The sequence below is a fragment of the Drosophila rhopaloa genome, unplaced genomic scaffold, assembly GCF_018152115.1.
Source record: "Drosophila rhopaloa isolate 14029-0021.01 unplaced genomic scaffold, ASM1815211v1 contig_3, whole genome shotgun sequence".
NCBI classification, from domain to species: domain Eukaryota; kingdom Metazoa; phylum Arthropoda; class Insecta; order Diptera; family Drosophilidae; genus Drosophila; species Drosophila rhopaloa.
Window position 1 is genome coordinate 1,085,606 of NW_025335123.1, and position 102,388 is coordinate 1,187,993.

General features: G+C 42.5%; 12 protein-coding genes across 19 annotated transcripts; 4 read left to right on the top strand and 8 right to left on the bottom strand.

Moving 5' to 3' along the window:
* Positions 1-1,233: 1,233 nt before the first annotated feature.
* Positions 1,234-18,538, top strand: LOC108049306 (trithorax group protein osa). Of its 2 annotated transcripts, XM_017130446.2 has the most exons (3): positions 1,234-1,865; positions 2,187-6,396; positions 15,466-18,538. In XM_017130446.2, exons 2-3 carry the CDS (start codon positions 2,391-2,393, stop codon positions 15,549-15,551), a joined length of 4,092 nt encoding a protein of 1,363 aa, XP_016985935.2. In that variant the 5' UTR covers positions 1,234-1,865; positions 2,187-2,390; the 3' UTR covers positions 15,552-18,538. The 2 variants fall into 2 exon arrangements, with proteins under 2 accessions (XP_016985935.2, XP_016985934.2); XM_017130445.2 differs by lacking the exon at positions 15,466-18,538 and having other exon boundaries at positions 2,187-8,348.
* Positions 18,539-28,183: 9,645 nt separating this feature from the next.
* On the top strand, positions 28,184-31,689 carry LOC108049314. Its single transcript, XM_017130456.2, has 5 exons — positions 28,184-29,230; positions 29,287-29,985; positions 30,174-30,562; positions 30,922-31,156; positions 31,227-31,689. The coding sequence occupies exons 1-5, from the start codon at positions 28,280-28,282 to the stop codon at positions 31,518-31,520; spliced, it is 2,568 nt and encodes an 855-aa protein (XP_016985945.2). The 5' UTR covers positions 28,184-28,279; the 3' UTR covers positions 31,521-31,689.
* Positions 31,580-42,969, bottom strand: LOC108049315 (ATP-binding cassette sub-family D member 3). 2 transcript variants are annotated; one of them, XM_017130458.2, is made up of 9 exons: positions 42,677-42,969; positions 42,303-42,487; positions 34,564-34,676; positions 34,293-34,483; positions 34,124-34,221; positions 33,326-33,789; positions 32,840-33,269; positions 32,607-32,781; positions 31,580-32,537 (listed from the first exon to the last, which is right to left on the bottom strand). In XM_017130458.2, the coding sequence occupies exons 2-9, from the start codon at positions 42,413-42,415 to the stop codon at positions 32,124-32,126; spliced, it is 1,998 nt and encodes a 665-aa protein (XP_016985947.2). In that variant the 5' UTR covers positions 42,416-42,487; positions 42,677-42,969; the 3' UTR covers positions 31,580-32,123. The 2 variants fall into 2 exon arrangements, with proteins under 2 accessions (XP_016985947.2, XP_016985946.2); XM_017130457.2 differs by having other exon boundaries at positions 42,303-42,969.
* Positions 42,970-44,576: 1,607 nt separating this feature from the next.
* Positions 44,577-46,361, bottom strand: LOC108049310. Its single transcript, XM_017130451.2, has 5 exons — positions 46,292-46,361; positions 46,153-46,218; positions 45,397-45,798; positions 45,088-45,329; positions 44,577-45,028 (listed from the first exon to the last, which is right to left on the bottom strand). Exons 1-5 carry the CDS (start codon positions 46,358-46,360, stop codon positions 44,866-44,868), a joined length of 942 nt encoding a protein of 313 aa, XP_016985940.1. The 5' UTR covers position 46,361; the 3' UTR covers positions 44,577-44,865.
* On the bottom strand, positions 46,243-50,091 carry LOC108049309 (beta-parvin). Its single transcript, XM_017130449.2, has 4 exons — positions 49,847-50,091; positions 49,452-49,541; positions 49,111-49,382; positions 46,243-47,440 (listed from the first exon to the last, which is right to left on the bottom strand). Exons 1-4 carry the CDS (start codon positions 49,965-49,967, stop codon positions 46,820-46,822), a joined length of 1,104 nt encoding a protein of 367 aa, XP_016985938.1. The 5' UTR covers positions 49,968-50,091; the 3' UTR covers positions 46,243-46,819.
* A 234-nt stretch (positions 50,092-50,325) lies between these two features.
* LOC108049312 (transmembrane protein 203) lies at positions 50,326-50,909 on the bottom strand. Its single transcript, XM_017130453.2, has one exon. The coding sequence runs from the start codon at positions 50,907-50,909 to the stop codon at positions 50,463-50,465; it is 447 nt and encodes a 148-aa protein (XP_016985942.1). The 3' UTR covers positions 50,326-50,462.
* Positions 50,910-50,925: 16 nt separating this feature from the next.
* LOC108049311 (ribonuclease P protein subunit p20) lies at positions 50,926-51,563 on the bottom strand. Its single transcript, XM_017130452.2, has 2 exons — positions 51,330-51,563; positions 50,926-51,264 (listed from the first exon to the last, which is right to left on the bottom strand). Exons 1-2 carry the CDS (start codon positions 51,468-51,470, stop codon positions 50,926-50,928), a joined length of 480 nt encoding a protein of 159 aa, XP_016985941.1. The 5' UTR covers positions 51,471-51,563.
* A 52-nt stretch (positions 51,564-51,615) lies between these two features.
* On the top strand, positions 51,616-55,340 carry LOC108049313 (cytochrome c oxidase subunit 6B1). 2 transcript variants are annotated; one of them, XM_017130455.1, is made up of 2 exons: positions 51,616-51,728; positions 54,777-55,340. In XM_017130455.1, the coding sequence occupies exon 2, from the start codon at positions 54,802-54,804 to the stop codon at positions 55,033-55,035; it is 234 nt and encodes a 77-aa protein (XP_016985944.1). In that variant the 5' UTR covers positions 51,616-51,728; positions 54,777-54,801; the 3' UTR covers positions 55,036-55,340. The 2 variants fall into 2 exon arrangements, with proteins under 2 accessions (XP_016985944.1, XP_016985943.1); XM_017130454.2 differs by having other exon boundaries at positions 51,619-51,728; positions 54,774-55,340.
* On the top strand, positions 52,347-54,469 carry LOC108049308 (arginine/serine-rich protein 1). Of its 2 annotated transcripts, none has more exons than XM_017130447.2 (2): positions 52,347-52,460; positions 52,926-54,469. In XM_017130447.2, exon 2 carries the CDS (start codon positions 52,944-52,946, stop codon positions 54,081-54,083), a length of 1,140 nt encoding a protein of 379 aa, XP_016985936.1. In that variant the 5' UTR covers positions 52,347-52,460; positions 52,926-52,943; the 3' UTR covers positions 54,084-54,469. The 2 variants fall into 2 exon arrangements, with proteins under 2 accessions (XP_016985936.1, XP_016985937.1); XM_017130448.2 differs by having other exon boundaries at positions 52,352-52,460; positions 52,913-54,469.
* Positions 55,341-56,738: 1,398 nt separating the features above from the next.
* LOC108049305 (transmembrane protein 198) lies at positions 56,739-64,711 on the bottom strand. The gene is made up of 5 exons (XM_044461032.1): positions 64,216-64,711; positions 61,927-62,292; positions 61,685-61,849; positions 60,161-60,502; positions 56,739-59,590 (listed from the first exon to the last, which is right to left on the bottom strand). Exons 1-5 carry the CDS (start codon positions 64,300-64,302, stop codon positions 59,405-59,407), a joined length of 1,146 nt encoding a protein of 381 aa, XP_044316967.1. The 5' UTR covers positions 64,303-64,711; the 3' UTR covers positions 56,739-59,404.
* Positions 64,712-65,673: 962 nt separating this feature from the next.
* On the bottom strand, positions 65,674-69,285 carry LOC108043066 (AP-1 complex subunit beta-1). Of its 2 annotated transcripts, none has more exons than XM_017121608.2 (3): positions 69,162-69,285; positions 67,463-68,918; positions 65,674-67,400 (listed from the first exon to the last, which is right to left on the bottom strand). In XM_017121608.2, the coding sequence occupies exons 2-3, from the start codon at positions 68,885-68,887 to the stop codon at positions 66,060-66,062; spliced, it is 2,766 nt and encodes a 921-aa protein (XP_016977097.1). In that variant the 5' UTR covers positions 68,888-68,918; positions 69,162-69,285; the 3' UTR covers positions 65,674-66,059. The 2 variants fall into 2 exon arrangements, with proteins under 2 accessions (XP_016977097.1, XP_016977098.1); XM_017121609.2 differs by having other exon boundaries at positions 69,172-69,276.
* A 14,209-nt stretch (positions 69,286-83,494) lies between these two features.
* On the bottom strand, positions 83,495-101,043 carry LOC108042115 (probable cationic amino acid transporter). 3 transcript variants are annotated; one of them, XM_017120246.2, is made up of 13 exons: positions 100,844-101,043; positions 89,593-89,718; positions 89,376-89,529; positions 88,664-88,795; positions 88,503-88,601; positions 88,229-88,437; positions 87,988-88,159; positions 87,365-87,548; positions 86,694-87,286; positions 85,465-85,630; positions 85,169-85,379; positions 85,007-85,103; positions 83,495-83,862 (listed from the first exon to the last, which is right to left on the bottom strand). In XM_017120246.2, the coding sequence occupies exons 2-13, from the start codon at positions 89,698-89,700 to the stop codon at positions 83,609-83,611; spliced, it is 2,379 nt and encodes a 792-aa protein (XP_016975735.2). In that variant the 5' UTR covers positions 89,701-89,718; positions 100,844-101,043; the 3' UTR covers positions 83,495-83,608. The 3 variants fall into 3 exon arrangements, with proteins under 3 accessions (XP_016975735.2, XP_016975734.2, XP_016975736.2); XM_017120245.2 differs by lacking the exon at positions 100,844-101,043 and adding an exon at positions 94,760-97,938; XM_017120247.2 differs by lacking the exons at positions 83,495-83,862; positions 85,007-85,103; positions 85,465-85,630; positions 100,844-101,043 and adding an exon at positions 94,760-97,938 and having other exon boundaries at positions 85,199-85,379.
* Positions 101,044-102,388: the final 1,345 nt, after the last annotated feature.

Here is a 102,388-nt window from a genome sequence, read left to right on the forward strand (position 1 = left end):
GATTTCTGTTATGATCTGGAAACTTAACTCAATAAAAATTTTTTTTGCCTTGGCATAAGACGCGATTTAAGAGCCAATCCGACACTTGAAATAATGTTTGCAAAAATTCTTACCGGCAAGTATAAAATCTTATTTTTAAGAATCTTATTTTATAATTTGAATGTTGGCTGGAGCCAGTTAGTATAGCTTCATAGAGAAAAAATAAATATTTAATACTCAGTTGGTGTATGAAACAAATGTCAAATCTAAATATTTAAAAAAGACTATAATGTTGAATCTATGTTTATATAGTTGAAATAATATATACAGATCTAAATGGCACCGGTTGTATGTAAGCCCAGTCTTTAAATGACAAAGGCAGATGCTCTGCACTTAATTATATTATGCCATTTTACAGGGGCAACCATTCGGAATTCGTTGCGATTTTACATTATACAAACTGGAACATATTAAAAAAATACGTATATCCATTTAACACAGTATTTTGATTTTGATCAATTTTTTTTAAACTCTGTTTTGTTACATTTTGCAAGTAAAATTAAATTGGTCGGTTGTTGAAAGATCCGTCCTCTTCCAGGTTTTGTTTTCGGATTTTAAAACAACTCAAAGTGTCAACCTGATTTCGCCCATATTTTAATTTTATATTTGGTTAATTATCTTTGTCAATGATCATTTCTTGATCGTAAAAGTTCTGACCGACATAATATTTGACATAGTCAAAATTATTGAAAAAAATCACGGTCACAAAAAATGTTGGTGAAATACTTTGACTGAATTTAGTCATAGTCCTTCGTTTTTACCAAACAAATACATACAATTGTTCATATATGCCCTTATATTAAAAAAAATTAAATTTTCGCTTGATCGTTCCTATGACTTATATACAAACATATGTGATATCCAAACAGTTTTTTAACTTGATCTCACTAGTAATAATACCCGAGCGACAACACGCGTTATTAAATTTTTTAAATCAAAATCGTAATACCCCTCGCAAGGGTATTAAAAGGCAAAGAAAATGCAAAGCAAAATCAAATGCAGCGGCGGCGACAGAGCGACAGAGACGGCGACAGCGGCGGCCGCACATACATAAACATATACCGCCGCGCAGTATATAGCACACATATACAGTCACGCATGTGCGTCGACTGCGACGCTCTGCCGCTGCCACTGCCGCAGCCGCTGCCGCCGTCGCTGGAATGTGCCGCATGCACGTCGGTCCGGTCATTTGTATTTGGAACGCCGTAGCAGCCAGAAGGACACGGGTGAACAGCGTCGAAGCGTGCGAACGGAGTGGAGCGGCTACTTTTAGCGCCCTTTTTTGTTTCATTTTCCCACTCACATAAAACAAAGCAAAATTTTTGGCAAACACCTTTTCGGCAAACAAATTGAAAACAAAACTAAAAACATTTTCGTGCTAAACGCGGGAATCATACAAAAGATTTGTATATTCCATATAATATTGTGTTCGTAAACAATTTTTTTCTGTTTGATCCCCGATAAACGATAAACGCGAGAAGAAGTCTATTTCCAGTGATCTTGGAAAAAGGCGAAAAAAAACTCACCGGTAAAGTGGCGAAGAGAGAGATAAAGAGCAACGCCTTCCCTCGCATTCGCAAAAACAAAAAATTCAAAATTCAAAATTACCCAGCACAGTGGGCCGCATTCCGATTCGTTTCGGTTCCGATATTTGGTTTCTTCAGTTCGTATTATTTTTCGAGTCTGCTGTTTTGTGTTTCGCTGAAGGCAGAGAAAGAGAGAGAGAAAGAGATCAGTGGAGACGAAGAGAGCGGAGCGAAGCAGCAGGAAAGGAGGAAGCGAAGAAGCAGTCCAACGAAGAAGTGCCCAAAGCGAGGCGCAGATAAGTAAGAAACTGAAAAGAAAACGAAAAGGGATCTTCTGCGAGGATCCTTAATTTTTTTCAAGTGTGTGTGTGTGTGAGTCCCACAAACAATTTGCAGTTGACATTTGCCGCAGAAACTGCAAAGTTTTTGTATTTTACGATTCAAACCAAACCAAACCAAACTAAGAAGTGCCTGGAAAACCAAATCAGAATCAAAGTGAAATGGACATCAAGAACCGTTAGACATAAATCACAGAGTGTTAATGCGTGTGTGTGTGTGTTTTTTTTTAATCAAGTAACTTATAATTAATAATGTCTTAAAAAATAATTTGCTTTTTTTCAGTACAAATACAAAAGCAAATTTTCAACTATAAATCACAAAAAAAATAAAACCAAACAAAACAAACGATCGGCTCAGCAGAGCCAACGAAATATAAGCGGCAGCAGGATAGAATGCGCCACTAATCCCGGAGAGACATGAGAACCGGAGGACGTAACAGAAGTAGCAGCCAAAAAGCATCGGTAGCATCGACTTATGTAGCGGTCCATGACGAGCATTAAGACCGAGATGCCGCCCCTGCACGCGGCAGAGGCGCTTGCCGCCAGCAGTGCCACCGACAGCGGTGGGGGAGGAGGAGCGGGCGGACCAGGATCAGGAGTGGGAGGATCAGGAGCGGGAGGCGGCGGAGGCAGTGCGCCCGCGACGCCCAATGCCACAATCAGCGCCGCAGCCGACTCCAGTGATAATCAGCCCGGCACACCGCAGCCCCCGCAACAGCAGCAGCAACAACCCACGCAGCAGCAGTTGCAGCCACAAGCGCAGCAACAGACCATGGGCGGCGATCCCCAGCAGCAACAACAGCAGCAACAGGCCTCGGGCATCACCCACCAGCCGTACGCCACCCACCACATGTACTCTGCCTCCGGCGGACAGCAGCAGCAGCAGCAGATCTACGGCGGTCTGTACGGCGGAGACATGCAACAGCAGCAGGGCTACGCAAGCAGCTACATTAACAGCTACGAGCAGTTCTACCAGCAGCAGCAGCAACAACAGGGCCCCACAGACTACGCCTTTGGCGCCGTGGGCGTGGATTATGGCAAGAGCGCCGGGGTGCGGTACCATCCCTACCTGCAGACACCCACATCCGGACTGGGTGGCATACCATCGGCCAGTGCGACCCAGGAGGAGGCGGGCAGTGCGCCCAGTGCCGTCAGCACCACTACAGCTGTGGCCATGAGTCCGCGCGTGGTCAGCAGCAGCAGCCCCACGTCGACGTCCTCGCACATGCAGCTGGGCAGCTCTAGTGGTCAGACTCCGGGCTCCCCGGGCGGAGCCACTGGCAGTGCCGGATGCAAGCTGCAGTGCAAGAAATGCGGCATCCTCACCACCAACGAGTCGGAGCTGCAAGAGCACATCGCCAACGTGCACGGGGAGTCGCCCTACGGTAGCAGCGGCTACGCGAGCTCGCCTTACATCAAGGAGGAGATGCCCACGCCACAGCCACCCGGCGGCGGATCGACAGCGGCCAATCCCGGCGAGCTGCTCGACCTGGACTCCCAGAAAATGGTGTACCACCAGCAGCTGCTCCAACAGCAGCAGCAGCAACAACAACAGCAGCACGATGCGGTTGCCGGCCTGCCGCTGGGCGCTCTGCCGGATCCGCTGCACTCGATGCAGTCCATGCAGCAGCGGGCGCTCCACAGCTGGGAGCAGCAGCCGCAGCAAACCGTGGCTTCCGTGGAGGGCCTGCCGCCCTACATGCAGCAGGGCCTGGGCGTGGGGCTAGGAGTGGGCGTGGGTGTGGACAAGTCGCCCTACTACTCTCCCAAGCAGTCGCCCTATCACCAGACGGCCGGCGTTGGCGGAGCCACGCTGATCAAGCAGGAGTACGGAGGCCACGGACTGATCAAATCCGAGTACCCCGATTCGCAACACTACGTGGACAAGTCCTTCGACCCCACAGCCGGCGGAGGCGGCGGTGCCGAGCTGTGCGCCAGCGTGGCCACTAGTCCGGCAGAGTTCCCCAGCACCACCACAGGCGGACCCGGGCAGGATAGCGCGGCGGGTGCGGCGCCAGGCGGCGGATACCGCGGTTTCGAGCCGCCCAGTTCCAGCTCCGTGCTGCCGGCCAACAGCCTGACGGCCAAGGCGGCCACCTGGAAGTCGAACGAGGCGCGCCGCCCAAAAACGTACAACTGCACGGCATGCAACAAGTGGTTCACCAGTTCGGGACACCTCAAGCGCCACTACAACACGACGCTGCACAAGAACGCGGTCAAGTCGAGCGGACAGCCGGACCCAGCCACCTTGCCCATCTCGGCGCACCACCATCCCGCCCGCGATCCGGTGACGAAGCCCAGCCGCAGGGGCAACGCAGCAGCTGCTGCAGCCGCTGCAGCAGCCGCCGCTTCGGGCGGCGGTCAGGGGCAGCAGCAACAACCGCCGCCGCCACCACCGCCGGCCAATGTCCCGCCACCGGAGCCGCCCAGAAGTCCGCCCGAGTACGGCGGAGGCGGCGGCTTGGGCGTGGGACCGATGGGCGGCGCTGCCATGTCCCAGTACTCGGCCTCGCCCTCGCCCACTCAGCAGCAGCAGCAACAGCACCACCTCAACCACCATCAGCAGCAGGCCAACGGCTATGCTAATGGCACCGCCAACGGCTATGGCTACATGCAGCAACAAGTGCAATCCACGACAAACGCTTCACCACAGCACGCTTCCAACAACAACAACCAGCAGCAGCAACAACAACAGCAGCACCATCAGCAGCAGATGCCGCAGCACCACAACTCCGTTTTGAACGGTCACCCAAACGGGCTAGCAGGTCCCTCCGCCCCACTCAACAACAACAACACCACCCAAATGCCGTCCTCCCAAATGAGGGGCCTGCTGAACGAAACAACAACCACGCCGCCACCAACAACAACAACCCGACCACCACAAATCACAACAACAACGGCAACGGCGGCCACCACGGTAGCTATAAAGAGCGAGCAAATGGAGGACAGCAACCACACACATCCCAATCTCAGTCACAGCCAGGACAGGAGCCACAGCAGCAGCAGCAGCTCAATGGCCACGGAGGAGGCGGAGGAGCAGGAGCTGCGGGAGCAGGAGCAGGCGGAAGATCACCTGCAGCAGCAGCATCAGGCGGCCCAGCAGTATCTGCTGGCGGCGCGTCACTACCACAGCAGCACGCCCAACACGCTCAGCAGCAGCAACACCAATCCCAGCACGCCCAGCAGCAACTCGCCCCATACTATCTACCGGCAGGAGCCGCCGGGAACGGATTTCTCGCGCACCACCCCGCCGCTGCAGCCGCTGCCGCCTATGGGAATGCTGCCGCCTATGGCAATGGACTACAACATGCTGGCTTTGGATATGCCCATGCCCATGCCCACGCCCATGCACAGCAGTATGCTGCAGTGCAGCAGCACCAGCACCACGCCGCTAGCTACTACCACCACCACCAGTATGCCGGACACTATGCAGCCGCCGCAGCAGCAGCTGGTGCACCACTACCACCAGGCGGTGCTCCACCCGCACCATCAGCAGCTGGGGGAGCTGCACCAGCACCAGGCGGAGGATCAGGAGCAGCAGCGGCGGGAGCTTCACCAACTGGATCAGCAGCATCAGGCGCTAATCCTGGCGGACAGTTTGCCGCACAGCAGCAGTTCGCCCACCAGCAGCTCCCCGCCGCCCACCATGGCCATGCCCATGCCGCTCACCACCATCACAGCGCCGCAGCTGCTGCCGCTGCAGCCGCCGCCGCCGCACATCACCAGCACCATGCCCATGCCGCCCACCATGCACATGCCCATCATGCCGCCGCCGCCGCCATGCTACCAGCAGCTGCAGCCGCTGGACCCCACAATGAGCTATCACACTATTATTGGTAGTGGGTCGGAGGTGCACTCGGCGGCGGGCGGAGGGGGCTACGGCAACCAGATCGCCACGAGCGACGGCCAGATCCTGCAGCTGATGCCCGCCTCCCTGTTCGCGCCCTACGCCCCGCTATCGCCGTACTCGGTGGCCGCCCAGCGGTCGCCGCAGGAGGGCGATCTGCCGCCGGTGCACACTCTGACCACGGCGCTCCACGCCCACCAGCAGGGCGGGCAGCAGGAGGCGCAAACGCCCACCCTGACGGTGCTCTCCACGCCCTACTCGCCCACGGTGAGCAGCTCGCGGGCCACTCCCGCGCTGGAGATGGACATGGCCACGCTCATGCAGCACCAGCAGGACTACGAGATGGAGCAGTACCAGCTGCAGCACCAGCAGTTGGAGCAACTGCAGCAGCACCAGCAGCAACTGGGGCAGCAGCAGCAGATCCTGGCGGATCAGGTGCAGTCGCTGGCACAGCAGCCGTTGGCCAAGAAGCGGCGCGGCGGCAACGGAACACCCTCGACGACGAAGCGTCGGCGGAACAGCAGCGTCGGATCCACGTCGCCGCACTCCACCACCCTGCCCTCCGGACGGATCAAGTGTCTGGAGTGCGACAAGGAGTTCACCAAGAACTGCTACCTCACGCAGCACAACAAGAGCTTCCACTCCGGTGAGTACCCGTTTCGCTGTCAGAAGTGCGGAAAGCGCTTCCAGAGCGAGGACGTCTACACCACACATTTGGGGCGCCACCGAACGCAGGACAAGCCGCACAAGTGCGAGCTGTGCCCCAAGCAATTCCACCACAAGACCGACCTGCGTCGACACGTGGAGGCGATCCACACGGGGCTGAAGCAGCACATGTGCGACATCTGCGAGAAGGGCTTCTGCCGCAAGGACCACCTGCGCAAGCACCTCGAGACGCACAATCGGCCACGGGTGGTGGGCAAAAAGTCCGCCGCGGCAGCGGCCGCCGCAGCAGCCTCTGGCTCGGCGGCAATATCCATCAAGGCGGCCTTCGCCCGCTCGCTGACGGTGACGGCTGTGAGCGAAACGGGAGTTGCAATGCCCGCAGCTCCTGCTCCGGCTCTTGCCCAGGCAGTCACTCCCAGTCTGAATCCAACCAGCCTCAGTCTGAAGCGCCACATCGACGATGTGGCCGCCGACGACGACAGCCTGCTGGAGGAGGACGAGGATGAGATGGAGATGGAAATGGAGGAGGAAGAGGAGGAGGAGCTGAGCGATCACCACATGATGATCAAGAGCGAGTTCGTGGAGAAGGAGTTCGAGATGATCGAAAAGACCATAGAGATGTACTAGAGTAGAGTTGCAGTGAGGACGAGAGCAGGCCAGGATCTGGGTGTTGAAATGCTCTGGGCTTTGAGCTGGGGGAGAGCGGATACAGGGGGGGTCGATTGCATGGAGGGCAACTGAGAGCGGCTTGGGCTGCGGGCGCAGTTCGAGCGGCTCTGCAGTTGAGTGTCCTGTTCTTGGCGAGAGGCAGTCAGTCACTTCGATAACATTTTAACGAGTTTCGCCCAGTTTTATTTCGCATGCTCGTTAAGAAAACACACTTTGTTGCTTGGCAGGCAATAATTCGATGTTTTAGCAGTTTTATTCTTGATTATTTTTTTGGGCGAACACGACAGTACTTAGAATTGATCGCAAAGCCGCAGCATTTCAATAACTTAGACGGCCGGCCACTCCTTGGCAGTGACCCCCAATCCCAAATGCCACCCACCGCGCCACAATCCATTCCTGTAATTTGTGTGAGTTTGCCATATGTGTGAAACGATTGAAAGACAGACAGAATTCCTAATTGTTGTAGCAGCAAATTATTTAATTTTATTTGTATGTTAAAATTGTATTATTATTATTTGTATTTTAACTATTATTACGATGCTTATTTGTAAAGCCTAATTTGTACGTGTGAACCTTCAAGTATACCTCAGCAACAGCAGTCCAAGAAACGCTTAAAATCAGGGCGCCTATAAATATATATATTTATACCTATTCCACTTATATATGTATGTAAACACTAGTTGTACCACTTTTTTTTGTCTTATTTTAATATGTAACTTGTTTAATTATTTTTTGATTATTGATTATATTTTGTAATCGAGAGAAACAACCACAACAAATGCCATATACACGATATGTAAACTAAAAATCAGCAACTATATGCCAATTGATATATATACTATATCTAGTTACTAGACAAACGCATATATACACACATATATATTTGTATATATATATATGTTAGCCTTAAAAACGCCAAATTGTCATAGCAAAGGAAACAAAACTCAAGAAAATGCGAAATCAGGGATATTATTATGTTTCTAAGCCACGAACGAACGCTCATATTCGCGTATTATTATACCTATATATTTATTACGATTAGTTGCCCCTAACTTATGTTCCACCAATAAAACCATTTGTAATTATTTAAAACTTTATTTTATCCCTATCGTATCCCCATCCCCGAGTCTTAAATCTTGTTTGTAATTATTTTTTTTTTATTTTAATTGTTAACCATTCTAACGCTTTCCCTCTTGGCACGCCTACAATTTTTTTTAAATGACAAATATAAACAAAACCAAAAAAAAGTGAAAATTACGCAAATTATGTTTTTCTTTATTTCATTTGGCTGCTTTCCTTCTTATTTTTCAGTTTAGTCCAATTCGTTTGGCTCGATCTCGACGGATTAAAATGGAAACATTGTTTGGTTTCAGAAGATGTTCGCTAACTCTTTGCCACTGGGATTCTCTGATTTGGCCAACCTTATTCCTTTCGACCATATTTCTTTTATGAGCCATCTCTTGGCGCGAGGGAGGCCCCTTTCCTTGCTAGCCACAAGCCATAAACTTTTAAATAAATGTGTGTGTTTTCCCTCTTTCCTTTTTCTTAATTATTTTTTTAGAAATTCATTGTTGTTTCTGTTGTTCCTCGCTGCTAGTTCCAAAGAAATTACGTGCGTGTCTTTAATATTTATTTTTCGACGCCGTTTTTTCTCCTCTCTGTTTTCTGTTCTGTTTTCTCTTTCTGTGTTTTCAGATTCAGTTGTAGTTGAGGTTGAGGTTGAGAATCCGAATCCGAATTCGGAGTTCGAGTGAGATAGAGATTTTTTGTTTTCGTTTGAGGCTCAATTTTTGCGAAGAAAGAAGCGAAGCAGAAGCAAAGAAAGAATGGAAGACAAGCAAGACATGTGTAGATACAAAGATAGGCGTCGCTGAGGACGTGCTCGTGTGAGGCAACTGGCTTCCCAGTTCGCCGGGGCCCAAGGATCTTCGGGATAAAGGACACATCCCATCTATTGATTTCGCCATCCTTCCGAGGCCACAACGAAGCAATGTGTTCCTACGACCAACTGGGATCTAAGATTCCGCAGCCTGCTAACATCGCGCCAACACATGTCGAAGTATCTGTCGCCCTGCATTCCCTCCTTTTATTCCTGTGGCGAACAGATACTCGGGGAATGGATCGGGAAATTCGAGGCCCAGGGGGTGCAAATAGACGCAGATATACAAATATGTACATATGTATGTATGTAGTAAATGCGCTAGAGAATTGGCAAGCAGCAGAGAAGTTTGCATTTTAAGTAGGGCCTCAAAATGTGGCATAGCAACTGGGCATTTCTAACACCTCAAAGATTTGAACTCTGTGTATAAAAAATAAAATTGTCACACGGATATGGGAGTATAAAAATAATATTGAATCTCAAAGTTCTCACATATTTCTTTGTGTTTCTTTTTTCATGAATTTTAAAATTTTTAGTTTAATTTTCTTTTAATGTATGCTTATTATTATTGTATTGTACCGTACATTTAAACAATATAATGCATGTTAAAATAGCGATATTTTACTAATATGATTTTTTACTAAGCATTATACATACATATATGTATATTTTGCAAATCGTAGGAAATCGTTGGAAAATCAATGTAATATACTTAGTTTTTAGGCCTCGGATCAGCATTTTAAAAACAAGACAGAAATGGCTGGGGAATTTAAATATTAGAATGTGAAGAACATTTTTCGGGAACCCTTATTTTATTTGTTTTGTATTTTAAACATAAGAAGTTAGAATAGTCAATTTTTCAGTGTCTTTTACGGGAGTAGATAAGTTTTATTATTAAAAATAGATGAACTTGGGTGTCTATATAGTATAGTGCTTAAGAGATTTGGTGGGGTTATCATTTGTTCTAAAATAGTTCGGTTTCGCAAACTATAATCCCAAGAATTTGTTTCGAGTTTGCCGGTTTTCGGCGAGTATCTGAAAAAGACGTTGGGGGCTGCGCCTGCGCGACACTCGCAGCAAAGGCAAAGCCAAGAGCAACAGCAGCAACAACAGCAACAACAGCAACAACAGCTACAACAGCAACACCAGTTGCGGCAGCAGCAACAATTGTGGCTATGTCATCATAACGCTGCCGTCCGTCCTCTTTCTCTGCTTCGTCTTGCGGCGTTTGGCCGCACATCTGTATTGGTGTGTATCTGTGTCGGTGTATCTGTATCTGTAGTTGTGTCTTCTACACGGCTTTTGGTTGCCCGTGCGTTTTTCTTGGGTTTTTGTTTGGTTTGTTGAACATAAAAACTGGTTTCCTGTACATATGCTCATCCAGCAACAAACCATCTGTAATTTTAATTTTTCGGCAAGATGTTGCGCTCTGCCGCTGCCTCCCTCTTTCGCCGTTTCTATCTGGCTCTTTTCGTTTTCGTTTTCTTGTATTTTTCGGCAGAGATTTTGATCGGTTATCCAGGTAGAAATTGTCTACCTCCATGTGTCCATATATCCGTGTGTGTATCTTGTAGATACTCGTACCCTCGAAAGACAGTAGGTCGCTCCGTCTCGCTCGCACACGACAGTGTAATCCTTGAAATGTGCTCGTTCTCTCCCTTTTGTGCTGTTCTTTCCTTTCGCCACTTCGCCTGTTTCTCCCGATTCTCCAGCTATATATTTATATATCTCTATATATGTACATATGTATGTGGAACGTTAGCACTTACCATGATTCATAGTTATACACACACAGATCGGGCGAAGGAAAGAATCTTCCTGCGATACAGGCGAAGAGCAAAAATACAAAAAACATATATAGACCGAAAAACTTATCGCACAATACACAATAGCTTCGCCTTGACAGGCTTTTGTGTCTTTGTTTTGGAGGAGGAAGCAGCAGGAGAAGGTTGAGGATGGGGGAAGGGGGAAGGGAACTATTCAAAAGAGACAACCACAACCTAAAGTTTATACCGATGTGTGTGTGTGTGTGTGTGTGGTGTGCTATATGATCGATGTGCAAATCTGGCATTCTCCTCTTCCAACCCCCTCCCCCAGCCCCTTCTTCCCACGCAACTGCCGAACATGTGTGATCTGCTCACTTCCTTGGCTCCTTCCTTTTCGCCGACTGTGTTTACTTTCTGCCCTGGATTTGGGTTCCTTGCGCATAACTGTTCTTTTGTATTTGCTGTTCTCAGGGTCACCCCTCCCTCTCCATCTCCCTCTCCTTCCTGAATTCCTCATTTCCCGAATCCTGTCCGTCTAGAAACCAGAAGTAGTAGAATCTGTAATTTACAGTTTGCTCTGGAAAAATAAAAAGACTGTTTACCTAAAAAGGTGCAAAGATCGCAATAATATAAATATTTTAATACTAAATGCTCACCTTTGTAAGATGCAGTTTAAAATGGGCTTTATTGTGTATTTTATAATCTGAAAACCCTTCTCTTGCCAAAACTAGCAGATTTTCATACTTTGGTTTAATATTCGGAAGGAGCCTGTTTGGGGCAGAAATTTTGGTTTTAAGCAAAATCGAAAGTCTAAATATCTCTGTATGTATTGTTTGTAAGGTTTGTTTTTGGTAAAAACCAACTTGTGCCCATTAGCTCAAAATAATCTCAAATGCTTGTGCCTTTTTCAGGCCTCAGATACGATGAAAAGGTTAAATTGAATCTGTCAGATAGCTACGGCTCTCTTGACATCTAACACAGGAACTCAATCAAATTAGCCCTCCGAAAAATGGAAATTATCCAAGGCCCCAACCCCCTTTTCACACCCTCCTCCCTTTACTGGGATGCGAAATTTTCTTCTTTCCCGGGAAATGTAAAATTTTCCATCTATTTTTTATTTTTGGTAGGTTTTTTCCTCCATTTGACTTTGGCTTAGAGCAAGAAATCTCTTTTTTAATTACCGAACATTTGACAGCATCCTAAAATGCTTATTGTGTTCTTTATATAAAGGTTCACGCACACAGGCGCGGGCAAAAGCAAAAGCAAGAGCATCTTGGCTGTTGTTAACCATTTCTTGCTTTCATTTTGGACATGTGTGTGAGCGCTAGAATAAACCAACCCCCGAGCTACGGCCGTAGATATTTGATTTCCAAAATTCAATGACAAACGGCAACAACAACAGCAATGGCAGCACGAAGAACAAGAACAGCGAGCGGACCAAGATGACAGGATAGCATGGCTGCCGCATCATCATCGGCATCATTATCATTATCGTCTCGCTCAGCAGTGTTTCGAGCATCTGCCATGTCTGGCCAAGATTCCGAACGTCTGTCTAGAACCTTAATTACGCCGCTTGGAAAATGGCCAGATATAGATACAGATACAGACGAATAATTTTCTACATCTAGGCATAATCCAACCGCAGAGCATGGGGTGAATGTTTAGATAGAGGGTTTCTATAAGCAGTAACTGCTATAGATCAAAATTTTAAACACACTTGTTTTGCAAGGAATTCAAAGATGTATGGCTGTCAGATATATGTAGTGACTCCATCTTTAATAGATCAAGGATTTGGCTGGTGATCCTTAAAAGGTCACTTTCGATTTCTGTCTACTTGCAAAATGTTTCAATCATATTTTAAAATTAGTTATTTATTTAGTATTCTAAAATAGTTATTCCTTATGTTTCTTTTTTTTTATTTTGTAAAAATTGTATATGCTGATAATTACAACTATCCATTCAACCATTAATAGGAATTTCTATCTTTTCAAAAATATTAAATAATTCGCTTAAATATTAGTACGTTCCTTTTAGTTGATTAATTTATTTCAATTGAACCGTATATATTTTAAGACTCGAAAAGAAGTTGGTGCTATGGCTCCACCTTGCCGGGCTCATTCGTCCCGTGGGATCCTTTCGGGATCCGCTGTGACCATAACTGTATCACTGTAGCAGTCCAAGCCGATCAACTGCTAACTGTGTCTCTCCGATGGCCATTCAAAACAAAAGACTTAGGCAACGAACTTACTTACAAGCGAACATTGAATTTGAGTCCTCGTCGAGAAGTGTGCGGCGAACGGCGGGATGGGGGCGATTTTGAAATTCAAAATGATATATGCGGAGCAGGGGCGGGGCTGGATGGGCGGGGCAGCGGTGCTGCCGCATGGCGAAAACGAGGAGCGTCATCAAATGGCGCACAGCTGCGCCAAGCAAAACAACAACGCTGTTTTCGTCGTTGTCGTTTTTTTGGCTGTCCAGAAATCGTTGCTACATTTTGAAGCTTCACTTCATGTGTGTGTCCTAATTCCAATTCAACCGAAATTTTGTCTCACAATCAGTTAGAAAAAAAAGACGACAGAAAGAAGTAAAGTAAAACAAAATAAATCTTTTTGAGCCCCGCAACGAACCAGCGACTGAGTTTCAACCAAAATACAACAGACAGCAACAAAACTAAACTATAGCCAAAACTTTTTTTTGGTTTCTTGTTGCTGTCGGCGCTTTATCCGATTTTGTGTTGTTGCTGCTGTTCTCTTCTCTTTTCGTATTTTTTATGACGAGTTTCCGCTAATTGCTGATGCGCTGCAGATTAACTGAAGCCCGGCGATCCAGCAACAAAATCAAGCGCTAAGATAAATGGCCGCGGAATAGGGGCGGCGTGGGAGGGGCGTGGCGAGGAGGGGAGGTGGTAGGATAGAAACGGCCGCATTGGATGACTCCGAAAAAGTTACAGGGATAGATGGATTGGACATGACCAGAGGGACAGCCAAAGTAGATACCTGTATTAGCATTAATTGTAAGTAAAAGACTGGGAGGAGGCATGTTTTAGGTAATTGTACGAAAAGATTAGGACCTTGGGGCTTAGGATCCAAAGTTTATTATTGAAACCTATTAAATAAATTGCTTCGGTTTTCGAAATTGTATTAAATGGTTCAAAACACAGCGGAGTCAATTGAATTGGGATGTATGCACTGTAATGTTTTTGCTCATCTTAATATATATGGTTACATCTGTAAGGATAAGGCTTAAAAATCGATCTTCTCACTTTATCCAAAATATAAGGTTACGTTTGGATTTGTATGCCAACATATCTAGATATTTAAATATTTTATATAGTTTCTGCTCAAGTACGTCAATTAAAATGAAATCAAAAACAAGAAAGAACGCTATAGTCGAGTGCCCAGACTATCAGATACCCGTTACTCAGGTAAAGGCAGTGCGAGGGAGATGGAGATAGAAACTTTGATCACGCATAACTTTTTAACGAATGGTCCGATTTGAAAAATTTCTTCTACATTTCGATAGGTATTGATAAACACAATAAAACTGCATTTTTACTTTTCCGAAATATTTAAATTTTTAAAATCGTATATAAGCGATTGTGGGCGTTAAAGGGGGCGTGGCACCTTTTTGAAACAAACTTGCGCTGCGTAGGAACTCCTAGAATCTGCATGCAAAATGTCAATCTTCTAGCTTTAATAGTTTCCGAGATCTCAGCGTTCATACGGACAGACAGACAGACGGACAGACGGACATGGCTATATCGACTCGGCTAGTGACCCTGATCAAGAATATATATACTTTATAGGGTCGGAAACGCTTCCTTCTAGCTGTTACATACTTTTGCACGAATACAATATACCCTTTTACTCTACGAGTAACGGGTATAATTAGTTGTGATAAGTTCTAATAATTCTTGGGATCTTTCGCTGCACAGAGTCTAAGAATTTCATTTAAAATCGTTGACTTCTCCCTGATTTCGCGCCGTGTATAATCTAAGCCTTAGTGTGACGCATGCATACACACATCAAAGTGTAAGAAGAAGACGGCCGAGCCGAAATTAAAAGAGGAAAAAAATAAAGGCGTTCCCCTTGTTGTTGTCGTTTTTGTGGATTGTGGGCCACAGAAAAGAAACAACAAAGCGAGCGATGAAGAAGCAGAATCATACGAATTATAAGAATTACGCCGAAACCGAATCGGAGAGGAGAGGAGAGGAGAGGTCGGTGGAAGAGGGGAGCGGAGCAACATCTTAGATATCAGATTATAGAGCGCTGGCCTTATAGCCTTAGCTAATAATTCCAGCGGGCGGGGGTTGCCAGGGGTGCGAGCGAGATCGCTGTGGGACCGTGTGTGCATATAAGCATAATGAGTTAAAATTGGATTAGAGATTTATTGGATTTGATTTCGGTGTGATTCCTTTATATCAAGTCTTACATTGAACCTGAAACCGACTTCCCCCGATACCGACTCCAATCCCGATCCCGATCCCGATTCCGATCAGATCCCACAGCTGCAGTCGCAGACCCAAGTACAGATACTGAAACTGAAACAGAAACAGATGTTTCAAATGTCGCAGATACAGATACATAGATACGTGTTGCCGACTTGTCATCATCTGTCGTCCGGCGGCGGGGACGTTGACTAATTAGCCAGCCGAGCTTTCGGGTTGGCCTTTTCTCCCCGACACTCGCATTAATCTCCAACTAACCTCCCGTTCCCCCACTTTCATTCGTTGCAGCATCCAGGAGGCAGCCCAAATCGAACCCATCTATGTATTCAGCGATGCGCAGGCAGCCGAACGCCCAGAAACGGATCAAAATTTAAGTGAATTGAATTATTTCGGACAACCCGTGAACTCCGGGCATTGGTGCGAGTACGAAGAGGGGAAGGACGAAGGAGGAAGCCCCCAAAGAAACATCAACTTGAGTGGTGTACAATTTTACCCCCACCCCGATCATCATCATCATGGACTTCAGGATCACCACAGAAGCTCTCTCCCCCCACCCCGCGTAAAAAAAATGTTTTCAGTTCAAAGGTTTTCGTTTACATATTCTAGTAAAATCAATGAATCTTTCGAAAGGGACCTACATTCAGGACGTACTAGGGATTCCCCAGGAAATAATCGAATCTCTTTAGTGCAAATTTAGTATAACTCCTTGTCCGCCAATCGCAGACTCCCATTCAAATATTGATGTGTAACCAGACAAGAAGCAGCCCGAATAGCCATACTAAAGGGTATTATTTTGCGTACTTGTAGCCCTTTTTATCTGACGCTCCTGGCCATAATTACAATTACAAATACACTTGCAATTGCATTCATTAGCTGTACATAGGCGTAACAAGTCGAAGGACTAAAACGTAGAGGGGAAGAGGACGAAGATGCAGCTGCAGAATATTGTCTCCTATATCAACATTGTGCATATCATTTATTGGGCAAACGGAAACACAATAATTAAACTTAAATAGCAAAAGGTTAAAAGCAGGAGAGGCAATACTTTTAGTTGAAATTGAATTGAATTAACTCGCTTTGCGAAACGCATTTCATCCGTCAGTTGGGAGTGTTTACTGTGCAATATAAAGTATTTTTTTTATCGAAATGTTAAGGACGAAACTAGCGATAGCATAGAACCACAAACGATTACCTCGGCAGAACAGCTCAGAAAGTAATAGAAATCTACCTCGTTAGCAATAAAATGAAAACACAAGTGCAAGTGCAAGCAGGAATATTTTAGTTCGATTCTCATTTTGAAATAAGAACAAGCTTATTATACAAAACAAACGCAGCCAATGCGAACAAATCGAAGAAAATGTCAACTAATTATACGTAAAACTAAAACAAATAACTTTAAATATAATTGTTTATATGCTATTTATACACACCTATACATTATATACGAAGGGTACTTCTAGGCTTAATGAAACCCGGCCACCCATCCCCCCTCCCCCTTCCCCCAGTTGCGCGGCATTGTCATCAGTTTAAATTTGAATCTTTACCGTTTGGCCAGCTACCATGAATTTGTTGCTCATATGACAACGCAACCAACACCCATACACCCCCTCCCCCTCCCCCTCCCCTCCCGGGGGCGGTGGCCAAAGGTCAGGGGGCAGTGGCCAGAAGGGAGCAGTAGTTGCCACCACTACTCCACCCCCCACCCCATCTATCTCAACAACGAAAATCCAATTGAGAACTAGAAACAAGTGATTTCGGTAGTCCTGCAGGGAGTTAATCTTTGAGCCTGAATAATAATATAACTATCACGTTGAAGCATTTGTCCGCATGTCCATTTATACTATACAACTCACTGTACCATTTCCATTGTCAGTTTAGATCAGATAGAACTACTGCACTCTGCAATACTCAAGTGAATAGCGAAATCTCTTAAAAGCTTTTTGCCAAAAACCCTACACCGCAAAGGCAAAGAAATAACTTGCAGGATTACAACATTTTTTCGGAACACCGAATCTATTTTTCCTTCCCTGGACTTCAATACAATTCTGTTTGTGTTTAGAATTATACGTAAATATAGTTTTTTTTTCTTGAAGCAGAACACCTAAGCAATACTTGATGCAGGCAACTCTTTGGTTCAGACTATAACGATTCTTCGATCTAAGCTAAATGCAATTTCTTGGAAGATATTTAAAGAGAGAAACTAAAAAACATATTTGAATTATGTAGCAACTACATGTTAAATTTTAGCAATTAATTATTAAATAAAAGGGAGCACAAAACCCGTATGAAACTTACAAATTATACACACATATACGAATATGATGATCGGGTATATTTAAAGGAAATTTTTAAGAAGCACCAAGTGAAAAATAAACACTGAAACCGCCAAAGAGTTAATAGGAAAAGTTGAACAATGGCCAAATGCATGATACATTATCGGGTATTTCTTGTACAAGCCAATTATTTGATTTTAGTAATAAGGCAAAGAAAAACACTATTGTTTGTATTGTATTTGTAACCGTTTCTTAAACAAAAGGTCTTAATCATTAATTTTTAAGTTAAAAGTAGCAACAACCACAATTATGTACAATTATTTAAGTTAACCCCTGAAAAAACGATCATACTTTTCTAATTTGTTATGAAGATGGTTTTGAATTAATTAATTATTTGACGAAGTGTTCCACAAAAAAGGATACGAATCTTAAAATAGGCTTGTACAAGAAGAAGCCACTTGAGTGTAGTAGAACTTTGAAAAACAAAAGACGAAAAAAATCCAATAAATCTACAAGGAACCATGTACCTCTCTCCAGTAATGGCGCAAAAAAAGGAAAACCAAATCACACAGATGAAGATTTACCAAAATCTGAATTATAATTCCCAATTATTTTTTGTGTATGTTGTGTGTGCGTGCATTGATATTTGTACATTTTTACAAACTTATAGCAACCTCAGATGCAAACGCAAAAGGCCAACCAACCTCAAGAGAACCCAACTTGTATCAGAAATTTTAACAAAGATTTTATATAATGAAAGTTAGGAAAACTCAGTGTTAAATGGATTTGGCATCAGGCCAATTACATATATGTGTCCTCTAATAAGCACATCTCAATGTATGCCAACTCAAATCGGAACCCGGAACCCAAGTTGTAATCCGAGGCTCTGCATCCGAATGAATTTTCGCAAACATGTATCTCTAAAATAAACCTGTACATACATTTATGTGTACGTATGTACATATAATCGACGGGTCTCCCTCACCACCCCTTTACACACAAGGAGAAACGAAATTGTCATACCAAAAATATTGGAAGCAAAAAACTGACACATGAAAAAATGAATTTTTTTGAACCGAAATAAAGAATGTAAACTACAGTTCTTTTTAGTTTTACTGGCCTTTTTGAGTGGATGGAATCGATCGAATTAGTTTAGTTGGAAAATTTCTTGATAACGCTTTTATCCATTAACAATATTTTCAACAGTCGCTCAATATTAACTATTTTGAATGGCGCTTTGAATTAATAATTGCACAAAGCAAAGTTTGATATTTTGTTTAACTTACTGCTTTAATATCGAAAATCAACATTTGCTGGTTTAGTTTGTTATAAGAGAACTCTTAATTTCTGTTTTATATTGGTTTTCCCGCCTCGCGTTTCCTTAGCATCCCATGTTGATAAAAGAGTTTAAAGTTTCAATTAAACTAGCAAGGCAATTGTTTTTGAGAAAAGACAGTTCTCGCTTTTTGATTGATAAAAACGATTGATTTTTCAGAGTGTACCTGCATCTACACGTACTTCAAACGCAGCAGGTACAGGAACGATTACAGGGGATGGGAAAGCAAAAGGCTGGAGCGGAATCACGCAGACCGTGTCCAACTAAAAGGCGCCGTGCATATTTGGAATGACGCCATCGCCGAACCGGGGAAATCAACAGGTAGTGGCGACGGCCCGACGTCCGAGGTTTCCTGTGCTCGGAAAAACTCGGATAACGAGAACGAGAAGGAGAACGAGAAGGAGAACGGGAAGGAGAACCCAGGAACGAGGACCAAGCGGTGAGAATTGATAAACGAAGAGCGAAGACAATGGACAACACGAAAAGTGGGCACTTGCACTGGTGCAGTTGATGGTCGTAATGGCCCTGGTGGAGGGCAATCAGGTGAGCTGGTCAGGAACAACGTTCATGCGTGGCCAATCCTCGAAGTTAGGCATTTCTGTTCGGAAGAAGAAGAAGACTATTGAAGACTATTCAGACGCAAGGCCTGCAACTATTCTAATACTTACTTTTTAGCTTTTAACATTTTAAAACAGAAATTTTACTTTTCAATATACAGCAGGTTTTGTCCCTGCTAACAGGGAAATATATTTATTAATATCTAAAAATCGGAACAAGTTTAAGGAAGAAACTATTTTTGGTATGATAATATTTATGTCAGATTTGACAAAAATCAGCGCCTAGGAAAGACAGTTATCCGTGATATAAATCATATTTATAAGATACTACCTTATGATTAGGCAGCATTATGACTTTGAATAGGCTTAAGTATAATATTGATCAACTTTTAAAATTGTTGTTCCTGTTTAAATTTTCAGAATTTCAATCTAACCATGATTTATACCTCCGCATAAACGCCTTACACTGGAAGTAACAGCTCAAGGACGATGAAAGAGTGATTTTCTTTTACCTATTCTTCGGTGCTCTTCGGTGCCTGTCATATCGCCGTAATTTATCGTTGCATGCCAAGTTATTCGGGACTCAATGTGGAAAGAAGAATCACGGATAGTCAGGAGATTTCGTTACACCACCTTACTCAAAGGAACGCCCTCTTGCACCCGAAGAAAAACGACAATGTAAACCTAAATACGATTTTATTTAAAAATACTTTTTAATGAATTCTAAAAAAAATTGGTCAAGTTCTATATTAATCCCTTTTGATTTAGACTATTTGATTTACAATTGATTCAATAGAACAAAACAAAAGTAAACTAAGAAAATACAATTCTTAATAAACTTCAAAAAAATGCATCCCAAAATATTTTTGAAAAAAATATAATATTTCGTTTTGAACAAGCATTTGGTTTATATATTTGTTCACTGTGTGTGCACCTAATATCAATTCTTAATATACTTCAAAAAAATGCATCCCAAAATATTTTTGAAAAAAATATAATATTTCGTTTTGAAAAAGCATTTGGTTTATATATTTGTTCACTGTGTGTGCACCTAATCCAGGGGAAAATCAAGAAACATAATGGCATTTCGGGTAAAGCCTGTACAACGGAGCCTGAAAATCGATTCACATTCATGTCCGTCGTTCAGTGTCCGATTTCCATTGTCCAAATGATTTTCGGGCTTGTGTGCGAGTGTGTGGGTGTGTGCCAGTCTTTTGATTGAACAATCCGATTTGGTTGCATTCGCTGCAGTCCCGCTGGTAAAAGGGAAAATCGGGGAGTGGCAAATCACAAGGCCATCCAAGTTGAGGCGGGTCAGGGAGACGAGCGCAGATGCGCAGACGAGTGAAAGTGGGAAAGTCTGGGATGCAGGTCCATCGATCAGCAGAGTTTCCGTCCCCGTAAGTGTATGTTTTTGATTCGAAATAGGCAGCCAATACTAATCGTACAAATTACCCTGGGCTTGCACTTTTACTGACTTAATTTACCTATAAATCATATCCCCTTTTTTTTATGAGACAATTTATAAAAAATCGTTGATAATACTTAATTTGTTTTGCTAAAATTCGTACCATTTTTAAGGTATCTCGGATAACTAATGATTTGACAAAGTTTTCCTCATCCCTTTGAAACCCTTTTTCAAATTGAACTCCAGCCAAGGCTTGCTCCGGGAAAAATTGGAAATCGTTTAAAGCACTTTGAGCTGTTATCTGCGATTTAAAGGAGCTTAGACTTACGCCAGGGACACTCGCACTCGAAGGCAAACACTGCAGATGGTGGGGCAAACAACGGATGAGCTGTTTTCCTTTTATCGAGATAATGGTGGGGACTACTTAGAAGTCCTGTTTCCATACTGGCAATTATTTTATTTTTATTTTTATTTATTTAGTGTACAAGAACACTTCTTTAAATTTTATAAAACTGTTGTTTTTTAAAAAATATTAGTGGAGGAATATAAATAAGTAAAAGGTATTTACATTGAAATGTGTGGGTAGTGATGATTTTTGACTTGAGTGATTTGTTTCTCGGCTGGCAATTAATTTCGGACTTAGGAAATTAAAATATTACAAAGTAAATAGTAAGAAGAAACCAACTTTTGAAACACAATGTAAGTTTTTCAAGCGTTTCTAAACTTTAGGGTTAAGTAAAGGAGGCAAAGTTGAATCTATCTGTTGGCAGCAAGGAAGACGAGACCTTGAACGCTGAAAGCCCCCAGGACCCAGCCATCCATCCCATCCATCCCATCCACCCACTCCACCCACTACACCCCCTCCACAACCACCGCCGACCCCTTGGTCAGAGCCCGATGCTTCCGCTTTGAATAAAACGCATTTTTCAAAAGCGCCAGTGTGTGTGTGCATGAATAATGTAAATATATACAAGGACGGCCACATGCGCACGTAAGTGTGTGTGCTTATGTGCTGTCACTGTAGGCGTTTTTGGGCAGTTGGGCAAACACCACCCACCGTAGCCCCACGACCACCCCACCCCACCCCCACCCCCTCCAACTGGCTGAGCCAATATTGAAACTTTCCACTATACAACGCCAGCACATACACACAATTCAAATTTGCCATGTGTGTGGAAACAGGATTTAAGCACTGAGAAAAATTAAAATATGGTTTAAAATACTTTTACTGAAGTTACTGAAGATCGCCTTCAACTTCCAAAAAACTGATTTTAAATTTAGCGCTGAAAATATATTTTATTTAAATTTTAAAAATGTTCCATGTTTTCTTATTCCGAGTGTTTAAGTATTCACATTTTGCTTCTTATTTATCGAAATAAAAAAATATTCGAATGTTTAATTGTTTAATTATAATCAGTTTTTGTCACTTTGACTTTGAACATTATGGATGTTTCCTGTTTCGTAAGATATCTGTTTTAATATAAAAATGTTATGTGTTTTAAAAAACAAAGTTTTACAAGAGTTTTTAGAAGTCTGTAAGCTTTTTGTTCGCTCAACAAAAATCTTTAATAATAGTATTTCTGAATGTGTCCGCTGATCAGATTTATGAATGTTGCATTGAATTTATCTTAACAGATTTGCATATGTTCTCTGTTTTTAGACATATATGTTTTTTTTGCTATCCTTTTTTATAAGAAAAGCTTTCTATAAACAGAACTCATTACATAATTTTATATTGAACAAAAACAGATTTTTGTACAGTCTTTCAAGAAAATAATTATATTTCTGGACGCATGAAATGCAATACATTTTTGTCCATAGCTTAAGGGCGCTTTTAATGATCGGTAATTATGAGATTCTCCATTTTACTTATTTATTCTATACATTTCAGCGGAGTCTAAGCACTGGAGTGAATCGAGCTCTTGAATACTGGACTTGCATCTCCTTAAATTCCGACTTTATCCTACTTTCAGTCGAGTAAGCCTTAAATTCCATTTCCCTGCCCCTTTTGGATATTTAATTTTGTTTAAACACACATACACATGGCACAAGAACACGGACACAACGCACACACGTGCGCAACATTTCAAATAGCGCATAAATTTTGAAAAGTCCATGCAAAATCAAAACGAATTTCCTTGCTGGACAGCATCCCTCTGTTTTTGAGGAGGGGGGTGGTGCTCCACTGCGGACCACATGTGCCTTGCCCACCCCCACCCTCACCTCCCCACTTCCATCCACAACCCCCTTCGCGTCGCAGAATTACGCATGCTTTCAGCTCTAGGCATTGTTGTTGATTGTACGGTGGGTGGACGGAGGGTGGGCGGTGGGTGGACGGTAGGCCGGGCCCTGGCCCAAATGTGCAGAAAGCATAAGCCTAAGCTTTTTTATCGCTTCGAAAATGAGACAGGCTGAAAAAACGTGAAAGTGGTCCAAGCACACTCAGAGGAACAAAGTTTCCAATTTTATATTGAAAGGAGAATACAAGGTTTGGTTTGATTACTCTTCAAATCAAGTAAACAAAATAATAATACGTTGGTTATATTATTTATTAGATAGGAAAATCGTCCTTGAATCAGACAATAATTTCGTCAATTCAGAAATTGCTTTCTAAAAAGAGAAAAAATGTTTATACAAAAATTTATCTCTGAAACTCAGAAATAAAAGTTTTCTTAAATCTTTAAATTTTTTTTTTTTAAATATAAATTGGTTTTTATGAATATAGAAAACCGTATTAAAATGGGAATACAATTTTTGTTTTTATTGTTTTGGGAAGCCCTATTCCCCATTGGGCGTAAGAAACAAGATCGCGAGAAGTGAGAAAGTACAATATAGAAACGGACAGAACAAGTTAAAATACATACAAAATTAAATACTAATACTTCGTGCTAAATAGGATAAAAAAAATGCTTTTAAGATTGGCAAAGAATCTATTACACAGTACTCTAAAAGTAAGACTTAAAGTATGTTATAGTTATAGTTCCTGGTAATTCTGTTGGGCACATAGAAGTTTAGGCGACCCAGTAACTCGGGACTCTTCACATCCCCGGTGATAAGTTTACGAATAAAAATAGTGCCAAGCATCGTTCTACGGTTTGATAAGGATGGTAGATTAATTAGAAGAAGTCAACTAGAATAAGAGGGTAAAATAGGGATTGCATTCCAGTTAAGGCCCCGTAGACCAAATAGTAAAAACTTATTTGCTATTACCTTACAAAATGCTATTACTTTACACGAGCGCTATTTAAATCCAATGGATTTTCACATCACCATGTTTAACAAGCACACTTCGGCAACCCGAAGTTTATATTCCTTGCAGTTATTACAAAACGACTACATTTCGATTTCTATGCCTCTATTACTAACGAGGACGGAAGCTTACTTCGGCAAAGCCCAAGTTTTAATACCCTTACAGACTTTACCAAAATTGGTAAAACTGAAAAAGTAGCGAAAGGAATAAGGTAAATAAACTAGATTTGCATCGTTTGATGTCAATTGCTTTTATACTGCAAAGATGTCATATAAAAATAGAAAAAAAGGTATACTTTCGCAGCCTTTAACAATTTTTCCTACGGAAGCTATAAGATATAGACGTCCGATCGGCAAGCGCTTTTACCCTAATGAAGATATGTGTAAATAAATAAGACTTGGAAAAATATATGTCAGTAGCTTACACACTGCGCGAAAAATTCTGAAAATCATCAAATTTGGACCGATTTAACCCTATCGTTCCTATGGGAGCTATAGGATATAGACGTCCGATCGTCACGCGCTTTTACCCTAATCAAGGTATGCATAAAAAAATTCGATTTGGAAAGATTCATGTCAATAGCTTACATACTGCGCGAAATATCCTAAAAATCATTCAATTTTAACGGATTTCACCCTATTGTTCCTATGGGAGCTATGGGATATAGACGTCCGATCGCCAAGCGCTTTTATCCTTATCAAGGTATGCATTAAAAAAATAAGATTTGGAAAGATTTATGTTAATAGCTTTGACACTGCGCGAAATATCTTCCATTCTTGCAAGTTATATCCGATTGTTCCTATGGGAGCTATAGGATATAGACATCCGATCGGGGTTTTCAAACTTGATATGCGTACACATGTTTTAGGACGAGTGTGAAAGTTTCAGATCGCTAGCTTTTAAACTGAGCTCGCAAACGGTATTAAAAACAGACGGACAGACGGACATGGCTTTATCGAATCCCCTATTGATCCTAATTAAGAATATATATACTTTATGGGGTCGGAAACGTCTCCTTCACTGCGTTACAAACTTCTGACCAAAATTATAATACCCTCTGCAAGGGTATAAAAACAATGAAGCTATGTCGATTTTGCGCTGCATTTTGCTATCGTTTCTATGGCAGCAATATGATATTGTTGTCCGATTTTGACAAAACTAAAATCGTAATACTGATTTAGTAAATAATTACTAATTCTCAAAGAAACATTTTGTTACATAGAAAAACAGCTAAATAAATTTGTTTTTCTTTCTTTATTATACCCTTGCAGAGGGTATTATAATTTTGGTGAAAAGTGTGCAACGCAGTGAATGAGACATCTCCGACCCTATAAAGTATATATATTCTTGATCAGGATCTCGGCCTGAGTTGATATAAGCATGTCCGTCTGTCTGTCCCTCTGTCTGTTTCTACGCGAACTAGTCTCTCAGGTTTTAAGATACCGAATTAAAACTTTGCACACACCCTTCTTTCCTTTGCACGCAGTATATAAGTCGGAACGGCCGGGAACGGTCGACTATATCCTATAGCTGCCATATAACTGAACGATCGGAAATGCCATAACTTTGGTGTTTTTAAAGTTGGGATTTTTTATGGGTCTTATATTTGACCAATCAATTCGACCTACCAAATTTCATAAGGATCGGCCGACTATATCCTATAGCCGTCATTTAACTGATTGATTGGAAATGCCATAACTTTGGTGTTTGTAAAGTTAGGAAGTTGGGATTTTCTATGGGTTTTATTTTTGGCCAATCAATCCAAATTTCAAAAAGATCGGCCGACTATATCCTATAGCTGCCATATAACTGAACGATCGGAAATGCCATACTTTGGTGTTTTTAAAGTTAGGAAGTTGGGATTCTTTTTGAGTATTAAGAATGTATCATATGACTAATGCTAATTTACTGACTTCAGCAAAGCCTTCGATTCAGTGAACCATGAGTTACAAATCCACAAGCTTCTCCTCCTTGGATTCTCTCGTACATTCGTTCCTACCTTACAAACCGGACACAAAAGATCCAATTGTAACCTCTGGAGCACCACATGGTCCATTTCTATTTGGCCTATTTATTAATTGAGGAAGACTCAAAGTTCTGATGTATGCAGATTGTGTGATGGTTTCCACATGCAGTTCCAGCTTTACCTAAATAAACTTCAATCCTGGTCCCAAGTCAATAAGCTACTGCTTATAAATGTAAATCCATGTCATTTTTGATACAATCCAACTATTCATACATACTCCTGAAAACAGCGCTTGAACGCATTGACACTGTTCAAGATCTAAATTAAATATGCTTTAATCAACAAAGCTTTCATCAAACGCTGGACCAACGAATTTGATAATCCGTGCACTGCAAACTCTTTTTTGTTTCCCTAAACCATCTAAAAGTTGAGTACTGTTTAAGGTATTCAGAGCTTTATCAAGAATATTCCCAGAAGCAGGTTCCCCTGTTTGCGTTACGTGGCTTAATTCAGTGCAAAATCGGTAATTTTTTAAGAATTTTTATTGGCGTTACGGATAGTCTCAGCATGTGATAGGACAACATTTAAACAACATTTGTGAATTTTTTCATCCAAAAATATTAAAAATTGAGTGAGATACAAGCAATTTTCAGCGTCGCCTCGAAGAAAACACGTTTTGCGGTGTACACGATAACTGGTCACAGAATCATCTGAATTGAAAAAATCAAATTGCATTAGTTAAAGGACAAGGTTCCTCAGGTAACGCTGTTGAGTTTTTATTTTTTTTCAATTTTTTAAGGCACCTGAGGAGTTTAGTAGAGTACTGTGCAAAATCTCAAAACGATCCATCCGATAGATTTTGCAGGATCGTGTACACCGGACTTTGAAATGGCAACTTTTCAGGAGAGCGTTTTAAAGTTTGGGACACCCAGAAATTGAATATAAAACGCGCTTACTTACCTACGTTCAACTGCCCATAACTCGGATCGATCAAAAATTTTAACACATTATGTTGTGCATTCAGAAAAAAAATTTTTTAAAATGCAAAAAAAAAATTTTAAATTAAATACTTCCTTAAGCAGGGAGACAGGACGCCGACTACCTTCCCACAGAGATAGACTGTGCTTTTTGGTCCGGCCAACCTTAAATGACCGTCGGAACTGAACCAACTCATTACTGGCACCGTAGATTCATCCCATCTTATAACCTTCTTAAATTTGAATGTTCCTCCAGACCGTGTCGTTGATTTCTTCCATTAGCACTACAGGTGTGGAGGTCAAACTACTTCGTGTTGACCCAATCCGAGTTATCTGCCCTAATAATAATAATGCTGCTCCTAAAACGAGTAATACTAGCTTCATTGGCATAAAATTGATCTTACTATTACTTTTTTTCCCGGACTTTTACCTATATTTTCTTATCTCGCGTCTATCTTCTCGCGAATCGTGCCGTACGATACACGGCTGCGCCCCTCGGTCGGTTGGGCGGGTAAGTGGGCCGTGGGACTCCGCGCGAAAAAAAATATAAAATCACTCCGACATCCTTAAATATTTAACAAACTTATTTTTAATTACCTGTTTATATTTAAGTCTGTTGAGTTTTGCGTAGCTTTAAACAAATAAACAAAAATATTTAAAAATACATGTCTTATGATTTAAACACTTTTACTGAAACCCGCAATGTTTTGAAATTAGACGAACCGTTGGGGTACGGGCACACTTCGTTGTATCGATATACCTTTAAATATATATCGAAATTTCACAATGCGAAAAAAAAGGTTATTTTGATTTTACTACCAGTCAATTAAATATTTGTTAAATATTTTAAAAAAAGTGATTTTCCTATATATTCTGTCTTGATGTCTATCAATAAAACATTTTACAATCTAACGAATAAAAATAATTTTAAAATTGTAGGCGTTGCTAACGGTTTTTTCAAGAAATAAAAATAACTACTCCGAAAATCATAGTAATTGAGAATTTTAACAAAATTGGAAATATGTAATTTTTAATCAATTATGCTTTATTTTTAGAAGCCGAACAAAAATCTATCTTCCGTTCATATTATTTGAATAAAATAATAGTATTATTCTTATTTTTTAAATCGTCCGCCATGCAGTGTTGCCAGAATATCCACCGAGAATAATAGAACAGAGTGGTGCCACATTACAGACAACCCTAGGCCAATCGATTGCGCCAAGTGTTATCGATCCTACTAGCGGCAAGCAATCGGAAATTTTCGAAATTGTTTTCTGTTTGACGCCTGTGGTTTTTTTGAAGCGAATCCAAGTTTTACGAACGGATCGGAACCGAATGGCTACGCTACGAAACCACACATCGGCCGGCAACGGCAGCAACAACAACCACGGCCAGGACTCGCCACAGGCGCCGCAGGACGCGGGGGCCACGCTGGCCATCGGTTATGTGCGGGAGTTTAGGGCGCGGGCGGCCGCCTTCCAGGTGCAGCGGTCCGAGGAGTCGCTGGTCTACGTGCAGCGCAGCGTGGCGCTGCTGGGCACCAAGGTGCAGCCGCTGCACTTTGCCCCGTCGCCAGGAAACCTGGAGCTGGCCCGCTTTTACGTGGACCTGCACGCCCTGATGGGCGCCCTGGAGAACGAAGGCGCCGAGGACGACGTGCTGTGGGGCTGCGTGGCGCTGGTGCAGCACTGCAGCCGGAATCTGGAGGCGCGCCTTGCGATCGTCGAGAAATACTGCTTCGTGCCACTGCTGGGCGTGCTCATCCGGCGAACTCTGAAGCCGGAGCGGATGCACCGACTGCTGGTGCTGCTGCAGGACCTGACATACGGCATCCACATCGCCTGGGAGGAGCCCTACCTAGCGGGCCTGCTCGAGCACCTTGTGGAGATCGTGCACGGCTCGGGAGATGACTCTTGTACCACAACTGGTGGTTCCACAGCCCTCTCCGTGCTGGTGAACCTCTGCTACAAGAACTTCGCTGTGCTATTCCTCTTCCTGCGCAGCGTGAACATATCCGCCTTCTGCCGGCGCATCCAGAACTACGGCCTGCTGGCCTACAAGATGCTCATCATCCTCTCGGAGGACGTTTACGCTTTCGAGCTCCGCGAGCTGTACACCTTTCTGCGCACCGCCTTCGCCGGCATCGAGGACTGCCTGAAGCACTGGAACGTGGCCCAGATGCGACACATCGTCGACTTCCTGCTGGACTCGCAATGCCACGCCGGCCTCCACCGGGCGATGCTATCGCATACGCACTACTGCGAGGACGTGGAGAAGCTGCTGGACGTGAGTTTCCGTGATCTTTCAGCCGAGGGCATTTCTCACTGCTTTCCCCCTTTCAGCAAATCGACGCTCGCTGCGGCATGGACGACTCGCAGGAGGAGACACGCAAGCACCACCAGATTTGCCTGGACCTGGTCTTCCGCCTCGTCAGCTACATTTTGCAGCTCTCCGAGGACGGGAGCCTTGACGCCATCACGACGCGCCTGTACGAGATGGTCGGAGACTGGCTGGGCTCCGATCTGTGCGGCGTGGCGGCTATTGAGCTGCTCTGCACCCTCCTGCGCCTGGGCAAGCGGGCAGCGGTGGCCCAGCTCATCGCCCGCGATCCATCGCACGTGGTCAGCCTGGTGGTCAGCACGGAGCGACCGGAGACGAGGCCTGCTCAGGTGTTGGCCGTTTTACGCCTGCTGATCGCCCTGCTGCAGGAGCCCAAGACTGAGAAGCTGGTGCTGTCCAAGATTTCCGAGTCGTACTTCGACAAGATCCTGGCGGCTCCGCTCGCCCTAGTTCCCCAGTTCCTCAGCACACAGAGCTTGGCGCAAGCAGAGGTGGAGAAGGCCTGCTTCTGCCTGCTGCTGCTCGTCAACGTCGCCGGCATCGCTAAGAAGGCGTACTTGGACAAATGCTGCACTCTACTGGAGCAGCCCCAACTGCAGTACTGCCTGGCCCGCGGCATGGTGAGCAGGAGCGAACCTCTGGTGTCCGCGGTCCTCCAAATCGCACAGTTCGAGCACTTCCCCAAGAAAGCTGTGGCCAAGGTAAGTAACTATTCCTGACTCTTCCTTTCTCATTTTTCCAAGAAGGGTCCTATTTTAGTTAGAATCATTAGACTAGAAACCTCAATAGTTGCCCAATTATCTATTTGCAAACCCTGTGGTATCCAAACCTCCTAGATATTTTGGAATTCCTAAATATTAACATACTCTCCTTATACTACCTCCTATAGCATGTGGCTGGCTTTAGCGGTGGTCCAGGCGGATCAGGGACTTCAGCTGCTTACAGCGACCAAGCCGAGCAGTGGCGCAACCTCAGCTCGATCCTTAAGAGCCACCGCACCTTTACCGACAAAGAAATGGCGCAACGGGTAAACGCCCTTCTGGACAGCATCGGAGGCATTGTTCGTCGCAACGAGCTTGCATCGGCGCCAGTCTCCCAGGTGATCGAGCTATACAACCACCGCATCGACAGCCTCAACGGCGCCGTGTTGAGTCTGCAGCAGCGCCTGGAGCAGGCCGGCCAGCAGCTGACCAATAGTACACAGCTGGCCCACGTGCAGAGCACCGAGCTAGAACGCTTCCAGTCTACAAACTTCGAACTGCTCATCAGCCAGGAGCGGTAAGTGGAGTTAGTAGGGCTAGCAAGCGATCCAGACGTTTAAGTTAGATCCATGAATCTTTTATTTCACTGGGTACATCATTTCACAAATACTTATTGGAAGCATGATAATTCGGATAATAATTGTCTAAATCAAAAACTACTACAACACATTTCGCCAAAACAAGTATACATGTAGGATATAGCATTTTTGGATGTTCTGGGCAACATCTTGAAGGGAATGTAGATAACCACACAAATATTTTCCAAATTTAGATTCTTCAGACGATTTATTTAAACAATTCTTATATAGGCAGAGTCCTAAATCATTATGACGAAACTCTTGCAAGTTCTTTAGTTTGGATTCCATATTCTTTTAGGCTACAAACTCAGTGCAAGGATCTCAAACAGCAGACGGACAAACTGAAAAGCAACATGTCCAATCTACTGAAGCAGCTGTCCGAGAACTCCGAACACTTGCAGGCCAGCGAACGGCGATTAAACGTGAAAAAGTCGGAGATTGCCGGCCTGCAAAAGGACTGCGAGGAGCTGCGAACGAACCTTATCGCCAAAAGCGAGGAGCTCACCAAGCTGGAGGCTCACAACAAAGAAAACGTAAGAGCCCGAGTATTAAATCCACTAAGTGTTCCATGCATCAATCCCCTCTCTCTCACTCTCCTTGCAGATATCTCGCATCGACAAACTAAAGAAGTCAATGGTGGCCTACGAGCAGGATATGAAGGAGAAGCTGCGTACCATAGAGGAGCGCGAACGAGAGCTGACCAAGACGCACAAGGCCCTGGAGGAGCAGCGGGATGCACGCAAGAAGTCCGAGGACCTGGTTTCCGTGCTGGAGACGCAGCTCCAGGAGCGGAAGGATCAGATCGAGCACCTCGAGATGGAGCAAAAGGAGACGGAAGACTTGCGCAAGACCATCATGAGTCTGATGGAGAGCAAAAAGCCAAAACGGAAGGCCTGAGACTCATTTTTAAATAAGTTTAAGCTAGTAATCTAAATTCTCCACCGGCATTAAATACATTTTTTTTATATTTATATACATTTATTGCGTCTTGCAGTGCAATCCATTGTTGCGGTGCAAGGTTCCATTCCAATTCCAATTCAACCAAAAATACAAAATAATTGAATAAGCCAAGTGAAGTTTACAAATTACTATAAGTTGTCTATGCGTGATTTGGGAGTTGTGCGGTCTACAGGTATAGGTGTACTATTTACTAAAAGGTTTTCTAAACGCTTATACATCGTTTGCGGCCTTTCGCCGACTTCTTTACGCTTACATCGCTAACACCGGCTCAATTCTCAGTTACTCATCTAAAATCCCAGCGGAGGATATTATATTAAAAAGGAATAAAACGTGGAATTGCGTACAAAGGAAACAATCACAAACGAAACAAGAAAGGTTTTCCAAGTTGCAATATATACAGATCTCGGTATATACAGTGCATCATATGGAGGAGAAGGAGCCAGGGCGGGATGAGCTAGAGCTCGGGCGGAAATCTGGCCACGATGTTGCGCAGCTTCTGGTCCTGGGCACCGGGCTGAGGGAAGAAGGGGATTTGCGGACTTAGGAGCCGAAGTGCTCCTTTTCCTGGTCGATGGTCTCGAACTCATAGCTGCCCCGGCCGTCGAACTGCAGGTAGTAGTCGTGGTGCACCCACAGAGACTTGCGGTGCGAGACCGTGAAGAGCGTGATGCCCACCTCGCGGCAATAGCTATACATCTTGCCCTCCACGTCCACGGAGACGGCGCTGGTGCACTCATCCAGAATGGCGAACTGTGGCCGGTGGTAGAAGAGCCGGGCCATGGCGATGCGCTGCTTCTCGCCGCCGGACAGCACGTCGATCCAGTCCTCGATTGCGTCTAGGCCGTTCTCGCGCTGTTCCAAATAGGTCAGCTGCACGATGTCCAGGTAGTGCATGAGATCCTCGTCGCTCTGTCCCAGTCGGCGCATATCCTCGCGCGTGTGTGGATAAATGATCTGTTTAGGTAAAGAGTGTTATTAGGGGACATTACTGATGTACAACATTAAGCTTTATGCACTGCTCACCTGGTCGCGCAATGTTCCCAGTGTCATGTAGGGCCTCTGAGGTATGTAGAAGAGCTTGCCGCGCGAGGGCTTCGTGACCTTGCCGCCCCACGTAGGCCACAGCTCACCAAGGATGCGGAACAGAGAGGACTTGCCGCAGCCGTTGGGTCCGCAAACCAGGACGTTTGTGCCAGACCTGAAACCAGAGAGCTCAATGAGAAATCTAACTTCAGCCCCATCTGATTTACACTTACTTCACTTCAAAAGTAAGCTCCTGAAGCAGTACGTCGCCGTTGGGCGTTACCAGGGGAACCTGTTCGAAACGGATGATGTTGTCCTCGAAGCACATGATGCCCTTGTTCGGCCCAAAGTTGCTCGCCGCCGATCCACCGGCGTTTTGCGTGATGTTGTTGCCGTTGATCATGGTTCGTTCGTAGGTGCCCTTGTTGAGGTCGCCCAGCACCTTGATCAACTCTGTCATGCGGGCGGTGAAGCCGGCGAGGCGGGACATTTCGCGTCCAGCTAGCACCAGGCGACCGATGGCCTCTGCCAGCTTGACCAGCATGCGCCCGTAGGTGTAGTAGGCCTGCAAGCGCTGGCCACTGTGCTCGCCGGACAGCAGCGGGTGGTTTTCGGCGAAGAAGGGAATGGATACGGCGTAGAAGCCCACGATGGAGGCGAAATCTGTGGGTGACAGCTGTTAGGGTTAGGTGCACTGGGACAACATGGTGGTAGCGTACATTTTCCGATGATGTTGTCGATGATGCCCATGCTGACGCGGAACTCGAGGAACTTGCGCAGGTGCGAGCGCAGCTTGGAGTAGCTGGCCAGCAGCGTGAGCTTCTCACGCTTGTTGCCCTGGTAGAAGGCCACCTCCTCCGAGTTGGTGATCAGTCGGCTGTTCACATAGCGGAACTCGCCCTCCAGCTTCTGCTCCTCGACGGTCAGGCGGCCAGTGGGGCGGCGCAGACGCGTCAAGAAAACGCCAGCGAACAGCAGGTAGAGCATCAGGATCGAGGGCGTCTTGCCGCCCAAGTTCACTGTCAGACGGTACACGTAGATGAAGATGTCCAGCACGGGCTTGCTAATGTTAGAGTACAGGTCCGTTGCGCTCTCGCAGAACTTGTCGATGTCCGTTGTCAGCAGCTGATCGGCGTTGGCTATCCTGTTGTCCAGGTTGGACATTTTGTAGTAGGTGTAGCCACTAGAAGCAAGAAGAGCATGTAAGTTACATTGAACTGGATACATCAAGCTTTGTTCAACCTAAGGGGTTTCGCTAAAACAAAATTTCTTTCTTTTTGTGCACGCAGATCAAGTTTGAAATCAAGTTTTAAATATTCACCAAAGGTGTTTTTCGGGTCTGAGTAAAAATAATTCACGTTTAAAAATTAAAATTGTTTTTTATATAATTTATAGAAGTGATTGTTTTTGGCCTCTACAAGCCCATGTAACATCACAAGATGTATCTTTTTTTATCAATTGTAATTGTTAGACATGATATTAGTTCTGTCCTACCATAATCTTATTACGGTACTCACTTTAGGTACTGACTGTACAGGTGATGTGTGAGGTTAGTGCGGAACCTTAGCTTCAGCTCACCCAAACTCCACTTAAGGACGTTGGTCACAACAGAGATCTGTAAGAAACACAAATAGTAAGTTAGTAGTTGTTTCCATCACGCAAAGGGATTCATTTTATCTCTCTTACCGCTGGAAGAGCTGTCAGATATTTAAGCAACGCCGACTTGAACTTGGTGCGGTTCATGTGTATGATGGTGCTCTCCACCACAGTCGCGTTCTGGATCATCCAGATGTCGCTCACAGAGCGACCGATCAGTGCGGCGGCCACCAGGAACAGCAGGCCAGTCTCAATACTCCAGAAGCCCGGGATAAGAATGGCTATAAGGAAAAAAGAAGAGGAGGTTTTGAGCGCTCCGGCGTACCGCTGATCGACGCCGGCGTATCGCTGATTTACTTACGGAGAAGCTGGCGCAGCTGTTTAAAGAATACTGAGTTTACATGGGCCTTGGACGCTTTTTTCTCCTTCTTTTCGGCGATTGTGTACTGGATCTTGTCCTCATAACCGGGTTTTCTGAAATAGTGGAGAAATATAGTTTTAGGTTTCAAGATTTAACACAAGTTGCATTCAATTAGATACTCCTTTCAAAACATATTTATTCATAACAAGAAAGGAAAGCTAACTTCGGGCGGAGCCGAAGTTGATATACCCTTGCAGAATACTCTGTAAATTATATTCTCCAAAATTATTCATATGATGCATTCTTAATACTCATAAAAAATCCGAACTTCCTAGCTTTAACAACAACAAAGTTATGGCATTTCCAATCGTTCAGTTATATGGTAGCTATAGGATATAGTCCGCCGATTCTTATGAAATTTGGTAGGTCGGATTGATTGGCCAAATATAACACCCACAGAAAATCCCAAATTCCTAACTTTACAAACACCAAAGTTATGGCATTTCCGATCAATCAGTTATATGGCAGCTATAGGATATAGTCGGCCGATCCTTATGAAATTTGGTAGGTCGGATTGATTGGCCAAAAATAAAATCCATAGAAAATCCCAACTTCCTAACTTAACAAACACCAAAGTTATGGCATTTCCGATCAATCAGTTATATGGCAGCTATAGGATATAGTCGGCCGATCCTTATGAAATTTGGTGGGTCGGATTGATTGGCCAAATATAAAACCCATAGAAAATCCCAACTTTCTAACTTTACAAACACCAAAGTTATGGCATTTCCGATCAATCAGTTATATGGCAGCTATAGGATATAGTCGGCCGATCCTTATGAAATTTGGTAGGTCGGATTGATTGGCCAAATATAAAACCCATAGAAAATCCCAACTTTCTAACTTTACAAACACCAAAGTTATGGCATTTCCGATCAATCAGTTATATGGCAGCTATAGGATATAGTCGGCCGATCCTTATGAAATTTGGTAGGTCGGATTGATTGGCCAAATATAAAACCCATAGAAAATCCCAACTTCCTAACTTTACAAACACGAAAGTTATGGCATTTCCGATCAATCAGTTATATGGCAGCTATAGGATATAGTCGGCCGATCCCGGCCGTTCCGACTTATATACTGCGTGCAAAGGAAAGAAGGGTGTGTGCAAAGTTTCAATCCGATAGCTTTAAAACTGAGAGACTAGTTTGCGTAGAAACAGACAGACGGACAGACGGACAGACGGACATGGCTATATCAACTCAGGAGGTGATCCTGATCAAGAATATATATACTTTATAGGGTCGGAGATGTCTCCTTCACTGCGTTGCACACTTTTGACCAAAATTATAATACCCTCTGCAAGGGTATAAAAATGACTTTTGTACTTACAAATTAAAAAATGATATATAGCTAAATACTTATAAATAACCGCAGTTATTTTAGTACTTGAAAAAATGTTACAATCAAAAGATATACTTGTATTTGCTAACTAAAGATATCACTACTGTTTCCATAAATAAAGGCCAAAATGAATCTAGAAGCTGTAAAACTAGCAACCAATGATGTTTATATTGTTTGCATGAATTTATGACCAAGTTAACAAATTTAAATACTACCCAACGTTAATTCATTACACTGATCGACAGAAAGTCTATGATTAGAAAATTAATTATTCCGAAATGTATTGCCAAATCGAGACAAAAAACTTTCAAACGTTCAACTTCAATGTTCAACTCGAAAATTCCATGTGGGACCTCTTGCCTATTGATTTAAATGCATTTTAAATGCAATTTGATCATTTTTGTCACTTTTCCAACGTAGCTTGATATTTATAAAGTTGAGCGTGTATCTCGGTTTTTACATTTTTAATTGTTCCTTGTTAAACCTAGGGTTACACTATACTTTAAAAAAATGTGGCAAAAATTAACTTTGTACTTCTAATTAGTTAACGAGGACAGAGGTCACACATTGCATTTTCTTATTATATATTGAAGATTAAAGTTTAAAGAATAATTTTATTTCAATTACAGATCTGTTGTTTTGTTGTAAGTAAGCCTTAAAAGGACGCTAAGTGAAAAATGTAATACTTTGACCTCGATTTTCTCAAAACAGGGTCGGAAGGAAAGTTTTTCTCAAATCGGTAATATACAGGCAAAAATACAATATCTAGACTATCTGCGTTATGAATGAAACAAGTTAGAAAAATTACATGGCAAATTTAAATATCAACCTTTGGTTTTTACTAGAAAATCGGTTTTATTGCTTTTGCTAATGACGATTGAGCTAAGCGTTTAAACTCTCTTAGTTGCATTGAATATGTGTGATTTAAGATAATAATTAAGTCGTTGAAATGAACAGTAATGTGCACAGGATGTCATTAAGTAAAAATAAAACTGCTCGATCATTTTTACCGACCAGTGACAGCCATATAATGTAGAAAGTTATGCTCAGTGGAGACTATTCAATGTTAACTTTCGTTAAAATAAACAAGGTTTACCTATAAAATTTAATTCTTTCGGTAAACAAATAATTTATAAATTAGTTTTCGTTCTTTTTTTACCAGAAAATTTTTATTACACTTTATTTTTATAATCCAACCTATCATAAAGGTACTGCTACGAGCAAAATATTTATTTATACGATTTTCTTGCACACATGAGAACTTAAAAAAAAATACTTAAATAAATGTTAAAATAAGCATGTTTTGTATCTTCAATAAACCTTTATATGTTGGTTAATTACAGTGACCACAACAGCTTGCAACGCCTAATAAGTTCTTGAAATGTTCAGCCAGACTAGCCATTGGACTATCCACATATATCAACAATTTGGTCGAATTGTCATGACGTCGATTTATAATTATAGAACTACATCTTAAAGCTGTCATATCGTTACTCGTTTTTTGTAGATTGCACTAAAGCCGATTATTAAGATCAGTTTAAAATCATTATTTTGTTGTTAAGAAAATAAGTCAAATGGCTCGTTTTTTTGGACCTTCTCCATAATATAGGCAGTATTTGATATTCATAAAGAATATGTTAAACCATATTCCGGTCGCCTATAATCAAACCCATTGCTTATTTTTTCATAATATAAATCAACCCAAAGTATTTTCCAAATAGTGGTAGCTTTTTAATATTGTGGAGATCTAATTCCCAATTAAGGTTCCGTGATGTACTCAGAAAATTCTTCGAGGATGTCATCACCATGGAGACGTGGTCCGGGTGAAAATCCACCAAAGCTCAAGCATCTTTTGACCCGTGCCCAATTATGAGCACCAACAGCGCTGACCTGCTCAACACGAACGCTTCAATCTAAACCCATCCTTTGTCACTACAAATGGTTATCCCACATTGGATCGCTTAATTGGGTGGGAAGTCCAGGGCGAAGTCCACTATTGGATGTGGATGATGCAGTGTGGGGTGGTATGTTAAGCCAAACAAAGTACAAAGCTCGTGCCTTGGCTATCTGCAGGCGAAAAGCAACGAGTCGTGATGACTTGGTTATTTCTTAGATATCGCTGCGTAGATCTTTGAATTATTCATGTACTATATATATATATATATATTTCTATCTATTCGTCCGTTTGTCTAGCTCTCGTGTGTGGTTTTCCTTTTTTTATTCATATATTAAACTTGTTTTCACCGTCTGGGCGTGGAACATGTGTTTGGGTCCATAGGTCACTCTAGTGGCTTCCCTTTCCCCGTGCCCACTCGAATCATCCAAAGCTCTCTTTCTCTAATCGCCGGCGATCGCCTAATGGGGGGCACATTGAACCGAAACACGAGAAGATCAGTTAGCGTCTGACTCAGATACAGATACGCGGATGTCGCTACGTATCCATTCCAGCCAAAGTTCGGTGGTTCTTTTGCAGCGATCGATCGGCAGCGCCGCTGGCGGCTCTTATCGAGCTGATAGCTGATAAACACTCGCCAAAATCAGATATGTAGGTAGACACACTCATCACCTGTCCGGCGGGCCCGTTTACCTGTAGCTGTTAGCTGTATCTGTGGCTATGACTGTTACCTGTTACCTGTTAGCTGAAGTCTACCGGCACGCACACCAGCTCAGATCTGAGAGAGAGGCCTTGGTAAGGTAACGTGGCAGCCGCTCGGCAAGTGCAAATGTCAGACCTCGGCCGAGAATCTGCATTAAAATAACGATCCCATTTCACGCACCGACTTGAGTTAAGGCGGGAATTATACAAATGGCGACTGCATCTACTTTTGGGGCCCTCCGATCACCAGGGCCAAGGTGCAGCAATTGAGCCTCACACAGCGAACATGCCGAACTGAGTGAATCTGGAACTATTGCGCAACCACTTTCGGGGCGAGAATGTGTCTGCCTACCTGCGGAAAACAGAGCAGGTCTTACACAAATTAACACATACTCCCCACTCCTCCCGCGCCGCCCGCCGGGCTGCCAAAGCGAAAACACAAGGAATGGAAAAACGAAACCAGAAGCCGCTTTAAGTGCTATGCGCCAGTCGCAAGTCATTAAAAGGTACGACTGTAATGTTTATGTTTTATACTCGGGTGTCATCATGCCATCCGTGGGTACGAGTGCGATCGAGTATGTTTCGCCACCCGAGTAAACTGCCCATCGGTTACGTGTTCGATTGCAAGGCAGGCTGCTGGATGTCAAAGTTGTTGGACTTTCAAACTGCCGAAAGATTTGCATAGGTGTTGTTGAACCTTTCGTGGAATTTTAAGAAGCTTTGCGGAGTTTGGGATACCCTTCGCTGGAGCCACTTTAAACCTTGTCGAATTCGAACCAGTCGAATGCATATCAAGTAAAAGCCATGATTAATAATAACAGTAATAATTACACTAACACATTTTTGGGGGTAAGTGCCTACTCTGATAAGTCGCGGGTGTCAACTTCGAAGGTCGTGTAAGGGCTTTTACTATTTGATTACTATAATAAAAAATTGCCTGATATGAATAAAATCGCGTTTTTACTAGTCATTTACCGATCATTCAGAGCTTTCAGACTTTCGTATCTACTCCTTGAGTTTGAAATATAAAACCTTCAACGATAAAAAATAATATATTTTTTAAACTGACAGAAGCATTCGGACGAATATGTCCATATTGGACCGCCTTGTAAGTCTGATTGGGTCATATTTGAAGCATTAAAGATGGTAAGCTCTTAATGGTATTCTTTAACGTAGGTTGAAAAATCCATCCGTTTTCTCAGTTTAAAACCTACTTCGTCTACAACGAAGGCGAGTAAACGGCGCCATTTCTATCACTTAATTTTAAATTTGTGAAAACCCAATTGGGGCCATAACTTTAAAGGGGAGTATGACTAATTTACTTATTTAATTGAAAATATATCCACCAATCAAACTAATCTGTTTAAAGCCTTAATAAATTTTAAAACTGCAAATAGAAACTTCCCAACTATTACTTTTTTTGGTTTGACGTGGAACTGATCTCTTGAGTGTCCAATCACTACCACAATTGACTGATGTGAGTCACTCCATCCGCAGTAGGGTACTCGAATTTGGAATTGCGCATACATTTGCCGGCTATCCACACTTCGCCAACAACGAAACAACAACCGCCGACAGCCCATTAAAAATCTTTCAATTCGATTGCTTACCAAAGTGCAGCCCATACATAAATACAAACTGGCGTGCAGAAGGTGCGGAAAGAGCCGGCTTTCAAGTCGGTTCCTGATATCGGAATAATAGCTGCAATTATCAAGTTGTACATGTACCCACGGCAATGCGGCAATGCACTCCACTCGTCCACCGCAATCTCTCTAATTAATTGGAGCTGTCATGCAAATATTCCAACCCCTCCAACCCCTTTATTCAATTAGATCGAATGGACGGATAGGTTGAGTGGGCGGAGATTTCCGGGCCAAACCCTGAACATCAAATATAGCCCAATATCGGGAGCGTTAACAACAGCATAATCGGCACGAGGTCCGATAACGTGGGCCAATTTGAGTATTGTAGACTGGCGTGATACCGATTAGATTAGCGCAGGAGACCAAGTCCATCCAAACACCTGAACGTGGCCCTTGGCTGGAACCGTAAGTGGTTGATTGGGAAATCCTTGAACAACATGCATCCGAGTGTTAACGTCCACTTTCGTCATAATTCGCAGCCGGAGAGGGGTGCTCTAAATTCGAGGAGTGTAGGAAATACTTCCCTAATCAGCCTAAAGCGATTGGCCTAAACCTAAGTGAAAAGCAGTTTTCGTTAAAAGGCTACTCGACTAGCAATATAATCGAATATTGAGGCCTTAAAATAGTTATCTGTCAGTAAACCATTAATTGGCGTTTTTCTAAAGAAACAATTGTATTAGAAATTATATGAAACCCTTAGAAGTATCTTGAATTTCTTTATGTACATTTGGCAGTCTCACCTGATCATGCTACGCGCTTTTGCGGCTACCAGAAGAAATGTTTTAATAAAATAGCTTTTAAGGGTCTGCGTTTTATATCATACAGCTGCCATGGGAACATTCGAATAATATATGCGTATTTGAAAAATAATAGTTTAATAGAATACTTTATTTTTGTAATAGCTGCAAGAGCTTATAACCTTCCGTTTGTCGAAGTTTACTTCCTTTCTAGTTTGTCGTATTCGACTGATTTTTAAGTAAAAAAATCTCTGAAAATATACAACATTACTATAGTCGGAGTGTATATGTTTATATTTAAAAACGACAAAGTTATAATTTTTATACCCTTGCAGAGGGTATTTCCGACCCTATAAAGTATATATTTTTGATCAGCATCACCAGGAGAGTCTATCTAGCCATGTCCCTCTGTCCGACTTTTTACATAGAAACGGATAAACAGACAGAAATGGCTTAATCGACTCGTCGGCTTTATGAGTCGTACATTTCTTCTTTACTACGTTGCAATCTTGTCACTGAAATTATAGTACCCCGCGAAAGGGTATTAAACCATAGAGTTGTTATTTCCGTGAGGAAATTTGGATTGGGCTGAATGTTTTAATAAATATTTGGAAAAGACAAATCGTTTTGAAATATAAATCTCTCGAATGGCTCTATGTGCAATGTTACCAAAATTTAAGTAAACCGAAGAGGATGACCTCGCTCTCCACTGTTTATTCATTGGATCTGGCCACTGCACAGTGTGATTGAAAACTAATTTCAAAGTGTTTCGAGATGTAAATAATGTGTGTCAATATAAATAATAAATGTTTGCACGTAAAATACAATAATAAAGCAACCTTTGTCTCTTTGGAATATATAAATTAAATGTATAAAATTACAGATTTTATTTATCTAATGGAGTCTAAAATAATATGTAAATAAAGTTATTTTTTTAACTGTTTTATATTTCGCTTTTGTTGCTTTTCCTTTCTTTTACAATATTGAATGTTAATTTATCTTCGAAATGCACCCTGCTGTAAAAAAAAACTTCCCAGCTTATAATTTTACATATGTTTGGTCCACTGTGCGATGGTCAGCGGATCAATTGAAACCGGAATACAATGAAGGGGAAGTGCATCCAGTGTGGAAGGAAAGCCAATCGTAAAACCAGTTTGAAATCCACCAGATGACCCACTACAACATCGTATGTTGCGCGAACACACATGGCCACATGTCGATTTTTGCGCTTTTCGAGAGTGTGCAAATAAATTAAATTCAATATCAAGGGAGTTTCGGTGGCCACGACCGAGACCTTCCCCAATGTTGGCGGGGCTCTAAGCACTCAATATACGGGGAAAACAAATGGGGCGTACTCACCTCTTCTTGTTGGACATTTTGCCGTAGGCGATTATCCAGAGGGCCGCCGTCATGCCCGCCACGCCGACGATGGCGCTCTGGTTGTTGGCCAACTTGCTTAAAGCCGGGGCCATTATTCCGCTTGCGATTTGGCAACGGTTCTCGTTCGGATTCGGGAGCTGGGAATTCGGAAATCCGGGTGCGCACTTGTAGGGGAGCGGATTTGAATAAGAGTGTTGGGGACGACACCGCACGTGGACACAGCGAAAAAATTATAAAAAAAAAGTAAAAGATAGGGGGCATGCAAATAACACTATTGTTTACTGCACGAATATTTATAAATTAATTTGCTGTTCGATGACGACACACACACACACACGGCAGGATGTAAACACCTGGTTTTTTGAACAGCCCTGTCTTTGATTCGACTCGCTCGCTCTGGCTCTCTCTCTCTCTGCCACAGCCTGCCTGCTGCTTCCTCTTATTCCGCTGCTGCTTTGCTCCTTTTCTGGCCAAATGGGGTGGGCAAAGTGATTGTCACACACGGTGGGCGCTTTTATTTATTCAATTTTCGCCAAGCGCATTTCTTTGTTTGGTAATTACACTCTGCTCTCGGCTCAATCGAATCGAGAAATCGGACGAACTAAACGTGCGACGCGCAAAAGCCAGCGGGCAACTAACTGTTCGATCTGCGGCAGTGTTGGCTAAGTCGCAAAAGTGTGGGACAGCGACAGTGCTGCTAGAGCAGACATTTTCCCGTGTGATCTGGCTATTTCTTAGATTAAACACGTCAAATCTGATAAAAAATATCGCCTTTAAAATTAAAAAATTTTGATTATTTATTTATGAACTACATTAAAAAGGAATACTAATATATAATATTGGCTAAAATACATTATTGAAAACAAATATGCGAGAATTTTATTTAATTTTCTGACGTGTTACAAGTTTGGTTGTTTTTTGTCTTTATTCTGTGAAATATGGTCCTCACATAGTTGCTTAAAAGAGTTGTTGCAAATAAGTTTTTGCAATCCATTCACTCAGGCGGGTGCCTGTTGAAAAAAACTGAATACCAGCATAATTTTAGGGCATTCACAGCATATCTTTTTCTGGAACAAGTTTTTCTTATGGAAGAAAAAAGCGCTCTTGTGGAATTTGGTCGCTGTTGCAGAAATACTCTCTGTGTAAATAGGCTTTTATCAGGCGTGTCGCAAATAACACTACAGATTTTTTTGAGCATAGCTTTCGAAAACAACAGAACATATTTAGAATATTCAATAATCGATTGAATGGTGTAATTTCATTCCAGCTGGGCCACACAAATTCCACCTTCAGACTACAATAATCGAAATGTTGAAATATTTTTTGACCAATTTATGGTAGAATCATTTTAATATATAATAATTAACAAAACTCTCATCACTTATGTATAATTCAACTTATTCTGATATTACAAATAATTACTTGTAACCGAATTGTGCATAGTATTTTACTATATATAAATCAATAAGACTGCAATAATGGAAACGTTGAAATATTTTTTGACCAGTTACATATAGATTTTAGGAACATTCCTGTGTAATGCCAATTTATGGTAGAATCATTTCAATATATAATAATTAACATAACTCTCATCACTTATGTATAATTCAACTTATTCTGATATTACAAATAATTACTTGTAACCGAATTGTGCATAGTATTTTACTATATAGAAATCAATTGTGGAAATTCTGAATATTTTTTATTTTTAGCATACAAAATAACAGAAAATGCATACCATTTTTGAACTGCTGATGTTTTAATCTACAAAAAAAAATTTAGCTATTGATTGTAAAAAATATAACTGAATAATTTAATTTTCCGTTGATAGGTCAGCTTCTTTTCTGTCAGCTATAAACACATTACAAACATATTATAAGAGTAAAAAATTCAATGAGGAATTAAACAAATTAAAAATTTTCCTAATATAGTTTCGTTGTGGTAGAAGTCTATAATATGCACAGAAATTAGAAAAACCCTTTTTTTTAATAGAAATAAGCAGTTTTCTCAAAACTTTAATTTCAAAATGAAATCATTGGCCAAACTAAACTATTTTAGTGCGTAAGACTCCACAAGTTATCTAATTCCGAATTAGAAGTCATCCTAGCTTATCAGATTTCGGACCCGTCATTGGGTACCAGGTAAATGTGTTTCCTCACCCATGAGTCGACACCCTTCTTATCTTATGAAGGCCTGTGGGCAGATTAAAGGTTGTGAAATCTGCAGGGCCAATGAAAACGCACAAAACGGGTGTTCAACAAAATGTGTGTATTCTCTGAGAGTTCATAGCCAGCAAACCATTTAACAAGGGACCTTCGATTACAATATAACTCAATTTTATGTCAAGCCGACGCAGGTCCCGACCGATGGGGTGGCTCTGGCCAGGAACGGGGCACAGGGCACTCAGTTTAGGCAGCGGATTTCCGCCGAGCAGGAGTTCCGTGGTTGTGATGGGCATGCCGAGCAATATGTGGGACAAGTCTGGTCAACATGGCAGCACCGGGCGGGACCCGAGAATCTCGGCGAGATGTGGCTGGGGCGCTTAGTCGCAGGAGCCGTCCAGCCAGCCGTCACGCCATCTCTCATTCACCTTGCTGCAGTCAAAAAGCGGCTTGCCGAGCTTGTCGTTAACCCGGTTGTGGAACTTGCACAGCCACATGGCCAGCTCCTTCTGCGAGTTGACATTGATGGGGTTGACGTCCAGGCTGTAAGAGACCATAGCGTCAAAGATCTGCACTTAAGGGCGCTGCTAAGGTGAACTTACTCGGTGCGGAAGTCCTTAGCGCAGAACTCGCAGGGATAAAGGCGCGACAGCACCTCAAAGAAGGTTTTCATGTCGCGCTTCTCTGTGTCCGTGGGGTTGTCCGAATAGAATGCGGCCATGGTGTGGAGCAGACCCCAGGTGGAGATGCCAAGCCGTACCTTGTCCAGCGGGCAGTCGTCGCGGGGCAGGGCATCCTCGGCGGCGTTCACAGTTAGCTTCTCGGCGGCGGCCATGTGCTTCACCTGGAAGGAGGGGAGGCTCGATTACGGGCTGGCTGCGTTGACGGAGTGGACAGCAAAATCACGTCACCTTGGCGCTCTGAACGCTGGAGATCAGGCGCTGCTGCTTCGACCACGACTTGAAGTCGTTGCAGGTGCGGCAGTTGGAGTCCTGCTTGCCGGCGGTGGCGGTGCTCTTGCGATTTGCCGCAAATGGTGACTCCTGGTAATCCTTCTCAGACTCGGGATTCGCCTCGGAGGACATGCTAAAGTCCGGGTCGCGGATCAGGCGGAGCACGGTGCGCTGCAGGCGGCGGATTACCAGACGAGTGGCTTCGCGACTGAGCTCTAGTTGTGTGGGGCTGCTGTAGTCGTAGCCGTAGTTGTAGCAGTGGCGTCGCAGGAGGAGCGTAGTGGCAGTGGGCAGTTCTAGAATCTTGAAACTTCGCTCGGCTATTGTGAAAATCATAAAAAGCATGCGCATGGTTGCCACCTTGTTTCAAAACGACACATTACTTTAAAACCTGTTTGATTGTTAGTTTTGCACTGACAAAGCGGAAATCGAGCAATGCTGCGGGCAAAGGGCCGTGGCCGAAACCTGGGCGAAGGTTGAGGTCCAGGCAGACGATTTTTAATTCAAATTGTTCTGGCCAGCGGGCAGTCTGGTAGCCCAGCCGCAGCAGTAATAGATAACAAGTAGTTGCGAGGAGCAGTCTGGCAGCCCAGCCGCAGCTGTGATCGATAACCAATCGTTGCAAGTTGCGTCCGCAACCGCCACAATTCAAAAAGCAAAGCGGGAAGCGGCTTTCTAAGGGACTCCCTGAATACGACGGACAGGTAAACTTACATGTGAAATTGATGGAAGCTGGCAATTGTGAGTGATGCAGCCCCAGATAAATTTTGAGCCTTGAAACTGTTTAAAATAGAATAACACATATGCTATTGGCAATATTTATTGATTTTTCTAATCCAAATTTTTAACGTACACAATACAATTTTTGAAGACTTTTCCGTACACTTCTACATTTACAGGTTTTATATCTGATCTGTGACATAATTCGCAAAAGCTCAGTGTGATATAAAGGCACAATCTCGGTTATTTGTATTAATACAGTAAATTCACTTAGTAACAACAACTACAGCTGGCACGTGAGTAAGACAAGTTAACAACTGGCCGCCGGGTTTGGGTTTGGGTTAGCTCTTCTCTGCCCTGCTTCAGACATCCTGGATTCGAGCAGCTCGCAGTGGTTAGACGTACGACACATATATATATATATATATATATAAAAAAAGAGTCCTTAAAGCTGATTACAAACGATGTAGCAGCAGATTTTTTTTATTTATATGCAGGAGCATTAGAACGCTCGAATGCTTCAGCTGCTGCACCGTTTACAACCAACTTTGGAACGCATATAAATTAATCGTGTAAACATTACAAAAGGTTAATATAAAATATAAAATTGGCGCCGATTGTTGCCCCTCTGGCTTTGCGGTTCGCTTCCTCCGGCTTCCACTCAGGCGTAATCCCTAAACATGGTGAACAGGCTGTAAAGGACACGCAGGGTGGACTTGAGGTCCATGTTGACGATGTCCTCGGGCCGCGCCTTTGGCTTGGGCAAGCCCACGTCTTGCATCAGGTCAAAGGCGAAGGCCACGTTGCTCACCATCTGATCGACGTCCTGCGGCGTCAAATGGAACTCGTGCAGCGGGACAAAGAAGCCCCCAAGCAAGCCCATTAGCAGGCAAAGATAAACGCCGTCGCGGAAGTCCGTGTTTAGGTCGCTGATCTCGAAGTTCAGCTTGGCGAGGTGCTTATTCACGAACGTGATCAGGGACTTCTTCACCACGGCAAGCTTGTCGGGCGCACAGTCGATCAGAGTGTCGAAGGCGTCCTTTTCGCAGCGCATGCCCAAGTCGTCGTATTCAGAAGTTATCTGCTCTTGGAACTTCTGCGCATTCAGCACTCCCGCGTTCTTTTCCGCGATCACAACCGTCACGAACACGTTCTCCGGTAGGCGAACGGGCGCCCGGAAGTGTCGTACCAGAGCCACCAGCAGGTGGAGAATGGCCACAATGTTTTTCGAGTGCACGCTGGCCACCGACCACTTTGGGATCTTCTGGTGAAAGCCGAGTGTCTGTGGAAATAAAGAGAAGATGGGGGATATAGTGGAGCAATTCCAATCCCTATGAAAGTCGAACTATAATTCGGCGAATCTTTCGCTTAAGGTGCACACCAACTATTGTCAAAAATACAAGAATAATTTGTATTATGGTAAAACCGACAGGCACAGAAGCAATTTGCTGCTGACGGAATTTTAGCTAGCATCAAAAGAAAGCTTTTTAAAATGAGGAAGTACCCTAATACATTGTTTTTCAGTTCAATTATAATGTTTTAACTTCACGCACTTTAAACAACTATCCATGTGCATTTGCTTCAAGGAAAACTTATATCATTCCTTATGGTATAATAATAATATAAGAGTGTGACTCTTCTATCAAAAACAATTTTTTTCTACCATTCGCTTTGTGTGAGCTTCTTTTGCAAAAAGTTATGGTGGAGCATTCGAAACTCATAGGGAATATCAAGGAAAAACGCTATTATCGCTATAAAATCCAAAATCTCGACGTTCATACGGACTACTAGCTACTGATCCCGATATTTACTTTATAGTTTCGAAAATACTTACTTCCCTACTTTACGAGTTTAAACTAATTTCGAATGAATGCAGATAAGGGTGGTCCAAAATAAAAACCTTACTCTCTGTATAATGTGTGAAATAAATTTATTCGAAAGATAACAAATTTTATTAAGTTTTAGGCGTTTTTAATGCCAGCAATAATAAATTTGTTGATCAAAGGCAACTGTGCGTATAAGTGATAAGCTTAGAATCCAAGGCGGAGCCCCAAAAACACATTTTTTCCTCAAATTTCTTCTGGTTTGCATTGATTGCAGTAAAAAGCTTAATATAAGCGGGTGAGAGTAAGTCCATAAAATGTTCATAAAAATTTGTACCGCCCTTATTTATTTACATATGTGTATTACTCACAAATTAAAAAAAAACTTTGAAAGCGAACTTTTGCAATCCGATAGTTACAGGTTTTGGAATTATTGGTTTAAATAATCCAAATCTTGTATATTTAAAACAACGAAATTTTTTAAATTTCAACCGATCTTTTCTATGGCAGGATAGTTATAGTGACCCGATCGGCATAATTTCTTATTTGTAAAATTTGTTGTTGATAGCTTTACACGTACATACCTATGGTCACTGCGACAAATAAATGGCAGCCATAGGATATAGTAACCGATATGGTCAGTTGAAAGCTTTTAAACTGTTCTAGTTATGCTGATATTTTATAGATCCAGAAAAGAAATTGTACACTAAACCACATTTTGTTCAAGACCTTTACGGTTGTAGACAAAAATATTTTGATAGTTTGAGTTGTTTCGAGAAAAACATACTTTTCTAAAACATGGTTTGTTTGTCATAGTTTAATCAACAATGATTCAAAAATGGAAAGGCCGAGACTTTTTACATTCCCGTGAGTATATGTACTTATGAAAGTCGTACCAAAAATCGTTCTACGATTGGATATACATGGTAAATTTGAAGAAGTCTATTGGATTAGAACGAGGTAAAGGGAATTTTCTTAGAAGACAATTAATTGGCTAACTAGCGTGTTCCTATAGCCTTGCAGATGGCATAATATTGTCTAAATTATTGTTCAGAAAATTGAAATCCAGACAAGGCCCGTTCAATTTATCCTGCAGGATCAGGCTTGACATAGTATCAAGGACACTCACATGGTTAACGGCCCTTAGGACTATGTTGAGCTTCTCATGCTGACCCTGCTCCGACTGTGTGACTTCCGGCACATCCAGCTTCTTGCCCGTGAGCTTCTCCCAGAGTTTGTGCAGCACCTGGCCGTCATACATGTCCTCCTCCAGATGCTGGACGATGATCCGTTGCTCGGCCAGCTCGTCGTTGATCCAGTCGACGAGGATTCGCTGCAGCTTGACCACCTCGGGATCATTGATGGACTGTGGATCGATGACGGCGCGCTGTTCGTGCTCGCCTGTAAGAATCGGATAGGATAAGTTTTTGGACTCGGGATAGAGATTCCCTCCCAGAGGGATGCACTTACGCAGGGCGTAGTCCTCGGGCGGGATATCATACTGGCTGGGCGAGCCGGGAGAGTCGATGGCGTACTTGCCTTCCTCCTGCACCTTCTTCACTGAAATTGTAGCGAACAGGGAACGTATTTAATGATAGCATCTACAAGATAAACAAAAACGATGACGACACATGGCCATCACACGCACACAGTCCCCTTTGTTTGTGTGCGTCATCAGTGACGCAATGTTCTGATTAATCAGCCCATCTGTTCTCAGAAGAGCTTCGTAAACCGAAAAGGAGGCGTTTCCGGGATGCTTTTTGCCATCATTAGAGGGTTTGGATGTCTAAGTATAGAATCCAGTGGGAACGGTGCACTCCCTCCCCAAACAGAGTCAGTAAACGAACTCCAAGGGATCAACCTACCTTCGCGGGTGCCGCGTTTGCGACCCAGGGTGCTGAACTTGTCCCAGAAACTGTCCTCCTTCTCGCCCTTTTTGATGGCGGTGGGCGTATGCGGAGACTTGGGACGGTTCAAAGTGGACATGGCGCTAACGGAGCTACGTTTCTGGACTCTGAATAGCGGATTACAACTTTCTGTTATTGTTTCGTTTGGCGGAGCTGAGCAATCAGTTTCCCTTGGTGCTGCCACCCGATCGCAGACACATCAGCGGCGCTGACCAACACTGGAATTCGGACTCGACAAACTTAGCACAGATAATTCCCATGATATCCCTATTTATAATCTTCAGATCAATAAATATTCCATTGATATTTTAATATTGAGTAATTTAAAACAACTTACATAATATTACTAAGGCTATACCACATAAAAAGATTTCTTGAGCCTTAGATGACATATCTACTTACTCTACGCTTCAGAAATTGAGTACAAATTTCCAAAGTTCAGTTCAAAAACATTTAATATATGATTCCACTTGGGGCATGAATACACCCTTAAGAATAAAAGATATCAAACACATTTCATCCATATTAGATCAGACAGAATATATGTAAGTGTGATTATATCAAGGGCTTTGGTTCAGATGGAATTGGGCAACTGGCACGCCCTCACCGCTACGAGCTGCAAGAGCACAAAGATCGGCGAGAAGACTTCCGAGTACTCGAGGCCGGTCTTGCTGGAGAGCTTCAGGCAGAGCAGGTATTTAAAGATGGCAATCAGCACCAGAAAGTAGGTGCTCCACATAAAGCGGTGCAGTGCCTTGCGCTTGTTGTTCGAGTCCAGGTACATGCGGATGCCCACAATGACGCAGAAGTACGCGTTGCAAATGTCGATGAAGAACAGGGGGCTGAAGACGGTAAACCAGTCACACATGGCCTCCGGCAGGATACCACCGGGTCCGGCACTGGCCTGCAGGTGCAGCTTGACGGCCAGCGTGATGGTGAACACCAGTAGGCCGCACAGGTTGACCAGGATCTCGAACTCAGTGAGCCCTAGCCAGCGCACCAGCTCCGAGAGCTTGAACATCCCGACAGCCGACTGCCTACTGCCTGGCCTTTGGTTTGCCGCGGAACTGGGCCTGGGATTGGGACTGCGACGGCTGTGGCACGACGATGTCGAAAAGGCTGCGGTTGAAAACCTTGATGTGCAGAGCCGAGTTGTTGCGCTGGCGGAAGGTTACGTCTTCGTCATCGCACAGCGGATGCAATTCGTCCACCAGCTGCACGGTGGAGGTATTGATGGCGTAGCTGAGCGCACCTTCTGAGTTGTGGACGAGGCGTAGAGCGAGATTGAGGCCGCGGGTGACCGAGAAGCCCATGCAATGCAGGAAGATTTCCCGGGCGCCGGCGTTGAGCAGCTCCTCGCAACGGCGCTGCTGTGACTGCCCGGGACACAAAAAACATTAAGGATTACCACTTGGGAGAACCAAGACTGTTGTTCACTTACCTTAAAGTCTGTCTTGCTGGTGATGTAGATGTTGTGTCGGTCGCTGGCGGGTCGCGGCGGCTGCTTGCGCACCACTCGGTGGTTGTGGCGGTGTCTGGTGGATCTCGGCTTGGTCCCGTGCTCGGGAGGATTGCTTCCCATTATCAACAGCGGAGGAGGATGCGACTTGTGTTTTCCATCCGCGCGTGTCACAGTTTCGGACTCCGAGTCCGATTCCGAATCGGCTTTCGGCAGTAGGCAGCACTGGCGCTGTGCCAACGGCGATCTGGCAACCCAGCCCTAGCTGTCACTCTGACAGCCAACGATAGCTCCGTTCGACCATCGCCATTCCTATCGCACAGGGGCTCGTGAGATTCTCGGCAGTTGAAAATTTTTCGTCGTACTCTCGGAACAACAAAGGTATGTTTTTCGCACCTTATCAAGTAAACCAGACCGTAAGCCAAGGCACCGATCGATCGATTCGAGTGCCGTCTAGCCCCTAAAAAAAGAAACTGGGCCGTAAACCGTAACTTCGCAATCCGCAACTCGTAACTCGTAACATACGCACACACACATAGACACTTGCGCACTAACACTTCCGCTGGCCAATATTCCTCGGGCAGGAGGAAAAGTACAAGTTACATAACTCGATGGTGATGCGGGGGCAGGGGCAGGGCTGGTTGGGGACGGGGACTCCGTCGTCTGCATCCGTAAGTTGCCCCGATCCAGGCGGGGATCCAATCCAATCACCCTGGGTTACATAAGTCTACGCTCGCAAAGGGGGTGGACGCAAAAAAAAACAGCCCTAGTATATCCTTAACCACAATCGTAGCCAGAAAAACAAATCAAATCAAATCCCATGCACTGCGCGTCCTGGTTCGAGTAACGTTTTGTATTCATGCGTTCAAGTCATTTTTCCATGCAGGCGAATCCGAAAATCCGATACGTTTCAGAGTCGCAATCAGTCAAGAGTTAAGCACTAAACCCAAGAAAAACAAGCAGGCGCACCTGCAACTGATTCGAATCGATACGATACGATCTGATCCCATCAAGACAATCCAAACGGAAGGAATCCTCCAGCACGGATGATAACGTAACGTAGCCGCAACGTTGGAGCAACACCACTTCCACCGCAGCGGACATCGCAAACAAGTAAATTACCATTTCTCATTTTATCAAACAGAAATCTGCCAGCCAAGTACAATCAAAGCAATCAAATCAAATCAAATCAATGCATCCAAATCCAAGTCAAAGTCTAAGTATCCAATATCCAAATTGCATAAGAGTCGCGTATATGCGCCGTGAACAGAGCCTGTTCCGCGAGCATTTCTTGTCGCCCACATCCACTTGGTTGGAGCTCTGGCTCCCTAATCCGGACCCAAATCCGGTCCTCCGGTCGAGGAGCCAGCGCCAGCCAAGTCAAGTCAGCGCAAGAAATTACGCTAGATTCTCGATTCTCGATTCTGACAAGCGTCAAGCGAACAGAACAGAACAGAACCAAACGGCAGATACTAAAAAGAAAAGAAAACAGAAAGCATACTGATATTGTGTATAGGTATTTCGTAAACGCGCTTCTGCCAACTGCTCGATTTAACGCGGCATAGTTTCGAATTGCAGATCATCACTACATCCGACATGTCGGCGGCCCGCCTGCCCTACTATCAGCAGGATCAGGACGACCATCACCTGCAACAGAGGCGTGCCGGGCGCGGCCATCAGCGCGGCCACAACGAGCGAGCCTCCGGAGGAGCTTCCAGGCGAGAGCGCAGTCGCTACAGTCGGAGCCGTTCCCGCAGTCGCAGCCGCTCCGCGGAGCGCTCTGGCCAGCGTCGCCGCCGCCAGGAGCCGCAACGGCAGCAGTCCCGCTACCACAGGGACCGCGACTCCAGAGATCGTTCCAGAGATCGCTCCAGAGATCGCTCCAGAGATCGTTCCAGAGATCGCTCCAGGGATCGCGAACGTGATCGAGAGAGGGACTACTCCAGACGCTCAAGTCACTACCGCCGTTCGGAGTCGCCGACCTCTGGTCCTGGCCTAGGATCCAGCAGCAGCAGCCAGCGAAGAGGACACTTGCCAGTATCTACCGGCAGACCAGAGTTGAGCGCCGTACAGAAGGCTGCCGCAGCAGCTGCCGCTGCTGCAGAGCACGTCCAGTTGGCCGGCAAAAGCAGCGCCGCTGCTTCGGCCGTGGGCGCCTACTACAACCTGGACACCGACGAGCCCTTCGACAAGGAGCGCATTCACCGCGAGATGGAACAGAAGCTGCGCGAGACGCTTGCCAGGGAGGGCAAGGTGTACCCACCGCCCAAGCCGGAGCCACCTTCGCACCCCGTCTTCGCTAACGACGGCTCGTTCATGGAGTTGTTCAAGAAGATGCAGGAGGAGCAGAAGCAGCAGGTGGGCAGCCATCAGGTGCAGCAGCCAGCGATCCTCGCCGCCGGTGGAGCGGAGGAGGTCCTGCAGCAGCAGCAGTTGGCCTTGGCCGAGGCCACCACGGTGCCCGTGCTGCCGGCAATCGCGTTGGGGGCTGCCAGCAGCGCTGCCGCTCCGTACATCGCCGCTGCGGCGGCAGGCAAGTTGGCGCCTCCCCCTCCCCTTGTGGGACGACGACGCGGCGGAAAAGTCCTAAAGACCGGCGTAGTGGCCAAGCTGAAGACGCCCAACGAGAGCGATGTGGACCCGAAGGACTTCTGGTCGCTGTATTTGGCCGAAGTCAACAAGTACAAGAGCAACGCCTGTGACACGGACAACGGCAAGAGACCGCTGGTCAAATAGTAGCAGCAACAGTCCCGCTCCTCATAGAAACATGAACTTGAACGCAGGCAGAGGGGCAAACGTGAACTCCCCAGCCCATACTCGATTTCGATTCGACCAATACCCCTCTCGCACTTTGCGATCCCCTTCTGAATATTTTGTACACGGGAATAAGCGAGCACAGATCCGTAGTTTGTAGTTATAGTGGAGGGCTTTCGAGCTGCAAGCGCGAGCAGTGTAATTTGTATTTTTTTCACACGGGTCGAGGGAATAGCTGCAGCCTCGATATACACATAATTAAATAATCATAGTCTAGATCGTAAGCCTTAACTTTAGAAGAACCATACGAGATGTATCTCTCTATTTAATATGATATATACCGCTCATTAAGCAACCACAAACTTGAAGAACTAACCTTTGTGATTTATATATTTATCTCTTCCTCCCCGTTTATGCACTGAAATTGTATTTATCGTATCGTTTTCATTCTCATTTGGTTATGTACCTCGCCCTCACGTTAATCCACCACATCCATTCATCTCTTTCTTTTTCGTTCGGACTGTATAACTCCTTCTCTGTCTATCACTGCCTTGGTTTACGATTTGGTTGCATTTCGATCGATGATTTCCTCCTTGCCTTCGGTTCCGTTCGTTTTTATTTTCTTTTCCCAACTAAAGTCTATATGCAATTTTTCATGTCCAAAAACAAAAGCAGCGACAAATCGTCAGACAGCAGCAACATGTCCGCCTACAAGCTGGAGACCGCCCCGTTCGATCCACGGTTCCCTAACCAGAACGTGACCCGCTACTGCTACCAGTCGTATATCGACTTCCACCGCTGCCAGAAGAAGCGCGGCGAGGACTTCGCGCCCTGCAACTATTTCCAGAAGGTCTACAAGTCGATGTGTCCCAACGCCTGGGTGGAGAAGTGGGACGACCAGCGCGAGAGCGGCACATTCCCGGGCCGCATCTAAATCCGGCCACCGCATCCCGACCCCAAACACAGGACACGAACGATGGGCGGACGTAAAGGAGCGTGGCAACCAGAATTCGGCAATTGCAACCATTTCGACAGCGACTAGTTCATGTTTGTGCTTTCCCGAGCGATGAATGCAGACCATCATCGACAAATACAAATACACAAATGTTCAATTATCTGAATTCTGAATCGACTGTTTGTTTCTTCTTAATCTTGCTGCTGGCCGAAAAGGAATTCGAAACAGATCCGCGCAACTGTATTCCGATGTGTTATTAATTAATAAAATATTAGTCACGAAGACGTCATCGTTTCGTCATTGACTTGGAGGAACTGAAGTTTCCACAGTGAAGTCCAATCGCCATCAGTCATCAGGAGGGACAAAACTAACAATTTTTGAAATATTAGTCACTTTGATCACTTTTACGAGAAAAAAAGTAGTTCCCATTTTTTTTTCTTCTAATTCATTCTTATGTTATGAGATATTCTTATCTCAATGTTTCTGAATTTTTACTTTTTATACCCTTGCAGAGGGTATTATAATTTTGGTCAGAAGTTTGTAACGCAGTGAAGGAGACTTTTCCGACCCTATAAAGTATATATATTCTTGATCAGGATCAATAGGGGAGTCGATATAGCCATGTCCGTCTGTCCGTCTGTCCGTCCGTCCGTCTGTCCGTCTGTCCGTCTGTTTCAATACCGTTTGCGAGCTCAGTTTAAAAGCTAGCGATCTGAAACTTTCACAGTCGTCCTAAAACAAGTGTACGCAGATCAAGTTTGAAAACCGCCCCGATCGGATGTCTATATCCTATAGCTCCCATAGGAACAATCGGATATAACTTGCAAGAATGGAAGATATTTCGCGCAGTGTAAAAGCTATTGACATAAATCTTTCCAAATCTTATTTTTTTATGCGAACCTTGATCAGAGTAAAAGCGCGTGACGATCGGACGTCTATATCCTATAGCTCCCATAGGAACAAAAGGGTAAAATCGGTTAAAATTTAATGATTTTTAGGATATTTCACGCAGTATACAAGCTATTGACATGAATCTTTCCAAATCCTATTTTTTTATGCATACATTGATCAAGGTGAAAGCGCGTGCCGATCGGACGTCTATATCCTATAGCTCCCATAGGAACAATAGGGTGAAATCGGTCCAAATTTGATGATTATCAGAATATTTCGCGCAGTGTGTAAGCTACTAACATAAAATTTTCCAATTCTTATTTATTTACGCATATCTTGATTAGGGTAAAAGCGCTTGCCGCTCGGAAGTCTATATCTTAAAGGAGATAGGAAAAATTGTTAAAGGCTGCGAAAGTATCCCTTTTTTTCTATTTGTATATGACATTTTTGCAGTATAAAATCAATTGACTTGAAACGATGCAAATCTAGTTTACTTATGTATACCTTATTCCTTTCGCTACTTTTTCACTTTTAGCAATTTCGTCAAAGTCTGCAAGGGTATTAAAACTTCGGCTTGCCGAAGTTAGCTTCCGTCCTCGTTTTTATTAATTACAAAATATTTTTCTCGAATTAAATGACTTCTATTAATTATTTTTTAGATTCAATAATTATTTCCTTTTTTTCTTATTATTTATTTTAATTTAAGAAAGATTTTAAAGATCCGCCAAAGCTTTAAACAACTTTTTTTTATAATTTTAGTAAAATGTCAGTTTTTTTTTAATTTGGGCTTAAGGTTTATTTTATGGATATTTTTGGAAATCACATTTGAATTATTTATGTATTTCAATCTAAAAACGTACTGTGAGTTGAAGAAAAACACATGTGTGGCCTGCATAGTTTATTTAATATGTTTTCTTTTTGGATATTACAGATGCTTTTATCAGCAGTATTCTCAGCTTCGATTTCACTTTGGCACCAGAAATTTGAAAATCCACCAAAGCAATATTCAAAGCTAGAATCGCACTGACTACAATCGTTTTTTATTTAAATCCTTTGATTTTTTACTTAGATTTTAATGTGCAACTCTTTTATGATTTTTAATACTTTAGTTTGCAGTTATTATCCTTTTCATTATATTTATTTAAGTGTGTCGAACGTTTGTCTTACAAATTTATTTTATTCGCCGAGCTTAAATTTGCAACATACCCCATTATCCTCCGATTAGACATTGCTTTTAAACAATAAAATCACGAGAGGAACCGAATTAACATCTTATAGGAAAAGATACTGAGTCAAACTTTTCATAAATAATTCATTTTTTAAGATTGAAAATGCATTGGTACTAATCGATAATAAATACAAATAAAGCTCTTGATAGGTTATTGCATTTCCAACTTCTGACCATCTTGCTTTAAGAATATGAAATTCAAGACCTGTTAATTTAAAAATGTCAGTTGCTAAAAGTTTTGCCATTTTGTATTATTCTTATTGATTAGCGAATCTATTTTCAATTTTAAAGAATTTTCGAAATATTTTTATCTGGCTTATTTCGTTTTTACAGTTTGTTGGATAGTTTAAAATCAACAATTGCGGACGGCAGCAATTCCTAAAAACTAAGAGCTAATAACATAACAGGAAACTTGAGTTGTACATATATTTGTGATTTGGAAACCAACCGATTCGATATGGAAGTTTCTGCCTGGCAATGTCCAATCCTTCAAGGCTTGCAGAAATTTTTCTGTTTTTCTTTTTTACTCATTATATTATAATTTTGCAATTGTTCTTTGTAAATGTCCAGCTAATGAGCCCAACCTTTTTTGCGCTAAATGAAAAAAACTCTTGTACTAAAAAAGATCGGAATTAAGTCTAAAAAGGTGATAAAGTGGAAAAGAGTGGGAAAAGTTTATAGGATCACATAGCATGTTGTGTGAAAAGAGTTTCAAGTTTAAAATTAATATTTAAAAATACTTATGGAAGACTGTCAAGACCTTTCAAATGTATTTTTTCTTATTCCACTATTTATGTTCGCAAAAATTGCGCCTAGGCTCTTTAACTAGACAGTTAAAAACGTTTTATATCACTTACCTTGGTACATATGTCTCGGCTAGCATTGATCGCGTGAAATTTTTGGAATTAATTTGAGTTTGTACCGCTGTTTGCATGGATCTAATACCTTATAATATATATATTTTGAACGTTAATCTTACGGATAATGCTAAGACGGCTGATCGAGCGGATCGTTTAGGGGTGTTAAATGCTGACTTGGTCGGACCTTACATTCCCCTCCCTTACAGCGATTGTGAGTTACATATATCGACATGGCGTGTGTAGTCAAATAAGTGGCTTAGCTTTGGCTTTCCGACTGGCTAACGCTAGGTCTAACTCTAATGGCTATGGCTCCAACTGTACAGGTTTATGCTTTGAATTCATCTGCCCAGAGATGGGACAGTCATACTGAATTGAGTATAGGGCGTTCATAATTCTTTTCCGCTTCTCCGTCGCTTCGCTTTTTAATTGTACTTAATAGGTATTGTATTGTATTTTGCCTGTCCTGCGGGATCGGGAAACTGCATTATATGTTTGAGCGTATAGAGTTTGCAACGTAATTCTTAGGCCTATGTACTTGATAGTTTTAATGGAACGAAATGCCGACGCTCCATTCATGAGCTGCTACTGATGCACCTATGTGCGCCTACTGTATCTCTGGTTTTCTTTCGAGTCGTATAATTATAACACAGATATGAACTGATTAGTAATTAGTAATTGCGGTTGCCTGGCTATATTCGAAGTGGGAGAAGCGTTACTAGTACTTGGTTAGGTTTAGTTTTAGTTGCAGGAATACGATGTACCCATGATCCACAATAAATCATTCATCACTCGCAGATGTCAACTTAAAGTAGTAGCCTAACTTATGTGCGGCTCTGTAATTGCACCGCACATACAAGTAAATGTGTATGTATGTATACATAGGGAGTATATCTATTTTTAGTAACATTCGAATAAGTGAAGAGAACGAAATCCACTTCCTGCCATCTCCTCTCGGCAATCGGATGTCTTACATTCTAGCTGTGCACGGTTCCATTAATCTTAATCTACTACTTGTCCCGCTGATCTCCGCTTGGCGGCGAAGTGATGCGCGCCGGAAGTGCTCCAATGTGCGGGAAACCAGCTCCGGATCCGTATATCCTCTGATAGTTAAAGCTTCCAATGATCCTCCCCTCTGTCTATCCAGTGTTTCCAGCGCTCCCAGTGTCCGGCACTTTGTGCCCCATCTTCAAAGTCTACATGCAACCGTACTTGTTTGAGTCATCCCCTCCGCAGGACTCTTTAGAGCCCTCGATCCTTCCCGTCCTCTGGTCTCCCAGGTTTCTCCCCCGACCCGTGTCCCATCCACGCCCAAGTACCGCAGCCCGTAGCCCCCTTACGGGTATAGTTACATGTAGCTATTGCTTGTTTGTTATCCAATGTCACGGACGATCTCAATCTTGTCGCACAGCTCCGAGTCGGGGTCGTGGATGGTGGTGAAGTGCGTCCGGTCGCTCCGGAACGTGTTCCGCTCGTTCGAGCTGCTCTTGATCGACCGCTCGGAAGGCGTCTCCGTACCGCTAAGCTGGATACGCTTCTGCAGCGCCGATACAAAGTTCTGAATCGAAAGATAATGATAAATCGCAGATGTGTTTGCCAAATCTTAATCTTAAAGTAAATGGGACTTTATCTGTAATTCTTGGTCTAGCCAACTTTTATTTTAAGAAAACGAATTTAAGATTGTGGTAAATGTTCCAAATGCAAAGGATACTTTGCTTAAAAGGCAAGACAAGGCATGGACCTATGTGTACACAGTGCCATTTGAATTATATCTCGTTAAAAATTGTAATGGGTGAGTCGCTCTTACAGCACTTAATATCACCCTAAACCTAGAGGAAATCGAGGACTAGTTGGAAATCATTATTAAAACAAAGGCAACGATATATGTATGTAACACGCACTTTTTCGAAAATATTTCTTCTGGTAGGGCTTATATGCACCAAAGCGCGTAGTATTGGGATTGGGTTCAATAGCACAGTGCAACATGCAAATTGCTGCTGCAGCTTTGACTTTGCATTCTAAAAGTACTTCATAACACTAAAAACTGTGCCCAGTGTAGTTCTTCGCAAAAGCGAACTCGATCGGAGTCAGTCCCCGATCCCACTGCTCCACAGAGTAGTCCACTCACCTGCGATATGATGTCTCCGCGGGCCGTGCGCACCTGGTACAGGTACCGGAACTTGCGCTGCCTGGCCTCCTCGCGCGTCTCGCGGGTGCGGGACTGGGATCGACGCACGGGGGCGAGGGCGTGGCCCGGCCCCGCCTGCTGCTGACTGTGCGGCAGGTGGGCGCCGTGGGCGTGGCCGGGGTGGTTGTGGTGCCGCATGTAGACGCGCTTGCGGTGGTCCACGCGCCAGGCGGTGATGAAGCACTGCACCATGATGCTGAGGACGATGGTGACTGGCCAGGCGGCGATCAGGAGGCCGCCGTAGCAAGGCGGCGGCGAGGGATGCGGTCGCATGCCGATTATCTGTGGGCGAAAGGCGGAGGATAATGCGAAAGACAGTTAAAAATAAAAGCTTCATTTAAACTTGTATGTCTAACTTATAGTTTTGCAACTCAAATGGACAACTGATAAAAAACGTTGATAAAGTATGACCAAACAAGAAAGGAAGCAAACTTCGACAAGCCGAAGTTTATATACCCTTGCAGTTATTACAAATCGACTACATTTCGATTTCTATACCTACATATATTACTAAAAACATTACTATGTCGATTTTGGGCTGCATTTTGCCATCGTTTCTATGGCAGCTATATGATATTGTTGTCCGACTTTAATAAAACTAAAGTGTAATTCTGATAAAGTATATGATTACAATATCTCAACGGAATATTTTTATAAATAGAAAAACAGATAAATAATTTTTTTAAATTAGTTTTTTTTTTAATTTTTTGATTTTCCTATGGGAGCTATATGATAAAGATGTCAGATTTTAATTTAATTAAAACCGCAATTCCATAGTATTTAAATAATATGTACCAAATCCGAAAGAACAACAAAAAAATTAAAAACAACAAAGTTATATTTTTTTGAAATGTTTTTTCCGATTGTTCCTATGGGAGCTATATGATATAGTCCCCGATCCTGCTCGTTCCGACTTATATACTACCTGCAATACAAAAACAAGTTTTGGGAAAGTTTTAAGCAGATAGCTTTATAACTAAGAGACTAGTTTGCGTAGAAACGGACAAGAATATATGTATATACTTTATAGATCGGAAAAGTCTCCTTCACTGCGTTGCAATCTTTTGACTGAAATTATTATACCCTCTGCAAGGGTATAAAAATTGGTTTTAAAAACCTCTCCACAACAAAATTCTGGAAAGATCATGCCGATGATCTATGGCCAAATGGTAAAACATGCAAAGGTCTCCACCATTAGTTAAATAGTTTGCAAGTCTCTAGAAAAACATAAAATAGCCGTATCCATCTTTTTCAAACAGTCAACTTTCTATAGCTTTCTTTATATAGTAAGAAAAGAAAAAAATTGCCTAAGTACATAAAATAAATATAATAAAAAGGACCGGACCATTAATGGGAACCATACAAATCGAACGTCTATATAAGGATATGTATGATATAGGTCGGATAAGTCTTTACTAATCTTCCCGGGGGCCAGGAAAAAATAGATATGCTTTTTGTACTTACCCAATTGATGGTCTCTAGGCCGTGCATAAAAAAGTCGATGGCGCTGAGAATCATGGCCGTGCCCACAATGCTGGAGGTGAGTATGGTCACGTACTTCACGCAGCACAAGGTCAGCACCGAACAGATGACGGCGCCGCCCACCACGGCCACATAGATCTCGCGGTACTGTCGAGGGGAGGGATATATTAATAGGTATTCATAGTAATCGAACTCCGAAAGGCAACCCCAAGTGGGGGACTTACCCCGAACTCGTTGTCCGGAAAGGTGGCCACGCACACGGCCATGGCGGCGCCGGAGAGAAGGGCGCCGGCGAAGGCGCTGATCAGCACGGAGGCCACCGGGTACGTGGAGCCGAGGACCGCGCCCAGCAGTCCGGCCACGATGGCCAGCGCCGAGTCCGCCGGCTTGCCCAGGAAGGTGATCTGGAAGTCCTGCAGGATAAATATACCGTTGGCGCCCACCATCAGTCCGCTGAGGAAGCCGACAGCGCGCAGGCAGCGGTAGCCGAGCAGGGCGTACACTATGCCGAACACGGCAAAGATGGCCCACAGGATGGCGGCCAGCGGTTCCGGCGCAGTGGGTGTGCAGGTCTGGCCCTCCAGGATGCCCTGTGGAAGGAGGTTAGAGGGTTGAGGCGGGGTCATCGTAATTCGAACAAGGACGCGACACACTTATCAAAGGGCCGCGATGATGGCGCCACTCTTCTGCTCCCAACTTTTGGTTACTGGCATGTAAAGTATACATATGACGGTTTCAATTTACGCCACTTAAAATACACATTAGTCCGCCTAGAGCTAGCTAGCCCTCTTTACGATACCCATATGACTCAACTGCATATTATCTATGACAGGGCCCTGAAACCTATTGAGATTTGTAGAGTATTAAATTCTTTTTAAAATGTATATGGTTAGAATCGCCACTTATTGCCACTTTTTCCAAAATTTAATTTTTAAGCACATAACCTCAAGTTTTTCAACCTTAACAGTAGTTGCGTTGAATATTAGAATCCTTTTGATTTTCAATGAAATATTGAACTAGAATCCGAAGAGCATGATGTTTAATAGCAGGTGCCATTTTTTTTACTTATTAATAAAATTTGTTTAATCCGATTTTTGTGCATTTACATTGAACCTTTGTGGAACGAAGAACATTTTGTTTTGCATTTTGAATTCTATTCAGAAACAGATATAAAAAATATAAAAAAAATATAATATAAATGTAATTATAAAGTATATAATAAAAAAAAAAAATTATTCGATTATCTTAAAAAATAACAAAAATACTAAATCGATCGTATGGCAGCTATGGGATATATTTGTTTGATCCTATTCATTTTAACATATATGTTGCCTAAAGATACCAAAATACGATTGGTAAAGTTTTATCTCGATATCTCTAAAATTGAGCGAGTTATTAATTTTGGCCAACAAAAGTGGTCGTTGGCCCCATAGTGCAGGGGTGCTCAACTTACTCCTAGGTAAAGCTTTAGGCGCACACAGCATTGTAAAAAAACATTTTACACTTTCTTCTTTCTGTCGAGATCATATCCTGATTGGACCGAGTAGCCGACAACAATTTTAATTTGTATAAAATTTTTTTTTGCACCCCTGGTGCAAATTTAAATTTTGGGTTTTCATCGAAAACTTAAGAAATCTACTGGTTTCGTAGAGGATCCTGATAGGATCAAAATATGCAAAACAAAATAGATATTTAATCTGTTATTTTGATCCTGAATCTGTTATTTTGATACTGAAAACCGTGTAATTTTAATATTAAAAAACATCGGTTATTCTAAGATTTAAATAGATGTGTACCAAAATGATACTGGGAATTAGCAGAAATCATAACACAACAATGCTTTAATTTTTATTTTGTGTAGGGCGACGATTAAAAATATTTCGAAATGTAAAAACGGTTTCAAAAATTTTTCAACTCCTTCTAACATATTGGAATGACTTAGATCATTAACGGGATGAGAAGAGAAGATGACAACTTTTACACGCTTATAACATACATATATCAGAAGTATATAGAAGAAACAGTAAATAGTGAATATCGAACCAAGAGTTTGCCAAGAGTCTGGCTTATAGTGATAGCTTTCAATCGGAGGGAGTAAATATTACACGGGCATGTCTGTATTTTTTTTATCATGCTTACATCCTACATATGTATACTATCCTAACATATTTTTGATTTTTTGCAGAAATATTTAATTAACCTATTCCTTGTTTACAGCAGGTACCATTATTAGGTTCTTTAAATTGCGAGTCAGAGGCGAACTAAGGCTTTTGCAATGGGAACATTGAAGGAGCGCAGCGTCAGCTTCCGTTTGGTCCTGATGGTGACACAGCTATTGACACACAAACCCCACTTATACACATTATACCCGACACTTTGCATATTGTTTCGACTTAACCTAAAAAGCGTGCAAATATGGGCGCCTGTGTTGGTGTTATTTACGGCGAGTCCTGTGAGAGAGCGCGTGTGTGTGCGTGGGGAGTGTGTGAGTGTGGTTGTTGAGTGTCACGAACCTTGATGAGAAAGGGCCAGTCCAGGTGGGTGGTGCCCATTGAGTCCTCGCTGCCGTAATCGTATACCATGTCCGCCCCCACCCTCATTCCGGCTGATTAATTTTTGGCGGACGCTTGGCTTCCAAAAGCGATCTGTGATTTGTTGTTTTCGTTGCAGCAGGATACCAGAAGAGTATCCTGGTAGTCGATAGTCGGTTAATTGGTCCTCACTGGCACAAAACGGGTCCACATTCCTTCACTGATTCGGGCATGGCTGTCCCTTCTCCGCTTTGTGTGTCAACCAAAACCAGAGAAGCCCTAAAATAGGGCGGAGCACTGGATGTCTTGCAGCCGAACTTGCACAAAAAATACACCCGATCCTGCCAGCCAAATTACTGCGGGTATGCTGCAGTATTTGTACACATTTTCGCACTGCGACGTGGGACTGGACGCTTGCTACAATCGGGGCCAAGCCAGAATAGCTTGTGGTACAACAGGAAAACAGTCCTGCGGCCACGACAGGGATGGCTATGGCTATACAACGGCGATGGGCGCCTGTCCGCTCTTGTGGGTCAGAAAGGACCTAAACAACCCCCGAAAGGCAAAGCCAAAAGCTCAGGAGCCAAAGCTTCTCGCTCCGCGCAACCATGACCAGGTATACTATACCATTTAAGGTCTGTTTCTCTGCAAGGTATTCTCTTAGTTTATAAGACTTTAACTACTGTGTTTTTAGGCGAATCCCAATTCTGGGAAATATTTTGTAATACAATTCAAAAACAGATGAGGCATTTAATAACCCACACAAATTTCAAAGAATTAGCCCGTACTGAAAACTAATTATGTCCTTTAATAAGCTCAAAAGCTTTTACTCTTTATTTAACACCGCAAATTAAATTCCCAATTGTTTTTGTCAATCGGAATAAAATTTTAAAATAAAAACAATGTAAGGAGTTGTAAACATTATGTTTCTTGGGTATTTGGGTAGGAACGTGAAAAGCTATGGATTTGGATTACAGTTTAAATTCGAATTTTACCTTACGGGGGCAGAAGTGGGCGTGGCCAGACACAAAGTTGATCTGCGCGGGAAAAATGTCTCCCTTTTATTTAATTTATCGGTATCAGGTTTCAAATTAATTTGCTTATTTATTTTTATTTTTATTTGCTACACTTACCCATTTTAATGTATTTGCAATAGTTGCAAATCAACAAGACATGGTAATTTTCTTGAAATTAAAAAAAATTTAAAGCGTTAAGATAAGAATACTTTTCCTAAATTAATAGAGTGGATTTTGCAATTTTTAGCTCTTAACTTTGAAACAAATAAAACAATACCGATTCTGCAGTTCTAATAGTCTCTGAGATCTCGGCTTCAATATGGACAGATCAAACTATTCGAATTTATATTTTGGTTGATTTTTTCAAAAAGTGAGCGGAAATCGGCATCCCAAGATTAAGCTGGCATTAAGGAAACAATGAATATTTAATGTGTTATGTCATACATTTTACTAGGACACGTACATATACATAGATGTCGTGCATGTATTTGGGGTTACAGAGTTTTGGAATGCTTTGTCGCAGTTTTCGCTACCGTCATACGTTACAACACATTGAGGACATGCATCTCCGATTAACAATTAACAGTTCTCTCGACAAACTTGATTGGTTTATATGTGTGCATATGCATAAATAATGTATGTATGTGGCGAAGCCGCCAATACACAATATAGTAATAATACGTAAATTACAATTTATTGTTGAGCTAATCTTCAACACCTGCTGAGAACATCTTGTGGATTCCCTCATAAATTGATCGCTCCGATTGCTTTGTGCTCCTCGTCCACCATCCGACGTCTTCCGTGGGATGCTTATGGGGAGCGGATGATGGCCTCGTAGGCGGCAAAGATAATGTTGGCCACCTCTACGGAGCGCGATTTGAGGCTGAGTGTGGCGTCTGGGTTGCCCGGCTGCAGCTTCAGCTCCAGGAGCACCCAAATGCTGTTGGTCAACTTGAGTGATTGGTAGAGCATGTCCTGGCCCTCGACGTTGCGCTTAGCGATGGTGAAGATGTTGTTGGTGGTCATCTTGGAGGCGATTCCGTCGGTGGTGCCAATGACGCCGCTTAGGCTGTACTGCAGTTCGTTGGCGGCGGGGATCTCCTTCCAGGTGTTGAGGAAGACGCGCTTGTCCAGCTGTCCGTCTTCGGCAAACAGCACGTTGCCGTGCACCAGGCAGGCGAAGTAGAAGATGTCTATGTTGTTCTTCACAGCCACCTGCAAGTTGTTGAGGGGCTCCATGCGCTGGATGGGTCCATTGGTGCCCAACGCCATGCTCACCTCGATGGACTGGTTGGGTGGGAGAGGAGCAGCCTGCATGGGCGACGCGGGCACCAGACCGAAGCTGTTCTTGTTTAGTTGGATGGCGAAGTTGGTCATCGGTTGCATGGCTTTGTTAGTCAACGTCATGTCCATGAATACCTCTCCGTTGCGGCGTGAGAACGTACCCTGTATCTCTAGGCCCTTGCCCTTCTCCGCCGGCAGCCATGTGACCTTAGGGATTTGCACGCCCACCGAGAGCGAAGCGCCGCCCAGACCGAAAATGTCGCCCAGCAGACTGGTGGCACCGCCGGGAGCAGCCTCTGCAGGTGGACCACCCAGCAGAATGTCTAGACCGCCGCCCAGTAGGTCCACGTTGCTGGTTGCCGCTGGAGCGGAGGGCATGGCGGGTGCGTTGATATCCATGGAAAGCAGATCGCCGATAAGAGATTCCTGGTTCGGGATGACCATAGCCTCTGAACCGGCTCCGCTCTCTGGCTGTTCGGCACCAGCTCCGGATCCGGCGGCGCGATTGGGCAGCGACTTGCGCACTCCGGCCCCGCGACCCTCTACGAACGCGGTCGGAGGCTTGTGATACACACTAGCCAGCGAGCTGATATGACAGATGAGCTCGTCCAGCAGTGTCGGCTCCAGAAGGTCTGTTTCTTCCGAGATGAGCGGCTTGTCGGCCAGCACCACCTCCTTGGCGGCTGCCGGGTCCGTGGACAGCAGACGCCAGTAGATGAAGCCACGGTCACGCAGATCGGGGTTGTCCGAATCCTGGGTGGCCAGTGAGAGTACGTGCTGTACCAGCTCCTGGGTGTCTGAGGGGCGCTTGAGGAACAACTTAACCACGGCCGTGAGCAGCTGTAGCTGCACCTGTGCATTTTCATCCTGGAAAATTAAAAACGCGTTGCATACATTTTGATAAAATGACAAATGATTTAAGCACCGACCTGAAAACCCTCGAGGAAGCTGTCAAGCAGCTCGTCGGCGTTGTCAATGCGCTCCGCGTACTCGCCAATTATCCAAACCATCGATGCGCGTGCCTCCGGTTCGTCCAAGGTGTCCAGGTTCTCGCACAGCGTGCTAATAATGCTCTCGTACTTGTTAGGGTACTTGCGGAAGATGTCCTTGATGACCACGATTGCCTCTTGCACCACGTAGTTGACCTTCGTCTGGATAAGATCCAGCAGCGTGGAGACGCAGCGCTCCGCCGAAGGCTCCACCTTGATTGCACATCGCCCGATGGCGCGCACTGCCTTGCGCACAAAGTCCACGTCCACCTCGGTGGCATATTCTTTAAGTTCGCTGAGTACCTGGGCAATGTTGCTCTGGTTGGCCAGGCGAATCATGATGTCGAGCTTCTCCAGCTTCACGTAAATGGGGTCGTTGTACTTGACGAAGAACACCTTCATTTCGTGCTTAAGGATGTCTGGCCGCTTCTGGACGATCAGATTGATGTTGCGCAGCGCCACGTACTGCACCTCCGGCTCTGAGGAGAGCAGCGTGACCAATGGCGGCGCCAGCTTCTTGGTGAGTGTGGCGCAGAAGTCGCTGTCACTGGAGAGCATCTCGAGCAGCTTCATCAGGACCTTGACGGCGCTGAGTACGACGGCGGCGTTGGCATGGGCCAGACGCGGAGTGATTCGCTCGCAGATAGACTGAGCCTCGCGCTCGTCCTTGGGGCTGTAGTTGGCTAGCGAGTCAAGAATGAAGACCTGACCCCACTCAGTGCACTCGTTGAGTGCCGTCAGCAGCTTGTTGATGGTCACCGAGTTCATCTCCACCAGCGGCTGCCCGGATTGGCTGGCCTCGTTGATCTCGCTGAGCGCGGCAACCGCGTTAGCCACTACCATGGGATTCGAGTCGGACAGCAAGTCCTTCAGCTGGTCCAGAAAACCCTGGTCCTCCACCATCGTGGCCGAAATGTCGTACAGCTTAGCCACGCACACGGCGGCCGTCTTACGCACGTACGGGTCCTCGTCCTTCAAACACTTGCGAAGCGGCTCGCACAGGTACTCGGTGATCTTGTCCACCCGGATGCAGCCCATGGTGCGCACGGCCAGCGCCCGTATCAAGGGATTCGAGTCCTCACAGTCCTTCACGAACGTGTTCACCGCCATGATAGCCATGTCCGGCTGAGACTTGGCGTAATTCATCAGGTAGAGGTATACCAGCTTCTTCAGCTCCAGATTGTCTGTCTGCATGCAGTTGACCACGTCTGGAAAGAGGGCGGAAACGTCCTTGCCCACCGTCATGCTGGCGATCACCTTCTTAACCGCCTCCTTCTTCTTCTCCTTCTTGTCATTGTTCAGCTCCGACTTCAGCTCGAAGATCTCGCCCTTCTTGGTGGTGGTGAAGTACTTGGAATCGGTCATCGTGGCTGCTGCTCCTCGGTGCGAACTAGCTCTGTAGATCAAAACAAGGATGGGAAGAAGATGACATTATTGATTGCAAGGGCCCCTTTTTTGGGGGCGTAGTGGGCGCAGTCACGGAGTCAGTCGAATACCAACACACATTCGCCCGTATCGCGTATCGCAGCTTGAACACGTCTCAAAAATGTCCCGGAATTTGGGAAGGGCTTCAAAATGGTCCGGGCAAAACAGGTCCAGGTTATTCCGTTTGCCAGATACTTCTCCAAACAAAGCTCACCTTTAAATACCTTTTAAATGATTAGTTTTCGGGCACAGAAAAATTGTTAGCTTTTCCTCTCTGCGTAATTAGTGCGACCGTTTGCCGGGGAGTGACTAGACCGGAGCTCGCGAAAATAATACCACATTTGGTATTTTTTTACCGTAGAGAGAAATAATACGTATTTTTATAGTTTAATTTCACTAGAAATAGTGATAATGGGCTTTTCACACGTGGTTTTCTTTCATACGGTTAAGATTTTTGACGGATGTCAAACTTGTGCTCGTACTGAGTCACCATCTAGAATTTCTTAAGGGGGTTAAATCTGTCAAGCTTTTTAAAAACTTTTTTTTTCGCTTTTATTTGCATAAAAATTTTTTTTTGTGTTGCCGCGTATAAAAATTGCCTAAATATCGCATAGTGCGGTTAGGATCATTAGTACACTATCTAGGACTAAATGGAAAATATTTTGCACGAAAAAAACTTTTGGATTATCCCGCAAATGAGTGCAGTTTGTGCTCTGTGGGATATGTCTATAACAGCCAAATTCAAATGTTCATTTTTCACAGGATCTGGCCTCTTTATTAAGATGCCCTAATCGTAGACCAACAAGGTATTTTAGAAATTGTGAGCACAATAAAAAATATATCATATTTAATTTGAGCACAATTTGGCCGCGGCTATTCAATCATCGTATTAATCGTTGGGACATAAAAAAAATGTTTTATTATTGTCGCTGTCCTCTGCGGCGTCGCTCCTGGCTTGCTGCTCGCCGGTGTCTAAGATCGTGACGGCTCCACCGAGACTTTGGATGTTATGCGAACTTCCCTACCGGGGCCGGCAAGGTGTATCGCCTAGCAGGTAGAACTACGTTCTGCCTTATCGCCCAGCCACCTTTATCGCAGGCTCCCGGAGTTCGGTTTGGATTTCGTCGGCAAGGTGTATCGCCTAGCAGGCAGAACTAGGTTCTGCCTTATCGCCCAGCCACCTTTATCGCCAGACTCCACGCAAGGACTCCAAAGGCTCGATTTAACCACTACCAGACTTGTAGACTCGTTCGGCGTCTCGACTTGGCGATGTTGTCTTGGCACTTGACTATCCTTGCTCACTGATTTCGCGTTCACGCACTCGCCTTAATTCTCGCACTCTCACTGATGACTGAGTTGCGCTTGCGCCGTCCTTTTATAGCCCATGGTGGTCCCGTTATTTCCCTCCTCCAGCTCACGTGCTGTACCGTTAATTCACGGTCCGTCCTCTTTGTGCGGGTGCGAAGTCCACCTGTTTACCGTTTGACCTCGTTGCCCTTGCCGAGTGAGAGTCCAAGGTCCAGCGCTATACCGTTAGTTCACGGTCCGTTTGTTTCCCTTTTGATCTGGATGCTCTTGACTCATCCGGCATTCTTGCCTACTTCGCTGTTGCTAGGCCGCTCTCCTGCATCGGGATTTGTGGGGACTTTTAAAACTCTTCACACAATTTTAAAATAAATATGCCTTAGCAGTTGGTTGGCCAAACAAAGCAGGTGCAGCTACACAACTTCTGAAACAATTGTTTAATTTGAAAAACTTTGCCGTGTTCGCCTGGTCCTATGTCCATCCATTACTCTGTTGGACTATATACATACAGTCATGGAAAAAATAATAGAAACGACAATTTTTATACCCTTGCAGAGGGTATTATAATTTTGGTCAGAAGTTTGTAACGCAGTGAAGGAGACGTTTCCGACCCCATAAAGTATATATATTCTTGATCAGGATCAATAGGGGAGTCGATATAGCCATGTCCGTCTGTCCGTCTGTCCGTCTGTTTCAATACCGTTTGTGAGCTCAGTTTAAAAGCTAGCGATCTGAAACTTTCACACGCGTCCTAAAACATGTGTACGCAGATCAAGTTTGAAAATCGCCCCGATCGGACGTCTATATCCTATAGCTCCCATAGGAACAATCGGATATATCTAGCAAAAATTGATGATATTTCGCGCAGTGTAAAAGCTATTGACATGAATTTTTCCAAATCGTATTTTTTTATGCATACCTTGATCAGGGTAAAAGCGCGTGGCAATCGGACGTCTATATCCTATAGCTCCCATAGGAAAAATAGGGTAAAATCGGTCCAAATTTTATGTTTTTCAGAATATTTCGCGCTGTGTAAAAGCTATTGCTATAAATTTTTTCAAATCGTATTTTTTTATACATTCCTTCATCAAGGTGAAAGCGCGTGCTGATCGGACGTCTATATCCTATAGCTCCCATAGGAACAATCGGATATAACTTTCAAGAATGGAAGATATTTTGTGCAGTGTAAAAGCTATTAACATAAATCTTTCCAAATCTTATTTTTTTATGCATACCTTGATCAGGGTAAAAGCGCTTGGCGATCGGACGTCTATATCCTATAGCTCCCATAGGAACAATAGGGTGAAATCGGTTAAAATTTAATGATTTTTAGGATATTTCGCACAGTATATAAGCAATTGACATGAATCTTTCCAAATCGTATTTTTTTATGCATTCCTTGATTATGATAAAAGCACGTGACGATCGGACGTCTATATCCTACAGCTCCCATAGGAACAACAGGGCGAAATCGGTCCAAATTTGATGATTTTCTGAATTTTTCGCGTAGTGTGTAAGCTACTGACATAAATTTTTCCAAGTCTTATTTATTTACGCATATCTTGATTAGGGTAAAAGCGCTTGCCGATCGGACGTCTATTTCTTATAGCTTCCGTAGGAAAAATAGTTAAAGGGTGCGAAAGTATCCCTTTTTTTCTATTTTTATATGACATTTTTGCAGTATAAAAGCAATTGACATTAAACGATGAAAATCTAGTTTATTTATGTATACCTTATTCCTTTGGCTACTTTTTCAGTTTTAGCAATTTCGGCAAAGTCTGCAAGGGTATTAAAACTTCGGCTTGCCGAAGTTAGCTTCCGTCCTCGTTTATCGTATTTTTCAAACTTTTCTTAAGTCAATTTTTTTTTTTAAGTTTAATAATTTTGATTGATAGTCGATACAATTATGTGTCAAAATATAACAAAACAATAATTTTCAAAAACGTAATGAACTAAAAAATAATTTTTAAAATTTTTAGGCTTGGAAAAAATAATAGAAACGACTGAGTTAATTCTATGGAAAACAGTTTTGTAGCTTCAAAGCCTATTAGTTTTGATGGTAACTTTAAAATATAGTTGTGCCACTGCAACTTTTAATGACTTCGGGTCACCGGCGTCCCATTGAATCCACCAAATTGACACAAATTGATGGTTCAATGGAGTACCACTTGGACTTTACTTTCTTCCACAAATCTTCTCTATTTTTGGACTTAAACCCACCAATCCTCTTCTTTATTATTCCCCAAAGGTGCTCTATAAGATTTAAGTCTGGGGACTGCGATGGCTATTCTATCAAGGGAACTTCGTTGTCCACAAACCATTTCTTGACCAGCTTTGAAAATTGGTTAGGGTCATTATCCTGCTGAAACTTCCATTCAATTAGCATTTTCTCTTCAGCATAAGGTAGCATTATGCTGTAGAGTATGTCTACGTAGTGGGTGGCACACATTTTTTCCTTTATCCAATGTATTGGACCAACACCCGACTGGGAAAGGCATCCCCACAACATGATTTTCGCACCACCATGTTTAACGGTTTTAATAGAGTACTTTGGGTCGTGGGCAGTATTCTTAGGACGCCTTACATGTGGTTTCCCATCAGATCCAAACAAATTCATCCTGGTTTCGTCCGACCACAACACATTTTTCCAATCGGAGGGCAATAAATCCACCTTCGCGAAATTTACACGTTTGCCGATATTTTTCTTGTCGAGGTATGGTACCTTTCGGTCTGAATGGGCTTTTAGATCGGCTTCAATCAGCCCATTTATAATGGTTCTACTTTTAAATTATTAAACTTAAAAAAAAAAAAAAAACTGAAGAAAAGTTTGAAAAATAGGAAAAAACGAGGACGGAAGCTAACTTCGGCAAGCCGAAGTTTTAATACCCTTGCAGACTTTGCCGAAATTGCTAAAACTGAAAAAGTAGCCAAAGGAATAAGGTATACATAAATAAACTAGATTTTCATCGTTTAATGTCAATTGCTTTTATACTGCAAAAATGTCATATAAAAATAGAAAAAAAGGGATACTTTCGCACCCTTTAACTATTTTTCCTACGGAAGCTATAAGAAATAGACGTCCGATCGGCAAGCGCTTTTACCCTAATCAAGATATGCGTAAATAAATAAGACTTGGAAAAATTTATGTCAGTAGCTTACACACTACGCGAAAAATTCAGAAAATCATCAAATTTGGACCGATTTCGCCCTGTTGTTCCTATGGGAGCTGTAGGATATAGACGTCCGATCGTCACGTGCTTTTATCATAATCAAGGAATGCATAAAAAAATACGATTTGGAAAGATTCATGTCAATTGCTTATATACTGTGCGAAATATCCTAAAAATCATTAAATTTTAACCGATTTCACCCTATTGTTCCTATGGGAGCTATAGGATATAGACGTCCGATCGCCAAGCGCTTTTACCCTGATCAAGGTATGCATAAAAAAATAAGATTTGGAAAGATTTATGTTAATAGCTTTTACACTGCACAAAATATCTTCCATTCTTGAAAGTTATATCCGATTGTTCCTATGGGAGCTATAGGATATAGACGTCCGATCAGCACGCGCTTTCACCTTGATGAAGGAATGTATAAAAAAATACGATTTGAAAAAATTTATAGCAATAGCTTTTACACAGCGCGAAATATTCTGAAAAACATAAAATTTGGACCGATTTTACCCTATTTTTCCTATGGGAGCTATAGGATATAGACGTCCGATTGCCACGCGCTTTTACCCTGATCAAGGTATGCATAAAAAAATACGATTTGGAAAAATTCATGTCAATAGCTTTTACACTGCGCGAAATATCATCAATTTTTGCTAGATATATCCGATTGTTCCTATGGGAGCTATAGGATATAGACGTCCGATCGGGGCGATTTTCAAACTTGATCTGCGTACACATGTTTTAGGACGCGTGTGAAAGTTTCAGATCGCTAGCTTTTAAACTGAGCTCACAAACGGTATTGAAACAGACGGACAGACGGACAGACGGACAGACGGACATGGCTATATCGACTCCCCTATTGATCCTGATCAAGAATATATATACTTTATGGGGTCGGAAACGTCTCCTTCACTGCGTTACAAACTTCTGACCAAAATTATAATACCCTCTGCAAGGGTATAAAAATTGTCGTAATAGAATTATTTTTTCCATGACTGTATATAGATAATAATTCGGCACCGCTCGGACGACCATATTTTATACATATGTATGTATGTAGCTGCCTTAGGTACAATTAAATAATAGAAAAATCGTCATACAAATCGAGAACTCTAATTTATTAAGAATTCAGAAAAAAGTTTTAATTTTTATACAATTTGAACGATTTTATTGTATAGCAGCCAAAAAACAATCGTTTATTTCGGAAATTCATTTTCAAGTTAAGTAATACAAAGTTGTCTTCTTCACTGCGTTTCAAGTTTTTGACTGAAATTTATTTATTTTTTACCAATTTCAGAATTACGGTTTTACTTCTAGAAAAATTTGAAGTCTATATCACATAGCTGCCATAGCAGGACCCGAGTCCGCAATGATTTGGAACGAACAATAATTTTCCACAGCCTGATTGGTGGGCACTTCTGTAAAAAAAATTTCCTGGAGCTAATATTGAATAAACATCTTTTCTTTTTTTCGAGTGTCGACGCAAGGAAGCAATTGTGTTTTATTAAAAATCGATGTTTCGTAAACATTCTTGAATTTCTGTTACTAATCTTCTAAAAAACGAAGCATTTCTCCGCAATTTCCACCAAAACAAGAAAGGAGGCAACATCGGCAAGCCGGAGTTTATATACCCTTGCAGTTATTACAAATTGATTACATTTCGATTTCTATTCCTATATTACTAAAAACAATAAATCTGTGTCGACTTTGCGCTGCATTTTGCAATCGTTTCTATGGCAGCTATGTTGTCCGATTTTAATTTAAATAAAACCGTAATTCCATAATATTTAAAAATTACCAAATTCCAAAGAAAAAAAAATAAAAACAACAGAGTTATAATTTGTTTGAGTTTTTTTTTCCGATTGTCCCTATGGGATCTATATGATATAGTCGCCCGATCTGGCTCGTTCCGTACCAGCAAAAGAAAGAGAACTTTTGGAAAACTTTTAAGCAGATAGCTTTAAAACTGAGGGACTATTTTGCGTAGAAACGGAAGGACGGACAGACGAACATGGCTAGATCGACTCTCCTGGTGATGCTGATCAAGAATTTATATACTTTATATGGTCGAAAATGTCTCCTTAACTGCGTTGCAAACTTTTGACTAAAATTATAATACAAATATTAACGAAAGCAGTTTTTATACCCTTGCAGTGGGTATTATAATTTTCGGCGAAAATAATAGTTTCATGTCAATAGCTTTTATACTGCAAAAACGTCATATAAAAATTGAAAAAAAGGATATTTTCGCCGCCTTTAACAATTATTACTACGGAAGCTATAAGATATAGACGTCCGATCGGCAAAGCGCTTTTACCCTGATCAAGATATGCGTAAATAAATAAGACTTGGACAAAATTTATGTCAATAGCTTATACACTACGCGAAATATTCTGAAAAACATCAAATTTGGACCGATTTCACCCTATTGTTCCTATGGGAGCTATAGGATATAGACGTCCGATCGGCACGCGCTTTTACCTTGATCAAGGAATGCATAAAAAAATACGATTTAAAAAGATTCATGTCAATAGCTTTTACACTGCGCAAAATATCATCAATTCTTGCAAGGTATATCCAAATGTTCCTATGGGAGCTATAGGATATAGACGTCCGATCGGCACGTGCTTTTACCTTGATCAAGGTATACATAAAAAAATATGGTTTGGAAATATTTATGTCAATAGCTTTTAATCTGTGCGAAATATCATCAATTCCTGCAAGGTATATCCGATTGTTCCTATAGCCTAGTATCCACTTCGACGTAAACCGTACGCCAGTCATGAGAGAGAGCGAGAGGCAAACAGCTGGCGTTCACTTTTCGTCGGGCCTTTTTTTCACTTCGGTCTCCTGATCGACGAAAAAAATACCAGAAAATTGCATAGCGTTGCCAGTCTGCGGAAATGAACTTTGGGTGAACCCTAGGGGAAAGATTAAAAAATTTAATCTTTTGGCGTGCGCTTCTCACTGAACATTATAAGAAATGGAGGGAAAAACTCAAAAAACTCACAAAAGTCGATTGCAGGTGTTTACATGTGAGGACAAAATAACATTAATACTATCTGGGGTGCCTCTTGTCAGAGCAAAATGTTTTTTAGGTCCAGAATGTACGAAAAAATACAATAAAAGTGCAGCTATGAACTTTAAATTAGCACATAATTATCAGTAAAATAAAAAAAACAACTTTTAAATTTAAATTGTATTGTTTTTTAACTTCTTTGTACAGCGGCAGACTTGTCTTGCCAAGGTATTTGATAATATCTTTTAAAGGCTCTTTCCCGCAAATACGATATTTGAATTTTAACTGCTTGTCAACAAACCCAGCTGATTGTCAGTACGACCGTAGCACGCTTAAATCCGATGAACTCTCGAAATTTTGGTCACACTGGAAAGATTAAAGTTTTTACGCTAGCATACTCGTTTGTCGATCTGGATACTAGGCTTATGGGCGCTATAGGATATAGATATCCGATCGGGGCGATTTTCAAACTTGATTTGCCTACACATGTACGATCGATCGCTAGCTTTTACACTAAAGCCTAGTATCCAGATCATGGTACAATAACATAAGGTAGTCTCGTCGGCTGTCTAAACGTTCGGGTTTTGGTCAGTGCGTGTTCGTCTTTCGAAGGGAAAGGTTGTCTGCGGACCAATTTTTTAGGAAATTAACCCTTGAGCAACATGACATTTTGCAATGTGTGCCGCAAACACGTAGATGGCGTAAAGGCACCGAAATGTTTGGAAAAAAGAGCGCTGTGGGAGGAATCGCTGTGATACTTTTAAAATAACAAAGAATGTAAACGAAACTTTAATAATCGCAGCCGAAAATATTAGTATAAGTTTTTATGTCTAAACTTATACTAACATTTTCGGCTGCGATTATTAAAGGTTCGTTTACATTCTTTGTTATTTTAAGATTAGAATATATTTTAGATATAAAAATCTTAACAAAAGTCTCAGTATTCAGAGGCAAAAACAATTCAAAATTATTAAAAATTAAATTATAAAAAAAAATTAAACTCCTTTTATTATGAAAGGCAAAAAAAACCCCCTGAACCATCTAAGGGTTAATCCACACATTCTATTGTCGCTCTGCTCGCACTTACTAAACAGTTCCCATCTCACTCGCACTCATTGTTTTAATAGTAGGGTACCAAAATTTGCCGACGAGACTACCTTATGTTATTGTATCATGATCCAGATCGACGAAAACCGTACGCCAGTCATGAGAGAGAGCGAGAGGCAAACAGCTGGAGTTCACTTTTCGTCGGTCCCCTGATCGACGAAAAAAATACCAGAAAATTCCATAGCGTTGCCAGTCTGCGGAAATTAACTTTGGGTGAACCCTAGCGAAAAGATTAAAGCCTAGTATCCAGATCGAAAAACGATTACGCTAGGGTAAAAACTTTAATCTTTCCAGTGTGACCAGAATTTCGAGAGTTCATCAGATTTAAGCGTGCTACGGTCGTACTGTAAATCAGCTGGGTTTGTTGACAAGCAGTTAGAATTCAAATATCGTATTTGCGGGAAAGAGCCTTTAAAAGATATTATCAAATACCTTGTCAAGACAAGTCTGCCGCTGTACAAAGAAATTGAAAAACAATACAATTTACATTTAACAGTTGTTTTTTTTAATTTACTGATAATTATTTGCTAATTTAAAGTTCATAGCTGCACTTTTATTGTGTTTTTTCGTACATTCTGGACCTAAAAAACATTTTGTTCTGAGAAGAGGCATCCCAGATAGTATTAATGTTATTTTGTCTTCACATGTAAACACCTGCAATCGACTTTTGCGAGTTTTTTGAGTTTTTCCCTCCATTTCTTATAATGTTCAGTGAGAAGCGCACGCCAAAAGATTAAATTTTTTAAGCCTAGTATCCACTTCGACGTAAACCGTGCGCCAGTCATGAGAGAGAGCGAGAGGCAAACAGCTGGCGTTCACTTTTCGTCGGTCCCCTGATCGACGAAAAAAATACCAGAAAATTCCATAGCGTTGCCAGTCTGCGGAAATTAACTTTGGGTGAACCCTAGCGAAAAGATTAAAAAATTTAATCTTTTGGCGTGCGCTTCTCACTGAACATTATAAGAAATGGAGGGAAAACTCACAAAAGTCGATTGCAGGTGCTTACATGTGAGGAAAAAATAACATTAATATTATCTGGGGTGCCTCTTGTCAGAGCCAAATGTTTTTTAGGTCCAGAATGTACAAAAAAACACAATAAAAGTGCAGCTATGAACTTTAAATTAGCAAATAATTATCAGTAAATTAAAAAAAACAACTGTTAAATTTAAATTGTATTGTTTTTTAATTTCTTTGTACACCGGCAGACTTGCCTTGCCAAGGTATTTGATAATATCTTTTAAAGGCTCTTTCCCGCAAATACGATATTTGAATTTTAACTGCTTGTCAACAAACCCAGCTGATTGACAGAACGACCGTAGCACGCTTAAATCTGATGAACTCTCAAAATTTTGGTCACACTCGAAAGATTAAAGTTTTTACGCTAGCGTAATCGTTTGTCGATCTGGATACTAGGCTTAAGCTCGCAAACGGTATTGAAACAGACGGACAGACGGACATGGCTATATCGACTCCCCTAATGATCCTGATCAAGAATATATACTTTATGGGGTCGGAAACGTTACAAACTTCTGACCAAAATTATAATACCCTCTGCAAGGGTATAAAAATATCGAATTGAACACACCCTTCGTTCCTTTGCACGCAGTATATAAGTCGGGATTTTGTATGGGTTTTATATTTGGACAATCAATCCGACCTACCAAATTTCATAAGGATCGCCCGACTATATCCTATAGCCGCCATATAACTGATTGATCGGAAAACCAAAAAGCTTATTCGTGCAGTTCATTCAACTTAACTTTTTGTTACTAATTTTACAGCTAATATTTTGAGTGTCCCCCCTCTGGTTCTGAACACCTCTGAAACGATTTCCCATGGAGGAAACACATTTTTTTTGTGGTCTTCACTGTAATTTTTCTTCTTTTTTCCAAGATAACACTTTTGATATATTCTTATTCCTTATGGCTACGTCCAATATTTCCCTAAAATTTTGATTACATTCTAGTCTGGGGACTGTGCTGGCGTAATGACCACGTGAGGGCAGTTCCAGACAAGCCAAGTCTTCACAATTGCTGCCGAGTGTTTGGGATCGTTATCCTGGTAATACCGAAATCGATCGCCCAGTTTTTCAGCAGTTTGTAGCAGGTTTTCCTTTAAATATGTAGGTACATCTTGGCCATCCATGATTCTGTCAATAAAAACGAGGTTGCCCCACCAGAAGCTGCCAGAAAGGCCCAAACCATATGACCCGCGACATGCTTGACCGTAGCTTTTAGGTATTTGATTTCGAGCTCTGTATTAGGGATAAGGGAGCATATTCTTCTTCTGATTTTGTTTTGGGATGACGTATTATTTGCAGACGAGTCAAAATGTAAACTTTTTGTTCAGCTCGAAATTAAACACCTAAAAGTTGCGAAAATTTCAAATTAAATTAACTTTAAACTGAGCTCGCAAACGGTATAGAAACTGACGGATAGACGGACATGACTATATCAACTGATATAGTAATAGTGATCCAGAATATATATGTATGTACATATACAGTAGATGGATTCCTCCATAAAAAACGACAAAATTGAATATCCTAACAATTTTATTTTTTAATATTCTCAAGAAATATCATTTAATAAGTTATTAACACAGAAAACAAATCAAGAGTAGTATTTGAATTAAAAAATGTTTTGTTTTTCTTATATTTTAACATCATTTTCATTTCACTTTGGTTTGCTGTTTTTTTGTTATCGATCCATTGAAATATATATATATATATATATCATCATATCGGGATATTCCCAAATAAGTTATATATTTATAGTTGCATATTAACTTCATTCGCTCTCGACTTTCTCATCACTTTTTTCTCGTTTCATCTCCAAACTTTTGTCTTGTATTTTTTTTAATTTTTTAATAAATGAGTTCAGAATAATTTTAAAAATTTTGATGCTTCATTAGTAAAAGTTGTAAAGTTTGCTATTACACCTTAATTATATACACGTTTAAAATAAATCATATTCCAGTAATTCAGTCTTATGAAATAAACAGAAACTTAGGTACGTTATATTCAGCTGGAAAATCAATTAATAAGGAAACAATCGCCTAAAGGCATTTCCAATTAACTAAATAATCGAATATGGATTATTCCAGGTTTTTTTATATTTAGACTTGGCTCTTAAGTAAACGGTCTGCTTCGCTTTTGGAATTATAATTGTCTTCAATTGCGGTTTCTCTTATTGCTGTTCTTATTGTTGTTCTGTTGCTTTTTGTGTGCGTGTCCATGCGTGTTTGTAAGTGCGATTAGGTTTTTCGTCACTTCCATTTTTTCTGATTCTGATTTCATCCTGTTGCTCAAATCTCAGTTACAGTCACAGTGGGCATAGACATTAAAGTACGTACGTTTTTGTCCGTTGTTGGTTTGTTTTTATTTTCCGTTTGAAGGATTAAAATAGTTTGGAAATAATATGTTATAGTAAAATGCATACTTGTTGTTAACGGAAGCTTTTGGTTTTCCCTTCACACTTATCGATATATTGCGTGTTATGTTTGTTGACTTGGTTGTTATTCGCTTTAAATTGGAACTGTAGAAAATCTATTAAAACTATCATATTCCCATAACATTTATCTTAACTTGGTGGTACCGAAAGAACCGAAAGGTGGAAGCTGCTTCAGCCAGCAGTTACTGGATTGCCTGAACTGTAACTTTTGTCACTTTGTATGACATATAAAAGTACGGTTGAAACTCCTCTGTGTGCACACTCAACAGACAGTTTAGATGATACTCCTTCACTGCCAAAAACTCTAGTCCACATAAGAAAGTGAGTATCAGTTTAAACTAATTATTTGACCCAATTTGGTAACCGAAAAAAACTTGGGATGGGACTGTTGTAATCGGTAATCTGAGATCTGTTATCGAAACTATCGGATAAATGTGCACTCGGTGAGTTCCGTTAGATGTACGTCTCAACTTTAAGCTGTGTGGTAGGATATGTTATTCATTAGTTATTACCTTTGTATCTGAGTTTAGTTTCCCTTAGTTGCTTCATTGTTGTGTCTTTTTCATAAAAATATACGTTCGCACTGTTCTTGATGCCTGCCTGTATAGTTGTGTATGTACAAATCGTGTTCGGTTTAGGTTTTCGAACAAATCAGAAGAGTTCTGGTGAACGAAAGATTGAATTCATATTACGTGGTGCGGGACCAGTTGGGTGGCACTATATCTTAAGTAGTTGGTCCAAAAAGGTCCTCTTCGAAAACCCTAATACATATATAGTAAGTGAAACATGGAACTAGTTTTGTTTCGGTCCTAGGACTTAAGTTCTCGGCTACTGGTTCAAGGAGTGCAGGGTGCAATGATTTGGCACTCGAAATTTAACGGATCAACTAAATGAAATCGAACGAAATCAGTCAAAAACAAACTATTGAATGTCTTAGACGGTACGGTTGTATATAAATAGTGTTTCTCTGTTGCGGGGCTAGATTAGAAGCTAGCCCTAGGTTATTGAGTTCTTGTTGCAATCTTTGATATTCGCTATTCGGGTTCTTTCCTGTACAAAGTCGTGAAGTACAAAAGGAATAAATTATCATAAGTATTATTATTATTAAAAAGGTTGATTTTGCTTTAACTTGCCATATACTTGTAATTTAGCTAAATAGTTATGCATGGTTTGCTTGTACATAGTATATAAAGTGGAAAAAAGTATGCTTGTACATAAAAGTTTTCATTATCATATTTGCTTTTGGTTTAAGTTATCATTGTGTTTATACATATTTGTAGTTATGCTTGCTTTGGTTTTATTCTTGGTTTAAGTTTGAATAGTTCAATAAATATTTGGTATTCTTTGGTATTTGTCTATATGGTAATTTTTTAAATATATATGCGTACTTGTATAATTTTTGCTTGGTATTCCATTAGTAAAATGAATTGTATTACAACGAATGCGAAATGCCGCTTAAAAATGAGTTTTAGCTTAGCGCGAGCTTCTAGAATAAAAAACAAATATCATTCCGATAGAGTGAGTGAGACGGGATGGCCGTAGGCAGAGCGTACTGTACAACCTCACGGCCAAGCCCCGCATAAAATGCATAGCATAAATAGGTAAACAACAATAGAATCATAGGTACATAAGGTTCTTGTTTTAGATCGTCAGGTGAGGGTCCCTGTGTGTGAGCAGATCCCTGCAAAGATCGTCTTGGTTCAGAGGGTCTATATAATTTGGGGTTACTAAAAGTCTCCTCTGATCTGCTCCGGGGATCTCTTCACAAGTCTAGGGTTTTCCGTTTGTCTCTTGTGTATGTGTATGTGGGTCTGGGTGTGGGTGTGAGTGTGGGGGTGATGGTGCCTAAAATGTACAGTTGTGCACGGTACCACCCCGACACCCACCTCACTGCCGGATATATCTGCCTTCCCTCAGAAATATGCTCAGGTGTTGTGTTATGGTGTCTGCCCTTCCGATTCCTGTGCTAAAAGCCGATTGACCAACGTCACCCAAAACGCCCGCCAATCGGAGTTTAGCACAATCGTCTATCGGTTATTGGTTATCTGCTGCGTGGTTTCGCTTATCGTCTATCGCTAATCGGTCGGTTTGCATCAGGGCTTGGTTCGGGTATTTGGAATTCGGCAACTTTGCACTGTAACTCTTTGCTGAACTAATAACCCATCGCTATATATGTAAATATATATTTTCTTGTATAATCAATATATATGTGTATATTATGTTTTGTATATGGTTTATGGTATAGGTGTATAATGCTGACCTCGCTGGGGGCCGGGCGGAGTGCAGTGAACAGTGACTCCGCCTCCCCAGGCACATGCCTTGTATACGGTATGCCTCTGCAAATCGGTAACGACACACTCCGCCATATGGTTAAACTTAACATCTCTAATCGTATTTACAAGTGAGTGAGCTGCACCCGGCAGGCCGGATCCAGGGAATTCGTCCTGGCCCCGATCGCTATCGCCATCGCCTGCTCTCGAGATCGAATGTGAGCCGATGTGAGTTGGTTGTTGCACTGTTGCTCGTTGATGGAGCATCACTCGGGAATCAGCGGGGAGGTCGGTGTTGGGAACGGACTGGGGTCTATGCAGATGGTGCTCGCTTAGTCCTCCCACGAGGGAAACTGGCCTTCGTCCACGAACATGCTGAACTGGCCGGTATACTGGCGCTCCATGGGCGGACCGCTGCCCGATCCCTTTGTCTGGCCGGAGATCGGGGGAGGTGGAACTGGTCGGTTGGGGCCCGCGGTGCTTCTGCCCGATGGCTTCTCCGCCCCACTGGCCTGGCCGCCACTCCTCGAGCTGCCCTGTGCCGACGAGGTGGACGACGCGGTCTTTCCGTAGTTGTAGCGTTGCTCTGATGGACACAACCAAATAGTTAGCATTAGGAAAATAAGGATTTGCTAGCATCTATGTTAGGACAAAACTGGTATTATGACTTTCAATCTAAAACTTTGATAAGCTTTAAATTTGACTGAACTTTTAATAACTACAAAGTAAGTTCGTTTCCGCAAGCCAAAGTTTATATACCCTTAAAGCTATTCGAAAATTAAAATATTCCATGAAACAACTGATGTTCTGTTGTTATGCGATTATGTTTAAAAACAATGAAGCTATGTCGATTTACCCATAAATTAATCGAATTATTTACTACCTGCAGTAGAAAGACGGACGGACGGAGAGACAGACATAACTGTCCTGGTGATTCTGATTAAAAATGTATTCACGGAAAAGTCTACTCCAATGCGTTGCAATATATGGACAGACATTTGAATAGCCTGTAAAAACCAGGAGGAACGAGTTTCTCGACTTTTTGAATTCTGTTACACTTACGCCATCAATTCTATTCGCGCAGTAAACCGAAAAGTTGCAAGCATCATCTATTGCAAAAAATATACATGAAGGCATATTTGACCACTTGCATAACGTCACTCAATGATTGAACTTAATTTCTTAATATGGTATATCCTAAAATAATCATAAGTCTTTGAATTTTTGACGCGTCGATATATATAGAGCAAATAATGATATACCGACCAATAACTAGTCTGTACCATGTTAGTGTTTCGCGATTTGTGGGCGGTAGAGTGGACATCGTCAAATTTCGCAATAAACTTGCGCTGCCTGTGCCTAACTAGAATCTGCATTTAAACCTACAGTTCTTATAGTTTTCGAGATCTCGACGTCCATACGGACAGACAGACGGACATGCCAAGATCGATTTTGATACTGATACTGATCAGGAATACACCTAATGCTTTACAGGGAGGGAAAAGCTTTAATTTTTATGTTTCATACTTTTTAACGAATACTATATGAGTAACGGGAGTGAAAATTAACAATCCGCCAGTTGGTTAGACTGCAATGTATGCGTAAAGTTACATTTCTATATCTATATTGGTTGAATATTTCTTGAGAAAAGGGCAATCTATCATTTTTTTCCCCCGGGGTGGGAGCTCTGCTTATGAATCGTTACAATACATGCAAAAGAATCCACTTACTCGACGTCTGTTTCACCTCCTTGCTGGCCCAAACGGGCTCGTGGGTCTGGTTGTACGATTGCTGATCCCACACGGCCTTCTCCTCGACGTTTTTGCTCTGCATGGAAGGAGGATGGATGGGCTTAGGCTAAGAGGGATGACACAGTCAATGGGAACACTCACGTAGTCGACATGCAGCTCCAGGTCGTCGCTGGTCTGCTCCAGGCTGCTGTGCGTGATGCCATAGTAGAAGTACATGACGAATCCCAGGGACATCCACACCGTGAAGCGGACCAGCGTGAGGATGCTCAGCTTGAATATCAGGTAGATGTTCACGGTGATGGCGATGGCCGGGATGAAGGGGAGTCCGGGCGTGAGGAAGGCCAGCGCATACCTGGACGAGATCGGAGGACGATAGATGGGAAGATGGGTTAGCTGGGGCTGGTGAACGGGAACGGGTGGCGGCGGCGTGGAATTACCTATTCTGCGGCTGTCTCGATATAATCAATAGTATCACAAATATGCCGATAAACAAAATGAAATAAATGAAGGCGGCGAGGCCACCGGACCAGCCAATGGCCGCGAACAGGTCCAGGAAGAATATGAGACCGAACATGATGCCCACTAGCTTGGTGACGTACATGCCTGGTGGGTCGATGTCGATGTCGATGGATCGGTGGATCGGTGGATCGGTGGTGCGTCGGTGGTGGATCGGATAGGATTGGATTGGAAAAGCATAAGCAAAGAGTCAATTTCAATTGCAATTTTGTTGTGAATAGGCGCAGATATAGTTTTGGGTAAACATTGCTCCCTTTCAGCGGGTGAATAAAGTTGAGCTACTCGCTGTCTATGTTTTCTTAATTGGATGCTTGTTCTGGTAATGTCAACTCTTAAACTATACCTAAGAAAATACAAAATTAAAAATGTGAATAGGTTAATTGATTCCTATTATAGAAAAGAACCTTCAGTAGATGGAAAGCACATTTGTCAATTAATTAAAGGCAAGATGTTAGGGAAATGCAAATACCAGAATACCAGAACGGATTTATTAAAGCGTCGTTGCTCTTCGTGAAAAGTTATTATAAGCTAAATCGAAATAATGAAAAATTTAGTAGACTCAATTTATTATTAGTTACCTTATACTAATAATACTTATATTACACAATGAAAAATACCATAAACTCTAATTTATACGACGAAACCGTGCATGGGTTGAATTTTAACAATGTAGACGTAAGATAGTCGAGCAGCCCAATGAATCCAAATGTAAGCAAACATTTGTTTTTGTCAACCTTTTTTCTTTTCTCTAAAAATATGGTTAACATTAAATTTCGGATTTTCTGTAGCATTCGTCTATTATAATATTTATTAGAGGCTTTTATCACCAACCCTATTAAGTGGGTGTAGTCGCGATTAAAGTCTCCAGACAAGGCTTTGTTAGCCTGAATTTCTGACAACCCGACTACCCAACATTTATGTTAAACCTAAGTTCTGGACTCTGGGTGATTTGTCTGAACTGTGAAATCCAGTTGAGGTAACTGGAGCTATTAACTAAAAGTGTTTGCCGGAACCAATACCTATATGAAATTAAATGTTTCCCGGAACTCGGAAGCACTCGCAGAGCAAACAAGCTACTTTGCCCACCCACTGAGCAGCACAATCGACCCAAGACTACCGGTGACTCTACGGCTACGGCTGCGGAACTTACCACTCTCGGCGGTGGCCTGGCCGGGATTTATCCAGGGGAAGAAGCCGGGGCACAGGTACGCGTAGTCGTGGATCTTCCGGGTGACGAAGTTCAGGCCCATGGCGTCGAAGGCGGTCGCCTGGCCGGTGGGTCCGGTGGGGGCGCCGTGCACACTGCCGTAGAACTTGTTCTCGGAGCGGTCGGACACGAGGAACTGGTCGTCGCGCCCGCCCAGGAACCCCTCGGGGCTGTCGTCGATGAAGGAGTCGTCCGAGTCGGACATGCCGCGCGTGACGCGCTTGATGGTCAGCTTGCCGGGCACCTCCAGGACCTCGGCGGGCGTGACGTGGGAGCGGGAGTCGCTGGCCGTCCCGGGCGCCACCGGGGTGCGCAGCTGGGCCGGCAGCAGCTCCACCAGCGAGGTGCTGTGCGGCTGGTAGCGCAGCACCAGGACGCAGGTGGACACCAGCGTGTAGGCCAGCAGCGTGCCGATGGACATCATCTCGACGAGGATCTCCAGGCGCACGGTGAGGGCCACCAGGGCGGCGGCCAGTCCGCTGCCGATGGTCGCCAGTCCGGGCACGTTGGTGCGGTGCCACAGCTGCGACAGTTGCCTGGAGGGGATTGCATTGTGATTGGAAGGTGTGGTGGGAAATTGGCTAAAACAGAAGGGGCTCACTGCGGCCACTCACCTGAAGATCAGCCCGTCCTGGGCCATCGCATAGATGACGCGCGGCATGGGGAACATCGAGCCGAACATGGCCACCGAGAGTCCGGCGGTGGCTCCGATGGCCACCACCGCCCGACACTTCGGGGCGTTCACGTACGACCACATCTGGACCAGCGCCGCTCCCGTGTTGATGTGATCGTAGGGAACTGCGGAGTGAGGATTGAGGATTGGGAGAGCATTGCATTAGTGCAGTCCCCAAAAATGTATTTTAAATTCCAGGCCAGTGCTAAGGGGCTTTTCATATATTAGGCAATCATTTTTATCTTGGTCTTTTAATTTATTCTGATCGGACTATCTTATCTATCTATATTTGAATTAACAGCCCCCTCCTAAAGTTGTACCCAATTATAGTTATTGTTTAAATAGTATTTTAAAAGTTTTAATAGTTTCAAGGTGGCAAGAAGCAAAGAAGTAGATGAGAGCCCATCATAGCACCGAAAGCGGTCTTCAAAAACGTAGCATAAAAGTTTTTGTTTTAAATTAAGTCCCAAAAGAAGGGTTCATCCCCCACGAATATGGAGATATGTCACATAGGTAGGAGATATGTTTTAGGTCGAGTCGGGTAATCGGTTGGATGGTACTCACCCACTAATGTGAGGACTAGACTAACGCTAACGTAGGCGATCAGCACGACGACCAGGGATCCGACGATCGCCTTCGGGATGCTCTTCTGCGGATTGTGTGCCTCCTCGCCGGTTGTCGCGATGATGTCGAAACCGATGAAGGCGTAGAAACAGGTGGCAGCACCCGAAAACACCTGTGGTTCGAAACAGTCGGAAATGATAATACCCAGTTGTGTTTTCGACAAGGCGTGGTTGGTACTCACTCCACTCCAGCCGTAGGGCAGGAATCCCTGGTGCTCGGACCACGTCTTCGTGTCCACGTAGAACAGCCCGGCGGCCATCACGAACACAAACGTGGCCAGGTTCACGGCGTTGAGGGAGTGGTTGAAGATGACCGACTTGCTGGCACCCATCGCCAGGACGCAGGTCATGAGCAGCGTGATGCCGAATGCAATGAAGTCCGGTGGCTTGCCTTCAGATAAAGGATACACAGGACGTTGAGTCGGGGAGGAGCCGCAGCCGAACCGCACTACTCACCGAATATCGTGCCGATGGACTCGCTTATCGTTCGCGCAATGGCATTGCCGGTCAGGGAATCGAAACTCGAACTTAACGCACAGGCACAGGCACTTGTTCCTGTCGGAGTCGGAGATCAAAGTTAAGAGTTCAGAGGTCAGAGTTCAAAGGCGCCCACTCACCTATTAGATATTCCAATATCATGTTCCAACCAATTATAAAAGCTACGAACTCTCCAACTGCCACATATGAATACATATAGGCCGAGCCGGATGTGTGTGGCACACGAACGCCAAACTCCGCATAGCAGGCGCCTGTGGATCATCAGATCGGATGGGTTTGTCAGATTGGATTGGACCACAAGGACTGGGAGGGGGCCAACTGAGTGAATGGAACTGTTCCCGAAAGTGGCATTGTCTAGTGGGCCACTTCTGAAGGATTTTTATCACTTTTAACAAAACCATTATTGTATGAAGCATTTAGCTCTTGAAAACACAATCAAACTTATATAAGCCGGAACTGCAGGCTTCTGGATTACAGAAAATAAAAACCATACTATTTCGTTAATTAGTTTTGTGGAATTTAAGTCTTGTTCGCATTTCCTAGTCAATGAAAATGCAAATCCGAATTCAACAATCCGTATAAATTCATTAATAAACGACAACCATTGGCTTAATATTTGAATTGCTACACTTGACTCTGAATAATTTAGAGGTATGTTTATTCTACTGAGCATAATAATATATGTTGTCCATCAAATGCAACTAACTTTGGATCGTCTGCTCCAACCAGAGCATCAACTGCCATGACATAATTTACAATTGTTCTCCTTTCGCTTAGGCAAAGTACTCAGTTGGCCCAATCAATCAGCTGAAGGACGAGGGGCTCGGTTACCTGAGAAAATACTCGCTATGGCGGCTATAATAAAACTAATAACCACTCCGGGCCCGGCTATCTTCTGGGCCACCATGCCGGCCACCAGGTACATGCCCGTGCCGCAGCAGGATCCGATGCCCAGCGAGGTCAGGTCCAGCGTGTTGAGACATTTCTGTGGGCAGATGGGAATCGGGGTCAGGGAAATCTTGAAGGACGAGTCCCTCGACCGGCTCACCGTTAGCTTGGGCTTCTGTGGCTGCGCGTTGCCGTCCTGCAGCTGCTTCACGTCCTTGGTGCGGATGAGCTTGGGCAGGAGCGTCGTCGAGCTGACTCCCGGCGGCATGGGCACCCTGAACTTGACCTGAAATCGGAGCCAGAGTGCAATTAATTGGAGGACCATCGCTCGAGCAGCTGCTATTGAAAGATGAGAGCCACCATCCCCATCCACCCGCGAGAGGCGAGTGCTCTCCACTGATAACTGATGTCAGAGCAAAATGGCAGGAGCCTGGCAAGGACATGGCAATCGATATTCGCAACAAGTCCTGCCTGCTCTTGCAACGAGCTTTTAAACACTCAACCAAAAAAAAACTCACATAACTTAGGGGTTCGATCTCATAGCTTCCAAAGGAAAAAATTATATCTCGTTGCATTCGTCATTTTGTAAAATTTTAAAAGTAAGAATAAAACTGCTATAAGAACGATTAAAAAATCAACATAGAGTTATTGTTTTTAAATATATACGTAACTTCGGCTTGCCAAACATTGGTTCATTCCTGTTTTTTTTTCGAAATAAAAATACAATTATATAACATTTTGGCGATAGTAACAACCGAAAAATATTTCAAACAAGAAAGGAAAGCTAACTTCGGGCGGAGCCGAAGTTGAAATACCCTTGCAGAATATTCTGCAAATTATATTCTCCAAAATTATTCATATGATGCATTTTTAATACTCATAAAAAATCCCACCTTCCTAACTTTAAAAACACCAAAGTTATTTCATTTCCGATCAATCAGTTATATGGCAGCTATAGGATATAGTCGGCCGATCCTTATGAAATTTAATATGTCGAACTGATTGGGCAAAAATAAAACCCATAGAAAATCCCAACTTCCTAACTTTACAAACACCAAAGTTATGGCATTTCCGATCAATCAGTTATATGGCAGCTATAAGATATAGTCGGCCGATCCTTATGAAATTTGGTAGGTCGGATTGATTGGCCAAATATAAAACCCATAGAAAATTCCAACTTTCTAACTTTACAAACACCAAAGTTATGGCATTTCCGATCAATCAGTTATATGGCAGCTATAAGATATAGTCGGCCGATCCTTATGAAATTTGGTACGTCGGATTGATTGGCCAAATATAGAACCCACAGAAAGTCCCAACTTCCTAACTTAACAAACAGCAGAGTTATGGCATTTCCGATCAATCAGTTATATGACAGCTATAGGATATAGTCGGCCGATCCCGGCCGTTCCGACTTATATACTGCGTGCAAAGGAAAGAAGGGTGTGTGCAAAGTTTCAACTCGATAGCTTTAAAACTGAGAGACTAGTTTGCGTAGAAACAGACAGACGGACAGACGGACAGACGGACAGACGGACAGACGGACAGACGGACATGGCTATATCAACTCAGGAGGTGATCCTGATCAAGAATATATATACTTTATAGGGTCGGAGATGTCTCCTTCACTGCGTTGCACACTTTTGACCAAAATTATAATACCCTCTGCAAGGGTATAAAAACATTGTTTTTGTGATAAATAATTTTACTTTTTGCTGGGGGTTATAACAAGTAAATACTTGGAACTTTCATAACTCAACTTTCTTTTCTACTTTTTTAATTCTGATAAACCATATTAATTTTAAATTTGTGAGTCAAAAAGGCTATTTACGTTTTTATGAATAACAAAACTCTTTCTGCTTTATTTATAATAAAATATTTTTTATTTATTTTTTTAAAAAAGTTCGACGATTAAAATTGTATTTGTTTTCAATCTTGTTTTAAAAATAAGGACTTGAAAAGTAAAAATTTGATGCCTTTTCTAATGGCTACGGCAATAAGTGGCATAGTTTCGAGGAAATAAGGCTTTTTATAGCCTTAAAGGAGGGAATACAAATTTCGCTCATAAGTTTGGTGACCCTTAATCAGATTCAGCATGTTTGTTTGAACGAAAAACATTATTTTCAAAAAAAAATAGCTTTCGTGGGACTTAAACACATACGCATTCAAAATATAGTCGTTTAATACGGCATCAAAAAACATTTACATCTTTTTAAATATCGGACGACCATGAAACATATAGCTTTAGAAAATATATAACATTCATACATTTACATAACTTCGTTGTTTTTAAACATATATATCTCGATATATATTCGTCAGGTTTTAGTAATTTGTTTTTAATTGAACAAAAGCTGCCATGAAACCAATCGGTCAACTTGTATGGAAATCTTCAAGAATTGGATAAATTTCGTTGTTTTAAAATAATTATTCTTATAAAACAAAATATATTAACTTTTTTTTTAAATTAATGAAAATCGGACGACCCTATCATATATTGATAACAAATTGATTAAACCAAAAAAAAAACATTTTTCTTTAGTGTTTGTTTGATTGTTTTTCAATAAGTTTCCATTATTTCACTTAATTTAACCTTTAATGCAATTGAGCTGGGAATCTGGCTGCCGTTTCAAACTCCTGCAAATGCTCCCCACCACGGATTCCTGCTCTCTGCATCCTTTTCAGGAAATGGCTCTCAAGGAGGACCTCGGTGCACTCATTTCAGGAAGAGCCTTTGATGTCAGCTGCAGCGGCCGACATCATTTGCTCCCCAGCTAAATGGCATGTCAGCGGGTAGGCGGTCGACCGCAGATGCCTCCTATCTCTCCACGAGAATCCCTATCTGTGTCTCCCTGTGGTGGCGGTGCACAAAGTGGATGCGTGGGCGCCCTGGCTCAGTTCCGGGAAACGATCCCCAACCACGACAACGGGCCAGTCCTTGAAGCAATCAAAGCAACCGAGCCGAGTCCCAGTCCGAACCCCATCCCGTCCATCCCATATGCGGTTTTGTCCTTCGACTCGCCAACGCTCCACCCTTGGTATTCCAATGAGTACCATGCTACCCCATACCCTATATCCTTGCAGAGGGCATTTCGGTTCTGTTTCAAAGTTTGTAATGCAAGCTCAGTCAGGCTGGCTTTCATAGCATGTCCTTGTAAACAGACCTGTTGAAAACACACTTCTAAAAAACTTCAAATATATCACAATATTTAGTGAATTAACCTTCAAATCCGTATTTTAAGAACCTCTTTACTAGATTTCACAAACATTTTTAGCAGGATCATCGACTTATTCTATAAAATAAAAGTAAGAAGAGTGCACTAGTTACCCAAAATCTGAACGAGTTTATAATTTTAGTAATCCCACAATACTGTGTTCAGTGCAATATTTAAGCAAGCTTGAATAAGGTGATGTAACATTTTCTTGACGATTGAAAGACAAATACATACATAATATGTACTACATATGTCATTAGAAACGTTATTAGCTCACTGATTAAAAAACTTAAATTAAATAAACTTAGCTATACAGCCAATATTTAATCCTCATTTTTTTCGTTAAGTAGAAAGTAATACAGTAAATCTATAAATGTGGGTTCTAAGCTGTAAGGGTGTTTTTTGCTTCGGCTCCTTCTACAGACCCAGTTCCCAGTGCTCTTTATTTGTTCTATTTTTTCTACAATTTGGCGTTATTAATGGCTCGCAAGTGTCAGGGGATGAGCCGCAACTGCAGTGTCAGCAGCCAGCAGCACAAAAGGTCAGCCCGCCAAGAAGGGGACGCACTTCCTGGGGGACGATAATCCCGCGGGGTCGCAGGCTTGCCCTGTTTGCCAGATAAGCCAAGTGCGAGTGAAGGGGGCATCTTCAAACATAAAATAAATTTACTTCTAAAAGAAATTCTGCACAGACAGAAATATTTCCAAATAAATAGGTTGACCCAGCGAAAACGACATGGTAAAATTAAACACGTTCATATTTACATAATGTTGTGTATAAATAAATAAGTGTATTACATATGAACATAAAACATGTTATTCGAGGTATAATAATATTTGAATGGTAAGCCTGATGAAAAATGAAAAAATATAACTAATTTTGTACATTTTTTGTTTATTTTAAATATATTAACTTTGAATTAAAGTCGTTTATTTTTAAAAACGTTTTAATAATATATAAACAAAAATACTAAATAAAAGTCTCAGTTTTTAAAACGAGTTCAAAACTATTTATTGAATTCTGTTTTAAGCTTAATTATGAAGAAATTAGAAAATATAAATTTATAATTGGTTTAATCTATATATTCTCTATCTGCCATAATTTATTCCAATTACATATTTAACGGACAAATTGTAAATTACTACACGTTTCAATAAGACAAGCAAAGACTAAACTGTTTTTTGGGAACAGCTAGCAATATCACTTTTGTACACGAACACCGGTACATTCCACCCTTTTGTTATCAGTGTGTCAGTATAGCATACTTTTCGGGCGGCTAAGCTCGTCTTGCAGCCAGCCACACACTGCGTATGAGCGATATTGTCATAACAAAGCTCCTCCGCCTGTGGCCATCCCGCTCGCACCTAATCCTGGCCCGAAAACACATGCTTCTGGGAGTGGAATTTCGGGCTGGGTGGAACTGGGGACTTGGTCTAGAGACGAGCGGCTCCAATTACAGCTGCGGCTGTAAAGGGCCAGCGCAACAGAAGTTGCGATAAAGATAACGCCGAGCCAAAAGTGGGCCCCCTTTCGTGGCCATCCCTTTTGTACTGGTGCTTGTGTTTGTGTGTGGGTGAGTATATATATATATGTATATATTTTTTTGGATTTTTTGTTGTTTTTATGCTTTGGCATTGAAGCTTGGTGTAAGTGTATTCGTACTTGCCACGTCTATGCTCGTTCGCCGATGACTTGCTCGTCCGAGTGCTTGTGTGGGTGAGTCGGTGAGTGGGTGAGTGGGTGGCGAGCTTCTTCGTTGTCAAATGGATTTGCATAAGTCCACGCCACACCACACCACTCCACACGCACACACATGCCTTCGCCTGTGTGGCTGTGTAAGTGTGTAACTGTGTGCGTCGGCGTTCGGCATCATAATGACCTTTTTGAGGCATACCATTACAACGGAGCCCCATTAACACACGCACGCTGTGTGTGTGAGTGGACGTGGATGTGGATGTGGGTGAGGAGGCTCCAATTTTAGCAGTGACCAAAACTCTGTGTCAGATTCAGTGGAGAAATAAAAATACACTTTTCAGCCTACTCTAGGGAGGGGGTAGGGGGCTTTGTTTGTTTTTGCTTTCTTTTGGTCTTTTTTCGGTTTTTGTCGCTTACCTTCTCTAGCACCAACAACAAATCCGACGGCTTCATTTTGCTTTGTATCTGCCCTCAACAGTTATTACCAAAAAGGACAGCACTCTTTTGGGGCAGCAGGGGAAGATTGGTGGAGGTGGGTGTCCTGTGTTGCGGAGAAAGCGGCGATTGTTGCACTTGAATGAGCTGGCTTTGCGAAAGGGTCCTTCTAGTGCTAGTGCTTTTTCTCGCTCGCTCGCTCTTTTTATCCTTATCTTTATCTCTATCTGAGGGAGCGACGCAGGCTGGGGATCCTGGCTGTTGTTACCGTTACAACTGCTGTTGCTTCTTTGTGCTTTACATTGATTTTTGTCAGCAGCGTCATTCTATATTCAACAGTTTACGCCAAAAGGATCCGCGCCCGTTGATTCTGATTCCGATTCTGTTTCTGGTTCTGATTCTGTTTCTGTCGCACGCTCGTATTCAATTTTCACTTTCGGTTTTTCGCCAGCACTGTCACTTTCTCTATCTCTATCTCTATCCCAAGCGCTCCTGTTGTTGCGCGCCTTCGCCTTCACGTGGCCCCAAACACACACGCACACTCACGCACACACACAGGACACTCGTGTGTGTATATACTCCTATATCCTTATCCTTTCACCGTTGCACGCACAGGAACACAGAGCACAGCACACAAACAAAAAGTCAAATGGCAACGTCTTCTCAGAAACTTGCAGCTAACATAAATGTGAATTATCCTGTCCTGGTCACCGATTCTTGGCCACGTTTATTCTCGCAGGCGGTCGCGACGCGCTTCTCGCCTCGGTATTCGGTGAATGAATGCCAGCGATTTTTCCGTGTGTATCACTTTTTTGTGAAAAGCGAAGCGAGTAGTGTGGCCTTTCCTCTCCGTGGCTCCTTCTGCAGGAGCTTTCGTCCTACAGCATTACATGCGTGCGATGCGGCGAATGGCGAACGACAAACGGCGAAGTTGGCAGGGCGAATAAGAGTGCGGTGATCTGGCAACGCCAACGACAACGGCCGCGAACAGGAAGTTTCCTGTATCTATAACAGAGTTGTCCTTCCAAAGCTACAAGTTACCGTTACCCGACTTTCCTTTTCGGTTTCGATTTCACTCTTTCCTCTCACACACGCACTCACACAAGGACACCCTCGCTCTCAGGCTAGCTACCCCACACGCACGAAAGTAGGCAACGGAAAGTGCAAGCAGCCAGAGCGCAGACTCAGCCCCCTCTCCTCCCCGCGCTCATTGGTCACCGTCATCGCATGTGTGTGTGTATGGGGGAGAGACGCTCAAGGATATGCAAATACACATGCTCCCCAGAGGCGCCGCGCCGCTTTCATCGGAATTGTGTAACGGGACGGGCAGCATATGTGTGCGCACCTGTTAACTGCTGTTTGCCGTTTGCTGTTACACACCTGCCTGACACCCACCACAATCCGCCAACCCCCACCACCCCCGCTTGTGGCCTTTAGCCATCGGTGCCGCCCGAATACCATCGCAGTTAAAGCTGCCCAAAGCTCGCCCATCAAAAGGGATAATCGCGCGATTCTGCCACTAGATGGCGCCCTTATCTGAAGGACTTTGGGATCCGAGGATTTGCACTTGCGAGGCACGCTACAGTAAACTGTCTTATGCAGGATGCTCGCCGCCTTTAAAACGGATTCCTATACTTTTGGCTATAATAAACCATAGAGCTTTGAACTCTATACAACAAGAAAATTCAAATATAAACTGCAAAAAGGTGAATATCGATATATTAAAACATTTCAATTCAATATTAAAATATCGACTTGTATTTTATCATCAAGAATTTGCATAAGAAATTTGCTAGAGAAAGTAGAGAAATACTTCAATTTGTTTCGAAATCCGCTTACTTTAGCGTTGCTTTAAAAATTGCCTTCATAGAACACATCATTTGATTTAGTATAATAGAAAAAAGAGCAACAAATATTTATTAGGACTTCTAATTTTTTGAACAGAAACAAGTATTCATATTTATACATTTGTTTAATGGTCATGGAACAAACGTTGTAATACAATTCAAAGATATAGACAACTTTTTGGTATCTCGGGGTAGTTAGTTTAAGTGGTATTCAAAATGTGTATAATTTTGTTAATCAAAAAACGAGAATGGCAGTTATTTTTAGCAAAAGCACAGCATTTATATAGCTGCTTTTCTACTTTGAAGAAGAGTATTTGTCTAATAACTTACATGTAAATTCTATATAACATACATACATTGACAGTCATGCGATTTATTCAAACGGTCCTCACCAATTCCTACAATTATATCCCAAAAGATGTATGTATACGCGCTTGATGCTGTTTGTAGAAAGGGGCGTGGCAGAAGTTTAAAATAGACATCCGAAGATCTAAATTCTCTAGATCTTAAAGTTTCCGAAACTTAAGGGACTAAATTTTGTTTCAACAAAGGAATTTAATTTAAGTTTCCTGAATCTAGGACAATCACATTTTTTTGGGGTCTTAAATATTTGAAAAATGTTTCGTAACATTCGCATCCGTTTATCTTTGTATACGGGTAGGACTTTAATAGTGTGCAACGTTACAAATTGAGTTCCAAGAACAATACCCAAGGCATATGTAAAACAGTATGTTCTACCCCCAATGGCATTGCCAAGAATCCGTTGCCGACTCATGCTCATCTATGTAGTCGAATGTCTGAATATTTAAGTATATGAATATCTGTATCTCAGGCCGTTGCGCAGAGTGCAAGTATCTCAGTATCTTTGCGCTTTATAGCTATTGGTTTTTGGTCGTTTGTTGGCTGCCGCTTTCCTTTCCGTTTTGAAACAAAAATGAGTACAAAGGTTATTTTTAGAACTAAAATTTTCTTGATTTTTACTCGTTAACATTGCTTACGCTCCGTTCTGTAGTTGCTGTCCGTCCGATCCCACCCCCGCCCTCTCCCCGCTCCCCATGCTCTAAATTTCCTCCGCTGGCGTCACGATCGTATAATCTGTACGTCTGTATGTGCATCCGAATCGTTATGGTATGCCTGTATCTGTATCTGTTTCTGAATTCGAATCTGTTTCTTTTTTTGGGTCCGATCTTTACCGAGGACTGTAAGATCTTTCCTCCCCCAACGGCAACTTAAGTAACATTAGTTTCGATAGTTTCAGCCCTGCAACACACATATCATATATATGTAGAAACATGTGTGTACACTCGGAATAAAATAAAACAAGAAAGGAAAGCTAACTTCGGGCGGAGCCGAAGTTGATATACCCTTGCAGAATACTCTGTAAATTATATTCCCCAAATTTATTCATATGATGCATTCTTAATACTCATAAAAAATCCCAACTTCCTAACTTTAAAAACACCAAAGTTATGGCATTTCCAATCGTTCAGTTATATAGCAGCTATAGGATATAGTCGGCCGATCCTTATGAAGTTCGGTAGGTCGGATTGATTGGCCAAAAATAAAACCCATAGAAAATCCCAACTTCCTAACTTTACAAACACCAAAGTTATGGCATTTCCGATTAATCATTTATATGGCAGCTATAGGATATAGTCGGCCGATCCTTTTAAAATTTGGTACGTCAAATTGATTGGCCAAATGTAAAACCCATAGAAAATCCCAACTTCCTAACTTTACAAACACCAAAGTTGTGGCATTTCCGATCGTTCAGTTATATGGCAGCTATAGGATATAGTCGGCCGATCCTTATAAAATTTGGTACGTCAAATTGATTGGCCAAATGTAAAACCCATAGAAAATCCCAACTTTCTAACTTTAAAAACACCAAAGTTATGGCATTTCCGATCGTTCAGTTATATGGCAGCTATCGGATATAGTCGGCCGATCCCGGCCGTTCCGACTTATATACTGCGTGCAAAGGAAAGAAGGGTGTGTGCAAAGTTTCAATTCGATATCTTTAAAACTGAGAGACTAGTTCGCGTAGAAACAGACAGACGGACAGACAGACGGACAGACGGACAGACGGACAGACGGACAGACGGACAGACGGACAGACGGACAGACGGACAGACGGACATGGCTATATCAACTCAGGAGGTGATCCTGATCAAGAATATATATACTTTATAGGGTCGGAGATGTCTCCTTCACTGCGTTGCACACTTTTGACCAAAATTATAATACCCTCTGCAAGGGTATAAAAATTCAGTAGACCATGGATTGATGTTTAGTAATCAGAGAAAATATAATTGGAAATTATAAAGAGTGAATTTCAACGATCATGCCACAATATCTTCGACAGTATTTTTACTTTTTATCCAAATTAACTGAATTTTTATATTATGCTTAACGGAAAAACTAAAAAAAAAATTATGTAAAAATAAAGTTTAAGTTGCGCTAAAAATTGAATATTTTTGTATATATACATATATATTTTGTGTTTACTAAAAAATGTTATTTTAAACATGAAATATTTTTGATTGCATGTATTTAGACTATAAATTGCAAGTAACCCCTCGAGGTACCTATTGCTTAAGAAAATGAAAAATAACGACCATTAGACCAAAGTATAAACAGCTCGGCCAGGGTTACAAATAATTATTTTTTAACTTAAACTAAAGGGCATTAAAGCGAGAGTAAATTAGCAATCTATTAAATACCGGAAAAAATTGGTTTATTCATAACCTGCTAGATGTACATGGGACGCGGATGGTTGATTTTGTTAAGTGTTTGCATGGACTGACAGATGTTCGGATGAGTGAGTGCATGTGGCCGATTTACATGGGATTGGATGCGATGCTTTTACACAGTACAACAGCAGCAGCAGCAAGAAGATCTCCTCTCAAGATCTGCCGGGAACGTTTAACGAACGTTTTTTGCCAATGACAGCAGCAACGAGAGTACCTAAGATTTATAGTTGCTATTTTTAAAGCGGCGTATCGAGGACCGTAGGCTAGGGCCAGAAACAGTATGCTACCACGGGTCCGAACCGATGCCGACGACAATAACACTTGGTTCGGGCGAAATGGGGGAACTTAACATGCGTTACATTGCGCTCCCCTCTTGTGGGGATCGTGTGGTGGGTTATTGAACTCTGTATAGAGGCTGATAAAAATAAGTAAGTAAAGATTGGTGTTCACATCCTACCATGGTCGATAGTCAAAATTTCTCAAAACCCTGAGTCCGTTGGTAAATGCCACCTCTTTTTGGAGATTGGATTAATTGTTGATTAATAACACACAAAGGTTTCCTGTTCGATGGCATATTTAACTATTTGTGGTAGAAGAGAGGAGTAACTTGGACTTTGCAGTAGTAATTTGCGTTTGTATATCTTTCTGATCGTTTGGTACCCAACCATTTTAAGATTGGTAAATAATAAATAATTATCTGCCTAAGTTACTTTTTGATTTGTTGATTTGTGTTAATTAAAATGAATATATTTAGGTTTGTAGAGAATATAGTGAATAAGACAACAAAACCTTAGAGTCTCGAACTCGAAAGGTGCAACTGGTCATGAAAGAAGATTTGGATCAAATACCGGCGTTTGATTTCATCAATAAAACCCAAAGCAAAGACTTAAAACACACAACTCTGAAGTCCTCTATTTCAGCATTTAAATTACAAACTTTTTAGTTGCCTTTGATCGTCATTAAGTGCAACTGTTGGCGTGATTTTTATAAGATCCCAAATGCAGCGGTACTACCCACGACTTGTCCAGCGCAAAGCCCCGAACGATTTTATCCAGGGGGGCCGTATATTTGTGTATGCATTGGGTGCTTCTAAGCACATGCAGATGTATGCATTGCTGTCGGTCCGGCGAATGTTTATAAGCAAAATCGAATTACGATGGGCTGTCGTTATTTGGGTTTGGGCTTTGTTCGCCACCTTTGACACCCCCCCGCTCGAGAGTTTGCCGATTTTCATTGATTAGTTTGCCTGACTCACGTGTCGAGCGATCCGATCAACGATCAGCTTTCGCACGGAAAATGCCCTGGCGGTAACCACAACGCCTCACTCTCGTTGGAATTGGAATCGGAATTGGAATTGGATTGGGATTGGGTGGTGGCATTGCTGCCGTTCAAATTTTACTCACGGCCCCACCGGTATTTTTAATTTTTAGTACATATACCGCACACACACACACGCACACACGTACCAACGTATGCTCTGGCAACGGTCGTATTCTATTTGTAATCCAAAATAAGTGTACGTATCTGTAGCTGTATCTGCATCCGAACTGAACTATGTGGTTCGCTTTACGATCTCTCGTCGCCCACTCTCTTTGCCACTCAGCGAACGCTTTTCGTTTTATGTCTTCTTTATGCTCCGTATCGGGGGTCTGGGTCTGGGTCTGGTCTGGTCTGGACTGGTACAGCCTGCAGCCAATATCAAACAGCCAAACCCGATCCGGAGCACCCGAGTCCGAATCGGAGACAGATCCCACTTTTTACTAGTGAGTCCCAGGCGCAAGCTCGAAGTCGGGTGGCTCATGCGTAGTTTCGACAATCTCTGGACTCTGAAAACAGTGTTAGGCGGGAGCGGGGTTATCTCCGACCCAATGACTTATCATTGTAGCTTGGTAGTTGGTAGAGTCGACTCGACTCGACTACCATCTCAAGGCCGGATTCAAGCAACCATTTTTTTCATAAGACTAATTTTTGATTAAACTTTTGAACAACAGACAAACTTCTCTTATAAGGGTTATATTCTGTGACCTAAATACATTTTTGTGAAAACAGCAAGAACATAGCAAGAACTTCTATCGGCGGAAAATTACTCTTCAAGTAGGTAAGCACTTTGAAAAGTTGTCATTTGTTTTTTTTTCAGTGTTTTTTAAATATTTACGTTTTAATGAATATTTACCAATTATTTTGTCAGAAAATACAAATTATTTGTTCGGCTGCCAAATAGTCGATGCGAATAAAAATATGTAAAGAATGAAAAAAAGTTTAAGTAATTAAATATGTGAGGGATGAATAAAATTTTAAGGTAATTACTTCGAACTTAAAAATAATAAAAGGAAATCGCTGATCTAAAAATTGAACGTTTTTTAAAATTAATCCGATAATAACCCAATTACAAATCCTTTCATATTATAATATTTTTAAATCAATTGTGTATACAAAATTTGAATCCTTAAAAATGTATTTTTTCTCTTGGCAGTCGATAACAACCGCTGTTTAGTTGAGTAGTATTGTAAAAAATGTTAAATATAGCCAATTGTGTAGATATTCTTTTTTTTGTTTATTTTTTATTATCGGTAATATTAAAATACACTAGTATCTTTAAGAATAAATCTTAAATCTTGATTAGCATAGCCGAATTTCCTCGTGGCAATCCGTAATCTACGAATTTTGTTAGCGCAACTGTCGCCTTTGAATGTTTTACGTTATGTTTTCCAATACAAACTCCAAAAATAAGATGAAATACTAATTTATAACAGATGTTAACCAAGATGTTGCTGGAGTACAACGGTATTTGGTATCCTGGTGCGATCTGCCCAGTGCTCGAGATGCAGTTTCGCTGCAGAGATCATCAACCCAAAAGCCGAAACAGAAGCCAACGCATCCACCAACTGCACAGCATACTTGTATCTATATTTAGGCTACGACTTTTCCCATTTGGCCCTTCATAGATCTAGATCCATGCCATACCATCCCGAAGCAAACCGAACCGAACACATGCACAGCGCAGTCGGGAG

Excerpts from the sequence above, each read along its gene's own strand:
- LOC108049313 (XM_017130455.1), top strand. The coding sequence starts at position 54,802 with ATGTCCGCCTACAAGCTGGAGACCGCCCCGTTCGATCCACGGTTCCCT.
- LOC108042115 (XM_017120245.2), bottom strand. The coding sequence starts at position 94,795 with ATGAAGCCGTCGGATTTGTTGTTGGTGCTAGAGAAG. Across the intron at positions 89,719-94,759 it reads TGTTGTTGGTGCTAGAGAAG|GTCAAGTTCAGGGTGCCCAT; the intron begins GTAAGCGACAAA and ends CTCCGATTTCAG. Across the intron at positions 85,631-86,693 it reads CCAGGCCACCGCCGAGAGTG|GCATGTACGTCACCAAGCTA; the intron begins GTAAGTTCCGCA and ends TCGACCCACCAG.
- LOC108049311 (XM_017130452.2), bottom strand. The coding sequence starts at position 51,470 with ATGGGAAGCAATCCTCCCGAGCACGGGACCAAGCCGAGATCCACCAGA. Across the intron at positions 51,265-51,329 it reads CCAGCAAGACAGACTTTAAG|TCACAGCAGCGCCGTTGCGA; the intron begins GTAAGTGAACAA and ends TGTCCCGGGCAG.
- LOC108043066 (XM_017121608.2), bottom strand. The coding sequence starts at position 68,887 with ATGACCGATTCCAAGTACTTCACCACCACCAAGAAGGGCGAGATCTTC. Across the intron at positions 67,401-67,462 it reads GCTTCCTCGAGGGTTTTCAG|GATGAAAATGCACAGGTGCA; the intron begins GTCGGTGCTTAA and ends TTAATTTTCCAG.
- LOC108049312 (XM_017130453.2), bottom strand. The coding sequence starts at position 50,909 with ATGTTCAAGCTCTCGGAGCTGGTGCGCTGGCTAGGGCTCACTGAGTTC.
- LOC108049308 (XM_017130447.2), top strand. The coding sequence starts at position 52,944 with ATGTCGGCGGCCCGCCTGCCCTACTATCAGCAGGATCAGGACGACCAT.
- LOC108049310 (XM_017130451.2), bottom strand. The coding sequence starts at position 46,360 with ATGTCACAGATCAGATATAAAACCTGTAAATGTAGAAGTGTACGGAAA. Across the intron at positions 45,330-45,396 it reads CCAGCGTTCAGAGCGCCAAG|GTGAAGCACATGGCCGCCGC; the intron begins GTGACGTGATTT and ends CCCTCCTTCCAG. Across the intron at positions 45,029-45,087 it reads GCTAAGGACTTCCGCACCGA|CCTGGACGTCAACCCCATCA; the intron begins GTAAGTTCACCT and ends GGTCTCTTACAG.
- LOC108049309 (XM_017130449.2), bottom strand. The coding sequence starts at position 49,967 with ATGTCCACTTTGAACCGTCCCAAGTCTCCGCATACGCCCACCGCCATC. Across the intron at positions 49,542-49,846 it reads CAAACGCGGCACCCGCGAAG|TGAAGAAGGTGCAGGAGGAA; the intron begins GTAGGTTGATCC and ends CTACAATTTCAG. Across the intron at positions 47,441-49,110 it reads TCCTAAGGGCCGTTAACCAT|ACACTCGGCTTTCACCAGAA; the intron begins GTGAGTGTCCTT and ends TTATTTCCACAG.
- LOC108049306 (XM_017130445.2), top strand. The coding sequence starts at position 2,391 with ATGACGAGCATTAAGACCGAGATGCCGCCCCTGCACGCGGCAGAGGCG.
- LOC108049314 (XM_017130456.2), top strand. The coding sequence starts at position 28,280 with ATGGCTACGCTACGAAACCACACATCGGCCGGCAACGGCAGCAACAAC. Across the intron at positions 29,231-29,286 it reads ACGTGGAGAAGCTGCTGGAC|CAAATCGACGCTCGCTGCGG; the intron begins GTGAGTTTCCGT and ends TCCCCCTTTCAG. Across the intron at positions 29,986-30,173 it reads CCAAGAAAGCTGTGGCCAAG|CATGTGGCTGGCTTTAGCGG; the intron begins GTAAGTAACTAT and ends TACCTCCTATAG.
- LOC108049315 (XM_017130458.2), bottom strand. The coding sequence starts at position 42,415 with ATGGCCCCGGCTTTAAGCAAGTTGGCCAACAACCAGAGCGCCATCGTC. Across the intron at positions 34,222-34,292 it reads ATCTGACAGCTCTTCCAGCG|ATCTCTGTTGTGACCAACGT; the intron begins GTAAGAGAGATA and ends TGTTTCTTACAG. Across the intron at positions 32,782-32,839 it reads GAGCTTACTTTTGAAGTGAA|GTCTGGCACAAACGTCCTGG; the intron begins GTAAGTGTAAAT and ends CTCTGGTTTCAG.
- LOC108049305 (XM_044461032.1), bottom strand. The coding sequence starts at position 64,302 with ATGAGGGTGGGGGCGGACATGGTATACGATTACGGCAGCGAGGACTCA. Across the intron at positions 61,850-61,926 it reads TTCCGGACAACGAGTTCGGG|TACCGCGAGATCTATGTGGC; the intron begins GTAAGTCCCCCA and ends TCCCCTCGACAG. Across the intron at positions 59,591-60,160 it reads GCGGAGACATCATATCGCAG|AACTTTGTATCGGCGCTGCA; the intron begins GTGAGTGGACTA and ends CTTTCGATTCAG.